The sequence below is a fragment of the Myxocyprinus asiaticus genome, chromosome 31, assembly GCF_019703515.2.
Source record: "Myxocyprinus asiaticus isolate MX2 ecotype Aquarium Trade chromosome 31, UBuf_Myxa_2, whole genome shotgun sequence".
NCBI classification, from domain to species: domain Eukaryota; kingdom Metazoa; phylum Chordata; class Actinopteri; order Cypriniformes; family Catostomidae; genus Myxocyprinus; species Myxocyprinus asiaticus.
The window spans coordinates 40,440,322-40,561,668 of record NC_059374.1 but is presented as its reverse complement, the minus strand read 5'-3'; the positions used below and the strand labels follow the sequence as shown (position 1 = coordinate 40,561,668).

Sequence of the window (121,347 nt, the reverse complement as noted above, 5' to 3'; positions counted from 1 at the left end):
AAAGAAGTATTTTAATTAAAAATTGAATCAGAGATGATAAACAAGCATGCACAGACTGGGGAGAGAGAGGTAGAATGAAAAAGAAGAGTGTAAATGAACAGTGTAATGAACTGAGAGGCAAAACACGCTGGGCAGAATGAGAAATTAAATGCCAAATTATTCAAATAATCAGTGGGATCCAGTTTAAATTCTCACTGGAACTTCTGCAGCATCTGGACATTGATGAGAAATTATTACACTGAGCTGCGGTTTACATTTTGAGCCTTTAAATGAATCTCAGCATGCTGAGGCATTAAAAAAAGTCTTAGTTCTCAGACAGATAGATTAGAAAGAAAGAAGAGATAGAGAGAACAATGTATGTATATTTGACCTTTCTTGTCTTATTTCCATTCATGCGTTTGTTCCATTAAATTTGTTTTCATCATGTGAGAGATGAATCTCTGTATGGTCCAGCTGGAGGAGAGGTGATCAGGATGGGCAGAGGTGATGAGCTGCTGGACCCAGCTGTGATTCTGTCTGCAGTAATGTGCTTCTGATTCTTCTGTCAGGAGAAAACATCTCTCCTCGGCCTGGTGATAAGTCATCTGGTCAAACCATATGTGTTTGAGATTACATCAGACAAAAGACAAAGATAACAAAGTGGAGTGAGAAATATGAGAAAACAGCAAATATCTCAGTTTTATTGATCTATGACAGGTTCTGTAAATCAAGACAGTGCAAACATCGTATTTGAATTTGTGGGTGTGTGATTTGGGTTTCAAACCAACAACACACACATCGATCAAGACCAAGGTCAAATGTCATGACTAATACCAGACTTAGTGCTGCAACAGCGATAATAATCAATAACTCTGTCAGTTGTCACTTCACAGTAGTAAAAATAAGATGGCATGATAACTCAGAGACAAGCTGAAGCAGAAAAAAGCACACAAAAGCACTTTATACTAAACACTTCAAAAATCATAAACATACCAGTTCACGTGTCGCGTATTTCCATTTTGCAAAACTGATTGTCTTAAACATAAGCTTGTCTCTTTTAAACTACACTGAGCAAGTGAGAGCGCATGCATCCATCTGAATCAAAAAGAAAAGCGCAATCATTATGATTAAATTGTGCCATCTGATAAACACTGGTTTTGATCATCAAATTAAGGTTTAAATGCAACCGTAATTAAAATCGTAAATATAATGCAAGAAATCATATTTTAGAAGAACAGTAACTGTACAGAGTCCTTTATATTTATAGAATAAAGACATTACAACATTGTACATCTTACTAGTTAAAACTTTGAATGTGCTTTTGTTTTTCTTTATTTTCATATAATTGAGTGGTTTCAAATGTTAAAGGGGGTAGCACCACAAGTTTGAGTCGCGCGAACCTGAGGCACCATGCGACGCACGTCACGCAAATTCGAACGAAATAGGGCCCTTCAAATGGGGGTTGCTGAGATGTTGCTGTGCATTATTTTGAGATGATAATTCCTGATGATTTAAGTGATCAGCCTTCGGGGGGCCCCCTCAAAATGTGGGGCCCCAGCAAGGCATGTCTACAGTGGGCTAGGGTGGGCATTGCCCACCCTGACGGTTGGTCTGCCCACCTTAGATGATCAGACGGACTGCAAAACGAAAGCTGTGCAGTGCGACAGTTTTGATAGTTTAGTCTGGCTCTTGGAAAATCCACAAAAGATGCATATTAAGAGTATTGCAACAAATAACATGTACAGTGAGTCTTATCTACTTTGCTGTTGCGAGATCTCGAGCACACAAACTTTAGTGCCTGGCTATGGACATGCTTTCAGAATCAAGGTAACGTTCACTCTTTGCTGCGCGCTGCACTTGCGCGGCCGCACTTAAGGTCCGCGAACCACAATTTGATGTAGCCTACTGCAGAGGTTCCCAACCCTGTTCCTGGAACACATTTTGGATATCTCCCTAATTAAACACACCTGTTTCAACTCATCAGCTCATTAGTAAAGATTCCAAGACCTGAATTGGGTGTGTCAGAAAAGTGAGATATACAAAATGTGCAGTGTTGGGGGGCCTCCAGCAACAGGGTTGGGAACCATTGGCCTACTGCACACAAAAAAGAGAAAACAGAAACTGAGAGGCGATCACTTAAAACACGAGATATTATTCTTTTGTGCCCCACTAGACTTTTGAATATCTGGATGCTTTACTTAGAGAGGACGAGTTTTTAAGAGTGATTAGCATTTGACTATGATTCAGCATTTTTCATAGATTCAGAACAACACAGTGGGATGCATTCCTGTAACAGCCTACTATTAATATTAATGGTCAACAGATATGGGCTTTCTGGTGGTCTGTTTATAAACCATTGCAGTGAATATGTTAAAAACATTTATTGCAAATCAAAGAATTAGGAGAGAATTCACTAAGAATGAATTGCGCCCGGTAAAAGCGCCGGTTATTTGCACGCTGGCTTAGAGCCAGATTCACAAAAGGAATTATGCAGATCAGGCAACGGCGAGAACGCAAAACCAAAATCGCTGCTGAAAGGAATTTGCACATGCCAGGGGTGGCCTGAGACTAAAAAGTAGCCCTGGACTTTCTGGCCTAGAGCAGCCCACAACACACCACACCGGCTCATTGATTTCATTTTCTGGCTCAATCTAAAATGTTTGTGTAAAAAAAAAAGACATTTCTATTGACTGCTAGTTATAACAACAGGCCCTACCAGTTCAAAAATTGTCATAACTTTAAAACATAGGATGGATGCAGAAGAAGTCCACCGTTATTTGACACACTTTGGCAGGACTGAACAGCATCACTGACTTCAGTGATCCAGATACCTGAACCATCTATTTAAACATGCCGAAAGTACACTTGACTACACCACGCATCTGGATACATACAAGATTATAACGCTTTTCTCCATCATTTTTTTTGCTTATCCCCTATTCTCCCCAATTTGGAATGCCTAATTCCCACCTAGTAGGTCCTTGTGGTGGCACTGTTACTCACCTCAATCCGGTTGGTGGAGGACGAGTCTCAGTTGCCTCCGCTTCTGAGAGGTCAATCCGCGCATCTTATCACATGGCTCACTGTGCATGACACCGCGGAGACTCACAGCATGTGGAGGCTCATGCTACTCTCCATGATTCACGCACAACTTACCACACGCCCCGCTGAGAGCGAGAACCCCTAATCGTGACCAACCTCTACCCTCCCTAGCAACCGGGCCAATTCGGTTGCTTAGGAGACCTGGCTGGAGTCACTCAGCACACCCTGTATTCGAACTCGCGACTTCAGGGGTGGTAATCAGCATCAAAGTAATACAAGACCACGTTCACCTTGAACCTAAAATTGAGTTCTATTTTATTTTCTTTAGGCAGCATTAACCGTATTAACGAAACTCAATAAAAACACAAATTCGATAAGAACACACATTTGGCAGCATTATTTTGGGAACACATGGAAACTTATTAGGCTTACACCTAATATGAAACTGTAATATGTGGAACTTTCTGTAGGTATTTTTTTTTTTTCTTTTTTATTATTGTAATTATTTTTATTGTTACACTTGTATTTGTCTTTAGTTCTTAATTTTTAGGCTATTAGTAATTGCAGACGAATACTTGCATCATGGCAAATGGGGCAGTTGGAGATGGTAAATGTTTGGATTTGGGAGGGTGATTATATAAGATTTCTTGATCACTTCGTTATTTTAATTGCTTTTTTCGTTTCGTTTAAAGTGTAGTTTGAATTTAGAAATATCTTTTAAGCTTTTCGTGTTTCAATGAATGAATGAAATTTTTAAAGCAAAATCAATAAAGCAAAAAATAAAAAAGGGCGCTTGACTGCTTGACATCTGGATATATGACAAGTTATAACGCTCTTCTCCATTATTGAATCATTATTTGACAAATTACTGCTTTTTATGATCGAAAGAAAATGTACACATATCTCTTAAACAAAATTGGCTTTAGCAACTGGTTTCGTTTGGCAGTAATAGCGCAATGTAGATTGTGGCAGGAAATCTTTGTCAATAAAACATAATGAGCCTTGTTTACATAGAAAGGAGACTTGTTTGTGCAGAAAGGAATGACAATGACTTTATTTAAATCAAGACCCAGTGCAATTTCAGCACTGATTGTGCCTTTTAAAATAGATTGCAGGTGAATAGTGAATAAGACGCAGGTAAATGCGCTGAAATACCATGCGCAAAAGTTGCGCAATTGTTTAGTGAATTCCCCTAATACTACTAATCTCCCCACGCCCCCTACCCCCTGAAAGCATTGCCCTCCCTAAAGATCAAAATGCTCACCCAAACATTGCATCCTGGTAACGCCACTTGGCCCCAGGCAATTGCCTGCCTTGCCTATCCTGTAGGTATGCCTCCGCTTACAAAGTATACACTTTTGACCAGGAGCCCATATGTACACTTTCGATGCATGCACACTATGGCTGCTTTATGATACTCTTTAGTACAGTCAACGGCAGGTGCATGAGCAGATGATACGCTAAGACGTGGATACAGCGTATAAAGTGCTGATGACTATATTTGCATCACGCACTGTGCACAAGACATAACCAAAGTATACCCTGGCCTTAAGATCCAGACCTAAACCAATACTAGACCCACTTAGACCCGGATCAAGACTAGACCCCTTGAGGCATAGACCTAGACCTATAGTATACCAAACCCCAAGACCCAGACCTTTCAGTCCAATTTCACGATTTTTGCCTATGATTTGGAGCAAAACTACAGGTTAAAAAAAATAACTTAGGTTATTTACTTTACTTTGGTAGGTTTTTTACTAAAATCAGTTGATATCATAACCCCTTTGTTGCATTATATGCCATTTATGAGTAAAAAAAACTGGATAAAAACAAATTTCTTTGCAAAGTTGGAGTGCCTGTAACTCCAGAAGTATTAAAGATATCTTAATATCATTTTAGATTCTGGTTCTGAACAAACTTTCCTTTTGGCATCTTTATATATGATTAAATCCCAGAGATATGGGGCTCTCAATGTGGCTCCATTTTACCCATTTTCAGTTGGTCCCTTTAGTAGAAAACCAACCTGATGTCATGGTCTAATGCTAGTTTTTCTTGTCCAATAAAACTAAGGTCGGAAGTACAAATAATGTTAAACTTAGAGATGTATTTACCTTTATTTATTCACATTATTACAATAATTTAAAAATCTTCATTTTTGAGAGTCCACAATTACACTATTATTAAGAGCAATGAGACACAAGTGGTTCTTCAGTTAGTTCAATACCTTTATCTAGTTTTTGGATTTCGAAAATGTAAACCTGGAAAGCTTTGGAAGCATCATTAGTAGGGATGCATTGGTTTGATACCTGGGTAGGAATTGGCGCCAATACTGACATTTTTAACCGTATCGGGTATCGGTCCGACAAGCCCGATCCAAATCCGAAACCACGTATTAGTCATGGTCTTTACTGTCAAGCTCAAAGAATAAATGGTATCGGTGCATCCCTAATCATTAGGGGTCCAAGCCCCAAACATTCTGATACTCTATTTGTACTGATTATCGTAATTTTTTTTCTGCCCTAAATGTGTCTGGGTGTCAAAGACTGTGGTTGACTTGACATGGGATAACCCTAAATGTGTTTATGGCCAGGTAATCTCTAGTTGTTCATCACAGTAACAGCAGTTTTTCTGTGTGTTAAAGACGTTCATATTCTCCCGAGACCAATCAGTAAATTAGTGAAATCAAATAGCTGACCCTGTGTACACACTTAACCTCAATGTCTCGAGCGCAGATGTGTGTGTGAGTGTTGGGAAGTGAGAGTGTTTAGCTCTTTAACAGGTTCTTGCCTATTGGTCATGCTCTGGTTTGATTATCAGATGAATAATCTTTCTGGGGTGTTGGGTCACAGTTAAATTGAACATCTTGGGACCAATTTATTCCATTAGGAGCTCTGAGTCCAGCAGTGGAAAACTGACAGCCAATTTCAGACCTTCTGGAGCGTCAAGCATGAACAGAACATGACAAAAGATGGGAGCTTTAGCCAGACAATACACACACACACACACACCATTCACATTTCTAAATTTGATTTGAGAGGATTTATGGAGTAAGACCTAAGTTCACAATGCTGTAGCTATTTTGTGTCTCTTTCATCAATAGTAGACAAAATGTCAATCTTTTAAAGTACTATCCTAAAATCCTTTCACAACACAGCGTGATGTCTCATAAAGAGGCAGTAATTGAGGACAACTCTATACAATACTTGTCAACACATCCATTACTGAGCACTAAAAGTGTTTTGACTGTCTTTTAATCCCTTCTTTTCTCCATCTCATTCTTTGTAACCCTCCATCAAAAGCCATTGTGTCCATTTGATATTTTTCTTTAATTTTGAACACAGTGTCAAGAAGAGACCATTTGTCTGTGCCAAATCACTACTGCAAACCAGTAGCGGATTTAGGCATGGGCGACATGTGTAGTTGCCCAGGGCGGCATCTTGCGGGGGGCGGCACGAGGCACCCACACATACACCCCCCCAGTCAACAACTTTGAGGGCGTGTTGAAGCGGGTTTCGCCCAAGGCACCATACAACCCCCCACCCCCGTCAACAACTTCGGGGGTGTGTTGAAGCGGGTTTCGCACAGGGCGCCATACAAGCTAGAACTGCCACTGCTGCAAACAGCAATATACTGTGAGACCCAAAGACAGACTGACATACAGTGTTCAAACCCGTTAATTAAGGAAGTAATAATCAAAACTTGGTAATAATCAAATATTGTCATTTGGTTACATTTTAATGAATTAATTTATTCAAACACCATTTTGATGATAAAATTGAAAAACTGTTGATATGGAATTCAGAAGAAAAAATAAACGGGTATCGGACTCAGTATTGGCGAGCACCAAAAAGGAAATATCGTTACTCGTACTCGTATAAAGATTTTTAAAAAAAATGGTATTGGGACATCCCTACATTATTCAGGCAAGTTGCTATTAACATATTGACTTTAACTTACTTGCTCAGCAATATTCTCTTCGAACTGGTGCTCCGCCATGACAGTAGCTGTCTTAAAAGAGAAAACTCACTGTAGAAGTGGACAGTTCACACTAATCTCGCCATAGTGCCCCCGGCGCCAACGCTGAGAATGCAACACGTACTTGCGTTGGGTTATGAAATGTGATTTGACACTTTTCAGAACGCAATGACGTGTTAAATTGAGCTTGCGTTGCAAGGTAAGTCTGCGTTCACATACTTGCGTAGAGCATGTTTCAGGCCCTTATGCTGCATTCCAGTCAACTTGGAATTTCCAACTTCCTACTAGGAAAAGTGCAATGTAATGCCCCTTGAAGTCGGACTTCCAACTTGGAAACTCGCGCGGAAATCCTCAACTACGATTTCACAGAGAAAACATGGCGACACGCGGGGATATGTACAAAGTTAATGATAAACATTTACTTTTATTAAATAATATCCATCTGTGATTCAAGGTTCCTACATTACATAATAAAAAAACTTTTTAGCAAACGTTTGCAGAGACAGGTGTTTAAAATATGATAAATTATACTGTCTTTTGATAATCGTACACCTGTACAACAAATGCTAATAGGCTATTGCAGCCTCATTTATCAGTTTGGTTGCTAGCAGACATCTAATTGACAATCGAATAACTTCTAAGTTAACGGCTTATACGTCATCTTCCAAGCATCGGTCCATGGAATGTCTTTATTGTCGGAGATCTTAAAATGGAGCGCAGCATTAGAGTATGTATTTTTACTTTCCGCCGTTTTCCTGAGGTTACCATAGTGACAGCTAAGTTTGACAGTTTTTCAATCCGCGAATACGGGCTGCTTTAGCATTTTGAGCATTTCAATACGGGACAGGTCACCTTCAAGCATTTCACCATCTGATTTTGGGGGAAGGTGGGGGAGCATTTTGTCGCTTCAATACATGACACAATAGCTATGTTCGAAATCGTGTACTGTCACAATATGTACTGCATTTGATAAAGGACACACTTCAGCTGGTAAAACAGTACATTCTTTATAAGTGCAACTTTCTTAGTACAGTACAGTTGAAGAGGCGTTTCTCAGTTGAACAAAGCATATAATTGTACCTTTAAAGCGACGTCTGTTTAGTGCAAGTTTGCATAGGAAAACAATTGAAAAACAGTGTGAACAGACACAGAAGACAACCCCCCTAGACAACTGACAACCTCAAACGGGCCAGATTTGGCCCACAAGCCGCCAGTTGAATAGGTCTGGTGTAGATGGTATCCGTTTAAACGTTTTCTATCTGGTCCAAGCATGTCTACTGTAGATGGTTGATAAATTGGACAACTAGCAGATGGGGTCTAGGTCAGCCTGGTAGACCATCTTGATCACGCTAGTCAGACAGTGTAGACTACCAAGAACCAGCAGCAAACCAGCTACTATGTTCCGAAAATAATCTTGACCTGATTTTTCAAGTAGGGACCCCCCCAGAAAGTCTTTGTAATTCTCAAACAACACACACATTATTACTATGAATCTTAAAGTACTGAGCTGCATTTAAGTCAGTCCTTCAACACATCTCAGTCAGATCTTTAACACGGAGACTGATTCTTTCTTTAGAAATGAAACAGATTGATGATTTATTAATGTGTAATTTCCCCTCGCTGCTCACTTACAGGACTGGATCTTGATAATGGTGATGGAGAGATATAAGAGAGAGATGAAAAAAGAACACTGAACAGGTTTGTGTACGATCATCTAGACCTCTATCTTTGAGAATAATGTCACAATGCAAAAGAATCTTAATGGTCCTAAATGTAGGCTTCCTTTTATTCATGCAAAATATAATTTTGAACATTTTCTATATATATGTTAATTTCTAGTGATCTGGGGTTAAATATGTCCAGGACATTTTCTTGGCAGGTTTAATTAGAATCCCCCATGTGTGCTCAAGGAAATCTTATTTACAAAGTGTCACAAACACAACTCTCTGTATGTGTGTGTATATATATGATTGTACCCTGGAAGCACTCAGGTGCCTCGTAATTATGAACATCAGACTGATAAAAACCTAAATTGCATAAAGCCAGACAATCAATTTGGAGCTGCAATTTTGGAAAGCTCTTGCCATATTTGTGTGCAATATGCATCAGATGGTCAGTGCATAATCCTTTCTTAAAAGGACAGTTCACCCAAAAAGGAAAATTATCTCATCATTTACTCACCCTCATGCCATCCCAGATGTGTATGACTTTCTTTCTTCAGCAGAACACAAATAAAGGTTTTTAGAAGAATATATATGCTCTAGTTTCATACAATGCAAGTGAATGGTGGCCAGTACTTTGAAGCTCCAAAAAACACAAAGTCAGCATAAAAGTAATCCACATGACTCCAGTGGTTAAATCCATGTCTTCAGAAGTAATATGATATGTGCGGGTGAGAAACAGATCAATATTTAAGTACTTTTTTACTATAAATTCCCCTCCCTGCCTAGTAGGTGGCGATATACACAAAGTGTATCGCCAAAAACAAAAGAAGAAGAATGTGGAAGTGAAAGTGGAGATTGATAGTAAATAAAATGACTTAAATATTGATCTGTTTCTCTCCCACACCTATCGTATCACTTCTGAAGATATGGATTTAACCACTGGAGTCATATGGATTACTTTTATGCTGACTTTACGTGCTTTTTGGAGCTTCAAAGTTTTCTTCAAAGCCACCATTCACTTGCATTATATGGACCTACAGAGCTGAGATATTCTTCTAAAAGTCTTTGTGTTAAGCAGAAGAAAGTCGTACACATCTGGGATGTCATGAGTGTGAGTAAATGATGAGAGAATTTTCCTTTTTGGGTGAATTATCCCTTTAAGGGACATTGGGTAGGGCTTACTGCATATACAGTATTTCCTGGTCATTTAGCAGATGCTTTTTGTAACCAAAGCGACTTACAGTACACAAATCATAGGATCAGTCTTCATCTGAAGATCAAGCGCAGTTGAGATTCCAGTAACCTGGGATTAACCCAGGTTGTATAATGTACATGCAGTAAGTTGCAATAGTCAGAGACCATCAGCTGCTCAATACAATGTTGAGCAGATTTGGACTGGAGTTACACTGACACCTAGAGGTGTTCTTTGGCATCACTGGAAGCATGATTCTCGTCCAAAAGTATCACAAACATACCCAACATAATAGGGGTGCAAATCAAGATCAGGATCAGAAAACGATGCTATGCATCATGAAATTACAAGATGTAGTTCAATTTGACTTGAGGTATGATTATTTTTAAAAATATGCTGATGACAAATGAAACTGATTGGATAATCATGCCATTGGAAAATGAACATGAATTTCAGAATGTCTTATTATTAGGTATTCTGCCTTTTTCTTTAAAGACAGCCTGCACTCAAGCTGGCATGAACAAAACCTGACAATCATGTTATTCAGCATGATTTGAGAGAATGAGAGAATGTGCCAAATACGTCTTGTTTGCTTCAATGGAAGCAAGGAAATCTGACAATTTGTACAAAGGAGTTAGTATGATAAATGTCACAAATTTTCTTATTTGATTAGTGCCCAATAAATAATGCAAAATCGAGAACATTTCTTAGTTTTACATCATATGGTTAATCTTAAATGTTTCAAAATCCTAGACTTTGTTTATTTCTAAGTTTTAATGAAAAAAAATCCAGCATTTCAATGTAGTCTCAGATTTTTGGACTGTATACCATATTACCGAATGATCACCATGTTCATATACCATGGTGTTTACACATGCCCAAACTCAGTATGAAACATTCTTGCTCTCAGACACTGAAAAACACACACACAAATTTGACTGCTCAAGCAGTCTGAAAGGCTTACCTGCAGTTATTTTTACAAAACCAATAACAAGTCCTTTGTTTGGACATGCATAAGTGAAAAGGTCACAACGCTGGCAAGACTGAACAAGACAAAAAAAAAAAAAGAGTGAATGGATCGAATGCTACAGTCTGAGACTCAGAGGCCATTGGAGAGATGAAGGTCAAACTGGACTGCAACAATTTCCAAAGATAACTAAACATGCACAATATTTATGGTTTGTCCTCAGATGGTGATACAGGAGCTAAGTTCTAGAGCACTTAGGCCACGGTCTGCGTTTTTGTCGCAGAACTGCATGAATTTCTTGGCACAGCGGCGAGGATGTAACGTTTTGCGGAGCAGGATTCGTAACGGTCGTGTTTCGTGCTCGTTAAGAATCCCATTAGCATCTCTGTCAAGCCGTGCAAAGTACCACTGGAGAGCTCTAACAGGAAATGAGAGATGGAGAGAGGGAGATGGAGAAGAGGTGGAGACAGGAGGACGGTCCTCAGTTGTCCTGAAAAACAAGACCATTTTTTTTTAACTTAACAAATTTTTTTATACGTGATAGAAACGTACTTTCTTCTGCTGAACACAAACAAAGATTTTTTGGAGAATATCTCAGCTCTGTAAGTCCATACAATGCAAATGAATGATAACCAGAACTTTGAAGCTCCTAACAGGAGATAAAGTCAGCATAAAAGTAATCCATAAGACTTCAAAGGTCTGGTCACCATTCACTTGCATTGTATGGACCTACAGAGCTGCGATATTCTTCTAAAAATCTTCATTTTTGTTCTGCAGAAGAAAGGAAGTCATACACATCTGTGATGGCATGAGGGTGAGTAAATGATGAGCATATTTTCATTTTGAAGTCATTTTGATATTTTTTTCTGGGGCTTAAAGTAGAAAACTTCATGTGGTGTAACCGTCCAGAGACAGTCAAACAAGTCAAAGTCTCAATAAAAGCTAAGTTTTTATGAAAAGGCTAATTTTTTTCAGGTCATATGGTGTAACCCTGAGAAAACTTAAACTCTAAAAATTGTGTTTGAAAACTTTTTTGAGGTTTTTATACTCATGTATTCAAGGGACAAGAAAAGTATTTTAATACAATTTACATGGTTATACCACATTACATTTCTTATTTTTTTATGTAGAAAAATAAAGGTTTTTCAAAAATGTATGAAACGAAATTGGACTCATAGATTACATTTCTAAGAACTTGACACGTGTTTTGACACCTCGGACAAACTTATTTGTTCATAGACCGCAGAGAGCGAGTTGGAGCATAGACCTGAAGAAGTGAACTGAAGAAACAGAGTGCTGTTTCATTGCCTGTCCTGAAAGCCAGAGTAAAATCCTTGAATTTGATGTGGGCAGCTACAGATAGCCAGTGGAGTGAAATCAAGAGTGGGATGACATGAGCCCTTTTTTAATGATTGAAGACCAGATGCACTGCTGCATTCTGGACCATCTGCAGTGGCTTAATTGTGTTAGCTGGAGGGCCAGCCAACAGAGCATTGCAGTAGTCCATTCTTGAAATGACCATAGCTTGGACCAGGAGCTGTTAGGCATATTCAGACAGGATAGGTCTGATTTTCCTGATGTTGTAGAGCGAGAATCTGCAAGACCGGGCGGATGAGATGTGTGCTGTGAAATTAAGTTGGTCGTCTGCCACCACTCCCAGGTTCCGAGCTGTTCTGGTTGGTGTTAGTGTCGTTGAACCAAGATTAATATATTTTATATATATATTTGATATTTTTTAAATCACAGTAAATTTAAAACTTAAAGTTTCAAGCACCAAGGCTTTTTGACATACAATTTGTCATCATACAAAACATACAATATCTCATCACTCACCCTTATCTTTTGATTGCCAAACAATTTTTTATGTCTGGCTTGTCAGGATCAAGTTGATGGTCAATTTGTCTTGAAAACAACACACTGTTACATACACATTCATCGATGTTCGAAAACTGTCACACTGCTGGCGTGCACTAATACTAAAATTACCTTTGGTTTGGCACTATGTTTATGGGCAGATTTATTTCTGCCCCAATATGTGTCAATGAGGGCTCATTGCAGTACCGTATTTGACCACAGTTTTCCATTGATAAAACTGAGGGGCGCTGTGGAGTTCGGGAGGCAGCAGACTCTCTGCCCCACATACTTGAATATCTACATCAAACACTGTTTAATGGGGCTTTCAGCTACTTTACGACTTAAAAATAGGATAAAAATGTATACCAGGCCTGCTTTAAATACATATGTCAGCATTTTGAACATATTTACGGGCAAACATATTACATTATTGGCAGTTTATAGTAAGGATCTCTGTTTTCAAGTGGATGAATATTTAGGTGGGGCTCTGCCCTACCTGCCCATATAGACGAGCCATGCCTACATATACGTTACAAAAGTATAAGTCAATTGAAGATTAATCGATTACGTCATTCACAGTGTCATGGAGTGCTTTAGGGCTTTTTACGCTGCGATTAACCCTGGGTTATCGCGTAAAGCAACGTTTCGCTTTTGATATTTTGAAAGGAGGTTAGCAAAGGGGGTTTTATCCCAGCAATTTTTAGAATGTTACAGAAAGTTGTTAAGCAACACAACCAATCAAATCATGCCTCAGTGCTTACCTCATTTAATATTCATGCGCATCGTGCAGTCGCAAAATCTTCAGCATTGATTACTGTCTCCGTCGGGAAGGGTAAAGTGGGTAATAATTTAAAGTGTGAAAAGCCCTTTTGTGTGCTGCAATTTTCTGATTGGTTGATTCTTACCCTTCAGTATCTTGGGTAGTGTAGTTCTACACCAGGAATCCGCTAATAAACCAGACTGATAGATTTAACAGAAGCATATATCTGTACCATCAGTTAACAACCTCGGAGCTCACGGAAGGTCTGTCTTTAAAGGTTTATAAGTTATTGCTCAAATTAAATTCCTCTATGGAAAAAATGAATTAAATTTGTCCTTCCGAAACCATACCATTGCGCTTTATTGCCTTTACGCTGGAAGTGTGCCTATTATGCCTTAAAATGCTGTCTATGTAGACAGCTCACTAGAGTTTGCAACAGAGCCATCATCTGATTGTGATTTAAATCTAATGACTGTAATATCAACTGATGGCAACATCTGATGACTGTAATCTGTGGTGATGTTTGTTTTTCTTACCTGTGAGTAGGAGACAGACCGCCCTTTTCAACGTCCTGTTGAAATTCTTGAATCAAATTCTGCAGAAAGTCTGTCTTTTGTACACTGGGACAACCTACACACACACATTCTTCAGATATCTCATCTAAAATCTGTTTACAGTATCAAACAACAGAGTTCTGACCTGAGAGAGATGTTTGTGTGTAGCTGTTGTTGACGATGACTGTGTGAGTTTCCTGACGGCTGCAGTCAGGCATTTGGTTCCTGTAACACACAAGAGTAATTAGCCAAATCAAAACATTAATCTGGTAGAGGAGTCGTTTACAGCCTTCCTTCACTGTCTCATGCAAATACACCCTTTTTTTCTCCCCAATTTGGAATGGCCAATTCCCAATGTGCTCTAAGTCCTCGTGGTGGCGTAGTGACTCGCCTCAATCCGGGTGGCGGAGGACGAATCTCAGTTGCCTCCTCGTCTGAGACCGTCAATCCTCACATCTTATCACGTGGCTTGTTGAGCGTGTTACCGCGGAGACATAGTTCGTGTGGAGGCTTCGCGCTATTCTCCGCGGCATCCACGCACAACTCACCACGCTCCCTACCGAGAGCAAGAACCACATTATAGCGACCAAAAGGAGGTTATCCCATGTGACTCTACCCTCCCTAGTAACGGGGCCAATTTGGTAGCTTAGGAGACCTGGCTGGAGTCACTCAGCACACCCTGGATTCGAACTCGGGACTCCAGGGGTGGTAGTCAGCGTCTTTACTCGCTGAGCTACCCAGGCCCAAATACACCCATTTCTTGCCTTGTAGAGGTGCCAGGGATGGGCCTTCCTGAGTCCACTCTGACACACCAGCAGTATCCTGTGCTACTGTGACACTGAACCGTTTTGTACCGCCCATCTGCACTGCACTCTGGGATAAAACGCTCTTCTGACCACTGGAGGGCCATTTCAGCCAGCACAGTTGTTCTCTCGTGGTTACAGGTCTTTAGAGTATCTGCAGGACACAGAGTAACCCTTCTGAAAAGACCAGCTTAGACCAGGATGAATTTCCATGCTGTTGTGCCTTATATTATAATAACAACTGTGAGTTTTATAACAGAAACACACTCACCTTTGGGTCGTCTGAGGGAGCGGTTGCCCTTTGGGTCAGAGTTCAACTGGATGGTCACCCAAAACGGAGGTGCAGTGACTCCTGTATTTGAAAACATGAAGAATAGACTATATCTCTCCCGCTTCTTGTCTGGCCACTGCGACTAGCAACAACATTTCTCTAATAAAGAAACTTATCTCAATGAAAAGCAAAGAAATGCCACTACTAGGGCTGTCATTTGATTAAAATAAATACTCCTAATTATTATCTCTCATAATGTTTTTGTGATTAAAAAAACTGGGATTTTCCTAAATTTTTGAATAATTTCCCATCATAATGTAGTTCATTCAGTTTTAATACATTCACTTTTTCATTTTAAGGCAAGAAACCAAAGTCAAATTTATTCAAGACGTTGTATTAATGCAGTAGTTTTCCATTTTTTGGGGGTCACGGCCCCCTTTGAAACTTGAAAAACGTGAAAAATGTCCATAATCTAAAAATGTTCAAACAGAAAATTACTGGCCCACTAAAATTGCTTATAAATCTCTCGTATTGCATATATTATCACAAGATATTGCATTAGATCTTTTTATCAAGTTATTTTTTAGCAATTATTCCAAATTTGAATTTAATTTACTCAACCATCAAGTCAAATCTAGTATGACTTTTTGTCATCCATTGAACACAATAATAAGAGGATTGTGACTGTCAAACACCAAAAGCACATAAAAGCAGAGGTCGACTGATAGTTGATTTTGCCGATACTGATAGCGAAGGAGGTTGGAAAGTCTGATAACAGATTACTTGCCCCAATAGTTTTTAAAATCGATTTATAGAATTAAAAAAAGAAATTCATAGACTTTCTGTAACGGGCAGAGACATAGAGGTAACAAGAATTCAAAATTAATAAAATCCCAGATGCAGTTTATTGTATAACCAAAAATCCAATCCTTACTAGAAGAAAAAAAGAAAAGAAAAGAAAATTTGGCACATAACACAGGATTTTTAACAAAAAACAAGCCCAAAATACACTGTGGACTCTTATTTTGAAATGACGGAAACTTGGCTCGGTTACAATGCTTTACATTTACATTTAGAAGACGCTTTTATCCAAAGCGACTTACAAATTAGACACATAGCAAGCAATTTGTCATACAAAGTTTAGCAACATCTGCAGTATAGGACTGCCAAGTTCTCACAGTGGCTGGAGCAGAAAAGATGCTAGAACAGAAGAAAGAGACAGACAAGGATTTTTTTTTGTACATTAAGTGCAGGTTAAGTGCAGTAGTAAGTGCAATTAGTGTGGGTTTGTTAAGTGATCATGGAACAGATGAGTTTTCAGCTGGTTCTTGAATGTTGAGAAGGTAACAGCAGATCATGTGGAGGTTGGAAGTTCATTCCACCACAGAGGAGCAGAGAAAGTGAACGATCGTGAAATAGACTTTGAGCCACTTTGTGATGGGACCGCCAGGCGTCACTCGTTCATAGACCGCAGAGAGCGAGTTGGAGAATAGACATGAAGAAGTGAATTGAAGTAAGAGGGTGCGGTTCCATTGGCTGTCCTGAAAGCCAGAGTCAAAGCCTTGAATTTGATGCAGGCAGCTACTGGTAGCCAGTGGAGTGAAATCAAGAGTGGGGTGGCATGAGCCCTTTTTGACTGATTGAAGACCAGATGCGCTGCTGTATTCTGGACCATCTGCAGTGGCTTAATTGTGTTAGTTGGAAGGCCAGCCAACAGAGCATTGCAGTAGTTCAGTCTTGAAATGACCATAGCTTGGACCAGGAGCTGTTAGGCATATTCAGACAGGAAAAGTCTGATGTTGTAAAGCGCAAATCTGCAAGACCGTGCGGTTGATGAAATATGTGTGGTGAAATTAAGCTGGTCATCTACCACCACTCCCAGGTTCCGGGCTGTTCTGGTTGGTGTTAGTGTCGTTGAACCAAGATGAATAGTGAGGTTGTGGTCAACAGATGGGTTGGCTGGGATCACGAGGAGTTCTGTCTTGCCAAGGTGGAGCTGAAGGTGTCATTCCTTCATCTAAGCCGAAATGTCCGAGAGGCAGGCAGAGATACGAACTGAGACAGTAGGGTCATCAAGCTGGAATGACAGGTAGAGCTGCGTATCATCTGGGTAGCAGTGGTAGGAAAAGCCATGTGCCTCAGTGACCGGTCCGAGTGATGTTGTGTACATTGAGGAACCCCAGTGGTCAGCTGGTGTGTCTTGGACACCTCTCCTCTCCAGGAGACCTTGAACGATCTGCCAGTGAGATATGACTCAAACCATACAAGCACAGATCCTGTGATGCCCAGGTCAGAGAGGGTGGACAGGAGGATCTTGTGGTTCACTGTGTCGAAGTTAGCAGACAATTCAAGGAGGATGAGGATGGATGATTTGGAGTTAGCTTTCACCAGTCGCAGGGTTTAAGCTACTGAAAAGAGGGCAGTCTCTGTTGAGTGTCCTTTTTTGAAGCCAGATTGATGTCTGTCGAGTAGGTTGTTCTGTGAGAGAATGACCCTCTCAAGAGTTTTAGACAGGAAGGGCAGGAGAGAGACCGGTCTGTAGTTGTCGACTACTGTGGGGTTATGTGTTGGTTTTTTAAGCAGTGGGGTTACTCGAGCCTGCTTGAATGTATTGGGAAAGTTTCCAGTTGTGAGAGATGCGTTGATAATATGTGTGAGTGTGGGTAAGATCAATGGAGAGGCAGCTTGCATAAGATGGGAGGGGATAGGGTCAAGTAGACAGGTGGTAGGACAGTTAGAAAGAAGCACTTTGGAGACCTCAGTCTCGGAGAGAGGAGAGAAAAAGGAAAACAGAGGATGGGATGTTGGAAGAGAGTAGCTGTGGGTGTTAGGTGTAGAGAACTGGCTGCTGATACTCACTACCTTGTCAGGATGTGGTGGAGGAGAATAGAGAAGAGATGAGAAAGTTGAAAATAGTTTATGGGAATCTGAAGTGTTACTGATCTTGTTCTGGTAATCAATTTTAGCAGCAGAAACTCTAGTGGAAAAAGAGAAGTGATTGATACTTACACAGGTCAGCTTTATATGTAAGTATTTACCAAATTAAGCTTTTTTAGGACATATATTCACTATATAAAGAGTTTGTAAATACAGTATATATTTAATCAAATGAGGAATAAGGTTAATTATTATTCACAAAATATAAAGTTGGAGACACAATGTGTCTGTATGCGCTGATGGTGCATGTTTCTGTATACTCGCATTTGTTTTTGCATGCCCTCGCTTCAATTTATAACACTTGATTATCTAATCAAAATATGCATTGAAGTGAGGATTAAAATATGGGTGAATATTATCAATGATGAAAGATTTAGATTTAGCAAATCCCCACAAAGTGTCAGTGATTGTTTTCATTTCACCTTTAAGGGACACTGGTATACTATAGAACCAAGCCATGTTAGCAGTAGTATCCTCCAGGGTCAGCCACAGAGGAACATGGAGGAATAATAATTAAAAAAATCTATTGCCAGGGGCCTGGGTAGCTCAGTGAGTAAAGATGCTAACTACCATCCCTGGAGTTCGCGAGTTCGAATCCAGGGTGTGCTGAGTGACTCCAGCCAGGTCTCCTAAGCAACCAAATTGGCCCAGTTGCTAGGGAGGGTAGAGCCACGTAGGGTAACCTCCTCACGGTCGCCATAATGTGGTTCGCTCTCGGTGGGGCACGTGGTGAGTTGTGTGTGGATGCCGCGGTGGATGGCGTGAAGCCTCCACATGCGCTATGTCTCCACGGAATGCGCTCAACAAGCCACGTGATAAGATGCATGGGTTGACGGTCTCAGACATGGAGGCAACTGAGATTCGTCACTACACCACCACGAGGACTTAGAGTGCACTGGGAATTGGGCATTCCAAATTGGGGAGAAAAAGGGGAGAGAAAAAAAAAAAAACTATTGCCAAATATCCACATACAAAAATGTACTAATGGATACAGTTAAAGGTGCTGTAAGTGATTTTAGCCTTTCTACTTCCACAAGACTGAGCCATTGGATATGCCGTGCCCCCTCTTTCCAAAACCCCTCACTCCAAGGATACCAAATTAGCTTTATTGAGACCGAAATCGTGCAGAAATGGTTGTTAAAAACAACAGTGCAAAATAGTGCCCTCAACTGACAACTGTTATGAACAACATGACTTGAAAATGGCAGTAAGTCTCATTAATTCACTGCAGCTACAACACTATGAGAACATGCTAAATGATTGACAGGTCGAGCATCACTGTCTGCTGTTTACAGAGTCTACAGCTGTCACAGAGACAGGTGAGATATCTTACAACACTTATTTCAGTAATATCTCTCAGGGAGTAGGAACATTTTTTTGCATACCTTTCCATGAAAAAAATGGCTCACAGCACCTTTAATAGGTCAAACCTAAATATCGGTCTACCTCTACATAAAAGCACCATTAAAGCCGTCCAAATCACTCATGTGCAATATTGCAAGTCTTCTGAAGCCACATGATAGCATTATTTGAGGAACAGACCGAAAGTCTTAATTCACAAAAAATCTTGACCTTCACACATTTGAATCTGGCATGCATGCAAGAACACCTTTGCTTACATAAATGTAGGGCAGTGGACACACCTGACACCATATAAGGAGAATGAGGCAGTGGAGAAGAAATTGCACACAAACTTCATTGGTTCTTGTGTGTATTGTAGGGGTGTAACGGTTCAAATTTTCTCACGGTTCAGTTTGTATAATGGTTTAAGGGTCACAGTTTCGGTACAGTTCAGTATTTGCTTTGTTAAAAAAATATATATTACTGCCAAATCCAAAGAATAATCTATTTGGTAAACACTTCAACATGTTTGCCCTTAAATAACAATCATTATTTTACAACAGTAACCATAGCTTAACCATGGCATTTGTAGTAAAATCATAGTAACCACAATATAAACATGGTTACTGTCATGGTTACAATATATAGTAAAATCATGGTTACTATATAGAAACTACAGTATTACTGTTATAAAACCATGGTTACTTGTATCAAAACCATGATTTCTGTTCAGAAAACCATGGTGACAGCAGTCATGGTTACTACAATATTACTATAGTAAAACCATGGTTAATATTTGTCAAGGTCCTTAACTAAAAATTAAAAAATAAATCATTTTCTCTAAATTACTACATCAACATTTTAACTTAATACCTGCACTAATATACTTCATGCATCAACATAAAGTGCACCTCAAACTCATCTCAACATATATTCAATATTCGGAAGCTATACGTCACTATAGAAGGAATAACCTTGCTATTAGAATGCATACGAGAAGGGATGTTGTGATAATGCTGCTTGAGTATTTTAATCATATATGGAAATCCCACATGAACACTCCAAGCGCTTTAGTTGTTGTTTCATTTCTGTCCAAATTAGCGCTGAGTGCCTGCTTAAAAATGGAAGGGAGTGTGTGCAGTTTTGGCTCACCTGCGGCTCATTTCCTGGGTGATGTTGGTGTAAATGATTAATCATGTATCAATGTATTACTATAACGGCATCTTAATGCCATTAATCAAAGCGCATTATTGACGCTCGTGATAGATTACAGCCGCACAAAGAAACAGGAAGAACTTGTGTGCGCATTTTTAATAAACCCTCACACACATTATTGACATATATTACCAGTATACAGCACTTGTGTCGAGCAACGTCTGCAAACAGTGCCTGTTTTGTAAACGTCTGTTGACCATCGCTGTTGTAATTGACTGCAAAAAGAAAATGTTCCCAGAAAGGAGAAATGCAGGGGGCTTCTCTATCAGCATTTAGTTTCTCCACTTGCCATTTTCAACTAAACACAATGCTTGCAGAACAGTGATGTCATCAAGTTGACCCACGTGAAACACAGGTGGAGCGTATCCATTTACAGATACATTCAGGTGCATTAGCAGAGGTTGTAACTGTGTCTGTTTGACGCTTTGTTTTCTTGACCAAAACTTGTGCTTCATATGCGTCATTAAACATGAGGTGAACTGACCGTGGTGTGAATGCTTCCCGAACCGTGGGTGGCGAACCGTATGGTTCGGTTTTTTTACAGAGAACCGTTACACCCCTAGTATTGTCACTTTGGCAAATTTAAATGTGTGAAAGTGAAAGATTTTGAGAACTAGGTCAGTCTTTTGCACCCTTCTTTCATGCCCCAAACTTTAAGAACCACTGTATTAATGCAACAGCAGTCCACATTTTCAATAAAGTTAGTATCATCAGTGTGTTTTGCTTGTAGGTGATACATACTCAACCAGATTTGATTGACAATGGACTCTACAAGACCCCTGAAGGTGTCCTGTGATATCTGGCACCAAGACATTAGCACCAGATCCTTCAAGTCCTGCAAGTTGTGAGGTGTAGGTGCCGTGGATCGGACTTGTTGGTCCAGCACATCCCACCTATGCTCAATTCTATTGAGATCTGGGAAATTTGAAGGCCAGGGCAACACCTTAACTCTTTATCATGTTCCTCAAACCATTCCCAAACAATGTGTGCAGTGTGGCAAGGCGCATTATCCTGCTGAAAGAGGCCATCACACTTCCTTCACCGGCTTGTCATCTTCACACAGTGCATCCTTGTGCCATCACTTCCCCAGGTAAATGGCGCACACATACATGGCCATCCACGTGACGTAAAAGAAAACGGGACTCATTAGACCAGGCAACCTTCTTCCACTCCTTCCAAGGTTCAGTTCTGAGGCTCGCATACGTTTTCGACGATGGACAGGGGTCATCTTGGGCACTCTGACCAGTCTGTGGCTACAAAGCCCCATACACAGCAGGTTGCGGTGCACTGTGTGTTGTGACACATACCTCCCATAATAATTATTAAAATTTTCTGTGTCTTGTGCCACAGTAGACCTTCTGTCAGTTCGGACCAGATGGGATATCCTTCATTTCCCTCGTGCCGGTTTGTCCCTCCTCAGACCACTGAAAGTAGATACTCATCACTGCTGACCGGGAGCACCCTACAAGCCTTGCCGTTTCAGAGATGCTCTGACCCAGTCATCTGGCCATAACAATTTGGCCCTTGTCAAAGTCACTCAGGTCTTTACTCCTGCCCATTTCTCCTGCATTCAACACAACCGATTGTTCGCTTACCATCTAATCTACCCGAGACATTGACATGTGGCATTGTTAGGAGATGATCAACATTATTCGCTTCACCTGTGTGTGTTTTTTTTTTTGTTTTTTTTGCAAGAAATTCCATTGAGTTGTAAGAAATCTATTGAAAGTACCTGTAGGAGTCTGCAAAGGGCGCTGTTCGGGGTCAGGAGAAGATCGCCAATGAATGCCTCGCTCTAAACTCAGAGGAAATATTTCTGATATTAGGACATTTATTTCATTATGCTATGATATTTGGGTGCAAGTGTGTATCCGTGTTCTCACTTGCTTGTGCTGATTCCACATCAGTTTCCTGAGCATTATCGGATATCTGACCTTCAAAATAGATGATCATAGGTTAGACACGTTCCATAAAAACAGCTCGATTGTAGCACTAGTTCACCATAAACTTAAACAGAACTTACCGGTGCAGTTTGGTTGCAGGTGTAGGACAGAGCTTCTGCTGACAGGTATCCCATCAGGGGTGGAGCACCAGCAGTAACCTGTCTGATTGTGACACTGCACCTACAGGTCAAAGGTTAAGGGAAGATCTTTGTGAGGCATCCAAAGACACAGTGAGTGCATTTTCTTTCTTGCTGGTTTTTAGCAACTTAAGCATCACAATACCTCTGCATAGGTTCCATCGGCTTTACATTCTGGGATAAAGATGGCGAAGGAATCCGAGCGAGCACTAGCCCGCAGAGCTTGAGAGCGAGCCAGCTGACATTTTGAACTCAACGCATCTGCTGACAGACATTATTTCAAGCCCGTTACCCAGGAATATATGCTTGTATATGTATATTCTTATAATTTGAATGTCTACGAACAGCCTTAGTTAGCAAATATCATTGCACCACATCTCGATCATCCTTTTTGGTTGGCTTGTCTGTTTTCTGCACATGTGTGTATACCTGTGCAGACTGACCGTGCGGCTGTCGTCAGCTGGTTGTTGATGCACTGGGCACGTTGGAAGGCACACAGAGACTTATACATTTGGCCGTTGCTGCCACATACTGCTCGATGACGCCCTCTAGTGCAGTCCAGCGCACACGCCTGAGGCCACAGGTTGTCAGAGACCAGCAACTATAATTAGAAAATGGGAGGAGGTGAGTTTTTTTGTTTGTTTTTTTTTACACCCGGCTGAACGTCAAAGGCTAGTCTGTCTAAAATGGGGGGGATCTGAAATATGTCTAGCTGAAGAACAGCAGTCTACTGTCGTGGAACAAGCTGGAAGAGCCATGATGGGGAAGGTGATGCGAGACAGTTTAGACACACTGATTTTGCAGTTGAATTTGGCATGTTCTAATGCATTTTAATTAGGAAAGGAATAGTAGTACATTGGTCAGAAAGCAGTTTGTTTGTTCTTATCCATGTGAAACAGACCTTAAATACAGAAAACACCACACTACAAATCTCACATATTAAAGGAATATTCTGGGTTCAAAAGTTAAGCTCAATCGACAGAATTTGGGGCATAATGTTGATTACCACAAAAAATTACTTCAACTTGTCCGTCCTTTTCTTTAAAAAAAAAAAAAAGCAAAAATGTTGGTTCCAGTGAGGCACTTACAATGGAAGTGAATGGGGATCATTTGGAGGTTTTAAAGGCAGAAATGTGAAGTTTATAATTTTATAAAAGCACTTACATGAATTCTTCTGTTTAAACTCACATATTATTTGAGCTGTAAAGTTGTTTAAATCATCATTTTTACAGTCTTTTTAGGGTTTGTTGACATTACATCGTCATGGCAACGAAGTTGTAAAAATTTATATTTATGGAAATCAATCAACATTATGCAACAAATGCTGTCGATTGAGCTTAACTTGTATTGAACCTGGAATATTTCTTTAAATAGTAAAAATGTAGTAATGTTATAACTTACTCTGTATTACAGGGCTACAATTTAAAGCATTTCTAAACAATCAGTTTAAGGTCTACATTTATCTATTGTATCTGAAGATTCTGTGTGATATTAACTAGTGATGCACAATATACATTGATGACAATATTGGTATATGCTGATTAGCCAATATTGGAAGCAGATTAAAGGATTATTTCACCCAAAAATTAAAATTCAGTCATTGTTTACTCACCCCTGTGTTGTTGTATCGACAGCATTTGTGGCATAATATTTATTACCACAGAAGTTTATTTTGACTTGCCCCTCCTTTTCTTTAAAAAAAGCAAAAATCTGTGTTCCAGTGAGGCACTTACAATGGAAGTAAATGGGGGTCAATCTGTAAACGTTAAAATACTCACGGTTTCAAAAGTATAGCCACAATAAATATTATGCGTTTTAACATGATTTTAGTGTGATAAAATCAATTACAATGACTTTCAGGGTAAAGTTATTGCCAATTTTACAACTTTAGTGTACCATGACAATGTAATATCAACAAACCCTAAAGCCCAATATAACTGTAAAAATCACAATTTAAACAACTTTACAGCTCAAATAATATATGAGTTTTAACAGAAGAAATAATGTGTGGTTTTATAGTGATTTTATTAATTTATAAACTTCTCATTTGTAAACACTGCCAAAATTGGCCCCATTCACTTCCATTGTAAGTGCCTCACTATAACCTCTATTTTTACTTTTTTTAAAGAAAAGGACGGACAAGTCTAAATTATTTTGTGTGGTAATCAACATTGTCTCACAAATGCTGCCAATTGAGCTTAACTTGTATTGAACCCGGAATATTCCTTTAATAAGGTGCTTTACCATATACAATAAAAAAATGGTAGGTCTATATTTACTTTAATTTTAATTTAAAATATTGTAAAATAAAATATTTCACATGACAGTAAAGAAAAAAGGATTCTTGTAAAAAGAATAAATAAAGTCCCTGCGTAGCCCATCACTTTTGTTTTTTATTTTAGAATACTAATTATGTTTTTAGTTGTGTAAATTTGCATGTTTTAGGTCAGTGGTTTTCAAACAGGGGACTGGGGCCCAAAATTGGGGCCTCGAGATGACTTAAAAGGATTTTAAAAACTTTTTAAAGTTAAATAATTTGGTAAAATATGTAAAAGCAAAATAACAACCTCTAAAAAAAAATCAAGATTACAATGTAAACTGACTTGTTTCTCACACTGTTAAAATGCACCGTTGAGTGGTCACCAGTGGTGGAAAGAGTAAAATGTTTTTACTTAAGTAAAAGTACTGCTTCTGAAGAAATAATTCACTTGAGTACAAGTAGAAGTACTAAGAAATATTATGACTCAAGTAAGAGTAAATAAGTAGCTTGACAAAAAACTACTCAAGTAATTACAAGTTACTTTATGAAAATTATATTATATATAGTATATATGCTTCCATTTTTGTTGCAACGTGAAGCATTTACATGTTTCTATTGATCATGGCATAAATAACGGGGGGGGGCTGTCCTTAATTGTTTTGATTATTGGAGGGGTTACCTCCCCCCCATCCCCCCTGGAATCTACGCCCCATCGCAATGCATGTAATTGTAACTATATCAGATATTATTAATAAAACAAGTGGGCATTTTGTTTGCCCCCATATTTTGAATTTTGGGGATATTTTTTGTCAATTTCTGTGGCATTTTTCCCCGATTCCCCGTTAATTCCCGACACTATTGGCATTGTACCTTTCTAAAGGTATATAAAAAGTTTGTTTTAGACATACAGTAGCAAGATATCCCCACATATATGTCAAACTGTTAATGTTTGACACAGTTAAAACATTGCCAACCTTAAAAACAAGTGAAGTTTGATCAGTGGTTAAATGTGCTCAGACGGTTCCCTCGTACCTGAATGAATGGCTCCTTTCCAGAATAAAATGAAATATGCAGAAAATCACAGTATTACAGTTCTTGTATAGTGACAGGGCAGAATGTCTTGGAGAAGCTAGAGAAGAGAGGACACCGGCAGCAGTTTATGCAAGCTGCTGTTCTCATCGAGCTTCCGTCATGCGGCACACAGTGCGTTTTAGTTTATAAACAGATTTAGCACTTAGAACTTTCTTCCTCCCAAAAATTCAGAAATATTATGTATTTTTTTGTACTTTGTAATTGTGGTGTAAAATAATTGTAGCGAAGTTAAATACTTCATTTTTAATCAACTCGAGTAAAAGTACTAATATTTATTTATACTTAAAGTTGAAAAATGTACTCAAGTCCTGTAACAAGAGTAGTTGTAATTCATTACTTTCTACCTCTGGTGTTCACTCATGGCTATTGTTTTGAGGGAAGGGCCTGTGAATATTATCTTGGAGTCTGGGTTGAGAACCACTGTTTTAGGTTACATAAATTATTTAGTTAATGTCTATTGCATTATTTTAGTCACATGAGTTACCCTAGTAGTGGTTTATCTTTCTGTGGGTAACTTTGGTTGTAGGAAAGGCAACTTTTTAACATCAATGTAACTAATATTAAATAACTATTACACAGACAGAATCAAGATTCTAAAGTAACTTCATATTTGGACACTAACCCATGCATTTCTTTTCACCAGGTACTAAGTGTCACTTGCCAAAGTCATAAGCTCAGATGGAAGCTTTCCACACCTACACAGTCCAGTTTCAAATGCATGACAACGAAACATTGAAAGTGACATGAACACAGTTGTGCATAAACCTGTTCGTGCCAAGTGTGGAGTAACAAACAGCCAGACAGCACAGAAAGTCAACGATGTCTCTGTTGGAGAACAAGGCAGCACTGTCGACCTGAGGCATGCCTGAAAATTTTATAACTGTGAATGAAAATAAATACACAGTCTGAGTGGCCTCAGGTGGTTGCTTTAGTTCTGAAAAAGAGCTTGGTGCTACCTTGCTGACAGGTGTGCATATTTTTAATTAATTTAATTCCAGTTTTATGTGGAGAGAGGACGAGAAAAAGAACCCAGTATTAAATGTGTCCTAGCTTGCTTTTTGACAAAAACTCTTGCACTGTTCAGATTTATGTGGCTTGTACAGGCTTTAGCATTTCAAGGTGGGATTTTGCTGGGCTAACAGGTGCATATTTTAACATAGACAATTATGACACATAGAAAGACAGTAATACAATAATATACAGAAATCCTCAAAAATAAAAAATAAATCTGTCTTAACAGAAATCAAAGGAATATTCCAGGTTCAATACATGTTAAGCTCATTTAACAGCATTTGTGGCATAATGTTGCTAACCACAAAAAATTATTTCGACTCCTCCCTCCTTTTAGTTGAAAAGCAAAAATCCTGATTACCGTGAGGCACTAACAATGGAAGTGAATGGGGCCAATTTTTGGAGGGCTTAAAGGCAGAAATGTCAAGCTTATAATTTTATAAAAGCACCTGCATTCATTCTTCTGTTAAAACTTGTATTATTTTAGCTGTAAATCAATATTTTTATAGTCGTTTATGGTGTTAGTCATCACAGCAACAGAGTTGTAAAATTGGATATAACTTTACACAAAGTAATAGTACAGTAATAGAATAGTAACATCACCTCATTACATCACACTATCTTAATTTAAATTTTCTGCAAAAATTTTTTTTAATTTTAAATGTTAAACAATTATCCTAATCTTATTCAAATTATATATATATATATATATATATTCTTCGTTTTACACATACAAGCTGTTTTTGTTTTGTTTTTTATAAGTTCGTCCACAATCGTTCCGAGGTTACCTGAGATTTGTTCGCCGTCTGGACTGAATCTGACATCAAAACAATGAGCAGCACGCGACAGGCGAACATCAAAGACAGCATGATTCCCGCCACAACAGCCCACGCTCTGCGATCGGTCTCGCTCTTCCCGCCTGTGTGTGAATTTGAACACAAGGCGCGCGTCTCCGCTACAGCAACGGCCAGGATTCGGACGTTGAAGACAGTTGAATAAGCCCGCGCGTATTCAGGAAACCTACCCGTCCGCTCTGTATCCTGCGAGCTTTTCGACAAGAAACAATTAATAGACTATAAAAACACCAAACTTTAAACAGAAATGAAGCTTCAAAAGATTACTTGCGTTACGTCTTCAGTAATCTTTCCACTCATGATATTTAAAGAGCTCGACACAGCCGACTGTATTGACTTCCAAATTCACACACAGGAAACTTAACTCCCTCCTCAGGGTGGTAAGGGAGGACGGTAAGTTTGTACTATTGGATGTGGTCTTGATGTTGTTAACTGTGAATTATAGCCAATACTTTGTCCTCTTTTTCATTTATAAAGAAGTTAATAATACACTAATGAACATAATATTGTGCATACGAATACACTGCCTGGTCAAAAAAAGGTCGCCATTTGGATTTAAATAAGCAGATACTTAAGAGCCTATGATTAAATCATTATTGCAGTGATTAATATGTTTCAGCTGGCAACAATTATTTTAACCCTAACTGATGCAGTGTGTAGCTTCTCATTTCTTAAACAACAAGCATGAAGCATTTACATATTTCCATTAATCATGGTATAAATAAATGTTTATTTATACCATGTTTTGATTATTGGGGGCTTAGATTCCCCCCTGGAATCTACACCCCTGTAAACAACCATGTCAGAAGACACATGCCGGGGTCATGGAAAAGATGTTACGGTGTTTCAGAAGGGGCAAATTATTGGCCTGCATCAAGCAAAGAAAACAACTGAGATTGCTGAAATCACTGGAATTGGGTTAAGAACTGCCCAACACATTAAAATCTGGAAGGATAGCAGTGAACCATCAGAATCGCGGAAGAAATGTGGTCAGAAAAAAATCTTGAATGATCTTAATCAGAGATCACTAAAATGCTTGAAACCACTATGCACCGGTCATGCATAGTGCCCACTGTACAAGCCTCTGGAGGCAGTGTCATGATCTGGGGTTGCTTCAATTGGTCAGGTCAAGGCTCAACATTATGTGGCAATAAAATGATGTCAGCTGACTACCTGAATGTACTGAATGACCAGGTTATCCCATCAATTGTCTTCCCTGACGGCACAGGCATATTCCAGTACAACAATGCCAAGATTCATCAGGCTCAAATTGTGAAAGAGTGGTTCAGGGAGGATGAGAAATCATTTTCACACATAATTTTGCCACCACAGAGTCCTGACCTTAACCCCATTGTAAGTCTTTGGGATGTGCTGGAGAAGACTTTATGGAGTGGTTCGACTCCCCCGTCATCGATACAAGATCTCGGCCAAAAATTAACGCAACTCTGGATGGAAATAAATGCTATGACATTGACAACATAAGGTTGTCAAAACAATGCCATGACGAATGTGCGCCGTAATCAAAGCTAAAGGCAGTCCAATGAAATATTAATGTATGCAACTTTTGTTTTTTTTGGCCAGGCAGTGTATGCTATTAGGCTAACCTGAGCTTTCTTATAGGAATTTTCTGGGTTCGAGTTACTCTCATTGAACTCGGAACATTCATTTATTAATCCCAGTCAATGTTGGAAAAAAAGAATATAATCTTAATCTCAAGCAAGCAGGGACACAAACAAAACAAAGCATTCAAAGTGGTAATATTTCATAAAGAAACTTTATGTGTTCATGTGAAATTCACTTATTTTGAGAAAGCATTGCTTGTAAATTTCCAGTACAGCAGATAAGGTTTGATATTAAAGAGTACAAAAAGAAAAGAAAAAAAATCTGAATTCTCAACTGCTTTTATTCAACTTTGCAGATGCTAAGAGCAGGCTTTTGGTCCAAGTCTATTCAGATCTTCTGAAAACTCTATGCTCATCCTTATCCCCCTCCATCTACCCTTAATTTCTCCTCACTGGAATTAATTCAACACTTTCAGTTGCAAATCACCCTCGCCCTTTATTACTGAGCATGGTTGGTATTGGATACATGATTGCATAGATTTCATAAACAGTAATTTATTTTTAATTAAGACATAATGGAATGTTCATTAAGACTTCAGTTCTCCTCAACCTCCAGAGCCGTCCACTGGGTCCCTTTCCCTTCCTGTGGTAAGAGAAAATCGAGTGTACAACAAAAAGAAAGAAAATAAAAAAAAAATGGGAGAGAGAGCAACTTTCAGCTACCAGACACATCTGTACTTTATTCTGACTTTATAAAATTTACTTAGACTCCTTATGATTGATTCAGTAGCTGTGTTGAAGCTCCTTCATGGACATTCAGTAATATTTTAGAAACAATTACAGATTAATTCCATTATTAGTTACAATTTGCAGATAAATCCATAAGGGACATGTCTTCTTGAGTCTGGGAGTCATTAAGACAACACTGTATTGTTGATTGTGGGAGAAAAATAAATTGGATGGGTATTTTTGTAGTATCATACTTCAACCCCAAAAAGAAACCAAAGCACAGACCTGCAGCCTCTTAAACCTGCCTACAATACTCTGCAGGGGTGAAACTTCTTGTTTTACTCTATAACATGGGTAGTCAGACTATTCTGTGTACTGGAAAACTATGTATGTACAGCGTGGAATCCCACCAACTCAAAATTGCTGAAGAGGAGAAATAAGAGGAGGAAAACGCTGAGGTTAGATTTTCAGAGTTCCACAGATTCAGCAAATGGGTTAAGGAGGGCAAAATTCTCTGTCAAAACACTTTGAGTCATTTTTTTCAATTTTCCTATGATATACAGCTTTGCTATCTACGAAAAAACGTATTCCAACCCCAAACCAAATCCTCCCACCCCGTCAACCCTAGCAAGAAAACAACAAAAAATTAAAACAAAGAAAATAGCATGTTAACTGGAAAAGCTTGTGCCCTCCCCACCGGGGGTAGAGGGTACAGGTTAGGTGTCTAGGTATAGACTGAATCCAAAGCTGATTCTTTAAGCTTTCTTAGTTCTATCCCAGTAATAATTAGTTATACATCCAAAACAAGATTTGATATTTTTCTAATTTGTTTAGCCCAAAGGCTTAACATCAAGTGTCATCACAGATTACTGCTGGTGGTGATTACTTGAAATCTAAAAAAATAACATACGTGAGTGCTTTCGATAGTGTATATGTAATCTTAAGAGAAATGGGGAGAGATTAAGTAAGGTTAAAGAACCTGAGCTGTGGCCACAGTCCAAACACTTTCAACCACTACCTTGACACTCTGAACCTGCAAAACATCTTAAACTTCTCTTTTCTTCTGTATATGATCTATATAGGATCTTTTACCTCCCTTTCCTTAAGCTCTTCAAGACCGACATGTTTAACACCGAAACAAAAGGTTATCCCTCAAAGTGTGGCAAGCTTCAACAACAGTTATTTGCTCCTCCCACAATGCCATAACAACCCCCTTCCCTCAAACGTCATTGCCCCCTCCCCCTCAGGTGTGCTATTAAGTCCCATTTCCGACACTCTTAAATATCTTCCTCAGGAGCACTGATCTCTTTAAGGACTGGATGGGTGAGAGAAAGACAGATGTGGCTTCGTCCAGCGCTCTCATCTATCTAGTCTGTGAGGAGATCAGGACTGATGTAGGAGAGAGAGCTGCTCCGGAGTTCTGGAGGTGGCCCTTAGAGGTCGCTCTCCCCATACAAGGCGGTGGAGAAGGACATGTAGTCAAGCGCACCCGGAACTGCGTCAGGGCCTGTGTATGGTGCCATTCGGGCAATGCAGTACTCTGCCTGGTCAGGAGGAAGCTCACGCCTCAACTCCGCTGCTGTGATGTAGTTCTGAAAGAGAGGCGGGGATAGGTTCAAGGTTTGAGATCCATTCACTTAAGCTATTAATTTAAGAATCATTGGGCCTCATTCATGAAACACGAGCAGAACAAATTTGTGTGTAAATCGTTCGTATTGCCGTTTTGACACAAATTCTCGCATTCATGAAAGTTTTCATATTTTCAAAACGTTGGTACGAACAAAATTTACACCTGCTCTGACCACGTGTAAATCGTGTGCGAGACATCCAAACGTGTTGTGTTCTTTCAGGCAAACAGTTATGACTATATTTTGATAGAAGTGAGTTTTTTTTAAGTAATTAAAAGAATTAAATTAGTTAAATTAACCTTAACAATAAATTAATAAAAAATAAAAAAAGCTTTTTCTTTTTAAACCATAGCCTATACTTATTTAGAAATGTTTCTTTACTGCTTTAATTAAGTATAAGTTTTTCCTAACTCTGCTTATCGTTTTCCCAGCAGAAGTGCTTGATATTTCTCAATAAAATTAATGCCCTTTAACGTGACTGTTTAGACAAGTTTTTTTATTTTATAAGAGTTATATAATTTAGGTTTCATAATTTAGTATTGGCATCGGTAAATCACGTGCAGTTGATAACGTATGGTCAATGTTATTTCTGTTAAATCCATAAATAAACATAGAGGGGAGGTGCATACACAATACAATGGGGGAAAAAATAGAAAAAGCCTGCACATTGTCATATAGCCTGCAAATCTGTAATATCTTTCAGCGTTTCGGTCAAAGATCTTCTTCAGGCATTCTATTAATTTCTCTGAAGATCCTTCCAGTTGCAAGTAGCCTATATTACTGTTACCATCATGATTTACCCGTGAAGTTTCACAAATGATACTGGCGATGTGCAGCGAAATAACCAGAGAAGGTTAATGGTAGTGGACATCCTCCTCCCGTCGTGAACTGAAATTTTTTTACACTCATGTCAAACCATTTTTATTGACTTCTTGAATTGTTTGATTCACAAAAGTGTCATATGACAGCAAAAACATGCAATGACAGTAAGTCCTCACTTTTGAGACATTTGCTAAATCTAAATTTTACGATGTGAATCCACTTAATTTATAAAAACAATTTAATTACTGTTCCTCATTGATGTTCATAGCATTTACTAGCGAGTCTGGTGCCTTCATTATACGGTGTTTTCATGAGTGTGAAATATAATAATTGTGAATGAACATGTACATGCCCCCTCTTTACAAATGTTTGGAATTCACTAACATCCACAAGTTTTACCAACAAATCTGGGGAGTACGAAGCACTTGTGAATCTGGTGGAAAGTTTTCGGGAAGGTCCATTTTATGCGTAAATTACTCGGAATTTACTCGTATATTTACGGAAGCTTCATGAATGAGGCCCAATTTTCTAAGTTTTCTGCACTTGCATACTAATATATACACATTCTTACCTTGTCTCCGGCTAGGATCTTAAATGAGGCGATGACCTGGTCTGCAGTGTCGGTGTCGGTCGTTTCTCTCGACATGAAGTCGATAAAGGCCTGGAAGGTCACTGCTCCACTGTTGTTAGGGTCAACAATGCCCATAATACGAGAAAATTCAGCATCACCCTGAGGATCAGAGGCTAGAGGTTAACCCAGATATGCCAGGAGGGCAGTCCTTAACGTGGGTACAAATCTTATGAACCATTATGGCATTTATTAAAATCTATTCAGGAACATTTTTTTTTTTTTTTTTTGACAGATCTGATAATATATGATTAAAAAAGACTTAATATTTTCCTTTCTAGAGGAAACAAAGCCAAGGGAACATACAATATCTGACAATACGAAACAATTAAAAAAGCAAGCACAAGCAGGACATCAGGAGAAAAGGTGTTGCGGTACACTGAAAAAAGGAGATAGCATTACCAGGCTGTTCCCAGTGGCAATGAGCAGTGCACGGAAATCGTCGCTGTCCATTATTCCTGTACGCTTCTATTGACCGCAGAAGGATGGATGAGGAGGAGAACAGAAACAGGAAGGATGCAGAAAAGGTGAGGAGATGAAACAGAAATAATAGAAAGAGAGAATTGGGGGAAGTTATGACAGGGACAAGGAAAAGAAAAAAGGAAAGAAAAAGGAAGCATTAAGAAAAATTAAAATCAAGCAATAACCTCAGCTGACCTGCAGAGGGCACCTTTTCAAGCAGCAGCAGCGCAACAGATGAGTGAGCGTGTTAGTAAATGATGGAATGAATAAGTGACAGGGCATAAACACAGATGGTAGGCACCGTATTCCTTTCCTCTCTGGCTGTGCTCATACCTGCTTGTCGTTTTCTACATCGTAACCCAGACTGATCAAACAAGCCTTGAACTCCTCAGCTGCTAAGACACCACTGTGGTCCTGTAGTAAGCCAATGGTGCAAGGGTTCACGGTGGATGGACCATTCAGAGCATGCAGATGAAGATTGGATCGGTGGACACACAATGACATAGCATGTATGGGATGGAGGAGGTGGCGAACAAAAAAGATGGAGACAAAACATTGTGGATGTCAGACAATGGCAAAGTTGCTTGACAAATGAGACGTACCTATGACATGGCAAGTGACCTGATTTCTTTTGTCCTGCAGAAAATTCAGCTCATGATATTAGAGAGCTATTATGAAAGCACTATACTTGATTTTCTCTTTATACCTTGGCTAAATTTCTCCATTCTAACATAAAAAACCCTCATTACCTCACTTCCACTAGACTATATTTACATATTGGCCACAGGTGGTACACTTCAGGTCAAGAGGTGTTTGGCGTGCAGTACATTTCAGATGTTTTCCCTTCCATTAGTGCCAGAATGAGTGGTGAAAATGGAGCAATGGAGAAAATATTAAAACAACTCCAACCAAAACTTTTAACTGGAGCTCTATTTTTATCATACATCACTCACTCAGAAATTAAACATAGCCCTTCACCTTGACAAAAGCTGCATACACTAAATTCTGCCATATTTTTCTTTATATGGACACTTTAATCCTCAGCTATGTTCTTAGTCATTTCAATGGTCTGGTGCTCAGAATTAAATGCTAATGCAGTTGCATACACAAGCTTTGTGAATATTAAAGGAATAGTTCATTCAAACTAGTCATCATTTACTCGTACTCGACATTTCAAACCTCAGGACTTTCTTCCGTGGAACACAAAAGATGTCATGCACAATGTTCACTCTATTCTTTTCAATACAACTTGCCGCACGAAGACGTTGCGCCAGGTTCAATGCTACTGATGCCAAGTGCTTTTGGTTCTCAAGGGTCTCATGATCGAATTATATAAAAGCTATTGAATGGCTTCAGAAGAAGCAGTGTGAACTTTTGCATTTCAACAAAGACATGGAGATGGAAGAAAATCAAGGTAAGAATGATGATTTGAGTAAACCATTCCTTTAATATCCTGACCTTGAATTACTTTTGCTGTTGTACAAAAACATATTCTTTGATTTTATGATGTAACCGTTAACTGTATGTCCCTTTTAAAAGTACCCAAACACATGTACAGAGTCCCTGACCTTGTCGAAGTGATTAAAGGACGCGCGGTACTCGTGAAGCTGCTCCTGGCTGATGCCTTTAGCATCTCTAGTCAGAATCTGGTTCTCGATCTCATTAATGGTGCGAGCAATTGTAGTGAGGAGTTGCTCCCAGCCAACACGCAGGTGCTATAGAGAAAGAAAATTGAAAAAGTTTTGCAACAGCAGAATAGATGAACACAGCACAAGAGATAAATGGCATGTAGGAGCTACCATTGGACGTTAACACTGTATATCAGTTGATCCTGCATGGTTTAAACAGTAAATCTGTATATGAAAATGTTGATGTGTTCTTGCATATGCATACCTCCATAGTGTAAGCAGTGTATTTGTTGTCAAATATAAGTGCTTCCTGAATGAGCTGATGGTCTCCCTCCAGTTGGTCGATATTGGGTTTGTATTCGATGATGCTTTGCTCATACTGACGTAGGTGAGTTAGCTGATCTTCAAGCGTTCCGTTCATCTCGATTGATATCCTGCCAATCTCCTACAGAGAAACCATGTTATGAAGAGAGACAAGAATCATTTGGTATATTTTATTCCTCAAAACATCAACAAAAAAACCATATCATGGGGAGAAGGATTTTAAGAGAGGAGATGCCCAAACTCAGAAAATATAGAAATAAAGGTGACCATACCTCCATCTTGTTTTGTATCCATGGTCCAATCATGTTGGCCTGGTTTGCAAACTGGCGTCTGAGATGGTCATTGGACTGCTGCCGTGCGAGTTCTTCCTGCAGAGCCTGATCACGTTGAGGAACCAGTTTCTGCACCTGCACACAGGAGACAACATCAATACCTACAGACTCCACTGATTTGTAAAACTCTACCCATAAACTAGGGCTCAGCGACTGACCAAAAATATAATTGCGATTATTTTGAAAAATATTGCGATTTAAACAGCAAATTGATTATTAACCAAAAACTGGGTGAGTGTTTTCTTTTGACTAAAATTAAGTCATGGGCAAACATGCTCTACTGCCAGTGGAAATACTGTTCAAGAAAGGATGTTCACACTTGAGTCCTAAAAAGACCAAACTAAATAAATATAGTAAAATTTGATATGGATTTTTTAAGGGCTAATGCCGATATCTAGAGAGCAGGGTGGCCAATAGGCCGATACAATGCCGATATATCACACAATTTAATATAGTAAATAACAAAAAAATAAAATTGCAAAAAAAAATTATAAAACTCTTATTTAGCACAATATTTCACACAAAACTTTAAACTTTTTTACAAAGAATCTAAAAAACATTGTATTTTAAATAGTAGATAGCAATTTCTTCTGATTTCTGTTTAGTCATCAAATTTTAATAATTAATTTGCCCATGAAGAAATTGTTAATATATTAGGAAGAAGGAAATAACAGTACACACAGTAGTCCAGCAACCACGAATGGGTAGCTCAGTGGTAAAAACGCTGGCTACCACTCATGGAGTTCGTTGTTCGAATCCCAGGGTGTGCTGAGTGACTCCAGCCAGGTCTCCTAAGCAACCAAATTGGCCCGGTTGCTAGAAAGGGTAGAGTCACATGGGGTAACCTCCTCATGGTTGCTATAATGTGGTTTGTTCTCGGCAGGGCACGTGGTGAGTTGAGCGTGGATGCCGCGGTGGATGTCGTGAAGCCTCCACATGCGCTATGTCTCCGTGGCAACACGCTAAACCAGCCACGTGGTAAGATGCGCGGGTTGATATTCTCAGACGTGGAGGCAACTGGGATTCATCCTCTGCCACCCAGATTGAGGGGAATCACTACGCGACCACAAGGACTTAAAAGCGCACTGAGAATTGGGCATTCCAAATAGGGTTAAAAAATAAAAAAAAAAATCAAATTTTCAAAGGCCAATGGCCTTTGACCTACCGATTACTTGGGCCAAAAAAGGCCAACTATACGGGGTTAATGTCAAAGGTTAATGTCAGAGTTTCGCGAAACTTGCCAGGTTGTGTATGTATCCAGCGCACAACGGTACAGGTTCAGGAAAAATTGAAAAAATTGCGGGTACAGTGCAAATCTGTTAAAACACACAATGGACAAAGTGGTGCCCAAAGAAAGAACTTTCCATGGTTCGTGGTTTTCATGGACAGTGAGCTGGGACATCATCCTGCTGTTAGTGCAAAGACAACTCGGGACACCATGGCAGATACAGCTGTCAACGCTAACTTATATTGTTAGCTAGCTAATGTTTACAAACAATATAAACTCCATATTCTAGAAAACATGTTACGTCAGCTTGAGCTTCCCTATTGCTTATGAAATGGCGGGGTGTGTGAAGTTGGCACCAGGGTCGAGTGTTAAGGGCTCATTTTAGGGCTAGTGGAAATGCAGATCGATTTTGGTCTAGCAGCTCGAGGTCCGAGGCTATTACACAGCTGGCCAGTTGATAACCCTGGCTCGCACTGGCCCAATAGTGGAAAAGCACCAATTGAAGGAAGATGTTTGTTTGTACTTGAATAGACAATGGCTTTTTAAAGGAGAGAAATCCTCTCTTCCACTCATCTGTCCACAAAAAACAGGTGTTATGAGGTTACTTTAGATAGTAACATTTAGCAGCCCTGCATATTTGGCGTTACCCAAATGCACAATTAGGGAATCTAGAGCGCTGTAAATATAACACACTCAGTTCTTTAGCCTCATGTGTACAGAGAACAGAGCTGTGCACATACAGTAAGCGCAGGAAGCAGCGCATGCAGACTATTTATATTTATTTAATGAAATCGCAGCCCTTGCCAGTTTGATAATCACTCAACGTTATATCACGTTTTCGAATTTCTTATGATTAATTGTTCAGCCCTATTTCTTAAAGATGACAGGACAGAACTAGAGGCATCAATCTCTCTTATTCATCAATATGAACAACGCAGCCTTACCTTGTCCCACTTGCTGTCAATGCTCTGAGGGGTGATCGTGGTGTAAGGATTGTTTCCAGCCAGTTTGATGCCATTGTACTGAGCGATTTTCTGAACTTCAGCCTGGATGGCCTGAATTGCTTCCCGCTCTTTATTCGCCTCTGGAAGAGTGGACTTAAACTGCTCATGAGCTGTAATCAGTCCCTACAGAGAGAAAGAGCGAAAAAGTAGTTAGGATAAAGTTGTCTTCCAACGTTGGATAGTATTCCCTTCATCCTGTTGACTTGTAAGGTCAAAACTGATTTACTAAAACATTGTGACATGGTTCTTTTCCATAGATGCTTTAAAGTTGTCAGTGTTGTACCTGGATCTCCTCTATGTTGTGCACAATGAACATATCTTGAAGGTCCTCCATTGCCCCCTCCATCCAGTTGTTGAATGGTGCCGCTCTCTTGGCGTACTCCAGGTAAAGCTCATCAATGGACTCCAGCTGTTTCTCTGTCCTCTGCAGACCATACAAGCACAATCAGCATTAGAAAAATGTTACAAATGTTTCAAAGTGTCTAAGAAAGAGTGTGTACCTCAAGAGACTCTCTACGACTCTGTGTTAGGGATCCCAGAGCATCCCACTGCTCACAGATCTTCTGACAGCGAGCATTAACACTCTGGGAGTCGTAGTAGTCCAGCTCACTATAGAAACAGAGCAGTTTGAGTTTGTTATTCTTTTGCAATGGACAACGTTACTCCATAAAACTTCTGTAAGCTGGAGTTTCTTTCTTCAACGCATCCCTTGCAGTCTTATTTCTTGGCAAACTTCTTTCATTACCCCCTCTGTCTGCAATTCACTAACTCAATTTTTCTAATTTTCTCACTTGAGCTCCTGCGCAATTGCGGCAATCTGCTCCACTCTGTCCTGGTGGGCAGCAAGGTCACTCTCGAACGCCTCGTGCTTCTTCAGGAGGGCTTTAATCTCGGACAGTGTTGCAGTCTCATAATCCTTCTGTTTTAGCATGGCCTCCTTACCTACACACAACAGATCCATTTAGTAAAACAGAAATAATTTTTAAATTCTGAACCTTGAAAGCTTTTTGGTTTGGACAAGTAGAAACACCAGGCTCTGCATTCATGAGAACTGAAATGTTCGCAAAAACAATGAACAATGGAAGTACAATGGATCAAAACAAAAGACAAAAGAATTGCCTCTCAAATGAGAGTATTTCAATTTCTAAATATCTGGGTAATCTATAAGTTTGTAAGGTCAGATGTAGTTTCTGTATTTGTACCATCTGTCCAGCTCTCATGGATGGCTGCTTTCTGTCTGAACTTTTCTGCAAGATGGTCAAGCCTCTCCAATCGGCGGATCTCATTCAGTAGCCACTCTTCGTAGCCTTTCTCTGCCCCCTCCAATTTATGCCATGCCCCATTAATGTCCTAGGACAAAAAAAAAAAAAAAAAGCTTAGCAAAGAAATCAATGGGTTCAATCTGAAAGCAAATAACATAGCAGGTTGAAAATAAACATTACAGTGTAACGAGCTACATCATAGTGACACAGCAATAGCAACTTTAAGAAGTGAATCAACGTGTTTTACAGAAAATTATAGACTTACCGACACCATGCGTCCCTCAGATGGCATAAAGGCAGGTCGATTGCTCAAGCGGAGTTTGGTCTGCAATGTGTTGAAGTTGATCTCTAGCTGACACTTCTCCTGAACTTTGGGTGGTTTGTGAACACGACGGTAATCACGGAAATCTTCCAATTTCTGCTGCATTTCTGTCATGGTCTTCTCTGGAGCACGATTTTCCAACCATGGGATTGTCCTACGTATCCACTCCAACAACTACAGTGAAAAATACATAGCAAGCAAGAGAAAATCAATGAAGGACAGAAGAGAAATACCTGCCTCTTTTAAAATAAGAGAAAATGTAACACATTCTCCTTACTATAGAGACAAAGTATAAACTACACAGGGTAGGCTGTGTAAAAAGACATGTTCATAGATGCCCAACCATTTAAATGGTTCAAAATACAAATATACATCAACGCAAAACACTATACAAACAAGAAACAAATTGAACTCACATCGCTGGCCAGCTTCTCATAGTCCTCCATCAGGTGCTCATTCTCCTGATTGACCGCCAACACCTTGCAGATACGATTGGCTGCTGTCTCAGCCTATTACCGAACAGGAAAGTTACAATCATATTTCATTAAGCATCTTCCTGAAATAACTATAAAATTTCATCAATGTCCCTGAGCTCCAAAGAACATATCAAACTCATACTGACTACTATACAAGTATATAGTGTATACCATATGTTTTAAGCATTGTGATGAAGTATACACTGTATACTTCAATTGAGATGTTTCAATTGTGGCAACTGTTTTTAGAAATGTCTAGATGCTGCTTTAGCCATCACTGTAATTATGAAAGATTTTATGGTTTCTGGTTTGGTCAATGAGTTTAGTGAAAAACGCAACACAGTTTCACTAACTCACGTAAAAGACGTATTCTGCACACACTGAAACAAAACTCCAAGTGTTGTCAGTTAACAATGTGCTACACACATTCACATGCATAAACAATAGCCAAATTAAGAATCACCATACATCAACATTACATAATTGGCACGTTGCTAAAGATGCTCACTATTACGCTAACTGACGTTCCATGCAAACACTAAAATTGGTTAGTTTTGAAAAAACGTGTAGTTTAACTGCAAAATCCACATGCTATTTTCAAAATCAAATGGGCATTCTAAATTTTTATACTACCAGTGGAGGATCTCTTCAGGGTTCTTTACAGCTTTAACTAACTCTGAAACATAGAAAGTGTTCAAATCGCTCAAATGCTAAAGCACATTATAAACAATTACAAGTAGAGGAATTACCAAATAAAACCAAAAGGTTTTTAGCTTCACTTCACGAGAAAGTTTAAATTTGTAATACGTTTTTATAGTTTTGAGAATGAAAAATGCTTCTCTAGACTTCATTAAATCATTTTTCAAAAATGCATAAATAGCATGAAAACACAAATCTAATAAAGTATCAGTTCCACATACAGTATCTAGCATATGTACCACTTACACATAATGTTGAACATAAAGGTGAGTAACACTATGAAAAAATTAACTGAATTCCCTTGTGAGGATAGATATTACATAGAACAAAAAAAGAAACAGAGTAACCCCAGTGTTTTGAATTTAAGATTTGTAAAATTAATTTGTGAATTGCATAATGATTTTCATATTTGCACTCAAGCGCAACAGTGCCCACCCACTTTATTCAGCAGTCTGGGTTCCAGAAGTATTTTTCCAATTATTTTTAATAAAATCCTACATAAGAGTTGTAAGCCTTGAACCAAACCAACCAGCTCTGAGGTGAATCACATCACCACAAACTTTGTTTTGAGGCAAAAAAAATAAATATTTTGAAAATCAGACAAAAAGACAAAGGTACAAGACTGTGTACTTACCGTCTTTCATGAGGACACAGACTACAATCCCATGAAGCACTGCAAATGATGTCATTGAATAAAAAACGATGGGAATGAATAAAACTATTGATTTTAGGTTACTGATAATACATATAGAAATAATATATTTAATGTTTATTGCCAAATATTCCGATATATATCTATACATAAGTAGTTTAAGAGTGAAGAGACACAGACTCGATTACGTCATTCACAATGTGTCATGGGAGTGGGCAGTCGCACCAAGGCATGTTTCGCAGGCTTGGTTGGCTGCAGTTCTCTGTTTGGTGAAGCTTTCTCCGTTGGACCATGGGTAATGTAGTTGTTTACCATGAATTCCACAACCAAACACAATTTTTAAACAATTAAGTTAAAATAACGCAGACGGCTGGCTTCAATGGACGCATATACCATCGATGAACAACCTCAGAGCTCAAGGTAGGTCTGTTTATATAGGTTTATAAATTATCGTTGAAAATTTGTCTATGGAAAAAATGAATAGGACTTTTAACTTTCGGAACCAGACTGTTGCGCTCAATAGGGTCAAAGAAAATGTTCATCCAGTTTTGTTACCTTACAAACATCTTTATCACTGAGTGCAAATGTGAAACACCAAGCAATGAAATTAATCTCTGCAGCATTTAAAGAAATCTGTGATAGACCTAATGAAAGCAGAACCATCAGAAAATAAGTGTTTGTGAAGAAGTGGGTGAGGGCAATGGTTTAGGAATAGTGAAGCCCAAAGATGTGATGGGTCAAAACCAGCCAGTGACCTCTTATACTCAAGTCGCTTTCACACCTGGTTTGTTTTTGATTAATTGCCGGTACAATTTTCTGTTACATTCACACTAGATTATTGGTGGAAGAATCAATTGACTATAAATTGGAAGGTCGCGTTAGGGATTCAATCCAACTCTCAACACAAGTGCCACGCGTCACTGGCTTTGTTCACACTGCAGGAAAATTAAAAACTTCTCTCAAACTGCAGGGTATATGTAGACAGATCAAATTTTTTGCTAGCACGTCTACATAAGTTGTCATAGTAACGATGCAAACTTGAAAATGTTCACCATGCGTGAGTGTTTATCAATGGATGTTTTTCATGAGGGCATCCAAATATTAACACATTCTTCACAAAAAATGGCTTATAAACGGGAGAGGTGGCATATGCAATGTTTATAGCTGCTAGGGTTTACAACTGTCCTGTTTTTGACAGACGTCTTGTATTTTATCCCAAACAGGATGCGCCTATTATTTTAGTGGGTAGCGAAATGTCCTGTATTAAAGACTTTGTGTCCCATATTGAAGCAAAAAAGGGTCACACAGCAAGACTTTTGAAGAGGACCCCCGTCCTGTATTAAAGTCAAAATACCCAAGCGTCCTGTATTTGCTTGACACATTCAACCTCATCAGGCTGTTGGTGGCTCGCAACCAGTGTGTGTTACCGCACCTTAGAGCATCTCCTTGGGTGAGTAAAGCCAATGTCTTTATTATTTTAAAAGATGTTTGCACTGCTTTGCTGCCCTGTAACATACAGTATATATGGGTACATTCCAATCAGAAGAGATTCCCCTCATACTTCTCCTTCCACTGACAGAGGGCTGAAAGGTTTAATAAAAAGGTAGTTCTGAACTCACTTTTTAAGTCATTTTTATTGAAAATTCTCTTGTAACGATCCTACAGCGTGGCCATCATTATGGTTTTCATTTCGAAATGTCCTGTGAAGTCATCGTCATGGAATTCAGCATGTCTTCTCATCGCATCACCTGATGGAACAACCCGTCGCGCACAACGAATGACGGGGAAAAAACACATGAAATCCGATCTGACCTTTCAGACGGAGACGCATTAAGAAAAATCTGATTTTAAATCAGATTCCAAACCACCTACGAATGTGGTTTGGATCAGGTGTCCTGTTCAGACACAAAAACCTAAACGGATTTGAGTCAGATTGGCCAAAAAATCCGATTTTATTCTGCCTGTGTGAACATGGAACCTCCACATGAAAAGAACTGAAGAACTTCAATTTTTGAACCAGTACTCCCCATGTAATATGTCATATAGATTGTCCGGTAATGATTGGTTGTGATTCGAAAGATAAGCGGCAAACAAGGTCAAAATTGTCTTAACTTTGACGTGACATGTTACAAAGCTTCAACTTTTTAAACCGTGGCACCACTTCAGCTTGACACAAGGGTATTTACCGTTAGTCATTTGCTATTTATTGCAACTCTACTACTCCCAATCTGAGTTCTGAGCTAACAAACCAAGTTGAGATACAACTACAATGGCATCAAATAAACCAGGTCTGAAGGCACCTTAAGAGTTACAGGGCCACAAGTCAGGGGTCAAAGGATTCTCACCTTCTGAGCACCTGAGAAGGCGTGATAGAAACAGGAGACGTAGGTCATAATGGCCTTCTCATCCGGCCGTAGAGTGCCCACGATATCTATAGCAAAGGCAGCAGAAAGAGGGAGAAAGAGAAAGAGATAGCCGTGAAGCAAAGCAACCCAAAGAATGTGTGTCCCCACTGAAAGAGGAAGGGAATGTCTGCGGGTCAGCTGATTATGCAGAGGCATTTTATGGGCTCCCCTATTGAAAGGGAAATGGGGTTTGGAGTCCAGCATTAAAACCATGGCAACCCGCGTAGTGAGAAACAGAGTGAATCCGCTGCTGAGAGAGGAGTTCTGTCGTGGGCCAGAGGAGGGCGGGTTAGGACATACACACAACCTGTATGCGTGTGTATTCACCGGCGCCCCCCTCTGGTCATTCCAGTACTTGTGGAAAAAGCCATGCTGAAGAGGAGGTAGGGTCACAGTCATGAGGGGTGATGGGGTAAGGGGTCATGGGAGGGGGACGGGGTACCTTCTGGGCTCCAGAAAATGCATGGTAGAAACTGGACACATAAGTCATTATGGCTTTCTCATCTGGACGTGCAGTGTTCACAATGTCTGCAGGAAAACAAATGTTATACACACACGCACGTAACAGGCATGCATAAACAATAGCAGTTACATACATAATGACATAGAAAAGACGACACTGGCAGCATCCCAATTCTCATACTTCTATTTCACATTACAAGTGCGCACGTCGCTGGTCATAGTAAAATATAAATATAAACTTTTGACACCAGTATTGGAACATACTAACATGTAATTCAATTGTAGCTTGATATTACAGTCCTCCTTTGTCACCTACTGTTTGTGTCAGCATGTTAGCGTTAGGATATATCATTAATACTGAACTTTTAGACTCCTGCATTTAAAACCTGCTGTAGCAGCTTCGGCCTTGCATTCCTTACTGTTTACTATACCTTAACAGACGAAAAATGATGCAAAGGGGTTGTGGGTAACAATAGCAAGAACAGTACGCTGGGACACACATTTAGAAAATCCAACAGATAGTATACTATGTGGGCACTACCAATCCTAATCTCGCATATACAGCTCTGGAAAAAATTAAGAGACCACTGCAAAATTATCAGTTTATCTGGATACACTATTTATAGGCATGTGTTTGAGTAAAATGAACATTTTTTTGAGCAGAAGCAAGCAAGTTTTCTTCCAGGATAACCTTGTACGTGTCTTGATTCATGTGTCCTTCACAAAGACTGCCCGATTCCAGCCTTGCTGAAGCACCCCCAGATCATCACCGATCCAAAACAAAAATGTTCATTTTACTCAAACACATACCTATAAATAGTAAATCAAGAGAAACTGATAATTTTGCAGTGGTCTCTTAAATGTTTCCAGAGCTGTATATAGTATTCTAAACCCGCATGCTTATATATAATATATATATAAAAAAATAAAATTAAAAAAATTAAAAAAACAATCACATAGGAAATGGTATACCATCTGGGCATGTTTGGCCGATTATTTTTACCATACTACGATATAGGATGCACTTACATACTAATGCATTACATATCATCCTAATCTTACATAGTATCTTGAATACTAAATTTGCACACTACATGTATTTGCAATTTAATTTATTGCAAGTAATACCCCATCTGAGCACCTTTGGCAAACCATCTTAATGTCCTATGATTAAGGATGAACTAATAATAGTCTTGCATACTATTTAGCACACTAAACCCAGTGTTATTATAGTTAATGAAAACTAAGTAAAATACATTTTACTTACTGAAATAATACAAAATACATAAAAACTGAAATTACTGGAAAAAGCAAACTAAACCAAAATACTTTTTCATAACTCCAAAACTAACTAAAATAAAACAAAAATGATCTGGAATTCATTTTAGTTTGTGATATACTAGTGTGAACATGGGCAAAATGGGACACTTTAGGAAATTTTACATTTCTTGACACTTTGAATTATGATCCAAATGCCAAATAACCTACAGTAACATTATACTATTGGAGAAAGCAAAGAATGTCTTCTACCTTAGTCAAAACCAAAAATGAAGAAATATTCAATACTGGGAAGTAGAACCTTTGAAGACCCTCTTTTGACCAAATCTCAGATTATTTTTAAGCAGTACTGGTAAAGTGGGACATAAGGAAATTTATTGTCTTATACACTTTCACATTATAAAATTAAGTTAACTTACTTTTTATAACCTTATAAAGATTTGCCTCAAATTTCTGTCATTTTCTTTACCATTGCTTTTCTCACCAGTGGATATGAAATGAGTTCTGCCAAATAACCCAAAGTAAAATCATCAATTTAAAACCTCAAAAAGATAAAGGGATAGTTGAAAAGGCTACTCAACCCCATGCCACTCCAGATATGTTTGACTTTCTTCTGCTGAACGAAGATTTTTAGAAGAATAGCTCGACTCTGTAGGTCCATACAATGCAAGTCAACAGGGTCCAAAACATTACAGCTCCAAAAAGAAAATAGAGGTAGCATAAAGTAGTCCATAAGTGGTTTAATTAATGTCTTCTAAAGTTATCTAATATGTTTTGAGTGAGAACAGTCCAAAATGTAACTCCTTTTTCACTGTACATCTTGAAATTGCAGTCTACAGGAACAATCGTGACTTCATGCTCGATTATGCTTACCGGTAAATCGCAGAGTGCTAGATGCCGCTGGGAAATATGCTTGAAATCACGACTGCCAAAGAGACTGATGATGTCGAGGTTTACTGTAAAAAAGGACTTAAATATTGATCTGTTTCTCACCCACACCTATCATATGACTTCTGAAGACATGGATTAAACTACTGGAGTCTTATGGATTACTTTTATGCCACCTTCAAAGTTTTGTCTCCTATTGACTTGCATTGTATGGACAAACAGAGCAGAGATATTCTTCTAAAAATCTTTGTGTTCAGCAGAAGAAAGAAAGTCATTCACATCTGGGATGGCATGAGGGTGAGTAAATGATGAGAGAATTTTCGTTTTTGGGTGAACTATCCCTTTAATTGTTTACTCCTGAAAGTTTAGTTTAGTAATGATTTATAATAATTTAAGGAAATTCATATGGATACAATGTGGATCAAGCTTAAATGTCCTTTGTCACTTTACCCATATTCACCATATATTATAACATTTGCAACATTTACAATCCACTAAACATGAAAATACCACAAGCTACAGGTAACACAAGACTACCCTGAGAAATGTAATGATGTTAAGAGTTTTTAAATGAGACAAGTAAATGCTCAGCTTTGGCAGCCCTAACAAATACTAAAACTAAAATAAAAACTAACTAAAACTACAATACTGAGAAAAACTAAAACTAACAGACAAACTGTGAAAACTAACAAAAACTAAACTAAATTGTAAATGACAAATTGAATATCAAATAGAAATAAAAACTAAATTCAAAACTATAATAACACTGACTATACCCACATACTATACATATTTTGAAAATCCATTGGAAATAGCATACCATCTCGGCATCTGTGGCATATAATTTTTATTGTACCATGACTTGGGATGCACTTACTCTATACTTACATATTATCAAGTCTACTTGCATACTAATATATATATATATATATATATATATATATAGAAAATTAATCACAAATACTTCTTATGAAGTTTGGCAAGCTATTTTTTACATACTATGATTTCAGATGCACAAATCCTAATCTAACATACTATATAGGATAAATAGTATGTAAATTGGGATGCAGCCTTAACCTCTATAGGGTTACAGAGCAACACACACACGCAAACATATATAATGTAAATATAGCATCAAAACCACGCTTTGGTGCAGCAGGGTGAATAGAGAGATCCTTGATGAGGGAGAAACAACATAATGCTCAGGGAGGTTACCACGGTGACACACTGTTCGTGAAAGATATTAAGCGTGGGTGTTTGCAATGTCTGTGTGACAGAGACCAAGAACAACAACTGGAAGTACAGGGCATGTGCTGACATGAAAAAACACACAAACTTTAACACACACACTCGTTTACTCTTTCTCCCAAACACACACACACACACACACACACACACACACACACACACACACAAACACAGACAGAAACACACACGCACACAATCTCTCTCGCTCTTAAACAAACACTGAACATACCACAAGCACACCCTACATCACACAGCCAAAACACCTGAGCACGCACATACATCACAATGATTAAAAACTTCTTGCATATACAGACAGATATATGCACACACACACACACACACACAAGCACACGCACGCACGCACGCACGCACGCACACGCGCACACGCGCACACAGAATGAAATGTAGAACAGTTTGTACCCTCTGCATCCAACATTTTGGGGATATCAAGGTATCGCTCCGCCACTTCGAAAGCATTGTTCAGATTGGTCACTGGATCATCCTGTTAACACACAAGTAATCAATTTAACAGTCAGTCATGTGAACTTTACTCTGCCACTATATTTCTGACAGCTGCATACAGTGGGAGAGTTATTTAAGGAGTGACCAGACCCACGTGGAATCTGCACCTGCAGAACTCCACAGAACACACAGCAGATTTCAGCAGAATAGGAACGTCTGTCATTCACAAAGTTCTACACACCCTTGCCCTTTGCATGTATGTTTATTAAATACTTCGGCTAATTTAATTACACTTTCAGCTACCAGTAACTCTCAGCTCCATTTAACACATTTGAGCAAGTTTTAATCCATTCTGGAGAAGTCCAGAAATTGTGAAAGTAATAAAAAGTGTACAGATTCCACATGGGCCTGGGTTTGACTTCATAAACTTGGTCTTCCAATCTCATGAGATTTACTTTAGTTTTCTCTGCAAAGATACTCACCTTTCTCAGTTTATCATAATCAATGAGCTCCGGCCTGTGTCTATGGATCAGAGCATTGAAGGCGAGACCATCCTTCCAGCTATCAAGTGAGAAAAACAGTGTTAGTCAAGTAAACAGGTCCTACACATTTCTTACGCTTGTCCAGCAGAGGGCAGTATTCAATCAACTGCTTTTAAGGTCCCTTATTCTTTCATGTGATCACTGAATTCTAAACTAGCTGAACTATGACAAACTACAGTACAAGAACATTGCTGTGCCAATCACTTAAAACGGCAACTGTAATACAACTGTGAGACATTTCATACTTCAGTGCTATCCTTTATCATTCTCATCTTTAGGTATTAGTGTTAGTTTGTTTATTCAAATAAATGAGTTGCCCATAACACTGCTTTATGCAAAACCCACTTTCACACCAGAGCAAATCAAAACACTCCCTGGATCTGATCCCAATGGGGAGTTTGAGCAAGGATCAGTCAAGGTTCAAGACTAGATCAAAGGTCAACGCTAATGTGCATCTTATTCAAACCTGATATGGAAGTTCTGGACATTGACGTTCTTGTAAGGAGCCGTCTTTCTCTGACACCAGAGCAACAGTCCTTCTTTAGCGGAGGTTTCTACAGAGTGAGAAAGAGAAAAATGGCAAAAACAATAAGAGACAAAGACTTCGCATGTGTGAGGGAGAGAATGCTTGGAGTTCAAAAACGATACCTTCCACCGAGATGTCCTGGATGGCGAAGCGGAGAATGATGGTCCAGATCATTCCAAGAGTCATCTTGGCGTTTCCATCTACAATTTCTACAAACGCAGATACATACAAAACCGTTATTGAAAATGAGAAACCAGCTTGCTTAACTTATGAGCTTTTCAGACTTAGAAAGTTGCAATGGGATCAGAAGTTGACCCAGGCCATACTCGAACGTGGGTGTATGCGTTTACCCACTTAGCCATGGTTCCGACACCAGCTCTTTTTATGTTTTTTTAAAGCGCTTTCTAGCGGTTTAGGCTGAATTTATTACAGAAGTTTAATACTTGGGGTTAGGGATTTTAAAACAAACCCTAACCACAAATGTTTGAGGAATATCAATACATTGCTGCTGTAATAACTCAAATCGCAGAAAGAGAGACTCCATCCCAACATCCCAAACACAAGCATAAAAACACACATCTTTGAGTCTGGTGTGGGATTTTAACTTGGCAGGAAAGTAGTGACATGCTTGTGTTACCCACAGTAAAATGAGAAGAGCAAAAATCAAAAAGATGTGTTCAAAGGTTTTCAGTTTGTACCTTCTGCACCAATGGACACCAGTTTGACTCCTTTGCTGGCGATGAAGTCCAGCGCTTTGTTGACATTGTTGATCTTGTGCACTCTCATCTTTCCTCTTTCAGGTTTTGGTAATCTCTCCCCTGTACAAACACACAAAACCCATTAGTTGTCACTTTTCCACAGTATCAGCATTCATGCAAGCCTGATTACATTCTCCTCTGCTCAACATTAGCTCAACATCTTTGCAACTTTTCAAATTGCTTTGGAAAATCAACTTGCTTGATTTAGCAAGCACCACTAATGAATTAATTAATTAAGATACATTCACCATCCTGATGAGTGTGATCAGCCAGTTATCTCTAACTACCCATTAGGGCTGGGCGATAGGACGATATAAAGTGTCAATCGATAGAGATTTTGCTATATCGTGTATATTGCGATATGTAAATATCCATGTGCTAGCATGGGCTTATCTATCAGTGGGCAGGGCTTCACCTGAGACTGAGAGAATTGAAGGGTCTTTCCGGTATTAAATATTTTTCTGCAGCCGCCCAAGCAAATTTAATTAATGACCTTCATCTAGCGTTTGGCACTTCAAAGGCGCTAAATATTCTTCTCATCTGACACGCAAATGTTTCACGTGACTGCAGCGTGTGCTGTCTCCAGAAGGCTTTCCAATATTTGTGCTCCAAAGATGGGAGAGCTCAGAGCGAGATCACTAGAACTACTCAATTTGGAATGCCCAATTCCCAATGTGCTCCAAGTCCTCATGGTGGTTTAGTGACTCGCCTCAATCCGGGTGGTGGAGGACGAATCTCAGCTGCCTCCATGTCTGAGACCGTCAATCCGCGCATCTTATCACGTGGCTTGTTGAACGCGTTACCGCGGAGATATAGCGTGTGTGGAGGCTTCACGCCACCCACCGCGGCACCCACGCACAACTCACCAGGCCCCCCACCGAGAGTGAACCACATTATAGCGATCACGAGGAGGTTACCCCGTGTGACTCTACCCTCCCTAGCAACTGGGCCAATTTGGTTGCTTAGGAGACCTGGCTGGAGTCACTCAGCACGCCCTGGGATACAAACTAGCAAACTCCAGGGGTGGAAGTCAGCGTCTTTACCACTAAGCTACCCAGGCCCCCTAGTAAGGTTGATTTTTGAAAACAAGTTGATTTTTATTTATTTACTTTAGACATTGTCTTGTTCCAAATAAAGAGGAAGTAGTTTTTATTTATAAAGTATTTAATTCACTGACTGGAGTTCCAAAAATAGGCATTACAATATGGTTATTTAACATATAAACCAATTTCTATTGATTTTCCAGAAAACCTTTACTATATCATGATATATATCATTATCGTGATAAATTACTCATAAGACGTTGGTCATGTCGCCCACCCCTACTACCCATGCATAAGGCCCTGATATACTTCACACGAAATTAAAGAACAAATGGGTGTGACGTCATTTAGAGCAAAATCTGGCCAAAAAGAAGGTGTTTTTGAGTTCGTGTTTCGTAACAGCTCACCTGGTGAACTTAAGGAAAACATCTTACCGGATGCTAAACACATTCTTACTGCCATTGATTCATTTCATTGGTATGTATGACCTGAAGCTCAACCTACCTTGAGACTGGCAGCTAATTCCCGTTCATGGCATTTCAATCAGTTAAGATCAGTCAACATGAACACACCTGCATGTAGCGAGCTGATGCAAATTTATCTACATCTGTATGATCATTCGCGTAGAGACAATTTCCAAGAATATATCATGCATAAGTCATGCAATTAGTCTACAAAAGGAATCAAATCTACTCAAATACTCTTAAGTACCCAATCACTCTTTTGTTTTATATGCTGCTTCACAAATGTGCTTTCTACAGTGAAAGTCATTAACACATCTGCCCATATAAGGTATGCCCCTCTTATCATCATTCTTTTGTCTGTATTCTGAATATTAACACTCTTTTATACCCCAGTCTTTGCAGCAGTATCAGTGTCATCATAAATTACAATAACAGTGTAAATGCCGCATATTATGGCCGCCTATAGCGTGTTAGCTCATTAGCATTATGAATTCAGAATGTAAACAAGACAAATTGCGCATTTTCTACTGCATATATATTACTTAAAATCATTATCATCGAGTGGTTAAAAAAAAAAAACATTTACTGATCTAGTGTGAATTCTACTCATAGAATGAGTTATAAAGTCAATGCTAACACATTTTAATCTCACATTAGTTAAGGTTTTACTGAGTGTCCTCAAATTTAAATGTACTTCTAAACACCTCCCACAGCAGTGTGGTAGGTGTCTGAATGTTCGCAAATAGTATACCGTTGCTCGGCTGTTTCAAATTTCTTTTTACCCCTGAACAAAGAAGAACTTCTCTGGAAGTATATCGGGGCCATGACATTTTGCCAGATGAGAAGGTACCAGATTAAAGTTCACTGACCTGAGATGACCTCTAGAAGAAGCATTAGTTTGAGTCCATCTCTGAAATCCTCTTCGATGTTTTCGATTTGCGTTCCCGCCTTCCGCAGGTGAGAATTGCACCAGGCTGTGAAAGTCTAAAACACACAGGAAATGATGTTAAAAAAGGAAGCAAGGTCATACAGCTAGAAAAACAGGAAATGGTTTGCATTCTAGTCAATGGAGGAATGTTCAAGATGTTTGCTCAGGAAGCGTCAAAATCAACATCTAATCCTGTTTTTCGTTACCATCCATTTCGCACACCATCTCTTTTCTAACGTGTTTTTTGCAGCGGCTGATCATTGTAACCAACCACAGACATATTTGTTGCATGCTTTTATGTATAATTTTTTCAAAATTTGAATAATCTGTTTTTCTTGCTGCTATGGGCAATGGAAAGTTCACCATTTCAAGTATAGTTCTCTGCAGAACAATAATGGGTGTTTTCTGATCTGTGGGCATTTTCAAACTGGGATGGGTGTTTCTAAACTATCCAATGAAAGAAGGGAATCTCAATGTAGTAATCAGTGGGCGTTTCCAAACCAGGATGGGCGTTTCTAAACCATCCAATAAAAGTAGGAAATCTCAATGGTTTGAAAACGCCCACTGATAGGGAAAAGCCCATTTTTGTTCTGCAGAAGTCTCCACAATTTAGATATACTAATGTATAAAACAGCAATAAAGTAATTAAGGAACACAACTCTCGGTTTGTTTTTGGATGTGTAACCTACATAAAAATTAGGGGTGTAACGGTTCAAATTTCTCACGGTTTGGTTTGCACCATGGCTTTAAGGTGACTGGATTTGGCAGTAGTATTTATTTTTTAACATAGCAAGTACAGAACAATATCAAAACAAAGTAAGAATACTCAGTTTGGTAATTGGTATTGCTCTTATGAAAAATACCATGGTTTTACAATAGTATCCATAGTTTCAACAAGATATTTTCAGTTAAACCATAGTAACCACAAAATTAATCATAGTTCATACAGTCATGTTTACTTCAATATGACTATAGTAAAACCATGGTTACTATATGGATTGTACAGTATTACTGTAGTAAAACCATGGTAAATTGTATAAAAACCATTGTTCCTGCCAATAAAACCATGGTTACAGCAGTCATGGTTACTACAATATTACTATAATAAAACCATGGTTAATTTTTGTTAAGGTCCTTAGCTTAAAAAAAAAACTTTTTCCTCTACTTACTAAATCAACATTTTAACTTATTGCTGCATTATTATTATGCTACATGCATCAACAAAGCGCAATTCAAATAAACGTACATTCAACATTCGGAAGCTGTAAATCACTATAGAAGGAATAAACTTGCTATTAAAATGGATACTCATCAACGGAGTTGGGCAACATATCTTTGGCAATGAACCCAATTAATTTTCTCATAACTGTGCAGCCCAATTTGACAAACTACTGTGATGTAATAAAATTTATAGAGGTGAGCAGCTGTTAAACTCAAGTCCTCTCGACACCTTAACGTGAATTCGCATCTATACACACAGACACAGGCACTGAATCACAGTGGGAAAGGGGTCTCTAGGCCTGCAGCCACTAACACAAAGACTGGATAGTGACCCTGTTCTTAAGTATCTGCTTATTTAAATCCAAACAGCGACTTTTTTTTTTTTTTTTTTTGGCCAGGCAGTGTGTAAAAATCATCATTACAATTGCTCATTGCCAATGGTCATCGAAAAAACCCATATCAGTCGACCACTAACATAATAATGCAAACGGAGTAGTTTGTTGTGATATCTGGGTGTCTGATTTTGGATGACATCATGGAGTTTCGGAATAAAACAGATAAAACTCTCTCAGTTACAATTAACTGCCACTCCCCACACAAGAACGCATGCAAGACAGAACCACATCCTTCCCTGGCAACGTCTACACAACGCACACTACTGCAGCATATTTGTACATAAGAGCATGCTTGATTGACAGGTGAGGGTGTGGTGCCACTGACAGGTATGCAGTCAATGCACACAATGTGATTTCACAATTACATGTCCAGCACTGCACACATTACACAAACGCTATCAAGGGGTTTCACCCTTCCTGACCTCTATTAAAAAGCCCACATATGATGATTTTTTAATGTATTATCATTGGTACTAATAACTTTTAATTATATTCATACCAAAACAAAACAAAACAAACTAACTAAAAAGACATAAGATTTTCTGAAAATGTTTTGGGGCTTGCCCACAAAACTTCCCATCGCTAGTTGTTTTAAGTGTTGCTATGCGGTCGCTAGAATGTTACTTACTAGCCCAACTCAAAAGATCCCACCTACAAGTCTGTATGATATTCTTGTCCCTAGATATGGCTCAGATATCTTTTTTTTTTTTATTGTTTTCAAGGTGAAAATCATAAGTTTGTCCAATTAGAAAACTAACAGCTCACCAATCTTCAACAAGCTACACAATGTCAGGTATCATTAATGTCTCCAACACAAATGGTGCGGAACGAGATATGCACCGAAAGTATGAGCAATAGTTATAATGAATGCCTCAGCAGGCACAAAGACAAACTATTTAGTCGAGGAATAAATAAAATGAATGATTACCTCACACCTACTCACAAACATACACACACACTCCCTAAACACAAAACACATGTTGATGCAGAACTTGGCAAACAAACAGGCATTGGGGTTCTGCTTTTATCTAACGTTAATCCTGGACGTGCCTCTATAGAACCGCACAATGTGAACTTTTGTGGAACAGCGAAAAGTGTGACCGACTCTGGTGTGGTCCTTTTGAACCTTGATTTTCCTTTCCAAAAAGTACCATGGTGTTTAGGACGCAATGCCATGCTAATACCATGTTTTTGAGCATACACCATGGTAATGCCATGGTATACTTTGGAGCAGAATTTAAATATCATTGTATACGACTATAGCAGTTATACATCACAGTGCCATTGCAATGCCATCAATTTACTATGGTACTACCAAAGTACATTTAAGTGTTTGCTTGAGACACATCTAAAGCATCTTCCTAACACACAAACTCAAGTACACACCAGTGTTTGTGTGTTCAAGCGGAAACTACTGCATGAATACTTAAAGCAGTAATAACTGGTTTCCTGATTCTTTGCAAGATCAACATCTGCATCCATCTCCCATGCAACGTCTGATAGGATGATGGGATGGTGTAATGAAGGTGGCCTGTACATTTCAATGGAATTTAAGTTCAGCCAAGCTCCATTTACACCGAAAAAACGCATCGTTGCTGAAGCCGTTACATTTTTAACACCAGTTATCTTATATCGCTATCGTCTATCAACATGGCTTGCATATTTAAAGATATTGAGGGGGGACACTCACAGGCACAGCATAATAAATGGAAAAAGATATTTTTCCACATAGCACTTATGTAAAAACGTTACAGCTGTTTGATTGTATAAATACTGGCAAAATTACTTGTATATTAACAGTGTGCATATGAATTAAGCTCTAGCTAATTGATGATTTAATTAGGGATGCACCGATACCACTTTCTCTCTTCCGATCTGATTTCGATATCGGAAATCTCAGTATCGGCCGATACCGATCCCAAGCCAATACCAGTGTTGTTGTTTTTTTTTTGTTGGCAAAATCAGTTTAGAATATCTTTACATTATTGTGTGGAACTAATTGGGAGTACACTTTAATATGTAAAGAAACACAAACCTCTAACTACACATTATTTCAATATAAATGTATAGCTTATTAAGAAACACTTTATTATTAACTAGTATACTGGATAATGTAGCAGCAAAATTAACAGTAATTCCAGTCTTCAAGTCTTCAGTAGAAAAGAAACATCTTTGCCTCTTTTTTTTTCCTTTTATTTTTCTTCCCAAAAATGTTTCACCTTGCATCTGGACTTTAAAGGATTCAGATCTCTTTTTTGTTCAATTTAGTTGTAAGACATCAGTCCACTTTTCATTCACACAGTTATTTTTTTGGAACCCATTCAACTTAAATATTGTTATAAATTGTAAACAAATACTAATGATGACAATAATAATAATACAAATAAATTGTTATTAATATTATTATTATTATTATTATTATTGTTGACTTTTAATTTTAAATACAACAGTAATATATTTCAATCGTGCACTTTTTAAACCCTCACGCTTTTATTTTGACATTCTAAACTCTCCAGGAAGTCCTGTATGTGTCTGTTTGTAGGCAAGTTCACAGTAGTTTAATTCGCGCTTACTCAAATTCTGGTAAAATGCACCTCCGGTGCCGTTCTAAATTCATATTATAAGTGAACCGAACTATTGAGCATCTACATCTGAGATGCTGTTCTTGAGTAGCGCTCAAATATTGCGCACCGCTGTGAAGGCTAAAAATAGCCTTGAGTGCATCACCAGCCTGTGCGTGAGTTTGTGTCAACAGAGCAGTGCCATTCACTAACGCACTGGCACTGCGCATACTATATATTTACTTATTAAACACAGCCTTTTGTGATTCACAGAGCTATCGCATGTCTTCAAGTGGCTTTGAATAAAATGCACGAGTCATACTACTTTAATTGTGTTTTTATGGTTGTTTTATGTCATTTTTGGAGCTTGACAGTAACGAACATGACTAACACACAGTATCGGATTTGGATCGGGCTCGGACCGATACCCGAGCCGTCTAAAAGCTTCAGTATCGGAGCCGATCCCGTATCCAGGTATCAGATTGGTGTATCCCTAAATTTAATGTTAGTAATTTAGGTGTACCAACAATTATAAATCAAAGGAATTATATCTTACCACTATTGTGAGGTGAAAATGAGGATCTACTCTGACAGTGTCACTCAGTCACAGTCTGTAAATTCCTTAAAAAAAAAAAAAGAAAAACGCGAGAAGCACTCAAGCGCGTTTAGAATTTTCTAGCATAAAAAAAAATCTAATTTGGATTATTTATGAAAACTAGGAAACAAAATTGTCAATGTTGTGCTGTCACAGCAATCATTTGAAAAAAAATAATATGCAAGTATGATAAAGTTGTTTCCAATACTAAGATAACTGGGTTTTGTTAAACTTAACTTGTCTTAGTCCTGGAGCATTCCTTTAATGTCTACGCAAATTGTTCAAAAAACTATTGCTGAAATGAAATTAATGCAACAATGGTTTTACAAATGATTTACACAGGAATTCGTGTGTCATGAATAAGGCCCAACCCAATATATTTGATTCTCAGTATGATAAGAATTCATGTTTAGTCCTTCTGTGTGTTTAAACAAACTTTCCAATCTAAGCGCTTGACCCTGGAGCAACAGTAGCAACACAAAGTCAACAGAAGAGCGAGACGGGGTGAAAAGAGGAGGACAGGAAAAGAGAGAGAAGAAGATTGGGGGGAGGCCTTGTTTTGGACTCAATGTTCTCTTGGAGCTGCCCTGGTGGATGCCATGCTTATTTGTTGATTTATTTATAGCATTTCCTGTCTTTGTGAGACTCCCAGCAGTGTTCCTAACGGTTCGGGTTTCTCAGGCAGACTGCAGGCACGTTAACTCTCACAACGGCCTAGGACGGATCAATTTCAAAACTGCAAATGCCAACACAACTAAACACATGAATTCGCATATCACAAAAGCTTTGGGAAATGTTAGGAATACTACAATGCAGACATCTCCAGATCCGTTTCAAGGTTCTGGTGTAAAAGAGGACATTTATAGAAAGTTAGATTTTTGACTGACCAATCATTCCAGTTCAAACTTGAAAACATAATCAGAGAAAAACTTCTTACTGTAGAAGGAAAAGTGAAAACATGAATCATGTATGTGCATGTAGCCTACTGATGGAATGTAATTTCAATAAAAACACTTAAGAAATGCGAGAATTAGTATTTTCCTCTTAATATATTTTCTGTTTAGTGTATTTGTAATACATTAAGGCTGTGTTTAGTATTAATTAAAACTAGGACTGTGTAAAATTACACTGATTTTCCTTTGCATCACAATCTTCATCTGAACTCTCAGTATCGATTCTTAAATCCCAAGATCAATCTATTACTAAATGTGCAACTCTGTCTGAGATTAACCACTGGCTGGTAAATGTTCACATTTCACTCACCAGTGTTTAAGTAGCATATGTGAGTGGTGGTGGCATAGTGGGCTAAAGCACATAACTGGTAATCAGAAGGTTGCCGGTTCGATCCCCACAGCCACCACCATTGTGTCCTTGAGCAAGGCACTTAACTCCAGGTTGCTCCGGGGGGATTGTCCCTGTAATAAGTACACTGTAAGTAGCTTTGGATAAAAGCGTCTGCCAAATGCATAAATGTAAATGTAAATATTGCCGAAGTTCAGCATCCATTCACTGCGTGTTGAGAGTTGAAGTTTGATTTTACTCATTCGGTATAATGTGTGACAAAATCCATTTACTATCGAAGAATGTCTTTTTTAATATCCCGTCTGTTCTATACAGTTAATTTGTTGATCAAAAAGAAAAAAAAGTTACAATTTTATTCTAATCACAAGTAGCATGGATGAGGTAAAAGCAGCACTCATTTACAGATGCTCTTTACAGCCAGTTTTCTTAGAGACAGTACCGATTTTTAGCACGTGTTCTAGAAATCAATGTAAATACTTAAAACATAAAACAATATGTAACCAAATATAATATATGCAATATATCATATTTATTGATGTAATACATGGATTTGTACATTTTTAAAAGCTAAAATGTGACCAAAATTTTGAAAAATATAATTAGTAAAATTAATATTTTCATTATGAACCTGGATAGAATGCCCTGTGTAATTAACAGAATTAGCTGGAAGAGAATTTATTTCATATGTAAGCAAAAAAGGAAATTATAACAAAAATATACCCAAATAAATCTATATTGAATCCAATCAAATCGAAATCGAGAGCTTGTGAATCAGAATCGAATTGGGAAACCTGAATCAATACCTAGCCTTAATTAAAACTTTTGGGGGCCTGGGTAGCTCAGTGGTAAAGACACTGGCTATCACCACTGGAGTTCGTTAGTTCGAATCCCAGGGCGTGCTGAGTGACTCCAGCCAGGTCTCCCAAGCAACAAAATTGGCACGGTTGCTAGGGAGGTAGAGTCACACGGGGTAACCTCCTCGTGGTCGCCATAATGTGGTTCATTCTCGGTGGGGCGCGTGGCGAGTTGACCATGGTTGCCGCGGTGGATGGCGTGAAGCCTCGTGGCAACGCGCTCAACAAGCCACGTGATAAGATGCGCGGGTTGACAGTCTCAGACGCGGAGGCAGCTGAGATTCGTCCTCCGCCACCCGGATTGAGGCAAATCACTATGCCTCCATGAGGACTTAAAAGCACGTTGGGAATTGGGCATTCCAAATTGGGAGGAAAAAAACAACAACAAAAAAAACACACAAAACACTTTATGTTGTAGATCCTGAGACATTTCAGACCTTTATTTTAAAATAAATCGCTGTGTAAATACAGCTAATAACATGCCTCTGTGAGGACAGTCTTTTCTCTATATGCTGGCATGATTACTGAACGCATTTCTGCTGAAGTTGATTAATCAACGATCGATAAACTCAATCTATCAAATTATTAACGACGAATAATTGATTATTATTCATTAACATCACTATTTGGTATGCATGTTTAGTAATAGTGGATAAACATTCTGTTTTGAGTCCAGAATAACGAATTGTCTTGTTACAGTAAGTTTTATCCACAAAGGAAAGACTAGGGCTTTTGTAACTCGTCAGTCAACATCTATGAAGTCATTGTTTCGGTCATCAGACACCTGCAAAAATGACATCACAGATTCATAATGGCTCACGCCTTGGGCAGAGAAACTTTACTGTCACACTTACTGTAAATTTACCCACCATAAAGAGATAGACAGGCAATCACTGCTAAACCTTTAGTTGTAATATGCTACATTCTGTTTTCATGTGCTCCAGTTTTAAACAGGAAGCGGGGCTCAACTGCAGCTCTACGTGTGCACAAACTGAAGTATTTCTACTGGGACTTAATGTGGAAGTCCACTTGTAGCAAAGCAACTTTGAATCGAATGTCTATCTCTGTAAACAGAGGAAAGAGTGAAAGAATGCTGGAAAGGAGTGCCTGGTGCAGGGAGAGTCTACGCAGGAATTGAACCCAATTTTATTCAAAGCCAAAAAGAGAGAGATTTTAAGAATGCTAAAACGCGGATGTCAGGCCCAGAGAATGGCTGTCTAAACAAGTGAAGAGTGTTTGTATTTGGAGACTATTTTTTGTTTGTTTTTTTTAATCCCCTTTTCTCCCAATTTGGAATGCCCAATTCCTACTACTTAGTAGGTACTCGTGGTGGTGCAGAGGATAAGTCTCAAATGGCTCGCTGTGCATGACACCGCGGAGACTCACAGCATGTGGAGGCTCGTGCTACTCTCAGCGATCCAAGCACAACTTACCACGCGCCCCATTGAGAGTCAAAACCACTAATCGTGACCACGAGGAGGTTACCCCATGTGACTCTACCCTCCCTAGCAACCAGGCCAATTTGGTTGCTTTGGACTCCTGGCTGGAGTCACTCAGCACGCCCTGTATTCAAACTCGTGACTCCAGGAGTGGTAGTCAGCGTCAATACTCGCTGAGCTACCCAGGCCCAGAAAGAGCTAGTTCTAAAAGTGAAGACAGAAATGTAAAGATTGTTGATTATTTGCATCGATTCTCAAGGGCAAATGCCTCCGCCCTGAGAACACATCAGGTTAAGAGCCAGTTTAGTGGGTCAGGTAAGAGATTCAAGGCAACACTACTTACAAAATATAGGTTTAGAGCTCTAGATTTCTAAAAGGCTATGTAGATTTGTGCAGCCTGGAAGCAGAACGCAAAGTTGATGACTGAAAAATCAGATTTAGGGGCACAGATTTAGGTACAAAATGGGGCCAATCAGCCAGCTACTATGGTGAAGGTGTGGCTCGTGAACAATTAAGAATGACCAAAATAGAGGCTCAGACATTTACCAAGAAAAATCTGCCTGACTCAATTAAAATGTATGCATTAAACTAAAATTTTGCAATCGGACGTACAAATAGGACACATTTGCATTCAGAAACAGCTAAACAAGGCGGAATGGAACAAAACGCAGGGGTCTTAAAACATGTTTTTTAAAGGGGTCATGACATGAGGAATTAAATTTTCCTCGACCTTTTGACATATAAGAGGTCACTGTACTATAAAAACATACTAAACTTTTCAGAACTCAAAACGTCCTCCTCACTGCAAAGAGAGCATTTGTTGAAACCAAGCTGCCGAAACAATTCATTCTCAACTCATTGTGATGTCACACTGTGGTAGATATTTGCATCTGACCACCTACACTACAAGACATGAATGCCTACTTTACCTTTAATAATTTTTTGTAGCCCTCCCAGCAGCAAGATGCAAATAGAAAGAGCAGGTCAATCAAGACTGGAGAGCCAATCAGAACAGTGGCCGTTTACTGTCAAATCTTAAAGGAGAAGCAGCACCAAAATCGAGTGTTCCTGACAGAGGGTCAGAATGAGGATAGAAAGTGATCATATTTTACAAATATATGACTGTTTTTTGTGCAAAAACTTTACTAATATTAAGTGAAACTCAAGGAACATTAAAATAACAAAAAAGGCATGTCATGACCCCTTTAAAAGTTTACACAATTAGAAACGCAACACTCATGGCCCAAGACATTGAATAATATGCAGACGTGAGATACCCAAAGAACAGACTTGGATATTTATGCACGCCACAATATTCAACATTCACACAGTCATCTTGAAATTCTTGCACTGCAGAGCCCCATTCACCCTAGCAAACTGAATTCACACCTTTAAACGGTGCACAAACTTCCTGATTAAAAGCAATATGTGCTGAGCTTTATCATCACAGGATGTCACACAGGAAATGTTTCTTCAGCCCATATATGTACAATAAATCTCACTAAGCTTTGATATGCGACCAGAATGCATGATGCAGTGGACGACCTTTGAGCTACGAATTTATCAAAACAAAATACTGCACAAGTGATCAAACATTAAAGTCAAAATCATTTCAGTGATTAATGCCAGAGTCACTGAGAGGGCAGAACTCATGTTGCTCCAAACCACTATAACTTTATTACATCTGCAGTAAACCAGTGTAATGCACAGCTTCTTGTGACTTACTGCTTGGACACTCTTGGATGAGAGTTCTGGAGTTCTATTTTTGGGTTGGCTGATTCTGAACGGAGAGTTTTTTTTTTTTTTTTTTTAATTTCTTAATTTCTCTGAACCGCACCTCATCCTCACATTCCAATCTAAGCGACCAAAAAAAAAACCCACTTAAACAGCGTAGATCCATACATACGCAGAGATAAAATATGGTTCAGTCTTATCTCTGGGGATCTGGAGAATCTGAAGTGACACTCAAGACGGTTTGTATATCAACCATTTCAACTGTTTGTGGGAGAAAAATGTCTCAAAAATAGCTCACCAAACCAAGTGTGTTTAAAATTCCTACAACATCCTTCCAAACCAATTCAAAGTTCCTTGCTGTTCTTTGCTGAACAGAGTTTAGTTCCTTAAAATCAGTCTTTCTGGAACTATTACTAATACCTTGTTCTAACTATGTTCAACTTGAGTGTCCAAATTGTTCGGTCTTCACTGAAAGTAAATCAGTGCCAAATGAGACTCAAAGCTTGATCTTGGACCAATGAGATTTCACAATGGGCGGGGCTACCAAGTGTGACATGGCAAAAATGGAAACTAGCCGACAGTAAACATTTCTTGTCGCATGACGTCACTCTTGACGGTCATAGACAGTCGTGACTAAAACTCTGATTTACATAAACATGCAGTTTACTGCTTGAAGCTTTATCAGATTAGGATGTAGTGCCAACAAGTTTTCCCAGTCAGTACTTTTACATGCATTTTAAAAGTTTGATTTCAGTCAGACAAACATTAATTTGTCTTTTTAAAAATGTGCAAGCAAAATGGACAATATGGACGTTTTCACACCTGGCTCATTTGGAGCATTTTTTTCGGAACATGGTGTGTTTTCTCCCTTAGTTCGGTTCGTTTAGGCATTTATAAACACGTCAATCGCACTCGGATCCGCACCAAAACAATCAGTCCGAGACCATCTAGATGAGGTTGTCTCGGACCGATTGCAAACGAACCCTGGAATGGTTCGCTTGTGGTGAGAATGCAATCCGACCCAAAGGACCAACGAACCAAACAATATCCCTATAAAAACTATGAACATACCTGATGGATCTTTGGAGAAGAAATTTGTAGGTCAGCACTTCACTGTAATTCATCATCAAAATGCGTATATATAGCCTTTTGGCGACTACTGTATATTAGATATACACGTAATTGCATGTTTAAAACAGAAGCTGTTTTATCAATCCTGAGGTCATTTTAGTATGATTGCTCCTCTTGGATAGTGGCAAAACACAGGTAGGACGGCATCAGCAACTTTTTGACAGATTTAAAAAAAAAAAAACAAAAAAAACATTCTGTGGCTTCTCTCCGCGCACGCGTGAGAGCCAGCTCTATAGTTGTGAGAACTGGCAATTTTTAATGCAGAAATAATACAAAAGCAACTAATGACGGATTAAAAATAGCCACAACGCAAATTTTACATTGCATATAATTTGTGTCAGATAAAGTGTATTTGCTGCGCAACTGGAACGCGCATTCTGTACCATGGGATGACGTTTTGCATAAGCGTGACAAACAACACTCTAAAAAATGTTTGGTTGACAACATTTTTGCAGGTATATCATTTTAACTGGTATTTCAATGGATGCGCAAAATCCCGGAACAGCGCACAACCATTCTGACCAATAAGGAGATTGCTTGCTTACATGTGACTTTTATTACACTGTTTTGGTCCGTTTTGAAATGCTGCCCTGTGAAAGTGAACCAAGACAAAAATGAATGAGCTATAGGTCGGAAAACACCCTATAACAAATTAAATATCGAAACAAATCATATCGAAATCTGAATTTAATCAAATCAAGAGCTTGTAAATTGGAATCAAATAAAACCAGGTACCATGTATCAATCCCCAGCCCTAATGTATTTATTTATTGAACCACAACTGGCCTCATCGTTGTGCACCATATGCTCCGATAGACAGAGATGATGTGCATCATGTTTTTAACACTTCCTCAGCTGACGTTCTTCCTTCAAATATTCGGTTGCGCATAGTGTCATCAAACTTAGATAGACAGATTAAAACTGTAGCTCGACTATGCAAAAACCACTGTAGATCGATTATAATGGTGCAATGTAAACATAATGACTGAGTTTCTCATGTCAGCAGTTGTACAGGCACTATTGAAATGGCACAAAGCCCAAATGCTGCTTGAGATTCCCTGCTAGTTGGTGATGGTCTTTCCCATTTCACAGATTACTGGCAGCCTAATTTCCCCAGCATTGTCTTTTTTTAGTGCAGTACTTGTTCTGCATGCTATAGTTTTGGTGGTGGAACTGCACCTCACAAGCGCTGACTCATGTTTGTGAGCCAGACTCTCCCTCAAGGCTGCTTTCAGTGGCCTTGTCTTTCACTGAAGAAAGTCAGTCAGCTCGGATTAAACTGAGGCCTCACCGGGACACTGGAAATCCAGTCTGCCAACACGGTTGTCTGACACGGAGCCAAAGTCACGGCTCTGGACAATAAACAGAAGCACTTGAAGCAAGCCGTTCAATATCAGATAGAGTATGTTATTCTGTCACCAAGTATGCACCCATTTCTACAACCAATTTATATCAACATTAACTTTAAGATTGGTTTGAAATACCCCTGATACATCTCTCTGTGGGTTTCAGAGTTCTCGGAAACATTGACTAAATTAATGAAGTGGTTTCTCATATAGCGCACACAGATCAGAAAATTAACCAGAGAAGAAAGGCAGGCCAATGCTGAGAAAAGCACATCAGAACTGATGAAACCACAGTGATCTTTCAGTTTGACAAAAATCGCACTTAACATAGTTCCATGAATACTGAATCTAAACTCAGTTCTGGAACTACAAAATATTCCAACCTGACCTGCATTCTTGACACTGGCTCAAAGGGCAACCACAACTAACCCATCGTGTCAGTGGATCAGAGATCGGATCTTTCCTGCCTGAAGGGATCAGACATTGGGCCTGTTCTGACAGTCTTTATTTCAGGGATTCACCCAACTCTTGTGCACATTACTGATGTCCAACAGGCAGCTGAATAATTCTTTTGAACTGATTCAGTCAAATCAACTACAAGTGGGGTAACATGTTGTTAATGCAACATTTGATGCAACCGGAGGCAAAACACTGCAATAAACAGCAGTACTTAAAGGAATAGTTCATCCAAAAATGAAAATTCCCTCTTTTAAATCACCCTCAAGCCATCCCAGATGTGTATGACTTTTTTACTTCTGCAGAACACAAACAAAGATTTTCAGAAGAATATCTCAGCTCTGTAGATCCATACAATGCAAGTGAATGGTGGCCTGAACTTTGAAGGTCCAAAAACACACAAAGGCAGCATAAAAGTAATCCATACAACTCCAGTGGTTTAATCCAAGTCTTCAGAAGTGATATGATAGGTGTGGGCGAGAAAGTTAACAATATTCAAGTCTTTTTTTTTTTTTTTTTTTTGGCTAAACCTCCACTTTGCATAGAGTTCTTCTACTGTCTTTTTGGCAATATACATTCTTCGTGCATATCGCTACCATGTTCTCTTGGGCTTTCTTTTATCCCTCCCTTTTTTCTTTCTCCTCCCTGACCAGTAGGTGGCGATATGCAAAAAGAATGTGAATCGCCCAAAAAAAAAAGAGAAAAACTCTGAAGACATGGATTAAACCACTGGAGTCGTATGGATTACTTTTTGGAGCTTTAAAGTTCTGGACTCTGTGGACTTGCAGGGTCTTTATGGAAGAAAGCAGAAGAAAGTTGTGAGAGAATCTGAATTTTTGGGTAAACTATCCCTTTAACTAAAAAAGTTTTGTACTACAAAAAAATGCCACAAAAGGGATTTCTGAAAACACATGAGCCATGAATCGGCTACATTTATGTTTTTTAACCAGTTCATTGAAACAGTCCAAATAAACCGATTTGCCAAAATGTATTGGACTTCCCAATGCTAGTGCACATCATTGGGGAACACGGGACATTTGTAGCTCTGTGGATCTACATACCACACATTCTCCAGTGGAAAATGGGCAACAATAGCCCTCTGAACTCCCACTCGACAGAGAGAGAAAGAGAGAGAGAGATTGCCCAACTTCTCTCAGCCCACATGAGGATGGAATGTGTCTCTTTAGCACTTACATAAACTCTCTCTCTCTCTCTGTGTCCCTCTCTCAGCTAATATTTACTGTGGAATGCACTAACCCATTTACTAACGTGTTTGTTCCTCCGCCATTAGGGCTTCTGCGTTCAATCTACTGAGAGCTAAGAAACGTCAACGACGAGTTTGTGACAACTAAGTAGTCATGTGTACATGTCCACAACATTTTATCGCTCAGTCTTGTTTAACTTGAGTCAATCAAGTTAAACAAGATTTTTACATTTTCTGAAGTAAATTTGAGTGATGGATGCCAGTGCAATCATGATGCTAGGCTGTTGTAGATGTGTCAGGTCATTGCTATGCAGTTGCTTAGGTGTTTGGAGCAGTATTAATCTGTTGCTATGCAGTTCCTCACAGTCCATAGTAAAAAATAATCACTAGTCTCTATGATATTTTTGTCCCTAGAAATGATTCAGGTCTCTCATTTTACAATATAAATCTTTGGCTATGTTTGGAATGGAATATTAGCGCACTGCTTACTGAGCAGTATATAATGTGTACTGCAGTACATACTTTCTTAATAGTATGTGAAACAACACACTTTGTCATGATTTGTTTTTAATTATGCAAGGAAACATTTCAAACAGTTGTCAAACACTAGGCATCATCTTTGGCAAATTTAGTAGGTCCTTCTGGGAAATCTATACAAGCATCCAGACTGCATACTGTAGAAATAGTAAGTAGTATAGGTTTGGGGTGCATAATATGATCGGCGGTCGACATATTATTAGCCTATAACTGGGAAAATGAAAATATTCTCAATAGTGGAATCAGCTATATTTTCACAGATAATTAGTTACGGTTTATTTTCTGCTTGCGGCTTCAGCATGCATTGACATCGCATAAATATGAAGAATGTCCATGCGTACTCGAGCCAATGACAAAATTTGCATCATGAGCACTGTGCAAAAGACGTACCGGGACAAGGAAAACTGAATATACCTTGGCTTTAACAATGTGCCAATTTCCACATTCTGTTTACGTTTTATGTATAAAAACGAAAACTGAAACTACCTGCTAATTAACTCAAAACTACTCTTCTTATTATTTATTTTATATTTGATTTTATCTCCTTTTCTCCCAATTTGGAATGCCCAATTCCAAATACCTAGGTCCTTGTGGTGGTGCGGTTACCTCAATCTGGGTGGCGGAGGACAAGTCTCAGTTGTCTCTGCTTCTGAGACCGTCAAACCGAGCATCTTATCACGTGGCTCGTTGTGCATGACACCGCAGAGACTTACAGCATGTGGAGGCTCATGCTACTCTCTGCGATCCACGCACAACTTACCACGCGCCCCATTGAGAGCGAGAACCCCTAATCGCGACCTCAAGGAGGTTACCCCATGTGACTCTACCCTCCCTAGCAACCGTGCCAATTTGGTTGCTTAGGAGACCTGGCTGGAGTCACTAAGCACACCATGGATTCGAACTTGCGACTCCAGGGGTGGCAGTCAGCATCAATACTCACTGAGCTACCCAGTTTCATCACCTAGAAAATATTAGCACAACAAGTCGCCCAGTTTGAGGTATCATTCATGTCTATAGCACAAAAGGTGCAGGATGAGTTTTTATTTTAATACTTCAAATCCCAAACCCTACATATGAGCAAAAGTTAAAATGATGCTTGCCTTAGCAAACACCACTAATTAGGGTGTTTTTAGCTATGCATGACACTTAATGTGCTGTCTCATCATTAAAAAGAGCTCAAGGGGTGAAAGTGAGAGAGAGAGAGAGAGAGAGAGAGAAAATGAAGCCAAACAGGTCAGTCCAGTCAGCCCTGTCTTCTGGTTTTGTCACTCTTAACTGCCTCTTCCTGTGTCTCCTATAATGTTCTCTTGCCCTTATAAGGCAACACACGCACACTTCAGCATGATACAACAGGCCTCCGCCCCCTATCCCCCCTACAATGCATTCACAAAAGCATACATTATGCACCTGATCAAAGACATCACACCCTTTTCCCGTCTCACAGTCCTGATTGCCACCCAAAACGGTTATACGGCTTAGGAGCTTTAAAAAAAAAAAATTCCTTTCTATTTCAAAAGTATGCATTCTTTAATGTTTGTTTGTCCATTGGTTGAAGGAATGTGAAATATGAGCCCACCCCCCACAGCAAGGAAGCTTCCAATGAGGCAGCAAAAAACGAGATAGCAAATAGGCGCCAGGTGCGGAGGGAGATGGTGGTGGAGGGGGTACAAAAACTGCTGTTCACAAACTTCAGCTGAACTTCCTCTTCCTGTTAGAGCACATTAGTAAACGATAGTCTGTATGGAACAACACGACAAGAGTGTGTGATATGAGAGTGTTTTGGTAGAGAGTCGGTTGGACTGTGCAGTCATTTTAGTACAACTGTTTGTTCCATTGTGTAACTACTATCTGAAGTCACACACACACTTCCCCCAAACCCCCACATCCTTTCAGACATTCCAGAGCTAACTGAGTCACTGTCCCACTCCTAAATCCATCACACACACCTCATCTTTGACCAACAATAGCCAAGTCAAGTACAAGTCAAGTTAGCTAGGGTAGTTGACACGAAATACTTGAAGTTACGGTGTGACATGCTAAACTCCATCTGAAACGTTTTAAACAGCACTCTGCCAATTCCTTTATAATAATTATGAATGCAGCTTTTATGACCTCATATTAAAGTTGAAGTGTGTAACTTTTTCGATGTTAAAATACTTTCTCATATCTCAGCTTATTATGCAGACAACAATAAGCAAGCCATTTGTAGGTTGATTTCCTCAAACTGTACATATTGTGTCTCATTGGCATGATTAAAATGTCTGGTTTGAGTGGCCTGGCACAGCAACAATGGCTCGACCAGTGGCGTGAGTTGGGGCGGGACTATCTGTTTGTTCGATCAATTGAAGTTGGGGATGTGTTTGAAAATAATGTTTATTTTTGCTATTCCATTTGGGTGACGCTAGGGGCGAAGAAATTATACACTGAAACACTGATTCCACTGTAAATGTAAAAAGGCGTTTAAAAAAAGTGAAAATGAAATAAATGGTGGAAAATGGTTAAAATATCAATTTTCCCTTATACAATCACATCAATCTTAAAATCTAAAAAAATCTGATAAAATCTTAATGTTGATTAAAAAGACAAATGTTCAATTCATCAACTACTTGAAAATATTTATCAAGTGTTTATCAAGAAAAAGATCATAAGATCACACACACACACACACACACACACAATGACACTGTCATCTTTCACAATAGGTGTGGCAAGAGGGTTTTGTGCTATAAATTACCCAACTGTGTGAGGTAATGCCATCTCTCTCTCTAAATGAAGAGATACATTTGTGGCAGAGGTAAACCGGAGTGAGTCCATCTTTCCAGTCAGTGAAGTGGCTTTGCCCACATCTGTTTGTACACACTTCAGTCAGTTGTGCAAGTGTGTGTATGTGTGTGTGTGAGAAAGAGATGTGGTGGTCTGAGTCACAGACATCAAGACCTCTGCAACAAAGTAAAAAATGGGATTATCTCGATATTATATATATTGTTTTTATTATATTATATATATATTTTTTTTTTTGTTGTTTTTGAAATTTCACAATCTTTGATGCCAATTTAAATCTCACAGCAAAAATGAATATGCAGTTGAACATTTCCTTGGTTAAAAGTTAAATATTTGTGGGGCCTGGGTAGCTCAGCGAGTAAAGACGTTGACTATCACCCCTGGAGTCCTGAGTTCGAATCCAGGGTGTGCTGAGTGACTCCAGCCAGGTCTCCTAAGCAACCAAATTGGCCCGGTTGCTAGAGAGGGTAGAGTCACATGGGGTAACCTCCTCGTGGTCGCTATAATGTGGTTCTCGCTCTCGGTGGGGCGTGTGGCGTGTTGTGCGTAGATGCAGCGGAGAATAACGTGACTGACGGTCTCAGATGTGGAGGAAACTGAGATTCATCCTCCGCCACCCGGATTGAGGCGAGTCACTGTGCCACCACGAGGACTTAGAGCGCATTGGGAATTGGGCAATCCAAATTGGGGAGAAAGACAGAGATTTTTTTTTTAATATTAATATAAATGTCAAATGAAATAGCATGTAGTATTTCTCAGTTAAAGGTGAAGTATGTAATTTTGCTGTTAAAATACTCTCTCATTCCCCATCTCAGTATAAAGAGACTGTAAACAAGCCATTTGTAGGTTGATTTCCCTGAAAAGTGTAACCATGTGACGCTATAAAAACATTGCCGTTTGTCTGTTTTAGCATGTAGACACAGCAACATTGGCTGAACCAATGGTGTGGGAGTTTAAGTTGGGACTATCTGTTTGACCAACCAATGGCAGAAGTTTAGGCAAACATGTACGCTAATGTAAAATAAATATACTTACAATGATTGCATTACAATAAAAAAGTTAAAAAAAAATTTTTTTAAAAAAACTGAACAAAACATTTGTTACATTTGTTTTGTATTAGAATTAACTTGGTGCTGAAGTGCTTTACACTTTACAAAAAGGATCCATTTGTTAATATTATTTAACAACATTACTGTAATTAACATGAACTAATGAACTTCATGTTAGTTACAAAATATACTAATACAATTTTTAAATCAAAAGTTGTATTAGTTAACATTATTTAATGCACTATGAACTAACAATTAACAACTGTAATTTTATTAACTAACATTATAATTAATAAAGTCTGTAAAAAATATGTTGTTCATTGTTTGTTCATGATACCTAATGCATTAACTAATGTTAATGAATGGAACCTTTTTATAAAGTACCAAAATTACATTAAAATTACATTAATTGTGAATTGCTAACCTTTCTGTTTTGAAAGAGTTATGAATAGTTGTCAATAACAAAAAGTAATTGTGACATATTTTTAAGCAGTAAAAACCATGAGAGCATCACACACAGAAGAGATGAGTTAAAAAATAAGAAAAATATATCCATTACAAATTATCCATTCAAAACAATGAATGCACAAAATAAGATGACAACAGTGTAAGACAAAGTTGGCAAATATAACAACATAAGCTGCAGAGGACACTGGCAATTCACTGTTTATCACGAGCAATACTGGCTGAATTCAATGCCCCAGTTTGTTAGCAAGCTGGTCAGTGTCCGAGTCCAAAACATCGTTGCTCTGTCCACTGTCGCTTTTGCTTATGTCCTTCTTATGGTCCCTGTACTCCCTTAAGTGTTTTTCAATTTGTTTATGATTTGGTCAATTGGTCCGATTGAAGGCGGTGTATACCATTTCGTGCTGAATCTTCATTCTCGTAGAGTATTTTTTTCCTCTGCGATCTCTAGTTTATCGGATCTTCATAAATACCATATTGCAAGTAGAGCGCTTGTTTCTTCGTGTTACCTGAATGCTTTTGATGTCTGATAATTTTGTGGGTTTTTATTGTTGTTATAGAGCGAAGAAGCACTACTTGCTGCAGATGGTAGCTATTGTTGTTGTTTGGGAAAACTTTACCATGGTGACGAAACATTATCCCGCTCTCCGTCCCCTGACGTAATCGGTTCCTGCGTAGAGACCAGCAAGCTTTTGGGGCCGGTGCGGAACCAGGTTTTCGGCCCTGGAACGGCCTTTTCTGAGGTGGAAATGCATGGAACAGTTTGAGAATTTGCACCGGACCAGGAACCCGAACCATGACGGTGGAAAAGAGCTAACTGTCATGCATCAAGGGCTGAGAAAGTGCTCATTCATTAGACTAGCAGTGTATGTGTGATTCCCTGCCTGCTGCAAAAAAGATCGGCCCTGATTCCAGCCACGATTGGCCAATCACAGACTTAAGATGAAGATTGGCTGATTTAGAATGGTGGCCGATTGCACCCCTAGCATTGAACCCCACTGGAGAAGTTCAGGGTTCATGCTTGTTTCTTTGTCATGCTTTTGTTAGCGGAAGGAAGTTGTGCTTGCTGAGGTTTCTGTTTTGCTTCCTCTAATGGTGTGAACTCGAGTATTCGAGTGTACATGTGACCATGTACACCAACTGCTTCGTGGGAAACAGCTAGTGTTAATGTGGAATCAATGACTCCTAATCATTGTAGGATCTCTAAGGAGATTCAGTAGGTGTAAAACAGTAGGCATGGCTTTGGAATTTAGTTTATTTTTATCTGACTAGTGCAGATCAGTGAGCGTGACGTGGTCTTTTTAAGTGGCTCATGCTCAAACACAGAACAGATGATGTTGCTGAGTTTTGGTTGAGTTTTTGAAGAACACTGAAGGTGCACAACCATACATGAAATTATTTTCCCTTAGAGCCAAGAAAAAGAGAATTAGGCACATTTTAATTCAATTAAATTGAGTTGAGTATTTCTCTGGAAATAGAAGGAAGGACCTAGAATTTGTGTAGATCTTGTAGATGAAACACCATGGTGATTGAATGCAATTCCAGTTTAAGGTTGTCAAATTAATATTCTAATATACTGTCGAATTTGAGAAAAACACAAACTGTCTATTGAAGCATTTCTTGTTACTTTTTACTTAATATTTGAGAATTTGAACTGGCTAAAAAGTTTGATTTGATCTAAAAGGCCGAAGTGTATTTTGGTTTTTTGCGCAATTTTCACCATGAGCACAATAAGCGCAGACTGTCCGTTTGCAGATTAGACGTGACTTTGCTCAACATCAGCACATGCGCCTGCAGTTGACTGTGCTTAAATAGTATTATAAATTAGTCATAGCGCATGCGTTGAACTCATCTATATGGGCTCGTGTTCAGAGAGTATACTTTTGGGGCTTTTCCACTGCACGGTACGGCTCGATTCTGCTCGCTTTTTGGGGGTTTTCCACGTGGATAGTACCTGGTACTTTTTTTAGTACCACCTCGGTCGAGGTTACAAGCGAGCCGAGCCGATACTAAATGTGATGTCAAAACCCTGCAGATGACTGATTGGTCAGAGCGAATAGTCACTACCAGCGTCACTGGTTTTGCGACACGGGACATCAACCCGCTAGTTTTAAAGTTGGCAACAGCGATAGCAGTATCATTTGCTCAAGTGACTTTTGAATTGGAAAAAGAAATGGCTGTATGCAAAACCACGCCGTGGTCAATAAACGAGGTGCAGATGTTCCTCTCGTTAGTAGCCAAGGAGAGGATCCAACAAGAGCTGGATGGGATGACGCAACTATGACGATCAGCCTATAATCCCACCCATGTTGAGGCTGCACTAAACTGCAGTGGAAAAGCAAGCTCAGAAAAGTAAAGCGATTAGAGTCGAGTCGAACCGTAACTTGCAGTGGAAAAGTGCCATTTGAAAGGCTGAGCGTTCAACAGAAAAACAAAGTGTACATTAGCCATTAGTTTCAAATGGAATGCACTTTTATTAAATGGAAAGATGTTCTGTGTATAAACAATGTAACACGGTGTTATTTGGTTTATATTTATTCATTGCACCCTCTTATGGAGTTTGACTTCTGGTGATCACTGATGCTTTGTATGAAATTTCCCTCTAACTGAAGTTATGTCTTACAATTAAAATGTAATTCAAATTTTGGTAATATTTAAGTGAACAACTCGAATTTAGTTTGTCAGCCCTGTTTACAGACCCATTTAATTTCCTTGAAGAAACACCAATGTCGCTCTTGAACTGCAGGTGAATTGCTAGTAGAACCTGACTCTAACTAGCTTTCAGCGACTGGATACTGGTGACCAGGCCCAAACAGAATCTACACTGAAACCGGCACAGATTTGAGCAGAAATGGAATTATCGTTATTAAGTTCTACACATCACCTACCCCTTGATTGTTCCATTATGAAATATTTTGACTAATTGGATAGATTCTGCCCTAGTCTGCACAGGATGTCATTTCTCAATGGACACATGCACCAAAAGTTCCTTGTCTCTGGAATTGTATGTTATTTTTTTGATAAAACCTGACGTGAGTGGATATGGATACGGTTAACTCTTTGGTCCTACTACTCCCCAAGATACTAGACAAAGAACTCTCAGTTTGAGAATCCACAGCGTTTCTCCACCTAGAGATAACACATTCCACTTTTTAGTTATTTTATATCTTGCTGTTAAATGCACTACAGATTCAGTTATGAAGAGTCGATGTGTGTGATCTTGTTTTGTGAAAATCATTAGATCGTGCAATCATGTAGTTGAACATGAAGGTGTGTGTGTGTTGGCTTTGGTTCTGTTGTTTCACTTGTGCCTGTAGTAATTATGTGATGTCACCATGCTGGCCTGCAGCCAGTTTTTATGTTTTGTATCTCCAAATGAAGGTCTGTAATTCTCCACTTTGTCTCAGTGGTTAGAAAGACGCTGGTTTCTTCTGATTGTTGACAAGCATTTCTACTTGGGGGTTTGGTTTTGGAGCAGTTGTGCAAGTACAATGCAGATAAATGAGAAAGAAGTGAGTAAAATATCACAATATTTCAACGTTTTTATCACAATACATACAATATAAAGAATAAAGAACACTTACTCATGCTGTACATCCCAAGATACCTCCAAAAAATGCCTGCATTAAAAAATAAGAATAAACTCCAGCCACATACGACTGATGCATCTGATGAAAGTTTTTAGCTGCAAAATGCATGAATGCAACTGCGAATTTGTAAATTCAAGCCAGCAGGCCCGTAATTAAGGAAGTTTGGGGAATTGAAAAGGGTTTAAGATTTATTTAAAAAACAAAAAATGAATGCATTGATGAATCATTCACAAAAAGACCAGTAACATGCATTAAGAAAATAAATATGAAATCAGTTTTGATTTCATGCTCAACCTCGCTGCTTACATTAAATGTAATGAAACCAGGAGCTTTTCTTGTAAACAATAATTTTCTCCATGTCATGGTTTCTGTTAGGGGTGCACCGATCGATCGGGCACCAATCTAAATTGGCCGATCTTCGTCTTAAGTCTGTGATCGGCCAATCGTGCCAAGGATCAGGGCTGAAACTTTTTGCAGCACGCAGGGAATCACAGATACACTGCTACTCTAATGAATGAGCGCTTTCTCAGCCCTTCATGCATGACAGTGTGGCCTGTGGAGTATTCACGAATTTAAAACTGTTGAAACTGTTTAAAATGCTGTTATTCAGATGAATATGCAGGTTTGTTTTTAAAAATGTGTAAAAATTACTTGTGTATGAACATTAAGTTGCCCATTTTCTAGAGTCATTACGGTAGTAAGTCTGACTCGCTGCACTGTGAGCACGGAGAGGTTAAAGAGACTGCAAACGGGTATAAAAACGAATTAAACAGCAAATAAACATGCGTATACAAATCTGAGTATACGTGATGTAACTTGAGTCGTGACAATCAGGCGTTGTGTTGAGCGACAGAGACAGTTTGAGCGTTCACTCTCTTCAGTATGCTCACTCACGGTGTCAATCAAACATCTCCAGGTGCTCTCAAACTCTCATCATCAGTCACTCATCTCAGTGCTATTATGTGAGGATCCCAATTTAAATCAGATTAATGTTGGTCACATTACCACTAATCACAGCAATTACATTTTAACCATAATGGCACCGCGTCTTTTAATGATTACACAGTTAATGTAATTTTAATGTAATTTTGGTACTTTATAAAAAGGTTCCATTCATTAACATTAGTTAATGCATTAGGTATCATGAACAAACAATGAACAACATATTTTTTACAGAATTTACTAATTGTAATGTTAGTTCATAAAATTACAGTTGTTCATTGTTAGTTCATAGTGCATTAAATAATGTTAACTAATACAACTTTTGATTTAAAAATTGTATTAGTATATTTTGTAACTAACATGAAGTTCATTAGTTCATGTTAACTACAGTAATATTTTTAATGTTAACAAATGGAACCTTTTTGTAAAGTGTTCCTGTAATTTAACTGTGTGGGGCATAAACATATAACTGCACAATATAACTTGCAAAAGCGTGGCAAAGGGCACTTGTTAAAAAATTGGTATCAGCCGATCTTAGTGTTAAAAAAAAAAATAATCAATTATCGGAGATCGGTATCAGCCTCAAATTTCCTGATTGGTGCACCACTATTCAATGCTTCAATGTATCGATTCAATTAAGTTCAATACTGTGAGCACTGGCCAGTTTGGGTCTCTTGAGCAATAGTTCTTCTCTCAATTGCAAGTTCCTCTCAACTCTTAAAAACAGAACCGTTGGCGTTAAAATATAATGGGAAGACAGTGCACATCTGCAGCTAAATCTGAGCCATATATGTGGGTTTCACATCAGTTTGGTCTAGCATCAAGGAACAAGGGAAGGTTTTTAGGGCTAGAAATTCTAACATGCATCAATATTGGTCTGAGTATCACCAACTTCCTCAAAATACAAATACACATTGCAATACGTCACAATTCAATAAATCAAAATATCACAAATGGATCGCAATTGTTACTGCTCAAAACCAATTACGAAATAATATTACTGTTTAACTTAACGGTGAAGGACAAATACTGAGAAACAGTACTCTTTAAAGAAAGAGAGTCTATTTGAGAGACTGAAACTGCGCCGAATGTGCGATATATTGAGAAACAGAGGTTTCACCATTATTCTTAATAAAAATTTATATATTACGAATCATCCTAAAAAATGAAACAGAACCCAATCAAAACCAAATTCAGATTTCCTAATGCATCACATTATTTAGTAAAGAACCAGAGTTGAATTGTCAGGGCAAATATTTACATTACATTAGTTGCTTGTTGGTCTATTATTGTAGTTTAATCGATTTCCAATTTACCCACCCCTACAAGACAAAACAAATTTTAGTTTGACCAAAATAGCATAAAAAGTGGATCAGACTTTATGCCGATAGTCGAAAGTCGGATAGCATCTTTATGATAGTACAAAGACACAATCACAATACATTACGATACCCTCAGGGTAACAGCCCACCCATTTAACAGCAACCCTGACACGGTTTATTGGTGCCATATTCATTTAAGTGTGTGCAGGTGCATCTTTGCTGCTTTTATGGAGGGTAACTTTACCCTAAATGTACCCCATGATCAACAATGCTTACAAGAACACAAGATTAAGACTTTACCACAACTACTAAAAACCGCTTCATTGCCCATCCAACCATACAAAAGAGTGGAATTTAAGAATCAAAACAGCTGTGATAAAAAAAATTATATATCAGATGCTAAATCTAGGGTGAGCGGACTCTAATCCTCTTAGGGGTCTGTCTTTTGAACGCACTTAAAAGTCTTTCGATGCTGTAGACGATGTAAAACGTACACAAAGAAAATGGACACAGGGAAAGTATGGACTGGGTTATCACTGTGTGCTAACAATAAAGACTGCCTAAATATGGAGTAAACCTGATAGTCAGACAGGACAAGGGAAAGAGAGAGTGGAACTAACATGACTAGCTAATATGACAACGGAACCCAACAATTTTCTATGTAAAACACCAAAAAATCCAACAAAGTTGGACCTGTTGCCGTTTCTAACAGAGAGAATCTCATGAAAATATGTTCAGGTAACATTTGAACATTTGATTCAGATTTTTTGCATTTTTGCATTATTTTCATGACAATTAAGCAACCCCCCCCCACCTCACATTCTCATTAATGTAATGTGTTCAGCCATTTCACTTTTTTTATTTCCATTATTCTCGAAGGTGATTCTCATTATATTCTCATTAAAAAGTACAATTTGGGTGGGGGGGGGATTGATTTTCACCTTCTAGAAATGTACATTTGTACAGCTAATTTAAATTAAAAAAAAAAAACATTGTATTAAAGTATTTTTACAGTTACAGTAAAAATGACTTTAAAACAATGTTTTTATTAAATCAGCAAAAATAATAGTCACAATGCAAAAATGTATTCTCAATCAAAATATTCTAAAAAATATATTTATAATTTATATAACCTATACTATACATTTATATAAACGATGTATTTTTTTTCTAAAATATAAAAATGTATTATATTATATATGGGATAATATCTGACGTTATGATGAAGGCAATGACTTCATCAGCTATTTCGCAATCGACCCACCCATGCTGAGTGAGTGTACAGTTGTCTTTGATTTCAGCAGGATGACTGGCATCACGGGAATGTGCACTGTATGATGAATCAGGGAGGTTTAGGTTGGATCAGTTCATGTCGTTTCCGCTTCGACAGTTTCTACAGGGAACATTCCGGGCCGGACACTAACTCTAGACTAAACAATACTCGCTTTCTGCTAATTTACGTACCTTACAGACATTAAATTCCTGGAGCAGCCAGTCTAAGTTAACATCATTATGATTAATTAACATATAAACATGACGAACATCACCAAGAGGTACAACAGGAAGTAGACGGATAAACTGAACTGGCTGCTGGCATAACTTGAGCTATGAACTAAAGCAGGATTTCCACAATTTTAAGGCCAAATAATAAGTGGATTTTTAAAAATAATCTTAGATCAAAATCAACATTTGGCCAGTTAAATATATCTTAGAGTAGAGAAAAAATAGGGGCATTTATATTCACTCTGGAAATTTTTTTTAGACTTCACTAATTTCCATACATTTCCAAGGCTTGAAAATCCCAATTTTAAAATTCCCTGACATTTCCAAGTGAGAGGACTTACCATGAAAACCTGTTAAAAACATTCCAGTTAAAAACAGTTCCTTGAAAAAATATTGTTAATATCACACCATTAAACCGAAAAATGAGTCCCTGAATTTATTGTACCAGGAAATCGTGAGTTATTTCAAAATCATTGTTTACACAGCTCAATAGCACTTGCAGATAAAACATGAAAGTAATTTTCCAATCTTAAACACTCTGTTAAAGAATATTCCTGATTCAATACAAGCTAAGCTCAATCGACAGCATTTGTGGCATAATGTTGCACAATTAGCACAAAAAAGAATTAACTTGTTCCTTGTTTATTTAGAAACAAAGCAAAAATGATGGTTACAGTGAGCCACTTACAATGGAAGTGAATGGGGCCAATCTGTTTCAAAAGTTTAGCCACAAGACGCAAACATTATACATGTTAACATGATGTTACAGTGATAAAATCACTTGCTAACCTTTTCTATGTACAGTTATATCCGATATTACAACTTTAAAAGAATAAAGATTTCAAATAAATCTTTCTAGAGTAGCTTCTCCATCAGGGCGTGACTGAAGTAGGTCATGTGACATAACATCCAATGTGACCTCAGAATGCCTTTCAGCGTGACTGACTTTATCAGAATCCACTCCTACTTACTGTTTTCACTGAGACACACCTGAACAACCACTAGAACAATCCAATATTTGACTTACTAACAGCAGTTCAATTCAAGTTTCAATTGTCTCAGTATGTTACGATAGTCAGGTGACCTCTTTATCAAAGTTTGATTACAGTCACCTTTGGCTTGCTCACTGGGGGAATTAAAGGACACATTTCTGTATTGTGAAAAGCACTGTATGAATAAAACAGATTTGACAACTCAAGTGAAAAGAGGCATTCTTTATTATTCATGATTAAAATGAACAAAGCACAAATATCAAGTAGTGCAGATGCAAACACACATAGCTCTAATTTGAACAGAAACTCACACGTACAAACACACTTCTGCAACACTTCAAGAGACAAACTTGTTAACTGCCTCAGTGTCGCTCGAGACTAAATTGCAACAGTGAAACTGATACACTGTGTGTACATTAGCCTATAAGTGTTAAACTACAAACGCAGTACAAAAATGCTGATATTTACAGATACAGATGGATGAATATGGTGCACGTCAATTCCTGTAAATATTCAACTCATCATGCATGAAGACACAACAGGTCTCCATTCAATTCCAGCTCCTGGCGCAAATAACGGACTCCTAATTTGCATAACTGAGTCCAAATTACTTCTGTAGTTTGGCTGCAAGCTCAAAATGATGTCACATTGGCATGTGTAGTTAACAAGCGCTTGTTACTTTTTTCCCGGAAAACCTCAGTGACCACAGAAACACATAAAAGACAGTTGCCCTACAACCCATCCATTGGCACACAAACACACATATTTTTGACATCAATAAATAGAGACTGCACTTCCAAAAAGCAATTTCTAGCTGATAAAATTGTGCATAACTAGAAATGCCCTGTGATGCCTTAAAAAGCTGTATGCTCTGGGTAGGCAGCTCACTAGACTTTGGAACAGAGATCTATCATCTCTGAGATCACGCCATATCAGAACACAATCAATATGTCCTGTCAAACTCCAGTATGCAAAGCATCGTCACACAATGGCTCAAATACTCACTGACCGGACGCAACAGTGACCCCGAGGCAAGGCTGCCGTGGTTCCACAAGATGCCGTCTCACGCCAAATATAGCAACGCGAAGAGGTGAAACAGAGCATAAATATCCCACATGCACAAGCAAACCACTTTCATAATCAATTGCTGGAGGGGGGTTAAAGGGATTGTTCACTAGGGCTGCAACTAACAATTTTGATAATTGATTAATCTAACAATTATTAGAACTATTATTCGATGATTATTGCAACGATTAATCATTAGCCCTTAACCGATTATTCGGCTTGTGCCCCGACTTAAGGTTGTATTAAACATGCTTACTAACAACAGAGAAGACAAAATCATCTTTTAAAAATACCTCTAAATGACATTCACTGAATTAAAGGGAAAAAATACTTTTTATTAAGTTTAATTCCGTAAAGAAATTCACAGTCTTGCTCATCCCCGTGATTTAATTGTCATCCGAACGAATAAGTTTTATCACAGAGGAGCCATAAACATTTTTGTACTTTTACAGTCGTCACCCTGAGAAAGAAACAATTGGCGTCCAAATAGGGCTATAGAGGCTAAGAGAGTACAAAATAAATAAAATCCTAGATGCAGTTTATTAATCAACTAAAATCCCAATAATAGAAAAAAATGAAGTTTTGGTGAATGTGTAACACTGGACTTCTAACTATAAGCCAGCCTGAAACACACAAGGATTCTTAGGTTGCAATGACTTTACCAAGCCTTTTATAGCCTAGATTTATATATATATACACGTCACCAGATGAGGTTTAATGAGGAATAAGGTTTATTATTGTTCACAAGATATGAAGTCGAAGACACAATGTGTTCATTAAGTCTAATTTTTCCTTGTATGCCTTCACTTCAATTTAGAACACTTGATTATCTAATCAAAATGTCAAAATGTGCATTTAAGGATATGATTCAAATATGAATTAAGCTAACAGCTTACAGTCCCCAGTCCCCAGATAACAGCATCTAAATTGTACATACTGTACAACCAAGCAGTTCTAACAGAAAACTCTTCCAGCACTGGCCACATACAAGAATAAAAAAAATATAAGCAACTATCAATGGCGATCAATCTGTAAAAACGGTATATCGGTTTACCTCTAGTAACCATTTACTTCCAATGTATTTTTTTTCTCCATACAAAAGAATGGTGAATGAGGCAGTCAGTCCCTAATATTCTGCTCCTTTTGTGTTCCACGGAAGAAAGTGATAAGGGTTTGGAACAACATGAGGGTTAGTAAATGATGACAACAATTTCCATTTTTGGTTGAACTTTCCCTTTAACCCCATTCACAGAAACACCCTTCTATAATACATAAACATGCAGTCTTCATCTAATGCCAGAAAATACTCTACTGCAAGCAAGGTCCCAATATCCAAACGAACACATCATACATGTCACATCATATGTGCATTATACAAGTGAATCTCATGAAAACTTGTCCATATTTAACCACAATCTCATAAGAAAACAACTGTAATTAGTGTAATGCATCTAGACATTTTTTTCCATTAGTGATTCTCATTGCTGTAATGCAGTCATATTTGCCATATTATAATAAAAAATAAAAACATTAGTGCAAAAACATTTTGTTAATCATATTTTAATTAATTTGACTTTCGGCTTTGGGTTAAAATATGACGCATAAATGCTCAGTTTGCCTAATCATCTTCAGCAGAATCGATGCTCAGCACCTGCTCAATGTGTTGGACTATTTATACTGAATCTCACTGTTTCATAAGGGAATGAAAATTCTGCATCAGTGGTTTAAGTCCAGTGCTGAAAGAGACAGACAATCTCTGTACATTCTAGAAACCTCCACTTCAATTACATTGGCTGCTGTGATCATTGCACTCCTGTAACACTTTAAACAGGCAGGCGTGATGTAAGAGAGATAAAGACTTTTCAACAGAGCCAAACTCACTACCAAATCAACAGTACTCTACAAACAGCCTTCCATTCAAGTTCAAATGACTCAAGGGTTTTTATTTGGCCTATGTTATTGGTTCACTGGAATTCCTTCGGTTCCCCCTCTTACGGTACAATAAATCAATACAGACAAACAACAATATGCTTATTTAAGCGAACAACACACAAACAATTATAATCTTTCGTGTCTTTATTGAATACATCCCATTTAACATTCACAGTGCTGTGGTAAAAGTAAGTGAACCCCTAGTCTAAAGACGACAACAAAAGCTAATTAGAGTCTGGAGTTGGCAAACCTGGAATCCAGTTAATGAAACTAGATTGGAGGTGTGGGTTAGAGCTACTTTGACTTATAAAAAGCACTGAAACATTTTGACTTTGCCATTCACAAGAAGCATCTGCTTATGTTGACCATGCCTCAGAAAAAAATCTCAGAAGACCTATGATCAAGAAATGTTGCTTTGCATAAAGCTGGAAAGGGTTACAAAGTCATCTCAAATAGCTTAGGTACTCATCTGTCCACAGATAGACAAACTGTCTATAAAAATCTAAGACCTAAAAGTGTGAGATCTCAACGATCCTCAAAGACTCCTAAATAGGCTTCAAATATAGTAAATATTAAGTTATCGTCTTTCTGATAATTCCTCCAATGTCAGTCAAGTGAAAGCACAAACCCCTAAAGGAAAACCCCATTGTCTTAATCAGCATGAGAATTCTACAAAACAACACATCTTTGCCACAATGTAGGGCACAAGACTGTGTTGCTGAGTCTTCTCAAACTCAACTGGATTTATATGTGCTTATCTGAACCAAAAGCCTAAAGCTAGTTCAATCACTGTGTCTTATTTGAATGCATTTCTGGCCAGTTTATCAACTTCAAACAGGTTTTTCTTTGGAGGCCGAGACACTTTGAAAGACCTTTTTGACATTTTGGGTGGAGTGGAGAGGCAAGTCTTGGCCAGTCACAGGGCGGTTGGCATTTGTTGGGGAGTAATTTCAGGTCTGTCATTGTTAAAGGGGTGACTTTAGGATGATTGCACACGCCTTGTTCAAAGGAGAATCGGCAACAGTGCACGGACACTGTAATGAAATTCAGAGTAGAGTTTCATAGGAGATGTGTTGGTTTGGTAATCATGCGTGAACTTTGGTCAGCCTGTAAATACTAAACATCCACATGAACATGCAATAGAAATTCCTCAGCTAAAACATCATTTTACGACCAAGACTGGAGTGACGTTTGCTAAACTTCTAGCTCTCAAGCATATATTTGTGAGAACCTCCAACAAGAAGAAAACATTCCAGAGCATTTTATTGAACATAAATTTGGTGTGAGTATTAACCACAAGTCAAAGTTCTTTTAAATGCATATGTGTATATTTTCCATCTTTTACGAGTAAACTATAATGTACATAAAGGCCCGATGTGAACAAACCCGAACGCACAAAATGACTAGTGATGGGTCGTTCATAAACAATTAGTTCATTTTGAACAAATCTTTTATGTGACTCAGAATAACGAGTAGTCTCAGAGAGCGATTCGTTCATTTTGTGTTGAACGCGCAACCTCCATTCATTTGTTATGTGAAAACTGCATAGGCGCTGTACAGCTCTCAACTCTTTAAACTCTTTTGGTCCGAGTCGTTCGTTCTTTTGTCACGTGACAGCCGACTCGGACAAGAAGATTCCAGAGGTGAACTAATCTTTCTGTTTCTCGTAATTTGTCCTTGGCTGCACTATAATTTTTTCCTTATTGGGACTATAATCAGAGTTTGCGTAAGTAGACATGTTGGGGGGGATTTGACTATTGAAAATGTAACATTTTATTTTAATTCTGCTCAAATGAATGAAATTACTTGAACAAAGATTTGTTCATTTTGCTGAACGGGACTCAAAGATCCAAGTCAGTAAAATTATCCGATCTTCCCATCACTAAAAATGACTGACAGGCAGAGAGCGTTTCTAACTGGCTAATAAAGAGCAGGCCCCTCCCCTAACTTTTTTTTTTTTGTTTTTTGTTTTTTCGCTTTTTACAGAGTTCAGGGCTGTCGTAAAGACAAGTCTGCTATTTCATGACTATTTCAGTGATGTCCGTCATGTAATATGGACATTTTATTCCTTGTATTGCACCTTTAAGATGTTTATGACATTTTCCCTCACAAGTGTAGCGAAACAAGTAGGGGGGCGGCTTCAGGAATTTGGTCGTTCTTCTCCTCCTCCCTCTAATAAATGTCCCGTTTATGGGTCCGTCACACCTCTGGGGTCTGAAGGCCACTGTTGAGTGCGTTTATGTGGATCCGTCCGTGCTCAAGGGGCTCCGGAGGGTTAATCATTAATTCTGCTTGTTTTTCCGACCAAACTTTGCCCTGGTTTCCGAACTAGAAACCAACCCCAGTCCGCTTTGAAATACTGTCTGGCACTCTAAAAATGCAAGTGCCAAAAGACACACACCCAAACACGTCACTTTGCCATGAATTGCATTCCTTAATAATCCTCCCCTAGATAACATATTCAAAACACTTAGAAATACGTCAATGAACTGATCTTTACGCGTAAACACTGGAGTTCAAAAGCATGAACTAGAAATGAGAAGACGATTTATTCCCTTTTCATCTTATCTTTCTTCTCCAGAACTGCAGATAAACTCCAGAAATTACATTTCAGCAGCTATTTTAAGCTCCTGTGCTGTGATATCTACCGCTACTGCCATTTTAAATCCGGATGTCTGGCTGTATCTATGTAACCATGAGTCTAAATGTCGCTTTGAGAAAGAACAGCAAGACAAACAGAACGAGAAGCGAATGAAACTCGCCCTCGTAAAACAGGTTCAGCTGTTCCAATGTATCACACACACGGCTGCAACACTGAAACGTTCGAAACCCGCGATACACTGTAACAGTGCAACATTCGAAACACGCGCTGCTGTTCTAAACGCCTAGAAAAAACCACTCTAGTGATAATAAAAAAAAACAACGCATAGCAATAACAGATTAAAGACATAAAAATCACACCCAGACCTCCCGGTACGGGCCCCTGTGTCTCATTACAGGCCCCTACGGCGGTCCCCGAGCTTTCCCGAACCCCTGATCCCGTCAGAACACTTACCTTCCGTTGCTGTTTCTCCCAGGCCGGGTCCAGCAGCAGGTCCCGGTCCCAGTCGTTCTCCTGTTCCATGTAGCTTTGTTGTCCGCCCGTCGAATAAAGTGATTGATTATTAGCGGCGTGATAATCTACCATGTCAAATAACTGAGAACACTTTACAGACTCTTCTCTAACGAAAATGGGTCGCAGTAATCGTTCTCGAAGTCTTTGTTGCTCGGTGTGAAGTATCCGCTGCGTGGACTGACAGTATCCCCGCCGAGAGTGCGCTCCTCCACCCGTCTCACAAAAATGGAGTAGGAGAACCGCGCCGCTCCCACTGTGGAAGAGGTAGGCCCAGAAAACTCATGAATATTTAAAAGATCTGTATACTTATTCAGAAGATATTCGATCTTAGCTCCGCCTCTGATTTGATTATACAGTATTAAATGGTTAATATGTTGAGATTAGAAAAATTTACAAAACTACAAATACTTTTGGAAAGTTGATATCACACACACACACACACACACACACACACACACACACAGTATATATGTATATATAAAACAACAATCTTAATGCTAATAAAAAAAAATCGATGGACATGTCGACTATATATATGCAGAAATATATTTGCATATCCTATAATCAGTTTTGACTTTTTTTTCTAATACACTATAATATTATGAATATTAATTAAAATGTGGAAAGTTGATATCTCCAGCGATGTGGCATGCTATACTCTATCACTATTTTTCTAAAAGCATTCTTCTAATTCTTGTATAATTAGGCCAATTATGCATGCTGCTTTTCTAACCCCATATTAATTGAGGGACAACATGAAATAAATGCACATTAAAAATTTATTTGTCATTTATAATGAACTAGTAAAGGTAACTTGAACATTGTTGGAAAATGGTGAAAAACATTTAAAAAAAATCGCTACTAGTTACAGGACTTAAGATACCCACTGTCCCTTAAAAAATAATATATACAGAATAAATTATAAATATATATATATATATATATATATATATATATAAATGCAAATAAATTATATATACAGTACTGTGCAAAACATAAGATGTTTCACAAAAGCATTTGTCTTAAGATGGTTAATTTATTTATTTATTTATTCCTTTTTGGAATGCCCAATTCCCAATGTGCTTTTAAGTCCTTGGAGGACAAATCCCAGCTGCCTCCGTGTCTGAGACCGTCAACCCGCGCATCTTATCACGTGGCTTGTTGAGCGCGTTGCCACGGAGACATAGCGCATGTGGAGGCTTCACGCCATCCACCGCGGCAACCACACTCAACTCACCACCGAGAGCGAACCACATTATGGCGACCATGAGGAGGTTACCCCATGTGACTCTCTTTGGTTGCTTAGGAGACCTGGCTGGAGTCACTTAGCACGCCCTGGGATTCGAACTAGCGAACTCCAGGGGTGGTAACCAGCGTCTTTACCACTGAGCTACCCACGTAAGATGGTTATTTATATCTTCAGCTTTAGTGTGTCAATAGGAAAAATACATTTTAGAGTCCCAAACATTACTTTTGCAAATAGAAAAGATTAGAAAAGAAGAACAGGGAGCCCTGCAACAGATGTCATGGCCCCCACAAAGCCCCCCACTGAACATGGTGTCCATCTGAGATTACATGAAGAGACAGAAGCAACTGAGACAGACTAAATAGATAGAAGAACTGTGGAGAATTCTCCAAGAAGCTTGGAACATCCTATCTGCCAACAACCAAGAAAAACTGTGTCCAGGTGTACCTAGGAGAATTGGTGCTGTTTTAAAGGCAAAGGTGGTCACACCGAATATTGATTTAGCTTTTTTATGTTTACTGGACTTTGTATGACATTAAGTGATAAATGAAAACTATTTATGTCATTATTTTTGAAGACAACCTCACTATGCAACATTTTTCACAAGTGCCTAAAACTTTTGCACAGTACTGTATATGTATGTATATAATCAATGGACATGTCGACTATAAATGCAATATTTTTGCATATCCTATAATAAGTTTTGACTTTTTTCTAATATACTATAATACAATTAACATTAATTAGATATTAATGTATGTAATGTCTAATTAATATTAATTAGATATTAATGTATGTAATGTCTTAAAACAAAATACAATCAACATTGTTGGCAAATGGTGAAAAACTTTATATAAATCGTGACCCGTAACAGAACCTAAGATATACACTTTCCCTTAAAAATGTATATATACAACAACAATCTTAATGTTGATTAAAAAAAATGGGCATGTTATTACTATAACTCATATAATCAGTTTTCAAACCGTTCTGATAAATATACTAGCATATTATGTGCATTTATTTTATGTACTTTAATACATGTAATGTCTTAAAATATAATGGTATCAACATTTAAAATATTGATAATATATTTTTATTTCAGTCATTATTTTCTTTTGTCATATTGTAAGCAGGCAAAAGGCATGTTTGCACTTTCATTTTAAGAATTTTAAATTACATTTAAATATGCTTGTTCTTTGTCTTGTAGGTCATTGTAACATCTATGCTCCAACTTTACACTCACAAACAGGAAAAGTTGATCTATTATTCATACACTTTCCACAAAACATTTACTAGCTGCTTGTATTGTTTTTGCTAACCTTCATCTAAATTCCATTCTTTAAAGTTATAATATTATGACATTGTCTTGTGAATACCACATAAATGTGTATTACCTGATTTTATTGTTGTAACAAATGGTTTGGCCCTCTGCCAGCTATAAGCTGCTTAATCCTAACATAAAAATGTCATGGTGTCTGTCAAAGGGGATGTAATGTGGGTCAACATTCGACAGATAACTACAGAAAACATAAGCTGTTTACATTGTTTTTAATAACCAAAACTTGAATGAAACCTCTAAATGTACCCCTCCGGTCTAATACACAGCCCAAGTATTCATACTGAGCCTTATTTATAAGCAACCTCTTCTATTATCTTCAAAACAGCATCAATGCTAAAAAATCATGTCCAGGACATTTCCCAGTCATACGCTTTTAAAAGTTCCCAATGGTAATAAATATTAACAGTACATGCCTTTAGAGACAATGAGAACAACTCATTCTAAAATCACACTTATTTATATAAAATGACGTGAGTTACGAATATTTGGTGTAGTTTGAAGCAATTAAATATGAAAAATGTGTCAAAAAAATTAGTTTGAAATTAAATTGTGTTCAAATGTTTTGTAACCTAAAAATGTGCTGAATGTGTTTAGGCCTGGTGTCATTTTGTTTAAAATGGAATTTTTGACATTCATTAACATTCCGTTATTCCGTCAGTCACCCTTCACTTACATTGTCAATTAGATTTTTTTACATATTTGATTGCCCTCTGTGCGGAAACTGTAAGTCCGATCAGTTAGAAAAGTAATAGCAACCCGAGTCAGAACAGCCTAAAGGTCTGTGCAAAGTTTGGTGACTGCAGCTTGAAAGTTCTAGGACGAGTTAGAGTCTAAAAATTTGGTCTCAGAAGAAGTTGGAATAATAATAATACGTTTATTTAGTAAAACAGTATGTTGTTTTTTTCAAGCCAATATAATAACTTACATTTTGGTCTGTTCTTCTTTTTATTTATTTATATTTCAGAACTATTATACTGTATGGAAAAGAGCAACCAGGATATTTTTCAAAAATTTATCTTTTGTGTACCAGGAAGAAAGAAAATCCTACAGGTTTGGAAAGACATGGGAGTGAGTAAATGATGACATCATTTACATTTTCAACTCATTCTAAAATCACACTTATTTATATAAAATGACGTGAGTTACGAATATTTGGTGTAGTTTGAAGCAATTAAATATGAAAAATGTGTCAAAAAAATTAGTTTGAAATTAAATTATGTTCAAATGTTTTGTAACCTAAAAATGTGCTGAATGTGGTAAAATATTATGAAATATGACTAAATCAACCTGACTAGGTTACACCAATAAAAGTAATTTTAAGGGTCAGTTCAGTTAGAAATATTTTTTGTAGGGGAAAATGTAAATACAATTGTTATCCTTTTTTATTATTATTATTTTTACATTTTATATGAAGACTTAATGTAGTAATATATTTAATCAATAAGGTACAAGGCTATTTTATGAATGCATCACTACTAAATACTGTTGTTGTTAGGCACAATGCATAGGAGTGAATATATTCACAATAAAGCAGGGCATTGAGTGCCTTATTGCTTTATAAAATGGTTACTTCATAATAAAAACATTAAGGACACACATTTTTATTGGCATGTCATTTTATTAGGCAATTACATTAAGTGCCATACTTCCGCTAGAAGCTATAGTCCCTGATATAAACTAAGAATAATAGTTGGTCTCCATGATCTGTTAGTGTAATGTGTATTTTAGCCCATCTGGAATGTGTATTGAACAATTAGCATCCAGGAACAAAACTACAGTATCTGTTTTTAAAAGAATGTAGTTGTTCCCTGCAGGGGTCCTTCCAACCTGATCCGCAGCTGGTCTGAAATCAGTTGTATGTGGTCATGAGCAGGAACTATGAATCAATAGGAAGAGGGAAAAATACATAAATAATTGTTTGTTCACAGTAAATGAATCACTTTTTACATGTGATAAATCAGTTCATTTTTCATTCATATTATAACTCAGTAATAATGCATTAAGATAGTAAGGAATATTTATGAAGGTTGGATCAGATAGGATGCACACATGAAAGAGGTTTGGAAGATGAAATATTAAGTGTTTTATGCTTTTACCTGTCTAAAGTTTACTGAAATCATTCCCATTCCTGTGACATCAAAGGACTGAAACTTCCCTGAAAAAAGAACAAACACAAACATACTGTAGTTTCTTCAACTTCAGGCACTTACATGTCTCAGGGGTTGATTTTTCTTTAAACTAACAAATTTCAGCTTTTTTTTCTTTTTTTTTTTTCTTTCTTGTTTTTATATGAAGGTCTCATTAAAACTGTATTGGAAATTCATTTATTTTTGGTACTTTACAAATGGCTTTTATGTGTAGATTTTACTGTTTTAGGCTTTTCTATGAAAATCCATTATAAAAAATTACTACTTGTTTAAAACCATGATCTAAACAAAGAGTCAAATAAACACAAACCATTTCAATATTTGTTGTGAAAATGATTTCTGTCATCCCACAGTGTCATATTCCACCACACCAAACAAATATTTATTTATTTTTTTGCCCCAAATGTTTTTTTTTTTTCAAACTTTAGTATATTTGTTAACTAAGTCAACAAAAGTGTCGAATCTGAATTCAATTTATATATATTTTTAAGGAATAGTTCACCTAAACTGCTAATTCTGTTATCATTTACTCACCCTCATTTTGTTACAAACCTGGGCTGCGTTTCCCAAAAGCATCGTAAGCCTAAGTAGATCATAGAAACCATTGGTGTCAATTTTGGGAAACGCAGCCCAGTGCAATTTTCCATGGAGCACTAAAGGTGATTTTTACATTTTTTTTTTTTTTCCCTCCATATAATGAAAGTGATGGGGGACTGGTCTGTCAAGCTTCCACCAGATGATTATTTTCAGTGAATATCTAGATTAAGTTTGAAGACAAACTTTATGTTGGCTTGAAAAAACCTTGTCTGAAAAAAAAAAAAAAAAAAAAAAAAAAGTTTAAAAGCTTTTTTACAGACAGACAGACAGATAGATAGATTAGTATTGCTAGTATATTGCTAGGCATTGTTAGCATGTTTTAGCATGTAGCTAGGCATTGCTAACATGTTTTATAATGTTGCTAGGTATTTATAGCATGTTGCTAGCATGTTTTAGCATGTAGTTAGGTGTTGCTAGCATGTTGCTTGTATGTTGTAACATGTTGCTAGAATGTTGCTTGTATGTTTTAGCATGTTGCTAGCATGTTTTAGTATGTGGCTAGACATTGCTATCATGTTGCTAGGTGTTTCTAGCATGTTTTAGCATGTTTCTGTATTGCTAGCATGTTGCTAGGTGTAACTAGCATGTTTTAACATGTAGATAGGCACTGGTAACATGTTGCTAGTATGTTTTAGCATGTAGCTAGGCAATGCTAGCATGTTGCTAGCATGTTGTAGCATGTAGCTAGGCAATGCTAGCTTGTTGCTAGCATTTTTAACATTTAGCTTGTTTAGCATGAACCTAGGTGTTAGACAGACAGACAGAGAGACAGACAGACAGACAGACAGACAGATATATAGATAGATAGATGATAGTAAAAAGCAGGAGAGAAAGAAAAAAGAGAGAAAGACAGGTAGAAAAAGTCAAAGAGTGAAAAAGAGAGAGAGAGAGAGAGAGAGAGAGAGAGAGAGAGAGAGAGAGAAAGCATATTAAAGGCCTGGTGTCAGTTTGTTTAAATTGGAATTTTTGACATTCATTAACATTCCGTCATTCCGTCAGTCACCCTTCACTTACATTGTCAATTAGATTTTTTTACATTTTTGATTGCCCTCTGTGCGGAAACTGTAAGTCCGATCAGTTAGAAAAGTAATAGCAACCCGAGTCAGAACAGCCTAAAGGTCTGTGCAAAGTTTGGTGACTGCAGCTTGAAAGTTCTAGGACGAGTTAGAGTCTAAAAATTTGGTCTCAGAAGAAGTTAATAATAAGTTTATTTAGTAAAACAGTATGTTGTTTTTTTCAAGCCAATATAATAACTTACATTTTGGTCTGTTCTTCTTTTTATTTATTTATATTTCAGAACTATTATACTGTATGGAAAAGAGCGACCAGGATATTTTTCAAAAATTCATCTATTGTGTACCAGGAAGAAAGAAAATCCTACAGGTTTGGAAAGACATGGGAGTGAGTAAATGATGACATCATTTAAATTTTTGATTGAACTATTCCCGTAAATGTGGCTGAATGTTTTGAAGCCATTATACTGTATTCAACTCTGCAATAACTATTTGATTTGTGTGTTCAGTTTTTGTGTTCTCTTACGGATCATGCTGTCCAGTTTCATGAGCAGGAAGAGGAATCCTGGGAAGCTGACGGTCATATCTGGCTCCGTGTAGCGCAGGCCGATCAGCTGCAGTATGAACCCATCCACCTGTATGCCTAAACCAAATCAGACGAGCACAGATTGAACAGATCAGAGTTTGAAAGCCGATACACACTCCTCTATCAACATTATTCTCAATGTGTCTGGACTCGCGTGAGAAGATAACAACACATGAATGAGCAGACGTCTGTGTCGCATTCTGACAGCTGGGTGTGTTAATGCAAGCTGATGTGTGTGGGAAAGACTGCTTTAATAGTAGTGTCCAAATCATTGTCTGAAATTGTCCTTTATTTTTAATATAATATGTAAATAAATCCTAATGTTGTTCCAAACCCGTATGACTTTCTTTCTTTCATGGAACACAAAAGGAGATGTTTGGCAGAATGACAGTCTCAGTCACCCTTCACTTACATTGTATGAAAAATAAAAAAAGGGAATGGTGACTGAAACTAACATACTGTCTACCATCTTCTTTTGTGTTCCATGGACGACAGAAAGTCATACGGGCTTGGAACAGCATGCAGGTGAGTAAATGATGACAGAATTTTCCAACCTGGTCTCATAGAATAGAATGTTACTATTTCTATGTGTGTTTCACATCAGCTTCCTGGTGAAATGAACACTAGAGGCGTTACAACAACAATGACTTTTATTCACTTTCACATGAATCACAAGTAAAACAGCAGATTATCAATTCATACACACTACTTTTCGCCTGTTCATCACAAAATGTTATGACATCTAAACACTTTTACTATAGCGCATGACTCATTTTAACGGTTGCATTACATAACCAACTACATTTACAAGCTTGTTTGAGTGTGATCAAATTGCATGGTAGCTCAACTGATAAAGCATTGCACTTGCAATGTAAAAGGCTGAGGTACGAGTCCTGAAGAGCACATGAGTCCACCAGGAACCATAAGTGTCATAGAAGCACCACAGAATGATCTGTCGCTTCAGCAATTGTGTTTTTCATCTCACATTTGCGTTTTCTGACACTATCGTTTAGGTTTAGGTTTATAGTTTGGGGTAGGGAGGTCTGTTTTGTTAATTGAAAACTCGATAGAGCATTAAGCTTAAAAACCTCATCTGTTTGGGAGAACTTTTAGCGCCACACAGTGGACATTTCACTCTGGAACTGCCGTGGTAAATGTAATGAACAATGTAATTTAATTTTGTAAAAATGTTGCCAGAGTCACGTAATTTTCATGAGATCAGTCTGGAATTTCTGTTTTTAGGTGAACTATTCCTTTAATTCTGAATGAATTGTAATGTCAATGTGTGCATTTGCACGTAAATTGTGTGTGTGTGTGTGTGTGTCATAGGTTTCACCTGCTTCTGATAGAGCGGGGGAGATTTCTTGATACTCCAGCACTTTATTCTTATTTTTGTCAAATGTCATAAAAAGACTCTGCAAAAAAACAGACAAAAGGGCAAAAAAATTACAGCATGTGTCTCTAAAATGAGTAGTGTTTGCCCATGCAAAGGTCATCACCATGAAACTAGGGTATTGTCACCGATAGTTGTCAGGGTGTTGCTAGGGTTGCTATGTTTCCATTCAAATTTAGAATTGATCGGAATATCACAAACACAATTTTGAACTTCTTGGAAAATTGCCGCAAAAAAAAAAAATGCAATTGAAAATTGAATTTGAAGGCAATGTGGCTCTTTTCGTAAATGTAAAGAATTACTTGCAGTTTAGAGTGCACAGACAAAAAGTTCTGACAAGCTTCATGTTTGCTAGCAATCATTTATATCATAGCAATCGTTTACATAATAGTCTCCTTATAAAATGTATGCATCTCAAGCAAGACTTTTATGTTTTTATGCATATACAGTATTTATATATACACACACTCACTGAGCACTTTATTAGGTACACCTGTACATCTACTTATTCATGCGATTATCTAATCAATGTGTGGCAGCAGTGCAATGCATAAAATCATGCAGATACGGGTGAGGAGCTTCAGTTAATGTTCACATCAACCATCAGAATGGTGAAAAAATGTGATCTCTGTGATTTCAACCGTGGCATAATTGTTGGTGCCAGATGGGCTGGTTTGAGTATTTCTGTAACTGCTGATCTCCTGGGATTTTCACACACAACGGTCTCTAGAATTTACTCCGAATGGTGCCAAAAACAAAAAAAACATCCAGTGAGGGGCAGTTCTGTGGACGGAAACGCCTTGTTGATGAGAGAGGTCAATGGAGAATGGCCAGACTGGTTCGAGCTGACAGAAAGGCTACGGTAACTCAGATAACCACTCTGTACAATTGTGTACAAACCTTGAGGCGGAAGGGCTACAGGAGTAGAAGACCACGTCGGGCACTTTATTAGGGCCATAGTGTTCCTAATAAAGTGCTCAGTGAGTGTATATATATATACTGTATGTACATATAAAATCTCCAAAATAAATACGTAAAAATATATATTTGCATATTATATTTATTTTGGAAATTGTATTCGCATCTTAGTGTTTCTATTCATCATTTTTAATGCATTAACCCAAAATTTGCATTAAAATACATGGATGGAAACCCACCTTATGATAAATGGCTTGGGTCCCTCCTCATGCAAGTTTATGTGGTTTTTTCACCTGTTTTTCACCGTCACTTTGCTAGGGGAAATTGGAAATTGGTGTGTCTGTGTGTGTGTGTGTGCTCAGTGACTGAGGTCGGAGGTGAAGCAATAATTTTGTGTTTACTCAACACACGACACCAAATTGTTTTGTAATCCAGTTACTGTACATCAGTCTTTCCATCTGTTAATCATTTTTCCTGGCTAAACCCACAGTTTAACTCTCACCATTGTAAAATACACACAATATACATTCAAATACTCCAAACAGAGAAATATCCTCACTGTCCACCGCCTGAGTTTGTCCCACAAGACCAGGAATTCTGTGAAGTTGAGGCGTCCCATTCCTTGTGTCTGGTTGTAGCAGTTAAGGTGACATTCCAATGAGATGACACTCCACCCAAACTTAGACATTCTGCTCAAACAGACCATAAAATACCACACATACCTAGGGCAACTGAGATAAGACACTAGCAATGTTCAGAATGGAATACTAGCATATACAGTATACTGCCTACTAATATTTTGTAGTATGCAATGCTAAATGTTTCATACAGTAGGATGCAACACTGTTGTCACATGACTTCAACACACTGCGTGTTTCATCTCAGACATAACAACAGTTACTTTGTTAGCACTTGTCATGATTTAGTATCCAGGATACATCCATGAGCACCACAAAGCTCTTGCAGTGCTCCAAACTCAGTTTCTTCTCACTACCTGCAAAGACTGGCCGAACAGAAACAATATGATTTAATTTAATACTTTACTGGTTACTGCATCACTTTCCGTGGTTTTCGGTTCTGCTTACAGAACAAATAAAGGAACTGAGTAAAAACCGCATTATAACTGCATCATAACCTGATGATTAATTATAATCTACCGAATATATTTTGAACACAGACATCTTCTCACCTCCTTTTGCTATGGCTTCTGTCAGCAGGTTATACAGGTCCAGTGGCTTGCAAGACCCCTACAAACAACACATATACAAACCATAAGTACATATACAAGTACATACATAAAGTATATACATATAGAAGACTGGGGCTAGTTTTCACTTTATACTCTAATTTATTTTTGAAAGTCTTTTTGCATAACAACATACATTTTTAACATTTTTGCGCAGGACAAAATTTAAACACACATTGATCTTTTGTGACAACTTGCCCCAATAGCAAGGCATGCTGTCACACTATATGGGGCAAGTTGTACAATAAAATCTGCCATTTAACCAGCGGTGTAGGTTTCATGTTAACATTGGTGGGTGAGGGGAGAACGTGACCCGACCATCACAGCCACCAAAACAAAATCTACAGCTCTCTTTAAATCGAAATCTGCATAAAACAACCTATTATACAGGCTGACTGTAAAAGAAAAGCAATTATGAGGCAAAAAAAAACATAACATACAAAAATATCTTAAAATTGTTTTGGCCAACATATTTGCCAGTTGTTACTTATGAACACATGTGAAAACCTGCCCCGATAAACATGTCCCGTACTGACATTCATGAAAAAAAAATGTCCTAAGAATACATTTAAACCTTTTGGTAAATATGTACCTTCATAATGTAACATATGACCTTTGACTTAATGTATGACAGTGTGGTTTGATTATGTACGTTTGTATTTAGAGCTATAACAAAAATATTATGATAGTGAAAATTTACTAGGGTGGAATTAAAAAAGAAATTCTATATTTAAGACAATTTTGTACTAGGTTTTTAAAACCATCTGTAGAGCCGAGGAGGGCGGGGCCAGGCTGGAATGAGACACACCCGGTCCCCAATCAGCCTGACGGGGCGCGCGAGGGATAAAGGCGGCCGGGGACGACAGTTTGAGAGAGAGAGAATGACAGACAGCTGTGCTGTGTTTTTAGTTGTGTGTTTTTGGTTGGGTTTTTGTTTAATAAATTGTTATTTAAGTTGTCAAGCCGGTTCTCGCCGCCTCCTTTCCACTAAACCCCCTTACACCATCCAACATACAAAACTTCTGCTAGAGAAAAAGCACATTTGTGGAATAAGACTTTTGACAGCAAATATTATTGTTACTGAGGTATAGCCTTTGTGACAACTTCCCTGTGTGACAACTAGCCCCAGTCTCCCCTACATAAACAATTTCAATAATGTGTATATATATATATATATATATATATATATATATATATATATATATATATATATATATACAGGTGCATCTCAATAAATTAGAATGTCATGGAAAAGTTCATTTATTTCAGTAATACAACTCAAATTGTGAAACTCGTGTATTAAATAAATTCAATGAACACAGACTGAAGTAGTTTAAGTCTTTGGTTCTTTTAATTGTGATGATTTTGGCTCACATTTAACAAAAACCCACCAATTCACTATCTCAAAAAATTAGAATATGGTGACATGCCAATCAGCTAATCAGCTCAAAACACCTGCAAAGTTTTCCTGAGCCTTCAAAATGGTCTCTCAGTTTGGTTCACTAGGCTACACAATCATGGGGAAGACTGCTGATCTGACAGTTGTCCAGAAGACAATCATTGACACCCTTCACAAGGAGGGTAAGCCACAAACATTCATTGCCAAAGAAGCTGGCTGTTCACAGATTGCTGTATCCAAGCATGTTAACAGAAAGTTGAGTGGAAGGAAAAAGTGTGGAAGAAAAAGATGCACAACCAACCGAGAGAACCGCAGCCTTAAGATTGTCAAGCAAAATCGATTCAAGAATTTGGGTGAACTTCACAAGGAATGGACTGAGGCTGGGGTCAAGGCATCAAGAGCCACCACACACAGACGTGTCAAGGAATTTGGCTACAGTTGTCGTATTCCTCTTGTTAAGCCACTCCTGAACCACAGACAACGTCAGAGGCGTCTTACCTGGACTAAGGAGAAGAACTGGACTGTTGCCCAGTGGTCCAAAGTCCTCTTTTCAGATGAGAGCAAGTTTTGTATTTCATTTGGAAACCAAGGTCCTAGAGTCTGGAGGAAGGGTGGAGAAGCTCATAGCCCAAGTTGCTTGAAGTCCAGTGTTAAGTTTCCACAGTCTGTGATGATTTGGGGTGCAATGTCATCTGCTGGTGTTGGTCCATTGTGTTTTTGAAAACCAAAGTCACTGCACCTGTTTACCAAGAAATTTTGGAGCACTTCATGCTTCCTTCTGCTGACCAGCTTTTTAAAGATGCTGATTTCATTTTCCAGCAGGATTTGGCACCTGCCCACACTGCCAAAAGCACCAAAAGTTGGTTAAATGACCATGGTGTTGGTGTGCTTGACTGGCCAGCAAACTCACCAGACCTGAACCCCATAGAGAATCTATGGGGTATTGTCAAGAGGAAAATGAGAAACAAGAGACCAAAAAATGCAGATGAGCTGAAGGCCACTGTCAAAGAAACCTGGGCTTCCATACCACCTCAGCAGTGCCACAAACTGATCACCTCCATGCCACGCCGAATTGAGGCAGTAATTAAAGCAAAAGGAGCCCCTACCAAGTATTGAGTACATATACAGTAAATGAACATACTTTCCAGAAGGCCAACAATTCACTAAAAATGTTTTTTTTATTGGTCTTATGATGTATTCTAATTTTTTGAGATAGTGAATTGGTGGGTTTTTGTTAAATGTGAGCCAAAATCATCACAATTAAAAGAACCAAAGACTTAAACTACTTCAGTCTGTGTGCATTGAATTTATTTAATACACGAGTTTCACAATTTGAGATGAATTACTGAAATAAATTAACTTTTCCACGACATTCTAATTTATTGAGATGCACCTGTATATTGCATTACAATAATAAGAAATAATATGAATTAGGTTATTTTTCTGAATTAAAATAATGAGAATGAGATTTGGGTTTTATATGCACAAATGGCAACATAAAATCTGTATATAAACTGTATTTTACCTTGGTGCAGTGTTTAAAGAAGAGATCTTTAGCCTCATTTGTGGACGGGAGTCCTGGGAGACGTGGAGACAGCGGCTATATGCACACACACACACACACACACACACAAACACATGCATAAATTATTAAAAATGAGCAATTAAATGGTCCTTGTGAAAAGAATAAATGATTTAAGCAGTGAAACTAGATAAATGTCTTATCCATAGGTTTTACCGCTATAGGTGTGTTTGCATCTACCGCAGGTCCCTCAACAGGTTTGCATCTACACACAGAAACACAAATATTTAGCGCAAAAGGGTTCATTATGATGTCTTGCCAAAATAATGTTATTGAACACACTTTTTTTTTCTTTTTTTTTTTTAAATGTCTAGATTCCCATCAAACTTTGCAATCTCTGCTTAAACTAAATAAGGCCTAAATAACCTTCAGACCCTCAGTTTTTTTTTTTATCCCCCTTTTTTCTCCCCAATTTGGAATGCCTAATTCCCACTACTTACTACTTACCCACCTCAATCCGGGTGGCGGAGGACAAGTTTCGTTGCCTCCACTTTTGAGATAGTCAATCCGTGCATCTTATCACGTGGCTCGCTGTACACGACACCGCGGAGACTCACAGCATGTGGAGGCTCATGCTACTCTCTGTGATCCACGCACAACTTACCACGCGCCCCATTGAGAGCGAGAACCACTAATAGCGACCACGAGGAGGTTACCCCATGTGGCTCTACCCTCCCTAGCAACCAGGCCAATTTGGATGCTTAGGAGACCTGGCTGGAGTCACTCAGCACACCCTGGATTCGAACTCGTGACTCCAGGGGTGATAGTCAGCGTCAATACTCGCTGAGCAACCCAGGCCCCGACCTTCAGTTATTTTTTTTACTTTCAGACAAATCAAAATTTTTGAGACTTTTCACTTAGATTTTACAATTAAGGAGTAATTAGCAAAACTGGCTTTAGATTCATATATCATCTGGAAATAAACACATGGTCTCACTAATAGCAATCAGTGATTAACATGCACCAGTTTCTGGACTTTTATCGTATAGTTTCTAAGAGGGGTTGCTCTTTCACATCTCAAGAGATTTATTGGAGATCTTAGTCATGTTTAATTCAAGTATTACATTTGTTTCAGATGTTTTTCCTTGTTGTTGACAGACAGTAAGTTAAACATTTATGTGGACAGATAATTTGGTCAAAGAAGAATTTGATGAGACTTTCTCTGACTTTCAATTGCAGACTTTATACTGGCATATCTGAGCACAGTTTAAGACATTTAAAGACTTTCCCCCCCATTTGCTCTCCATTTTATCTCATTGCTGTTTAGATGAAACAACTGAGATCTCATTATTGATTTTTGTCACTTACATGGAGTTGTTGCCTTTCTCTGTCAGAACTCTCAGGAGAAATTCTCTTGCCTGGCTGGTCTCTGATGTGGTGGGAATGATGATGTAATGACCTGGTGCCAGGCGACCGCGCATCACCAGCTCTCGCCGCGGGACGTAACCAATGTTGAGCACAGGACTGAACTGAGAAAGATCCCGCGGGGACAGGAAATCATGCTCCGATTGGGCCTGATCACACACACAAGGTGGAGTTAACAGCAGAAGCATCAGTCCTATTCAATGTTTTTGTGCCAAATACATTTTTTTGGAACAACATAAGGGTGAGTAAATGATGACAGATTTTTTTTTTTTTTTGGTGAACTATCACTTTAGGGAGCTATTTCTGCCTAATCTTACCTTTAAAATGTCTTTAATTGGTGTAACCTAATGTTGTCAGGATGATTCAGTAACATTAAATAATATTTCTAAACTCAAATAAAACTGGTTAATTTACCTGTTGGCACATGAATAGTTACCTGGAAAAAAGTTTAAACAGTGCACACACGTGTAAGTGAGTTACCTTGAATATCTGTAAAGCTACAGGCAGTATTCCCCTCTGACGCGAATGTTTCTGCATGAGCGCCAACAGGAACAAGCATGTTTGCTCAGAGTCACTGGGGTCATCGTCCTCCTCCAAAAGGGTCAGATTAAACTGAGGTGGCCCTACACACACACACAAATGTTAAAATGTATAGAATTTAGTAACAACAATATTTGTTTGCCAAAACAATGTTGTGATGTTTTAAACGTTTTTTTCATTATGCTGGCTTGACTATCCATCTGTCCGTCCGTCTATCTATCTATCTATCTATCTATCTATCTATCTATCTGTATCTATCTATGTATCTATCTATCCAGGCTTGGCAATCTATCTATCTGTCCGTCCGTCCGTCCGTCCGTCTGTCTGTCTATCTATCTATCTATCTATCTATCTATGTATCTATGTATCTATGTATCCATCTATCCAGGCATGACAATCTATCTATCTGTCCATCTGTCCGTCCATCCGTCTATCTATCTATCTATCTATCTATCTATCTATCTATCTATCCAGGCTTGGCAATCTATCTATCTATCTATCTATCTATCTATCTATTTATGTATCTATGTATCCATCTATCCAGGCTTGACAATCTATCTATCTGTCCGTCCGTCCGTCCATCCATCTATCTATCTATCTATCTATCTATCTATCTATCTATCTATCTATCTATCTATCTATCTATCCAGGCTTGACAATCTGTCTATCTGTCCGTCCGTCTGTCCGTCTATCTATCTATCTATCTATCTATCTATCTATCTATCTATCTATCTATCTATCTATCTATCTATCCAGGCTTGGCAATCTATCTATCTATCTATCTATCTATCTATCTATCTATCTATCTATCTATCTATCTGTCTGTCTGTTTGTCCGTCCATATGTCTGTCCGTCTGTCTATCTATCTATCTATCTATCTATCTATCTATCTATCTATCTATCCAGGCTTGGCAATCTATCTATCTGTCCGTCCGTCTGTCCGTCTATCTATCTATCTATCTATCTATCTATCTATCCAGGCTTGGCAATCTATCTATCTATCTATCTATCAATCTATCTATCTATCTATCTATCTATCTATCTATCTATCTATCTATCTATCTATCTATCTATCTATCTATCTATTTATGTATCTATGTATCCATCTATCCAGGCTTGACAGTCTATCTATCTGTCCGTCCGTCCATCCATCTATCTATCTATCTATCTATCTATCTATCTATCTATCTATCTATCTATCTATCTATCTATCTATCCAGGCTTGACAATCTATCTATCTGTCCGTCCGTCTGTCCGTCTATCTATCTATCTATCTATCTATCTATGTATCTATCTATCCAGGCTTGACAATCTATCTATCTGTCCGTCCGTCTGTCCGTCTATCTATCTATCTATCTATCTATCTATCTATCTATCTATGTATCTATCTATCCAGGCTTGACAATCTATCTATCTGTCCGTCCGTCTGTCCGTCTATCTATCTATCTATCTATCTATCTATCTATCTATCTATCTATCTATCTATCTATGTATCTATCTATCCAGGCTTGACAATCTGTCTATCTGTCCGTCCGTCTGTCCGTCTATCTATCTATCTATCTATCTATCTATCTATCTATCTATCTATCCAGGCTTGGCAATCTATCTATCTATCTATCTATCTATCTATCTATCTATCTATCTATCTATCCAGGCTTGGCAATCTATCTATCTATCTATCTATCTATCTATCTATCTATCTATCTATCTATCTATCCAGGCTTGGCAATCTATCTATCTATCTATCTATCTATCTATCTACCTATCTATCTATCTATCTATCTATCCAGGCTTGGCAATCTATCTATCTATCTATCTATCTATCTATCTACCTATGTATCTATCTATCTATCTATCCAGGCTTGGCAATCTATCTATCTGTCCGTCCGTCCGTCCGTCCGTCCATCTGTCTGTCTGTCTATCTATCTATCTATCTATCTATCTATCCAGGCTTGGCAATCTATCTATCTGTCCGTCCGTCCGTCCGTCCGTCCATCTGTCTGTCTGTCTATCTATCTATCTATCTATCTATCCATCCAGGCTTGACAATCTATCTATCTTTCCGTCTGTCTGTCCGTCTATCTATCTATCTATCTATCTATCCAGGCTTGGCAATCTATCTATCTATCTATCTATCTATCTATCTATCTATCTGTCCGTCCATCCGTCCGTCTATCTATCTATCTATCCAGGCTTGGCAATCTATCTATCTGTCCGTCCGTCCGTCCGTCCGTCCATCTGTCTGTCTGTCTATCTATCTATCTATCTATCTATCTATCTATCCATCCAGGCTTGACAATCTATCTATCTTTCCGTCCGTCTGTCCGTCTATCTATCTATCTATCTATCTATCCAGGCTTGGCAATCTATCTATCTATCTATCTATCTATCTATCTATCTATCTGTCTGTCTGTCTGTCCATCCATATGTCCGTCCGTCCGTCTGTCTGTCTATCTATCTATCTATCTATCTATCCAGGCGTAGCAATCTATCTATCTGTCTGTTTGTCTGTCTGTCTGTCTGTCTGTCTCTCTGTCTGACTCTCTGTCTGTCTGTCTATCTAACTTGGCCCTGCTTTTGGGGCATGTTGTCACAAAAGGTGAACATGTTCAGTAACATTTTTGTAGCCAGGACTTCAAGGTATGAGGCTTCACAGAAAAACTGACTTTCAAAAATAAAACCTACCTTAAGAATTATTCACTTAAAAGTTTATAGCCCCAGTCTCTCCTTCATATATGTGTTTGTCACTGCATGTGCAGAGTTGGGAAGTAATGGAATATATGTAACGGGATTACATATTTAAAATACAAAATAAGAGTAACTGTATTCCATTACAGTTACAATTTAAATTGTTGATAATCAGAATACAGTTACATTCAAAAAGTATTTTGATTACTTAAGAGATTACTTTTGTGGGGCCTGGGTAGCTCAGTGAGTATTGACACTGTCTACCACCCCTGGAGTAGCGAGTTCGAATCTAGGGTGTGCTGAGTGACTCAAGCCTGGTCTCCTAAGCAACCAAATTGGCCCAGTTGCTAGGGAGGGTAGAGTCACATGGGGTAAACTCCTCGTGGTCGCTATAATGTGGTTTGTTCTCGGTGGGGCACGTGGTGAGTTGTGCGTGGATGCCACGGAGAATAGCGTGAAGCCTCCACACGTGCTAGGTCTCCGTGGTAACGCGCTCAACAAGCCACGTGATAAGATGCGGATTGACGGTCTCAGACGTGGAGGCAACTGAGATTCGTCCTCCACCACCCGGACTGAGGTGAGTCACTATGCCACCACGAGGACTAAGAGCGCATTGGGAATTGGGCATTCCAAATTGGGGAGAAAAGGGGAGAAAAAAAAAAGAGATTACTTTGCATTTTATTGTCATTTGTTTCATTTCATATTTAGTCTATTCAGTTGGAAAATATTTATCCATATAAATGATGCGATCCAAAGAGCGTTTGAACAGCAGTGAAATGCTTTCTTATGATGTGTTACATTCATACAAGCAGATAGAGTACGTTTGGAGCAGCAGAAATAGAAATAAACCTTGTGTAAATTGTCAGCTTTATGCTAAGCTAAAATGCTATTTCTAGCTATTTTACATGCACCTGTTACCAGGCTCAATCATATTTGTTTATCAAGAAAATCCATGTTAGTTCATCATTTTTTCCTCTCTAGTAAGACCTTTGATATTAGGGCAAAAATCCTATCCTTGAAGATAATTTTTTTATTGTTTTTCTGTAAAAATATTAAAAAATCCTTTGCTTTATCTTGTTTCAGAAGCAACACTGCATAAGTCATTTAGGCTTTTTTATTTTACCGTACTGGCAGATTTGTTTTCACTTGTTATTAGCTTGTTATTAACAAGTGAAAAAAATATACCAGTGCTGAAGTAATCCAAAGTATTTAGGTTACATTACTGACCTTGAGTAATCTAACGGAATACTTTACAAATGACATTTTACAGCATGTATTCTGTAATCTGTAGTGGAATACATTTTAAAAGTAACCCTCTCAACCCTGTGCATGTGTATACGAGGACAAGTATAGTCATGTACCATGGGGAGGGATCCATTTTCCATGATGCGTTGTGCATTGCCATGGTCGCTTTATAGCTCTGCCCTCATTCAACGTGTCATCACTGAGGTGACACACCTCCATCGTATCAAAGTTCTGCCGGAAGTCAGACAGTGCCATCCTGATGAGAAGAGAGAGAGAGAGAGAGAAACCAATCAGCAAAAAGTATCAGTCTATCTAAACCAATCAGAGAAGGGTCTGAATATGAATCATCCAATCAGCAAAGAGCGGAAACAGGCTCACCAGAATTCCCCATCATCCTGCTGGACTCTCTGCACGCGTCTCTGTTCTTCAGGACTCACCATACGCCACTCTGTCCTACACAAACACACACACATATACATACACCAATAAATACACAAGCCTCTAGCTGCATACACTGATCAATACACAAACAGTACATTAATCAGAATCAGAATCAGAATAAATACCCTTTTTCGTCACTCCAGGGCCCATTCCACTCAGTATTGCCCCATGGGTTCTGAATCCGCACCAGCACAACAGGACCAGTCGTAGTTTTAATCTGAAACACACCAAACTCTGACTGAATACACTAATGATGTTTGTTAGGTTTCCCTTCTAGCTGTTGGAGGGTGCAGTGTGACCACATGTCCATCAGAGGGCGCCGCTCACACAGTCATTTCTATGGGGTGGGGCAGACATTGGCCTGTTTTTAAAGGTATAGTTTGGTCAAAAATGAAAAATCTCTCATCATTTACTCACCCTCATGCCATCCCATATTTGTATGGCTTTCTTTCTTCAGCACAACACGAACAAAGATTTTTAAAAGAATATCTCAGCTCTGTAGGTCCATACAATGCAAGTGAATGGTGACAGACCTTTCAAGCTCTTAAAATCACATAAAGGTAGCATTAAAGTAATCCATTCGACTTTAAGTGGTTTAATGTAGTCTTCTGAAGTGATGCAATCACTTTGGTTGAGAAACAGATTAATATTTCAATCCTTTTTTTTACTATAAATCTCCACTTTCACTTTCAGAATGTCAAAGTGGAGATTTATAGTAAAAAATGACTTAAATATTGATCTGTCGCTCAACCACACCTATCATATCGCTTCTGAAGACATGGATTAAACCACTGGAGTCATATAGATTACTTTTATGCAGCCTTTATGTGATTTTAAGAGCTTGAAATGTCTGGTCAGCTCAGATATTCTTCTAAAAATCTTCGTTTGTGTTCAGCAGAAGAAAGAAAGACATACACACCTGGAATGGCATGAAAGTGAGTAAATGATGAAATCATTTTCCTTTTTGGTTGAACTATCCTTTTAAGGGCATCAGTGTTGGGGAGTAGTTAACTAAAAGTAGTAACAGTACTACTTACTTAACTAGATTTTTCAGTAGCGTGACAGTAGCTCAACTATTTTCACAATGGACCCTTTTCACATATCTGGGTGTAAAGTAAAAAAAAAAAAAAAAATGCAGAAGTAAATGATAGCAGGGTGAACTTGTATAGATGTGAATGGGGGACCACTACAAATATATATTTTTGTTTTTCCGTTTGCTCCAACAGCAAAAGAAAAAATTTAATATTACGCTTTCACAGCTCCCAAAAGCGGTGGATTATGACAAACAGTAAATGGACTCCCTCAGCAGCTATATTAGAAACCTCATTGCAGCTGTCGTAATTTGTTTTTTAAAACTTATTTGCTGGGTAATATGATACAAAGTACAATGTTGTAAATTTACACTAAATAATAAAAAAATTGCAAATCTAAATAGTTTTCTAGATTAACGCTGCTTAGTAAGGCGGAAACACATCATCACACTCTGTGAAAATGGGCCAAGTAAAGGGAAATGGTTCTTTTGGACAATTTGTGTAAATGACCCATTAAAATGAACAATTCCTTTATATTTAATACCAGAGACTCCGATTCGGTTCTTTCAGATGGTGCATGTAAATTAACTAGTACATATAAATGATTCACTGATCCGCTGATTTAAAGTGAATATATTTTTCTAGGTTTTCTCTGGTCTAAAATAATTAATGAGATAAAAATACAGTGTTGTTGTTGTGTAGATGTAGACCACGGCCACATTAATAAATTTTCATTTAAAAACACATTCATTTTGCTTTGTTTAAACCCTCTTCCAAAATGGAACAGCGTTTTTCTCCATTAAAAAATGGCTCGTTTTCAAAACGCTCTCGATTACACTTACTTTGGAATATTGTGGATGTGGCTTAATGCTTGCATGTCGTATTGATGCCTGAATTGTCAGAGAATCATTCTTTGAGTCGATAATTCTTTAATGGATTATTTGAAACAGTTTACAAATCAGTCTAAAGGATTCATTTATGAATCTGTTTGAATCATAATGATCTTTAAAATATTTCCTGAAAGAATCATGGAAATGGGGAGGGGGGTTGTGCTGTTAAAGGCACCTCTGCTTAAAAGGGCACCTTTTGATTTGTGAACGAAAGGGGCAGGGGCTTGCGCACCTACAGCCCACGTTCTGTGCACGTCAGTGTGTCACCCTAATTAAATATATAACTATCAGGTGATATTATTGAATTATCTTAGAAACTTGTAGTATCGCTACAAGTATAATGTTTTTTGACTGTAGTTCAACTAAGTTATGTGTAGCTTGTAGCTTGAGTAGCTTCACCAACACTGGAGGGCATGTCACTTGTCAAGACCTAAATCAACACACACTCTGTTTTTTGTTTTTGTTTTTATTTTTTAACTGATGACGCCATCTGGTGGAGAGTGCACAAACAGACAAAATGAAAGGCAGAGAGAAAAACAGATGAGGTTAAAAAATGTTTCTCACCGTCTCCAGTCCTGTAACAGAATAGGCATGCCTGAACAAAATCCCAAACTCATTACTCTTTTCAAGAGGACCCTACACACAATAGAGAGAACAATAGGTAACCTTCAAAAAAACAACAACTGTCAAAAGAAATGTCACTTTCCTAGAACACAGGTGAGATCCTGTTACCAAGAACACAACAAAAGACATGCAGAACACCACTCACGGTTTTTTCAGGAAATGTAAAAAGATAGTTTTACAGAAAGATGCCACATGCACACTTTTTAAGCAAAACATTTCACAGAAGCAAGTTTGTTAGATTTCAAATGATAAAACAATAAATATACTGTACTTTTACATGATACTAGTAGGTTAAAAGTAGATAATGTAACAAAAAAATACCACTGTCCTAGAAAACAACATAGAAAAGCGGAACATATAAGTAAATGCACAAGACAAAGATTTGCATACTTTCACGCCAATAATGTTCCACTGATGTGTAGAACTGAACATTGTGTTCATTTCTACATTTTGATGCGTTTTGGCTTGGCATTAAAGATTTGTGCTGCTAACCAAAAGGTTGCAGGTTCAAACCTGCAAGTGTTGATCTATGAATTGTTAGTACTGTGCCCTTGAGCAAGAAACTTTACACCTGATTGCTTCATGAGGACTAAACATGTCATGGCGACGTTGCGGATTCAAATTCCACTGGGCATAGTGAGATGATACATACAGTATTCAAATATGTTTTTGCATTGCAAACAGATGAAACATGACCATTAAGGCTTTAAAGGTAGAGTTAACTCAAAAATACTTTTCTATACTTATGATTTTATTTTGCAGAATATCTGGGAACTGGGGCCAAAAAAGTTTGCCGCCAAGTTTGACCAAGCATCAAAAAATTTAAGACCTTCGTCAAATTTTGAACGCAGTATTCCTGCAGTTTTCAGTAGTGCAGTACAATGTGGTAATTTGGACGCAGTATTCCTGCAGTTTTCAGTACTGCAGTACAAGTGTGGTAATTTGGACGCAGTATTCCTGCAGTTTTCAGTACTGCAGTACAAGCGTGGTAATTTGGACGCAGTATTCCTGCAGTTTTCAGTACTGCAGTACAAGTGTGGGAATTTGGACGCAGTATTCCTGCAGTTTTCAGTACTGCAGTACGTGTGTGGTAATTTGGATGCAGTATTTCTGCAGTTTTCAGTACTGCAGTACATGTGTGGTAATTTGGACGCAGTATTCCTGCAGTTTTCAGTACTGCAGTACAAGTGTGGGAATTTGGACGCAGTATTTCTGCAGTTTTCAGTACTGCAGTACAAGTGTGGTAATTTGGATGCAGTATTCCTGCAGTTTTCAGTACTGCAGTACAAGTATGGTAATTTGGACGCAGTATTCCTGCAGTTTTCAGTACTGCAGTACAAGTGTGGTAATTTGGACGCAGTATTCCTGCAGTTTTCAGTACTGCAGTACAAGTGTGGTAATTTGGACGCAGTATTTCTGCAGTTTTCAGTACTGCAGTACAAGTGTGGTAATTTGGACTCAGTATTCCTGCAGTTTTCAGTACTGCAGTACAAGTGTGGGAATTTGGACGCAGTATTCCTGCAGTTTTCAGTACTGCAGTACAAGTGTGGGAATTTGGACGCAGTATTCCTGCAGTTTTCAGTACTGCAGTACAAGTGTGTAATTTGGACGCAGTATTCCTGCAGTTTTCAGTACTGCAGTACAAGTGTGGTAATTTGGACGCAGTATTCCTGCAGTTTTCAGTACTGCAGTACAAGTGTGGGAATTTGGACGCAGTATTCCTGCAGTTTTCAGTACTGCAGTACAAGTGTGTAATTTGGACGCAGTATTCCTGCAGTTTTCAGTACTGCAGTACAAGTGTGGTAATTTGGACTCGGTATTCCTGCAATTTTCTTGCATGCAGTTATGTTTTTTAAAGGGAAAAAACCTGAGAGTTGCCACAATTTATGAGTGCTCCTTTCTGCAGCAGGGGTTGCAGGAATGAGCCCAGTGCCTGAGGAAGAGACGACACCATGAAGACCTCCGTAATGCCACCAGTCATGTCCGCCATCGCCTCGTGAGGGAAACCCATATTCAGGCTGTTATAACCACCATTCAGCCTGACAGAGAGAGAGAGAGAAGAAAAAGATGAGGCCAAGATGATGTACATAACAGAAAACAAGCAAAAGCTGTTTCTGTGTATGCAGAGTGGCACTAAAAAGTATTTGGGCACTTAAGCCACACAATGTATAAATGTCATTGCATTAGACAACAAAATATCCAACCAAATGGCATTTATTTTAAAGAATGAAAGCACAAGCCCACTTTTCAAGCTCACTTTTCCGAGCAATGAAAGATGAGTGGAGTGTTTGGGGAAACCTGTTTGAAATCTTTTTTATTTTTATTTTTTTATTCTGTTTGGTGCCGCTAGTGGCATAGAAATTACACACTTCAAATACTTTTTGGGTTAAAGTTGTACTAACTTGGCATAAGCTTTCTCTAGTAATGCGCTCCAGAACTCATCTTCTTTTGCAGAGCGCAGATACATCAGCCGACCATTACGAGTTGGCAAACGGTCATCGATTCGTATCTTAATCCACTCACCATACTGCCAGAACTACAGACAGAGACACAGACACAGACACCATTGCGCTATTACAACCAACTATTATAACTGTTTTAAATTGTGCTGACCTGACACTTAACATGGCACTTACCCGAAAACAGAAAGAGCCATTGTAGCCCTGCTGGAAGCTTTGGCCCGAGGGAATGACACGATCCATAAGGGAAGGGTACAACGAGAGAGATGCCACTGCCGACAGGAACCAGCAGTCGCCTGAGAGAGAGAATTAAAACTTGTTAAAATGTATTTTAAATCAGTGGTTTGTTCTGATAGGTGTGGTGCCTTGATCCCGCCATATAATAAAAAAAATAAAAAATAAAAAAAAGGTAGCCTAATTCTGATATCATATCTCACAATTTCACTACTTATCATAATTATAAGATATAAACCCGAAATTTAGCTTATATCACAAAATTGCGAAATATAAAGTCACATTTGCAAGGTTTTATAGACTTTAAATGTGTATTTATATCACGCAATTGCAACTTTATTTTTCGCAATAGTGACTATTTTTTGCAACTGTGACTTCTCGTAATTACTAGATATGAACTCGCAATTAAGTTTATATCATGAAATTTCAACTTTATATCTAGAAATTGTGAGAAATAAAGTTGAATTGCAAGATATAAGGTCACAATTGCGAAGTTATATAGACTTTATATGCGTGTTTATATCATGCAATTGCAACTTTATATTTCGCAATAATGACTATTTCTCGTAAACGTGACTTTTTTTGCAATTGCAACTTCTCATAATTACGAGATATGAACATGCAATTTTGTTTATATCAAACAATTGCGACTTTATCTCTCGCAAATGTAAGAAATAAAGTTAAACTGCGAGATATAAAGTCACAATTGTAAAGTTATATAAACTTTATATATCACGCGATTAAGACTTTATATTTTGCAATTACCACTTTATTTCTTGCAATTGCAACTTCTCGTGATTACGAGATATGAACTTGCAATTTTGTTTATCTCTCTCATTTGTAAGAAATAAAGTTGAATTGCAAAAGTCACAACTGATAGAAAGTCACAATTGCAAGGTTTTATAGAGTTTATATGCAAGTTTATATCAAGCAATTGCGACTACATTTAGCAATTTCGACTTAATTTTTCGCAATTGTGACTTCTCTTAATTACGAGATATGAAATTGCAATTTAGTATATATCGCACAACTGCGACTTTATATGTAGCAATTGTAAGAAATAGTTGAATTGTGAGATATAAAATCGCAATTGCAAGGTTTTATAGACTTTACAGTACATGCAAGTATATATCACGGAATTGCGACTTTACATTTCGTAATTTTGACTATTTCTCGCAATTGTAACTTATTTCTTGCAACCGTGACTTCTTGTAATTACGAGATATGAACTTGCAATTTAGCTTATATCACGCAATTGCAACTTTATATCTAGCAATTGTCAGAAATAAAGTCACAAATGCGTTATATAAACTCACAATTGCAAGGTTTTATAGTCTTTATATGCAAGTTTATATAATGCAATTGCGACTTTAAATGTCGCAATTTCGACTTCTCACAATTGTGATATCATTCTTGCAATTGCGAGTTATAAAAAAGTCGCAATTGCATGATATAAACTCGCATATAAAGTCAAAACTACCTCTTTTATTTTTTTTATTTTGTGGCGGGATCCGCCTTCCATAGTTAGGGTCGCGAACAGCAGGGAAAAACAATGCTAAATGCTAATAATAAAATGCTTACCTTATAATCGGAAAAAGACATTTAAAAGTTTTTTGCGCTTTAAATTATTGGCTGCCGATCAAGAAACCAAACAATCTACTGTATGTATTTATATAAACTATTTAGTCTATGTCATGTTAAGAATTTTGCATATTGTTGGGCCTATGTAGTTCATGGTAGTATTCGTACATTTCAGTGTCTGATTAGCTACAGAAACATTTTTGTTTACTTTTGAATTTAGACAATATTGGTACTGTGTTGGGTTGCCACTTGATGTTCAATGTAAAATCTGAAGTCCTTAAGCAAAACCAGTAAGGAAACACTACTATGATTGATAATCCTACTTGTAAATGTTAAGAGAAGTTTACTCTTCTTTACTTCACTGCTATTTGAAACCACAGCTATTAAACCACTAACAGCATGTCATATGAGAACCTGCAAAAACCTGCAGCACCTGTATTTTGCTTATTGTGAATTCTTATTGGTTAAATTGTTCAGTAACCAAATCTCACTCAAAACTCCCTGGCAGATGTCCATACGAGTGGCTCCATCAACGATGAACTGAGGAAATGGACAGATCTCCTGGAAAAGAGAGATGGAGAAAACCAGAGAGAGAGAGAGAGAGAGAGAGAGAGAGAGAGAGAGAGAGAGAGAGAGAGAGTTGTTTTAAATCAGGGACTCATTTAAAAGTGAAATGAAAATCATAGCCACCTTCATGTCATTCCAAACCAATGACTTTCTTTCTTCCGTAGAGCATAAAAGGTGAAATGTTCAGCAGAATGACCTTTTTACTTTTTTTTTTTCCATAAAAAGAAATCTAGGTCAAATCGAGTGCAAAAACACCAAGAAAGTATCTTAAGACTATATTCAAACTCTTCTGAAGCCATACAATAGCTTTATGTGAGGAATAGACTGAAATTTAAATCATCATTCACTGATAATCTGCGTCTTACTGCACTGCTTTGTACAAAAACAAGTGTGAACATTTTTCAGTGAATGACTACTTAAATATTTGGTCTTTCTCACACAAAGCTATCATGTGAATTTAGAAGACTTGGAATATAATATAAGTAGTAAGGACTACGTTTATGACTTTAGGGAGCTCAGGTTTTGAAGCTCAACTGCCCCAATCCTCGTTCACTTTCACTGTATGGAAAAGAGCAGCTTAAACATTCTGCCTAACATCCCATTTTGTGTTCCACTGAAGTCATACATGTTTGGAATGACATGAAGGACATTTAGAGAAATTTTAATACTTTTGTTCTATAGAAAACCATCTAGAACTTATAATGCAATATAAAGAACTTTTCACCAACTCAAGACCCTATGCAGGCAAAAGTGTTTTTTTTGTTTTGTTTTGTTTTTGATAAGAAGAAGGTTCTGTGTTATCCCAAAAAGACCCACTGAAGAAGCTTTTTAGAGTGTAAGATGATGACCAGAAATTTAAACATTACAGTTGAGGAACATCATTTCCAACATTTCATTTTAAAACAATTTCTTCCTAAAGGCAGTGAGTGTGTGGCGCAGCTGCACACCAGAATTAAGCCTACCTGTCTGGGCACTTCCTGACTGAATGTAATCTCTCATGACATTTCAAACAACAACAAACACCCCCTCATTTTCATGAATCTTGACTTTATATGGGGTGGTGTTGCATAATGCTTAAAGATCTGGGCTAAAATTCAAAAGGTTGCGGATTAGAACCCCACAAAGTGCTGATCCATTCAGTATAAACTCGTATAATTGTTCCTTTGATCAAGACACTTGACTTGATAGGTTGCTCAAGGTGAAATAAACCTGTAATAAGTGTGCTGTAAGAAGCTTTAAAGTGTCTGCTAAATGAAAATTTAATTACAGTACCTGCAAATCCTATACCTTTCTTAAAGTATAAGAGCATTTACATTTTTTTATATCATTATAATGTTCAGTGCATTAGACATTTTATATAGTTACAGTATACTGTATGTTGAAAATGTAACATTATATTATATTACATGCATCTGTTTGCACTTACGCTGTTAAATAAGAATGTAAATTCTTAGACATTAGTCATAAATCTTACAGTTCATACTAAATCTTTGTTTAAACACTGGCCCTTAACACTTACTTAGTTTAATAATTTTAAACCATGACTTGCTCTGCACATAAATAACTAATATTGGCATTATATTCATGCTGTTTAGTCAGAGGGGAACTGGCCCCCACAGTGAGCCTGGTTTCTCCCAAGGTTATTTTTCTCCATTAACCAACATCTTAAGGAGTTTTGTGTTCCTTGCCACAGTCGCCTTCGGCTTGCTCACTGGGGTTCTAAATACAATTACGATTTAATTATTTATTTTTATGCAAAATTTACAATTATATTTAATCAAACTACACAATAATGACTCTTAAGACTTTATAGATATTAGAGTTTCATTTTTTGTTAATGCATGATTTTCTGTAAAGCTGCTTTGAAACGACGTGTGTTGTGAAAAGTGCTATACAAATAAAAATGACTTGACTTGATATTGTATTATAGTGACCCCATAAGTGTTTGGGCATATAGGTCACATGTCATTGCATTAGATCTGTGGTTTTCAAACTGGGGTCCAGGGACCCACAGGGGCCGCAAAGGGGGTGCTAGGGGGTCCGTGAAAACTATTACTGTTTCTGTTTTCTAAATGGATTTCAATTGAATTGAAAATGTTTTCATTCAGGTTTATATATCTAACAGTAATAGAAGGTAGACAAAATTTAGGTTGTAAAATATTTTCCAGATACATTTATTTTTACTTAAGTACAATGACAATATAAAATCCAATCATTTAGTTTTGTAAACAACATTTTGTCTTTATAATGTCACACTTACTACTTTTCTATCTCACTCAGTATACGTAATTGGGCATATAAATGAAAATATATTACTGCCTTTGTATTTTTTCATCCCTCACAAGTGGATCATCATATCTGGGGTTCATGGGCATCAAAAAGTTTGAAACCCAATTGCATTATATCACTAAAATAAATACAAGAGACATCTGCAAACAAATGGTGCTTGTCAGAACTAATTTCACTTTTTTGAGCCATTTTGCAATGACTTTTAATATACTGGTATCAAGCTGATTTTTAGTAGAAGTCAATTCAGTAACCACATGCAAGACTATTCCAATTTTTTTTGTCTTGATTTTAACATTATAGCATATTGTTTTATCATTTATAAGCCAATAATCTTCTTTTTATGAAATGTTTTGCTTGAAAAGTGTGCTTGTGCTATCTTTATTTAAATATTTGACAACTATTACTGTTTCATTCTGCATTCTGAATTTCTGTTGAATTGAAAATGCAGTTTTTTTAGGTTTATACATGTAACATTATTCTTAATATGGGCAGAAAATATATATGCTGTCACATTAATGCAAATGTATTTAATATTTTCCATATAATAGCTTTTGGCTTTGGACAATGAGATATATATTTGTTTAATATTGCAAACAACATGTTGTCTTTATAAATGTACAATTTTTCTCAGTCTTAATAAATTAGTCTTTATACAAGAAAATATATTTCTGTCTTTGTATTTTAGGAAGGATGTCCTTTGCAAGGATATAATAATATCTGGGGATCATCAACATCAAAAAGTTTCGAAACCAATTCACACCCACAAACATTTGGAATAAGAGTAAAGCCCAGGAAGTTTTCTTTAACATACACATAAAACAGTGACACATCAAGAAAACACACATATCCTGTACATTAGCTTTTATTGGATGGCTGATGTAACTTGGGCTCACCTTGGGTCGTTTCCACTCCACGTTGGTAGGACTCTCCATAGTCTGCATGGGAAATGCCACGTCCACGTAGAGTCCATCCTGCAGCGGAATCCCGGAGGTGGGAGACCACAGTGTCGGGCTTCCCAGATGATCCCAAGGGTCTGAATCAGATGAGTCGGTACTCAATTGTTTCTTTGTGCTGGACATGGTGTTGTGCGTAAAAGCCTGCTGCCTCGGGGCTTGTCTGATTGCGCACGACTTTTAACCTTTTAAATCTCTGAATGCAGAAGTAACAGAGTGTGTCTGAATGCACAAATACACGATTTGAGTTATGCCAAATGTTAAACATACCAACAAGTCGTCAGTCTGTAGTAAAGTGAGTGTTATGTAGGTCTTAAATATACTCACTTACCTTTCAGCAGCTCCTCCCATCAGCTATCAAAGCCAAACTCACCTCTGTGCTCGACTGTACACACACAAAGTTATCATCCTTCAGCAAACTCACAATACTGTACACAATAAGTACTGTCATGTAAAAGGTCAGATCTGTAATGTGTATTGTGTTGTGACTTTTGTGCAAAGAACTTGATCAGCAAGTAGACTGTTGCACAATGTTAAACGTGATTCATATGTTAACTTATAAAAATCATAATATAAAAATATTATACAGTAAAACCACATTGACTGTCTTGATAAAAATAATTGAAAATGTAACGGTTTTCTCTCAGATGAAACAAATTTCCAAGACCCTTTCTTCCCATACTACACAGCTGTCGAACCCATCAACAAAATGGTAGTCCTAGAAGTATCATGGAGAAAAATCTGCCTAGTTGACTAGGAAATAGTTTGTGAAAATGCACATGGCAAATTTCCTTTGCTTCTTTTTTTCTTTTTCTTTTTTAGTGGCAGAAACAAATAATTGGAGTTCTTAAACATCATACTTCTTATCATCCAAAAACACTTTATAATAACTTTCATTAAAAGCTTTAACAAGCATTATTAATGTACATTCAAATTAAAGTTTGCTTCACTTATTTCTAGTTACAGTATATAAATATATGCACTCATCAACCACTTTTTTACATTAGGTACACCTGTACACTATCCATGTGATTATCTAATTAGCTAATTGTGTGGCAGCAGTGCAGTGCATAAAATCAGCAGATACGGGTCAGGAGCTTCAGTTAATGTTCACATCAACCATCAGAATGGGGAAAACATTTGTTCTCAGTGATTTGGACTGTGGCATGATTGTTGGTGCCAGACGGGCTGGTTTGAGTATTTCTGTAACTGCTGATGTCCTGGGATTTTCACACACAACAATCTCTAGAATTTACTCTGAATGGTGCCAAAAACAAAAAACATCCACCGAGTAAATTTTGAGAGAATTTTCATTTTTGGGTGAACTATCCCTTGATTTCTATGCTAGGAAGTATAATCGAGCTTGAAATCATGATCGCCAAGGAGACTGCTGATGTCCTGATTTATTGTGAAAAAGGAGTTATATTTTGGTCTGTTCTTACCAAAACTGATTAGATCACTTCTGAAGACATGGATTAAACCACTGGAGTCTTATGGATTACTTTTATGCTGCATTAATGAGCTTTTTGGTGCTTCAAAGTTCTGGCCACCATTCACTTGCATTGTATGGACCAACAGAGCTGAGATATGTTTCTAAAAATCTCTGTTTGTGTTCTGCAGATAAAAGAAAGTCACACACATCTGGGATGGCATGAGGGGTGAGTAAATGATTTAAAGCCCTTGAAATATAACCAGAATCATCTGGTCTGTAACTGTCTAGACATTTCAGTTAAAGCTGATTTGCCAAATGATTCTATTTGATCATACGTCTTCAGTTTTATTGCTTTTTTTTTTTTTTTTTTTTTCAGATGATCATACTGTGGAAAACATCTTGAATGTACATGTTAGAGTCTGACAAGTTAAATCCTGTGTTTGACAATGTGCAAGAGATTGCTGCTTTTAACTCATTAAGCACTAATAGAACATGTTCCATAAAACATAAAATGCCACTTTGGAGTACCGTGGTTTATTGATGCCAGAGTTTACCAAGTTAATATGTGATGTACCTGCCTTCTTACCTCTATAAGCATTGACTTTGCTTTTGTCCTTTTATTTCATTATCTTTAATTTCTCCTTTTTTCACTAATTGCCTTTCTTTCATTCTTCTATATCATCTAGGAAGATGCTTTCTTTGTAAGGTCTAATAAACTGGCAAAGCCGACAAATGCAAGATTATTCACCTCTGACACATTATTATACAAATTCACCTGAAACTTTAAAACAGTGAAACTTTGCTCATCTCTGCCCAGTGGAATGGACTGATATGCTGTAATACATTTCTTCATCTGTGGATGAACATGTGAAAATGGGGACAATTATGATGACAAAGAAATGATTGTTCTTTGTTAGGATATTTCAGATAATCAATTCACCGAATGTATTAAAAGAATTGTATAGAATTCTTATTGCTATATCGAGTTATATGCCAAACAATCTAATGGGAAATGTTACTCCATTCTTAGAAATTAACTATAAACTGTAAAGGGGTAGCTAAAATACATATTGATGCAATTACAATTGAAATAATTTATTTTTTCTTTTTTTTACGATTAAAATACAAAACTTTGTTCACAAGGATAATTTTTGACATGCACTAAAGAAATTTGTAACTGAAAAAAAGTACAGTATTTTCTTTAGGTTGGTTTTTCATTCAAGTATGAGCGTTGTGACTTTTCATTTTCATTTTCAGGTTTACGGCTATCAGCACGACAGTGGACGTCATCTTTTAAGGTGCTGTAAGTGATATTAGCGTTCTGAAGCTTTCATGTGACTGAGCCGTTGAAATAGCCACGCCCCTTATTCCAAAACCCCGCCCTCTGAAGATAATTTTGAGACCAAAACCGAGCAAAAGAGGAGCATTGCTTGTTCCTGTGGCTGTCAAATTCAACAATGTCACAATAGTGCCCTCAACTGACAAACATTATTTATCATAGCCTCAGTGATCCGCTTCAAATACAGCACTATGAGAACGAGCAAAATGATTGACAGGTGAAAAGCATTAATGTCCGTGGTCCGCGGACACATTTTTATTTGCTGTTTACAAAGTTTACAGCTGTCACAGAGACCAGTGAGATATCTCAGGACACTTATTTCATTAATATCTTTAGGGAGTAGGACAATTTTTTGCATACTTTTCCATTAAAAAATAGCTTACAGCACCTTTAAAATACATTTTTTGTATAACGATTGCTGAGAGATTTGCAGATGAAGTTGCTAACCAAAATGTAGACAATTAGGTTACTTAATTTTAACCCATATAGAGAATGTAAGGGAAATGTTGTCCAAAAAAATGCTGTAAATGACCGTAACAAACCTTGTTGATTCTGTGAAAGAAGGTCATTATTGAAAAGGACGTCCTACTTTGAAAGGTGACGCCCACTGTCGTTGAGTGACATGCTGATGATAGCCATAACCATGAAAATGAATAGACACGAGGCTCATGTTTAAATTAGATAGTGGTGAAATAAAAATGGACACAAACTAATGCTAAACTTAAATAAAAGGGACTTGATTTATTGTATTGTATTGATTTATTTAGTGATTTTTTGATTCATTTAATAATTTTATAGATTTTTTTTTAACAATTTCATTATGTATTTAATAATTTATTTAAATATTTCAATGATTACTTAATTATTTTACTTTGAGTAATTTGGCCCCTCATATTCATCATTGGTAGGATGCAAAAAAACACCGGAGTGCCGGCGTGCCATACTTAATATTCATGAGTCAAGCCTTCGCCGTAGTAGGATTCGTTTGAGCGGTGAACAGGAAGACATATCACATGATTATATGCACATGATCACATGACAAAGTATCAGTTGCATATCAAAACGGATTTAGAGTGTAACGCCGGGTTCACACATCCTCCTTGAGCGGGGCGTGAGTGAGGCGTGAGCGGCGCGTTTTCGTTTCTGCGCCCATATTAACAGATTACACCATTCCCACTGCAAGCGGAGTCGCGAGGTGACGTGTCCCAGATGCGGCAGTGAGCGGATAGTTTCGGCGTTGAGCCTAAATTTGCCGTGCGACTCACACTGAGCTCAGTGTCTCTGGGTGCAGTACAACACTGAAATAATCAGGAGATTATTGAAAAGACACAAAAGCAAATCATAATGATTCAAACCGAACCTATAATACACTATAATTTATATGTCTGCATGCAAGTACACTCAATAAAATAACTTAATAAAGGAAAGAATTAATGAACTGCCGGACCTTTTGCCATTCTGTGAATATAGGTGTACAGTATAGACCACTGATATATATACAGAACTGGATCGCTGACGCAACGTTAAACTGCCAGCAGGAGGTGAAGCCACCGGAAGTGTTCGAGCGGCCATCTTGGTATGTCCAAACTGTCATAGAGCATCAATGACTGACAGACGAAAACACCCATTTACCATCTCCGACCTGCGGATATGACAGCTGCATTTCGCCCTCTAGTGACAATCATGTTTAATTAGCTTGTTCAGGATAATATTCATTACGAAGGAGAAGATATACGCAGATCGTGATGTCAAGCGGGAAAATTTGCTTGTTTCAGGTGACAATACATCCTTACTCCCGAAAGGGACTTTAAAAAAGTCAGACTGGGATTTCTAAATCGCCTTAAATACCCGGGATATGCCTGTTTTTTATAGTGATGTGCTGTATGTAGTCATACATGGATACATGTCATAAATACGTGTTAGTTTGCCATTTAAATCTAGCGCAGTGGCGGCTGGTGCTAAAAAACTAAATGAAAATCACGTCAATAATGCGGGACTGCATGTAATTGTTAAATAGCCATATGACATGTGATATAACCATGTATCACCACTGCTT

The 121,347-nt window shown here is 38.0% G+C and overlaps 3 protein-coding genes across 6 annotated transcripts; all 3 read right to left on the bottom strand.

The window, feature by feature from the left end:
* Nucleotides 1-9,873: 9,873 nt before the first annotated feature.
* Nucleotides 9,874-28,557, bottom strand: LOC127422184 (SPARC-related modular calcium-binding protein 1-like). The gene is made up of 11 exons (XM_051665516.1): nt 27,786-28,557; nt 23,064-23,235; nt 22,780-22,895; nt 22,578-22,677; nt 22,438-22,488; nt 22,287-22,349; nt 15,062-15,142; nt 14,752-14,944; nt 14,133-14,305; nt 13,970-14,063; nt 9,874-11,309 (listed from the first exon to the last, which is right to left on the bottom strand). The coding sequence occupies exons 1-11, from the start codon at nt 27,864-27,866 to the stop codon at nt 11,039-11,041; spliced, it is 1,395 nt and encodes a 464-aa protein (XP_051521476.1). The 5' UTR covers nt 27,867-28,557; the 3' UTR covers nt 9,874-11,038.
* Nucleotides 28,558-29,606: 1,049 nt separating this feature from the next.
* Nucleotides 29,607-86,409, bottom strand: LOC127421867 (alpha-actinin-4). Of its 4 annotated transcripts, none has more exons than XM_051665051.1 (21): nt 86,085-86,409; nt 52,555-52,669; nt 50,119-50,238; nt 49,543-49,629; nt 49,361-49,448; nt 48,835-48,913; nt 48,311-48,392; nt 44,457-44,542; nt 40,199-40,291; nt 39,726-39,956; nt 39,401-39,548; nt 38,990-39,140; nt 38,699-38,807; nt 38,482-38,622; nt 38,139-38,321; nt 35,907-36,041; nt 35,576-35,755; nt 35,251-35,397; nt 33,623-33,688; nt 33,164-33,322; nt 29,607-31,734 (listed from the first exon to the last, which is right to left on the bottom strand). In XM_051665051.1, exons 1-21 carry the CDS (start codon nt 86,214-86,216, stop codon nt 31,576-31,578), a joined length of 2,691 nt encoding a protein of 896 aa, XP_051521011.1. In that variant the 5' UTR covers nt 86,217-86,409; the 3' UTR covers nt 29,607-31,575. The 4 variants fall into 4 exon arrangements, with proteins under 4 accessions (XP_051521011.1, XP_051521012.1, XP_051521009.1 ...); XM_051665052.1 differs by lacking the exon at nt 44,457-44,542 and adding an exon at nt 43,955-44,040; XM_051665049.1 differs by lacking the exon at nt 33,623-33,688 and adding an exon at nt 34,016-34,096 and having other exon boundaries at nt 86,085-86,383.
* A 3,921-nt stretch (nt 86,410-90,330) lies between these two features.
* LOC127421868 (calpain-9-like) lies at nt 90,331-116,801 on the bottom strand. Its single transcript, XM_051665053.1, has 20 exons — nt 116,461-116,801; nt 113,203-113,272; nt 111,074-111,192; nt 110,840-110,973; nt 110,305-110,476; nt 108,378-108,449; nt 106,018-106,109; nt 105,830-105,904; nt 105,568-105,707; nt 101,459-101,601; nt 100,922-101,127; nt 99,770-99,818; nt 99,557-99,631; nt 96,576-96,633; nt 96,325-96,389; nt 95,946-96,014; nt 94,412-94,490; nt 93,016-93,132; nt 90,829-90,887; nt 90,331-90,608 (listed from the first exon to the last, which is right to left on the bottom strand). Exons 1-20 carry the CDS (start codon nt 116,644-116,646, stop codon nt 90,582-90,584), a joined length of 2,007 nt encoding a protein of 668 aa, XP_051521013.1. The 5' UTR covers nt 116,647-116,801; the 3' UTR covers nt 90,331-90,581.
* Nucleotides 116,802-121,347: the final 4,546 nt, after the last annotated feature.

Excerpts from the sequence above, each read along its gene's own strand:
- LOC127422184 (XM_051665516.1), bottom strand. The coding sequence starts at position 27,866 with ATGCTGTCTTTGATGTTCGCCTGTCGCGTGCTGCTCATTGTTTTGATG. Across the intron at positions 23,236-27,785 it reads AGACGGCGAACAAATCTCAG|TTGCTGGTCTCTGACAACCT; the intron begins GTAACCTCGGAA and ends TTCTAATTATAG. Across the intron at positions 15,143-22,286 it reads CCCTTTGCAGACTCCTACAG|GAGTCACTGCACCTCCGTTT; the intron begins GTACTTTCAATA and ends TTTCAAATACAG.
- LOC127421868 (XM_051665053.1), bottom strand. The coding sequence starts at position 116,646 with ATGTCCAGCACAAAGAAACAATTGAGTACCGACTCATCTGATTCAGAC. Across the intron at positions 96,634-99,556 it reads TCTTTAAACACTGCACCAAG|GGGTCTTGCAAGCCACTGGA; the intron begins GTAAAATACAGT and ends TGTTGTTTGTAG. Across the intron at positions 90,888-93,015 it reads GAAACTGGACAGCATGATCC|GGAAGTTTCAGTCCTTTGAT; the intron begins GTAAGAGAACAC and ends TTCTTTTTTCAG.
- LOC127421867 (XM_051665049.1), bottom strand. The coding sequence starts at position 86,216 with ATGGTAGATTATCACGCCGCTAATAATCAATCACTTTATTCGACGGGC. Across the intron at positions 39,141-39,400 it reads CCATGAGAGCTGGACAGATG|GTAAGGAGGCCATGCTAAAA; the intron begins GTACAAATACAG and ends TGTTGTGTGTAG. Across the intron at positions 34,097-35,250 it reads CCTTTAATCACTTCGACAAG|GACCACAGTGGTGTCTTAGC; the intron begins GTCAGGGACTCT and ends GGCTTACTACAG.